At 42.6% G+C, this 103,155-nt stretch overlaps 4 protein-coding genes and 1 pseudogene across 5 annotated transcripts; 1 reads left to right on the top strand and 4 right to left on the bottom strand.

Annotated features, from left to right (window-relative positions):
- Positions 1 to 3,757: 3,757 nt before the first annotated feature.
- LOC106605525 (uncharacterized) lies at positions 3,758 to 24,622 on the bottom strand (annotated as a pseudogene).
- Positions 24,623 to 27,077: 2,455 nt separating this feature from the next.
- Positions 27,078 to 36,918, top strand: LOC106605526 (importin subunit alpha-6). Of its 2 annotated transcripts, none has more exons than XM_014201268.2 (14): positions 27,078 to 27,274; positions 28,469 to 28,596; positions 29,014 to 29,115; positions 29,491 to 29,590; positions 29,961 to 30,055; positions 30,467 to 30,598; positions 31,092 to 31,180; positions 31,357 to 31,456; positions 31,678 to 31,841; positions 31,922 to 32,000; positions 32,148 to 32,273; positions 33,237 to 33,364; positions 33,576 to 33,754; positions 34,324 to 36,918. In XM_014201268.2, the coding sequence occupies exons 1-14, from the start codon at positions 27,271 to 27,273 to the stop codon at positions 34,509 to 34,511; spliced, it is 1,614 nt and encodes a 537-aa protein (XP_014056743.1). In that variant the 5' UTR covers positions 27,078 to 27,270; the 3' UTR covers positions 34,512 to 36,918. The 2 variants fall into 2 exon arrangements, with proteins under 2 accessions (XP_014056743.1, XP_014056744.1); XM_014201269.2 differs by lacking the exon at positions 27,078 to 27,274 and adding an exon at positions 27,635 to 27,819.
- A 10,462-nt stretch (positions 36,919 to 47,380) lies between these two features.
- On the bottom strand, positions 47,381 to 53,470 carry LOC106605539 (G-protein coupled receptor family C group 6 member A-like). Its single transcript, XM_014201311.2, has 8 exons — positions 52,738 to 53,470; positions 52,199 to 52,364; positions 51,925 to 52,059; positions 50,967 to 51,749; positions 50,132 to 50,344; positions 49,404 to 49,527; positions 48,868 to 49,172; positions 47,381 to 48,634 (listed from the first exon to the last, which is right to left on the bottom strand). The coding sequence occupies exons 1-8, from the start codon at positions 52,929 to 52,931 to the stop codon at positions 47,768 to 47,770; spliced, it is 2,787 nt and encodes a 928-aa protein (XP_014056786.2). The 5' UTR covers positions 52,932 to 53,470; the 3' UTR covers positions 47,381 to 47,767.
- Positions 53,471 to 57,759: 4,289 nt separating this feature from the next.
- On the bottom strand, positions 57,760 to 62,347 carry cndp1 (Beta-Ala-His dipeptidase). The gene is given in 12 exon segments (NM_001141714.1): positions 57,760 to 58,213; positions 58,352 to 58,499; positions 58,593 to 58,694; positions 58,696 to 58,735; positions 59,227 to 59,391; positions 59,819 to 59,979; positions 60,226 to 60,310; positions 60,406 to 60,603; positions 60,884 to 60,972; positions 61,329 to 61,491; positions 61,617 to 61,760; positions 62,119 to 62,347. Coding segments are annotated over 12 exon segments (1,416 nt in total). The 5' UTR covers positions 62,173 to 62,347; the 3' UTR covers positions 57,760 to 58,146.
- An 873-nt stretch (positions 62,348 to 63,220) lies between these two features.
- LOC106605538 (cytosolic non-specific dipeptidase) lies at positions 63,221 to 68,861 on the bottom strand. The gene is made up of 12 exons (XM_014201310.2): positions 68,716 to 68,861; positions 68,406 to 68,536; positions 68,158 to 68,301; positions 67,784 to 67,946; positions 66,869 to 66,957; positions 66,485 to 66,682; positions 66,309 to 66,393; positions 65,758 to 65,918; positions 65,282 to 65,446; positions 64,855 to 64,996; positions 63,794 to 63,941; positions 63,221 to 63,612 (listed from the first exon to the last, which is right to left on the bottom strand). The coding sequence occupies exons 2-12, from the start codon at positions 68,532 to 68,534 to the stop codon at positions 63,540 to 63,542; spliced, it is 1,497 nt and encodes a 498-aa protein (XP_014056785.1). The 5' UTR covers positions 68,535 to 68,536; positions 68,716 to 68,861; the 3' UTR covers positions 63,221 to 63,539.
- Positions 68,862 to 103,155: the final 34,294 nt, after the last annotated feature.

Here is a 103,155-nt window from a genome sequence, read left to right as displayed (position 1 = left end):
ATGAACAAAAATCTTGTATTGTCAGCTGGTGTACAAAACCGAAAGTAAAAGATACTTAAACAGGTAGCATAGAAATAGCGCACATAGAACAGATCTACTGCTTCTTAGACTTGCTTTCAATGAGAATGAAAGATCTATAACTCGCATTTGTGAATTTTGTGTTAAGTACTTTTCTTGGATGTGGGGGACTAAGGACTTTACATTGCCATCACTTCATCTAGAAAAATAGGGAATAAGTGCTTGCTGGCTTGGAATTCACAAGGCAGTTGTAGAAACCCTGACTGACCCACAGAGGGCAGCAGCACATTTTGTTATGGAACATAACCTTCAAAAGACAGTTGGTTGAATTCACTGTTTCCTTATTCAATCACCATATAGCTAAAATGAGTCAAGACAATTGCTTTTTAAAAAATATATATTTCAATTCTTTAAACTTTATGAATACATTTTTTATACACATTAAAAACCGACTGAAACATTGTGGGTACAGCGCATGAGAAGTTACTGTACACTTGCAAAACTATTTTTCCCTCTGTAAAATAGAAAACTTAATTTACATTTTGGATTGATGGCTACTACACTGAACCAAAATATAAATGCAACATGCAACAATTTCAAAGATTTTACTGAGTTACAGTTCATATCAGTCAGTTGAAAAAATTCATTAGGCCCTAATCTATGGATTTGCATGACTGGGAATACAGATAAGCGTCTGTTGGTCACACATACCTTCAAAAGAAAAGGTAAGGGCGTGGATCAGACAACCAGTCAGTATCTGGTATGACCATTTGCCTCAGAGCAACTTCGCATAGTTGATCAGGCTGTTGATTGTGGCCATCGGAATGTTGTCCCACTTCTATTCAATGGCTGTGCGAAGTTTCTGGATATTGGCAGGAACTGGAACACGCTGTCATAAGTTGATCCAGAGCATCCCAAACATGCTCAACAGGTGACATGTCTGGTGAGTATGCAGGCCATGGAAGAACTGGGACATTTTCAACTTCCAGAAATGTGAAAATCCTTGCAACATGGGGCTGTGTATTATGTTGAAACATGAGGTGATGGCGGCGGATGAATGGCACGTCAATAGACCTCAGGAGCTTGTAATGGGATCTCTGTGCATTCAAATTGCCATCGATAAAATGTAATTGTGTTTGTTGTCCGTAGTTTATGCCTGCCCATACCATAACCCCACCGTGGGGCAAACCACACAACGCCATACATGCTGTCTGCCTGGTACAGTTGAAACTGGGATTAATTCGTGAAGAGCACACTTCTCCAGCATGCCAGTGACCATCGAAGATGAGCATTTGCCCACAGAAGTTGGTTATGACGACAAACTGCAGTCAGGTCAAGAAACTGGTTGGGACAACGAGCACACAGATGAGCTTCCCCGATGATTTCTGACAGTTTGTGCAGAAATTCTTTGGTTGTGTAAACACAGTTTTATCGGGTGGCTGGTCTGAGACGATCCCGCAGGTGAAGAAGCCAGATGTGGAGATCCTGGGCTGGCGTGGTAACACGTGGTCTGCGGTTGTGAGGTCAGTTGGACGTACTGCTAAATTCTCTAAAACGGAGGTGGCTTATGGTACAGAAATTAACATTCAACAGCTCTGGTGGACATTCCTGCCAATTGCACACTCCCTCAACTTGAAACAGGTGGATAGATTATCTTGGCAAATGAAAAATGCTCATTTGAGAGAAATAAGCTTTGTGTGTATGTAACATTTCTGGGATCTTTTATTTCAACTCATGAAACATTTTTTGTTCAGTATAGCTTATACAGTGAGGGAAAAGAAGTATTTGATCCCCTGCTGATTTTGTATGTTTGCCCACTGACAAAGAAATGATCAGTCTATAATTTTAATGGTAGGTTTATTTGAACAGTGAGAGACAGAACAAACAAATCCAGAAAAACGCATGTCAAAAATGTTATAAATTGATTTGCATTTTAATGAGGGAAATAAGTATTTGACCCCCTCTCAAATCAGAAAGATTTCTGGCTCCCAGGTGTCTTTTTTTTTTTTTTACAGGTAACGAGCTGAGATTAGGAGCACACTCTTAAAGGGAGGGATCCTAATCTCAGCTTGTTACCTGTATAAAAGACACCTGTCCACAGAAGGCAATCAATCAGATTCCAAACTCTCCACCATGGCCAAGACCAAAGAGCTCTTCAAGGATGTCAGGGACAAGATTGTAGACCTACACAAGGCTGGAATGGGCTACAAGACCATCGCCAAGCAGCTTGGTGAGAAGGTGACAACAGTTGGTGCGATTATTCGCAAATGGAAGAAACACAAAAGAACTGTCAATCTCCCTCGGCCTGGGGCTCCATGCAAGCTCTCACCTCGGAGTTGCAATGATAAATTAGAACGGTAAGGAATCAGCCCAGAACTACACGGGAGGATCTTGATCAATGATCTCAAGGCAGCTGGGACCATAGTCACCAAGAAAACAATTGGTAACACACTACGCCGTGAAGGACTGAAATCCTGCAGCGCCCGCAAGGTACCCCTGCTCAAGAAAGCACATATACATGCACGTCTGAAGTTTGCCAATGAACATCTGAATGATTCAGAGGACAACTGGGTGAAAGTGTTGTGGTCAGATGAGACCAAAATGGAGCTCTTTGGCATCAACTCAACTCGCCATGTTTGGAGGAGGAGGAATGCTGCCTATGACCCCAAGAACACCATCCCCACCATCAAACATGGAGGTGGAAACATTATGCTTTAGGGGTGTTTTTTCTGCTAAGGGGACAGGACAACTTCACCGCATCAAAGGGACGATGGACGGGGCCATTGAAAATGGGTCGTGGATGGGTATTCCAGCATGACAATGACCCAAAACCCACGGCCAAGGCAACAAAGGAGTGGCTCAAGAAGAAGCACATTAAGGTTCTGGAGTGGCCTAGCCAGTCTCCAGACCTTAATCCCATAGAAAATCTGTGGAGGGAGCTGAAGGTTCGAGTTGCCAAACATCAGCCTCGAAACCTTAATGACTTGGAGAAAATCTGCAAAGAGGAGTGGGACAAAATCCCTCCTGAGATGTGTGCAAACCTGGTGGCCAACTACAAGAAACGTCTGACCTCTGATTGCCAACAAGGGTTTTGCCACCAAGTACTAAGTCATGTTTTGCAGAGGGGAAATAGTTATTTCCCTCATTAAAATGCAAATCAATTTCTAACATTTCTGACATGCGTTTTTCTGGATTTTTGTTGTTGTTATTCTGTCTCTCACTGTTCAAATAAACCTACCATTAAAATTATAGACCGATAATTTCTTTGTCAGTGGGCAAACGTACAAAATCAGCAGGGGATCAAATACTTTTCCCTCACTGTAACTAGCTTATTAAGTTATCTAGGGTAACTTGTAACTAAGGCAATATTTTTTCTGGATCAATAATGGGCTTAGGTGCTGGGCATGTCAGTGGCATGAATTGTAGAAAACATTTTAGAGGCCCTCATCTTTGCCCTTTTAAAGCAAATTCCCTGCGATTCTACATATTCTGCCATGGAGCCGAGAAACATTTTCCGTTTTAAAGCAAATTTTCTGCAATTCTATGCATTTGCGATGGCTAATTCTGTGTTCTTTTGCTCAAACATGAAATCTGTAGTGCTAAATTAATTGTTTGGGGATTTTTCAATTGTCCCTGACTGTCTAGCTTTTATTTAGGTGACTGTTCGTTTTCAAAGGTTCTATTATGTAAGGGATAAATGCCCACGTTCTGTACATCATAAACAAGTATTCAACAATGCTGTGGTATAAAAAAAGGCATTTAGTCTTAAGTTTACAGTGAAAGCATTTTCCATCCTGAAAAAAAATGTTTTTCTTTTTATACTGTTTGGACTTAGGTGACCCGAAAAAATGCTTAAATCCGCCCAAGGATTTAAAAAATCCCTGCAAGACGTGACTAGGATGTCATCACGTGGCACTATTGACGTCATTGATGTCCCACGCAAAGGAGAGGGGCAGGTCCCTCATCTTCTCCTGGAAGACACTGTCAAATCTCTCGCTCTGTGCAACAGTGAAATGGTTCTTCCAGTCCCCAATGGTTCCTGTGTGGATGGAAATCAGTCAATAATGTATAAGAGTATTAAAGGGCAATTCCACTACTTTTCATCTCCAGCCCAATACCAGTGTACATATGTGAAAATGGCACATATATAAAACATCTAAGGTTAAAGTTCTACCCGATAACATCAAATACTACGAGATTCGCGGTGACGTGGGGAGCAAGAAAATACCCTCCCTCTGGCTAGAAACTTGTAAATCACAGTTTCTTACTTTTAATCCTACCCTGTGATGTCACAGATTTAAAAAAGAATAGGACCTTAGCTTTTTAACATATGTAGACACTGGTATGATTCTAGAGATCATGAATATGAGGTTGAAAAGTGGCGGAATTGCCCTATAAGATAAAAAATGATACATTTATTTGTTCTTTAGGTTTGCACAAATTATAATCCAGATGGTTGTATATCTATCGGAACATTGGTTCAGTGTAAATGTGTGGGGGCCTGGTGTTACAAGTACAGTAATGTAAGCCCTTTGTGGTTGCCCTTGGCTTGATTAAGGATGCAATAATATGCAGCTTGTGCAATCCTCATACCAAAGTGTATTGATAAGGAGACAGGTGACCATTCTGTTATCACATTATATTATTCTTTAGAAGGTGTGACGTGCATACCTTTTCTCATAAATGTGCCCTTGTTGTGGTCAAGCAGGGAGTCGGGCACCGTCTTGTAGTTAGCCTGCGGGTTCTGTATCATGGTTCTAAAGGTGCTGTGTTCCACCACACTGGCCATCTGCTCCTCTGTCAAATCCTTCCCTAGAAACTTGCACATCCTCTCCACCATGGAGCGCAGGTCCTGCAACACACACACTGTTCATGCTTTGACTCATGTAAACTCACAAGCAAACTCAGAGTACAGGACAGGACGGACAAGTAGATGGACAGGTAGGTTTTGCCACTGTTGGTACCTTGATCATCTCTTCATATGTGATGTACAGGAAGTTCATGTTATCTCTATTAGCGTACCACGTCTTGATGTGCTCAAACCAACAGTTCCCAAAAACTGCAACACACACAGCAAAGACTCAAATGGATACTTCATACCCAGCCTACCACCATGAAAGCACAGTTGAACCTAAGGATACTACAGATGAAAGTGTTTAGAAGGCTTTCGACATCATTCATTTCAAAATAATCACAATTAACTGACTTGACTGTAAGCGTAAAGCATTGTTGGCTAGCGCCAACTCCCCATAGAAAAAAATACTTGACTTTGCACATCATGTACGAAATTCATCGTCCTTAACAGGACCAACGGCTCACATTCTACTTACCTTTCCCTTCCATGAATTTCTCAAAGAAATCATTGAAGTCCTTTGGCGTCTCCAGCATGGCTGCATATTTGTGGAAGTGGTAATAGGACACGAGAACATCCTTAGGGTTTCTGGCAACATAGATCACCTTAGGAAAGCAAGGTCATACTGCATATCAATAGATTGACTATAAAAAACGATCCATCAATATCAGTAGTAATACTTTAATTAAAGTAATCCTGAAGGTAATGACAAATAGTGATAATAGACTTTGGGTAACACTTAAAGCCTGCAGGTATTATGCATTCTAAGACTTATAATAAGCATGTATACCGACCATTTAGAGTATTTTGATACACAGAGATATATATAATATTAAAAGTCTTATAAGGCATTGTAAAGGCTCATACATACAGTGGGGGGAAAAAGTATTTGATCCCCTGCTGATTTTGTACGTTTGCCCACTGATAAAGAAAGGATCAGTCTATAATTTTAATGGTAGGTTTATTTGAACAGTGAGAGACAGAATAACAACAAAAATATCCAGAAAACCGCTAATTATGCTAAGTGCTAATACCACAGAATAATACCCAAGTGTTACCAAAATGATCCATGCATTCCACTGACCTTTCCCCTCTTTTGTCTGATGGCAAGAGGCATGAACTTGTACTGCAGGTGGGTGACCCGTAGCCTGGGGGAAGGGGCAGCGTTAAACTCCTTCTCACTGCCAATCAGCTCGATCCATGGGACGCGCTGCGCGTTGAGATGCTCTGTGTTTGGAGTGACGTCACCTTTGGCTTCTATCAGAGTCAAAATCTGCTGCATCCAGATCGTCCCTGTCAATCACAGCAGAGTGGACACTACAGGTCACCCAGAGGTCATTTCAATTCAATTTAAACTTCAATTGTCCATTCAGGGACAATGTGGCATGTCAGTCCTACCATACAATGTACAATACTGGATAGCTTGGCCCTTTCACCTCACTGCACTACCTTTGATTTGATAACACCCACACACTGTTTAACTGACAATTCAGGGGTTATTTTTAATGGGGGAAAATGTAGTGAACTTTTGTTTCTCAGGGATTCTACACTACAAGACCAAAATTATGTGGACACCTGCTTGTCGAAAATCTCAATCCAAAATCATGGGTGTTCATTTGGAGTTGGTCCCATTTTGCTGCTATAACAGCCTCCACTCTTCTGGGAAGGCTTTCCACTAGATGTTGGAACATTGCTGCGGGGACTTGCATTCATTCAGCCACAAGAGCCTTAGTGAGGTCGGGCACTGATGTTGGGCGATTAGGCCTGGCTCGCAGTCGGCGTTCCAATTCATCCCAAAGGCATTCGTTGGGGTTGAGGTCAGGGTTCTGTGAAGGCCAGTCAAGTTCTTCCACACCGATCTCGTCAAACCATTTCTATATGAACCTTGCGTTGTGCACAGGGCATTGTCATGCTGAAACAGGAAAGGGCTTTCCCCAAACGGTTGCCACAAAGTTGGAAGCATAGGATCGTCTACAATGTTAATGTACGCTGTAGGGTTAAGATTTCCTTCCACTGGAACTAAGGAGCCTGGCCCGAACCATGAAAAACAGCCCAATACCATTATTCTTCCTCCGCCAAACTACAGTTGGCACTATGCATTGGGGCAGGTAGCAGTCTCCTGGCATCCGCCAAACCCAGACTGCCAGATGGTGAAGTGTGATTCATAACCCCAGAGAACGTGTTTCCACTAATCCAGAGTCCAATGACGGCGAGCTTTACACCACTCCAGCCTTAGACCAGGGGCGGAAATCCCGAGGGGGACGGGGGACACACGACCCCCCCCATCCTGGGAAAAATATGATTTGTCCCCCCCAATATATCACTGAAACATAACTATGTAATTTAAATAATATTAATAATACACAATGAAAGCAATTGTGCTGATTATAGACACTTGATAGCGCGTTTTTAAGTTTCAAAAGATTGCGACCCCCCCACCCTTTGCCTCACAATGGTTTGATCCACTGCCAGTTCCTTAGTTGGCAAGGTAACAGAGGGGTTGTGTCTACTGTCTGAAAGGCACTCAATGAACGTAACTGACGTGAGGTTAATCCAGTCAATCGCGCACACACACTAGATGAATATGCAGAGCTAGTGAGCAAATATTAACTATTAAGCTAGCTAGTACCTATTCCATTTATGTGGCCTCGTCAAATATGGAATCTTTGCTATCGTCAATTTATTCCAAGATCAGCATGCAGATGATGTAAATTAGTGCTTCAAAGTCCCTGTGATAAGGTTAGCGATAAACTGAAGTCCAAACTGAACAGAACTACACTCTCTTCTACCATTGTCTTAAATATATTTAATGGTCTCGGTACAAAAGCTAAATTGTCGCGAGGGAACTTTTATTTATTTATTTTATTTCACCTTTATTTAACCCGGGTAGCAAAGATTATAGCAAACACCACTGAAACGGAATTGGTGCTCGCTAGCTTTGCAAATTCAGCGATTGTTGGAAGCCAGCCAATATGAAACAAACTATTACAATTACAAAAGGTTGCAGCATATGTTGTGTAAATGGTGAACTCATACAGCTGTCAACTCTTGTCATTTTAATCCGTTTCACATTTGCTAGCTACCTTTTAGATGGAAGCCCAAATAGAATGATAAAAGAATAGATGATAGAAGCCCATCTCCTACTGTAAATAACCTACACACCGTGTGTGTGTGTGTGTGTGTAGCCAGCCAGCCAGGTAGAAAAATGGCAGAAAAATAAAAGACGGACATCAGAGTATTTTTCAGTACACCAAAACGCAAAGTAAGAACCCTAGTAGCCTAATATCTCAAAGACTAGTTGATAAAATGTTCATAAGAAAGAAATGAAATTCTAATGGAAATGTTTCACAATGATGTCATTAGGCAGAGCAGGCAACAGATGGCACACAGACAGCAGAGTTGGGGACAGATATGCAGGGACAGACTGGCAGAGACAGGGAGTCTCAGGTAAGTTTGTTGAGTCTTTGTTTGGCAACATTATGAAAGGTTCTCAATTTTTTTTACTTGTAAAATAGGAACATAATTGGAAAATGCCATGGATACCCCCACTCTCAACTTAAACTGGTGACTGAACTAAGATTTGTTAAAGGCAATGGTATTGCTGTTGTGATTAGTTGTGTAGTTTTGGGTACCGGTAGTTAGGATTACGGCAAACACCTTATTTCTTTGGTTCCTCAATATACATTTACCATATTACAATGTAGGCTATGTGTTACAGCACTACTTTTGGTGTCCCCCACAGGAATTGCTCTTGAGAAAATTTCATGTAATTGTCCCCTCCAAAGTTCGCCATGGCCTTAGACTTGTGTGCAACTACTCGGCCATGGAAACCCATTTCATGTTGCTCCCGACGAACAGTTTTTGTGCTGATGTTGCTTCCAGAGGCAGTTTGGGACTCGGTAGTGAGTGTTGCAACCGAGGACAGACGATTTCTACGCGCTACGCGCTTCAGCACTCAGAGGTCCCATTCTGTGAGCTTATGTAGCATACTACTTTGCAGCTGGGCCGTTGTTGCTCCTAGACGTTTCCACTTCACAATAACAGCAATTACAGTTGACCGGGGAAACTCTAGCATGGCAGAAATTTGACGAACTGACTTGTTGGAAAGATGGCATCCTATGATGGTACCGCGTTGAAGTCACTGAGCTCCTCAGTAAGGCCATTCTACTGCCAATGTTTGTCTATGACGGTTGCATGGCTGTGTGCTCGGTTTTATACACCTGTCAGCAACGGGTGTGGCTGAAATAGCCAAATCCACTAATTTGAAGGGGTGTCCACATACTTTGTATATATAGTGTATTTGAATGTGGACATTGCCTACCGTCACTGTGCTACTCCTACTCTGATACGGTGCTTATGGGACATGGGTCTGTTACACTTTAATCTAGCCTGGTTTAAACCATTGTTTTCAGCCAAGCGGAGAATAACAGGGCATGCAGCATTCCACCGAATGTAAGGATGCGGGCAAGGTTCTGCGCAGGGAGATTAGCAAAAATACCAGTTTTGTTGGCTTAAAACAACTAGGACCTTTCTTTCACTTATCTGGGCTACTGGACTGATACAGGTCGAGAACAGAGCCCATTAACAGATAAGCAAAGTAAACTCACTGAACGAGATCTACTCAGTTGAGCTGATAAACTGTGTAAGAGGACCTTATAGGAAGAGATAAAAAGAGGTATGCAGGCATGTTTTAAAAGCGGTAAACAACTGGGTATTCTAGGTAAGTACATCCATGCTGCCTCCAGTACTCACCTGACTTGGGATAAGTGACGGCGAATATGTCTGAGTCTCGGATCTCCCAGTTCTGGATCTGGTCGACCTCGTCGGGAGAGTGGACCCCATTGATCAGGTTGAAGTTCCGGTGAGGAACCAGCATATAGTCCAGAACCTGGGGATCAGTGGAATCCAAAGGATCTGAGAAGACAAGGCATAGTCTAAGGCCCACTCATTCAAGCAATCTGGATCTATGTATGTAAGCATTAACACACAACAGGGAACAACCATACACCTCCAGCCGTGTGAGAAGGCAAGAGGCCGAAGTCCTTCTCATCTAGAGTTGAAACACTGTGCTTAATTAGACAAAAATCTGAAATAAACACCCAAAAAGCCCAGTAAATAAGGTTGTTATTCCAAACAAATGTTTATATAGCTATCAGATCACAGGGAGTCAGGAGGAAGCCAAGTGGAAATGTTTAAAGGGGCAATCTGGGATTGGAAAAACAACTGGTAAACAGCTGAGGGTTGGGGCTGGAGAAATGTAAACATAAACAGAGTCATGGATGCAAGTACTGAGCATTAATGATATGAAAAGGATAGTTATGAAACCATATAGGGTTTGTTTAGAATAACATTGTTTACAAACAAGATTCTATTTTAGGTTCTGGTGGGGTAAAACAGTTGACCTAAACTCATGAGGCATTTACAAGTTATATTCTTTATGAAGCAATGGCTACATGCCATTAACTCAAAAGTCCTAAAATGTATGTAACAATCCCAGATTGCCCCTTTAACAAAAGGAGACATTTAATAACATTTAAGTACCTATAAACAAAGCCTGGGTACAAAAAAAATGTATTCCTACGAAGGCCTTGCAAATATTGCAGTAAAGATAAAGGGTGGGTTTGCTGTGCAACAATGTAGTTCTAGCTGTAAATCATAGAGGGGCAGAGAGCATGTAGTTCTGTTCACAGGCTGGTCTGAATCACTGGTGAAAAAAGTTGCCTAGTTTGTGTCCATCAAGCTCAAGCATTGGCATCCATTCATGGTCCTATGTAATCCTTTCTATCTCTTAAAGGGTGAGACAGATCTTGCATGCAACAGTGCATAATATATATATATATATATATATATATATAAGTACACTTCAGACATGCAAACATGTCTCACTGAGAGGTTCCAAATATTACAACAATAACAAAATTACGCACCTATGTATCACACAGAGAAAACAAACTAATTACTAGTTTCTAACTATGCCACTCAGATTCTGGTATAACATTCAATTAACATGATAAAATGGCAATACAAGGGTAGGTACTGTATTCTGCAATAGGCAATATAGCAACCTCTTTGAACTCCAACTATAACTCCACGCACTGCACAGAGAGCGCAGTATTCCCTACCTGTCTTTGTGCGGGTGGAACTTGTCATTGTATGCCAATGTGACAAAATCCACAGTCGGTGTAGGCTATTATGAAATCCCTGGCCCCAGGAAGTTTCTTGCAGTCAATTCACTATTCTTAAAAATAAGGGTTTATGATGGATAGCGGGCAGAGCGAAGTAAAATTCGCTCTGTGTCCAATGCGCACCCGAATATCACCTACTGTCCCAATAGAAGACACGCGGATGACAAACCGCTGGGTTTTTAACTCGTGTCGTGCTCGAGGAATACTGACCGCCTATACAATTTAAGCGCGTTCGCGCACGCAGCAGTAGGTTTTTTTCTGCGCGGGCGCACCTCAGATTGATTTGCGCTTTTTAAACACAGCGTTACAGACTCCATGCAATGTGCCATATTTTACATCCCCCATGACCAACGGGAAAACGATTTTGATTAGGCTACAGAGGAAATCCGTTATTCTTAACTAGTTTGTTTTATTGAGAAAATTAATTGAGAAACGTTTTTGTGAGACCAAATTCATTTTTGTTTTGTCAACATGTTGCGCACTCACGCACACACACTTTCCACCCTGTGCATCAGAGAGGGCACCACACGTACTAGAGTGGTGTGGTGAAAAAATATTCTGGGGCTGTAGTCTTTCCTGTTCTGGTAACCTAACCAGGTAAAACTCAGGACCTTATACGTTATGCCGTGATTCATCTGTTGTAAAAAGGTTTAAAATGGGCTATGATTGGACCAGAAGTTTTCTAATCAAGTCACATGGTTTAAACAAACTAATGTCCTTGGGGAAGATGAAAACACTGCCAAACTGCAGCAACCTTGTAGTTTACATATTAATGATATTAAGACTAGGGTTGTTTACACAGACAGAGAAAGCAACATGATTGGACAAAGCTTTCTGTATGCGGGTTTGTTGCGTCATATTGTCCCGCCCTATGCAACTCTAGGCCTAATTAACAATTTACTCAGTCTGTTAGCTATTGTGTTTATTGATTCATTCCAGTTAATCATTTTGGATTGAAAAAGCCTAGGTAGTCTAGTCAGTCCAAGTTTGAATATAAACCAAATTTGATCCAATTCACATTTTCTCACAAACAAATTGGCTATACATACACCAAGTTACCTCTTCCTTCACCCTGGCCAGAGACAGGGCACATAGTAGTGATCAGACTGGGAAATTATATTGTTTCCATGCAATACAGCATGTCAGATCGCTAATGTTTAAGTGTACAGGTTGATACATTTATGGAAGAGTTTTTGTTTGTGTCTGCCTGGTGTGATGTGTTATCAGGCTTGCTAAATAAATTCCAGAGGAAAGTGGAGACTGCCTTAAACTTTGTGCATTGTGCCCAGCCCGCGTGACCTGCGATGTCTGTGAACCTGATTGGTTAAGGCATGCAAAGAGCCTGTAGCAGCGCTCCAGTGTGACTGAAAGAGATCTTGTCTTCTAGTTGACAATTCATGAGGCAAATCGGTCTAAAATACATCACTTTCCCCCTCTTTTTAACGTTTTGCGTTGATATATTTTATTAAACTAAATCAAAAATGGTTGTAGCAAATGCCATCTCTCCACGTTTTCGGCCCGGCCCTGTCATGCATGGACCCTAATACTTCTGATGGATTCATATTTTGTTCGAGGGCAATAAAGCATAAAAGTAACCTTTCATCAGTTTGTGAAATGTCTCTAATATGACAGTACTATATGTCCAATACATACCTATACAATACATATTTATTCTCTGTAGTACTGATAAGGACATGCGTAGTCGCAATCCACACATCTGTCAGTTATCAATGAGCTGTCACATTTCTGAGGGGGCATGGACAGGAATCAGGACAAAGGCTTGGAGGAAAGAATGTACCAGAGAAGAGTTCCTCCAACCAACCCACAGACTGCGGTCCTACCAGTTCAATAGTAATTTAAACATTCCAGTCGGTGGCCTGGGAATAATCTGTATTACAGAATGTCCTTTTCACCAGCAATTTTTGCTTTTTATCTGTCCTATTCTCACAGTAGTGATCGTGTTGCCAGGTGACTTGTCAGGAGGGTGTGGTGAGGGTGTGTGTCATCTGTGTTTGTGAGAGAGTATATGTATGTGTGAGTGAATGTCAGTGTATGTGTGTGTATCTGTTCCACCGAAGCCGCACGTACCCAGAGGGCCCCGGCCCCCAGATACTGCGAGATAAAATCTGCAGTTGCGGAATGTTCCTCCTCAATTAGAACAGGACAGAAGGTTAAAGTGTGACTCAACACTAAATCATCAGTGGTCTCTATGTCTCCCCATGTAACCTGACTCATGTTTGAGAAAGGGGAGAACTACTTGGTCTTGTTTTCTGATTTGACAATACATGAGGAGGGGCTGGTCTATTCCTACTTCTAGTGAAAGACAGTGTGGGGCAAAGATGCACCAGGCGTGTCTCTCCATGAATGGACTCCGTTTATGTTTGTGTGTGTGTGTGTGTATATATATAAACTCAGCAAAAAAAGAAATGTCCTCTCACTGTCAACTGTGTTAATTTTCAGCAAACTTAACATGTGTAAATATTTGTATGAACATACGATTCAACAACAGACATAAACTAAACAAGTTCCACAGACATGCGACTAACATTAATGGAATAATGTGTCCCTGAGGGTCAAAATCAGTATCTTGGCCTCGTGCCTTCTCACACAGCTGGAGGTGTATGGTCATTGTCCTGTTGTAGGAGGAAATTGACTCCAATTAAGCACCGTCCACAGGGTATGGCATGGCGTTGCAAAATGGAGTGATAGCCTTCTTTCTTCAAGATCCCTTTTACCCTGTACAAATCTCCCACTTTACCACCAAAGCACCCCCAGACCATCACATTGCCTCCACCATGCTTGACAGATGGCGTCAAGCTCTCCTCAAGCATCTTTTCTGCATCTCACGAATGTTCTTCTTTGTGATTCGAACACCTCAAACTTAGATTTGTCTGTCCATAACCCTTTTTCCCCCAAATCTTCCTCTGTCTAGTGTCTGTGTTCTTTTGCCCATCTTAATCTTTTCTTTTTATTGGCCAGTCTGAGACATGGCTTTTTCTTTGCAACTCTGCCTAGAAGGCTAGCATCTCCGAGTAGTCTTTTCACTGTTGACGTTGAGACTGGTGTTTTGCGGGTACTATTTAATGAAGCTGCCAATTGAGGACTTGTGAGGCGTCCGTTTCTCAAATTAGACACTAATGTACTTGTCCTCTTGCTCAGTTGTGCAACGGGGCCTCCCACTCCTCTTTCTATTCTGGTTAGAGACAGTTTGCTCTGTTCTGTGAAGAGAGTAGTACACAGCATTGTACAAGATCTTCAGTTTCTTGGCAAATTTCTCTCATGGAATAGCCTTCAATATTCAGAACAAGAATAGACTGATGAATTTCAGAAGAAAGTTCTTTGTTTCTGGCCATTTTGAGCCTGTAATTGAACCCACAAATGCTGATGCTCCAGATACCCAACTAGTCTAAAGAAGGCCTGTTTTATTGCTTCTTTAAATCAGGACAACAGTTTTCAGCTGTGCTAACATAATTGCAAAAGGGTTTTCTAATGATCAATTTTAAAATGGTAAACTTGGATTAGTTAACATAACGTGCCATTGGAACACAGGAGTGATGGTTGCTGATAATGGGCATCTGTACGCCTATGTAGATATTCCATAAAAAATCTGCAGTTTCCAGCTACAATAGTCATTTACAACATTAACAATGTCTACACTGTATTTCTGATCAATTTGATGTTATTTTAATGGCTGTAAAAAAAATAATCATCATTTTTTTCACACCTGTGTTAACGAGAGAGTCACTGACATGATGTCAGCTGGTCCTTTTGTGGCAGGGCTGAAATGCAGTGGAAATGTTTTTTGGGGGATTCAGTTCATTTGCATGGCAAAGAGGGACTTTGCAATTAATTGCAATTCAGCTGATCACTCTTCATAACATTCTGGAGTATATGCAAATTGCCATCCTACAAACTGAGGCAGCAGACTTTGTGAAAATCAATACTTGTGTCATTCTCAAAACTTTTGGCCACGACTGTACACACAGACAAAACAAACAAAAATCTCCCTCAAACACACTAGTACTGAGCGATTAACCAACATTTCAGTTATATTTCAGTTTTTAATCAACTAATTGACCGACATAGATTCAATTATTTTAATTCCATTTCATTCGTTTTTGTTCTGTGAGTTCGATGTGCAGTTTCTCTAGAGATAAATCAGATCAAACCCAAACTGTGTGATGTACTAGGGAGTTGAAGCTTCCACCGGGTCATTTTTCGACATAGTTAAGTGCAGAAAATGTGGTAATTAACTACAATGACTATAATCTATTGCACGCCCACCTACTTGTCCGGTCTGTGTGGAGCAGACATGGTAATTAACTACAATGACTATAATCCATTGCGCGCCCGCCTACTTGTCCGGTCTGTGTGGAGCACGCGTGATCGAGTGAGATAGAAAGCAGTTACTTCGAGAGGTATCTCTACCTGAAAATACATGATCTAAGTGATTGATAGTTGGTATTCAGCAGTCATTAAAGTATGTCTTAAGTACTTTGAAGAACCACTAAAATAGTGATGTTGGTAGACAGCATAGGCAGCAGCTCTATAGAGATGAGATCATGACTTGGAATTAAATAATAAAGTCATCAAATAAAACAATTGTAATATACACAATAACTGAAATATTTTATTAAATGTGAATAAGTGATAGTTAAGTGATAAGCAGTAAATGGGCAGTCACTGCCATTATGGGACTTTTATTAATCAACCCACAAAATGTATAGTGCATTTAATGTAAAAAAGTCATATAAAAAATAATATCGAAACCGAAATCCGTGATTATTTTGGAATGATCGAACCAAAACACAACCGACCTCAAAAAGCACTAATCGCTCAGCACTAAACGACACACAAGTAAACATAAAATAGACACATGCCATAAACAAATTCTACATTGGATATCAGTAACCCATCATCACCTAATCCATCCAATCCACCAAACCCATGTTAAGATTACCTTGGTGCTGGAGGTAGAGGGGCGGCTGTGTGGTCTGCACCACCCGGGGCGGTAGTCTGGCGCATCTGGCGGCAGTCTGAGAGAAGTACTGCTTCACCCAGTCAAAGAGGCGGGGGTGGGTGTCCCCTGGGCTGGTGGAAGTCTAGAACACGGGCACTGTGGGGACACAGGTTAGAGGTAACTGACTGAGAACAGACTCTATTTTCAACCATGTACATTCTATAGTGACTCTGTGTGTGTACAGAGTATACAAAACACATTAGGAACACCTAATATTGAGCCCCCCCCCCTTTTCCCTCAGAACAGCTTCAATTCACCAGGGCATGGACTCTAAAAATTGTAGACCTCCACAAGTCTGGTTCATCCTTGGGAGCAATTTCCAAACGCCTGAAGGTACCACGTTCATCTGTACAAACAATAGTACGCAAGTATAAACACCATGGGACCATGCAGCCATCATACCGCTCAGGAAGGAGATGCGTTCTGTCTCCTAGAGATGAACGTACTTTGGCGCGAAAAGTGCAAATCAATCCCAGAACAACAGCAAAGGACCTTGTGAAGATGCTGGAAGAAACAGGTACAAAAGTATTTATATCCACACTAAATCGAATCCTATACCGACATAACCTGAAAGGCCGCTCAGCAAGGAAGAAGCCACTGCTCCAAAACCGCCATAAAAAAGCCAGACTACGGTTTGCAACTGCACATGGGGACAAAGATCGTACTTTTTGGAGAAATGTCCTCTGGTCTGATGAAACAGAAATAGAACTGTTTGGCCATAATGATCATCGTTATGTTTGGAGGAAAAAAAGGGGGAGGCTTGCAAGCCAAAGAACACCATCCCAACTGTGAAGTACGGGGGTGGCAGCATCATGTTGTGGGGATGCTTTGCTGCAGGAGGGACTGGTGCACTTCACAAAATAGATGGCGTCATGAGGGAGGAAAATGAGTCAGTCAGGAAGTTAAAGCTTGGTCGCAAATGGGTCTTCCAAATGGACATTGACCCCAAGCATACTTCCAAAGTTGTGGCAAAATGGCTTAAGGACAACAAAGTCAAGGTATTGGAGTGGCCATCACAAAGCCCTGACCTCAATCCCATAGAAAATTTGTGGGCACAACTGAAAAAGTGTGTGCGAGCAAGGAGGTCTGTGGGAAGCTTGTGGAAGGCTACCCGAAACGTTTGACCCTTGTTAAACAATTTAAAGGCAATGCTACCAAATACTAATTGAGTGTATGTAAACTTCTGACCCACTGGGAATGTGATGAAATAAATTAAAGCTGAAATAAATCATTCTCTCTACTATTATTCTAACATTTCACATTCTTAAAATAAAGTGGTGATCCTAACTGACCTAAAACAGTGAATTTGTACTAGGATTAAATGTCAGGAATTGTGAAAAACTGAGTTTAAATGTATTTGGCTAAGGTGTATGTATTGGCTAAGGTGTATGTGTATTCCGACTTCAACTGTACATAAAGGAAACTGTTGAGTGTGAAAAACCCAGCAGCGTTGCAGTTCTTGGCACACACCGGTGTGCCTGGCACCTACTACCATACCCCATTCAAAGGCACTTCAATTTTTTGTCTTGCCCATTCCCCCTCTGAATGGCACACATACACAATCCATATCTTAACGGTCTCAAGGCTGAAAAATCCTTCTTTAACCTGTCTCCTCCCCTTCTCTACACTGATTGAAGTGGATTTAACAAGTGACATCAATAAGGGATCATAGCTTTCACCTGGTCAGTCCATGTCATGGAAAGAGTTCTTTTTATTTTGTATACTCAGGTCTGTGTGTTCATTCAGGTGTATCTAATTCAAATATAGCTGACTACACAAATGTGTTATGTTCTAATACGTTATCGTTCTGTGTGTGACTCTCTGGGCTCTAACCTGACTCTGAGGGAGGTGCAGAGAGCGTAGATCTCCGTAGCTCCTATCCAGGCCCGCGTGCCCTGTAGTCGCTGGTTAAAGTGGGTGGCGCCCTGTGGGTCTAACCCCTCCCGCCACGCCCCCTCTATCAACACCTGCACCCGGGGGATGCTGGGTACTGACCCCTCTGGGTGAGGAGGGAGAGGGGGGCAAGGAAAAGATGCCATGATAGAAGATTTAAGAGAAAGTTAGTTTAGGAGATTACATGGTAAAAAGGCTTTTTGAGAGGGCTGCATTCAACATTAAGCGATCCAGACAGCTACTGGATTTGAGAGAATGGTAAACAATTGTAGAATGTGATGTTTTGGAATATGTGTCTCTGTCTGTGTGTACCCGAGAGACGGGTAGTATAGGGCTCCATTCTTTGCAGAGAGGACAGGAGCATCTGGAAGTTTCTGTAGCCACATTCCCAGCCCTTATCCCCCTCTGATGAGCAGAAGTGATCTGTGTCAGCACTCAGCCACACATGGACACAGTCTCTGACCTCCCTCTGGTAGTAAACATACAGAGCACCCAGCACACCTGACAGAATGAGAGGAATACAATAAACAAAGACAATGACAAAGACAGAGAGAAAGAGAGAGGGGGGGCTAAGGTGGAGCTGGCATTTTTATTTTCTCAATTGAAAGAAGACAGTTATTAATGACAAATAGGCTAAATAAAAGTAGGCTAAATAAAATGTAGGAAAAACATTTCTAAAACATGGTTTAATTTCCTGAGAGATGGTAGATAGACAGCTGTATAAACAGATAACGTCATGTGATCTAAACAACTCAGTTTGAGAACATAGTAAATAATGAGGGAGCTATGTTAGTCAAGATCCGGAGAAGAAATGTCATCACACACACCCTGCATTCTGGTCCTGCCATCGTCGACCCCTGAGGCCAGAGCCTCCATCATCTCTGCTCTCTTGTTGTGGAAGTCAGCAGGCACCATGACACCTCGAGACACGGCTTTCTCCATGGTCCTCTCCATCTGCTTGCGGTAGCCCCCCCTCCCGTCCACACCAAACTGCCTCTAAACACACACACACAGCAAGGGGTCAGGGTGAGGTCACCACCACACTCAGCATACATAAGCAGACACACATATATTATAAATCATGCTTGCTGACGTGCAGAAACACAAATAAACCACACACTCCTACATAAGTCATGTTACAAAGCACAGACGCGTCATATTGTGCATCATGCAGCAAGGTCAAATCCACTACTCCAGGCTTATTACGGTTGTGCTTTATAAGAACCTGCAGCTTCTTGAACTCCTCTGCCTCCCTCTTGGCCTCCTGCTCCTTCCTCCTCTGCTTCTCTTCCTCCTGCAGCCGTCTGGCCAGCCTCAGGTCTGAGCCAGGGCTCACTGCAACACACACAGCGTCAGTCACAATTCCCTCTCTCTAATACACCATGGGAATCAACCTTGTGGACACAAAACGGATGTGAAGACAGCTGCATGTGTGAGCTCAGCGGCATGAGCTGGCAGGTTGTAGAAGTTCCGTTCGGTTCAAATTTTATAGTACCCAGAGGGAAATTCATAGTTCAAAAACCGATCACACAGGACAAATTACACATCATTATATTGCAACTTCAGGAGCTGGCTGGCAATAAAGTGCATGTGCAAATCAAATACGGGGTACTACACCATTCTCTATCTCTACCGAGACCCTGTGTTTACATGTTTATGGTATAATAACAGTCATAACATTGTTATAACATGGCTACATCTAAGCAGGAGATAAAACATGTTGGAAGCATAAAGTGGGAACTAAATAGATTTCTCATTAACCCTTTACACCCATATACAGGTAGAAAATAGCAGATTTGGGCACTAATAAATGCCTAAATTGGAACTCACTGGCTATACAGTAACATGCTATATGTGACGTCAGAGCTCTGGCTCCGTGCTTCACAGCGCTGTATGGGCTTTGCCTGACAGCAGTTCTGAACTTGAGCATCTCGCGCAACAAGAAGTTGTGCCCATACCTCCCGCTAATTGGGCAACTTTTGCAAATGTTTTGTTGTCTGAGTGAGGGAAATGCTGTAAATTAAAAGTACTCCATGTATTTTGAAAGATGAGACGTGGAGGATTATAATAAATATCGCTTTGTCATACAAGCAAGTCAAACATCCGTGAGTCCAAATGTGCACTTCACATTTCCACATGATAAAACATTTATGATCGCTATGTTTGATGTGCAGTTACAAGATGACATGGTGTAATATCCTGGGTTGTTCTGAACAGAATGAGCCCATGTTTGTTAATTGTGAAGAAAATTTGCAGAGGCACACGCACCTGAATGCACTCATGACTCGTTTCTATGCGCACCAAATTGATGATCTGGTTCTCTGAATTGCATTGTGAAAGCCTATCCCTGTACTGTTGTATTTTATAACTTAGCTAGTCATGTTGGCAATAGAACAGGCTTTCAAATGATGCCCATCTTACCCAGATTGCGATTTATAAATGGACAATTTTGGGATTGTGTAAAAAACAGTAATTGTGTAATGGCGGGGACGCAGGACTGTGTTCCAAACAAAACAACTACAAGTGTGCTTGCTCTAGTTCCTCAACGGCACAGCTAGGAGAGCTCAAAAAAAGCACCTTATAGTTGAAGACTTTTCTTTGAGTCAAAAGTGCATTGAAATGACTTAGGAACTTAGCACACTTTGGAGAGGTGTGTTGGCCACTAGGAGACACCAGTTAGTCCTCTCACTCAAACTTTTATATTTATTTTGTGTTATGTTGCACCTATGCCCACATTTTCCAGGAATATTTTGATCATGTTACTGAATGTATCCAGAGTATTTTCAGATTTCGTTATCTACAAATGCAGCGAAAGTACAGTAAATGTAAAATGCATATACAAACAACACTGTAATGTTTGGATTCAGTCTGTGAACTGTTGTGTCCTCACCTTTGGTCTAATAATTTCCCCATAATCGCCAAACTGTTCCCCTTCAACTGCTACCATGGTTATTCATCTGTTTTTCATATTTCTTCCTTAAGATACACTTCCAATTCAGCCCTATCCCTATAGGACAATTCCCACAAGTGTAAACACAAAATCCCAATGAAACCTGTGTTCCCATCACATATGATTGTTTAAAATCAAGCCATACCTGCACTAGTGGCTGTGCCATAGTCAAGATGCAGCTCCACATGTTCCTGTAGGGAGTAGCAGTCTCCACACACCACAGAACACAGGGGACACTCATAACTCTTCCCACCTGAGGACGAGGTCAGGGACACACACAGAGGTTAAAAGGGATATCGCCGGGGCATTTTTATTTAAATCATTATTCATCCAGGTTATTCTTGTTGAGATAAAACCTCTCTTGCAAGTTCATTTTGCTTTTTGGAGGAATATTATACCTTAATCAGTAAGACATGGGCAGAGAGAGAGCCTCAACCTCTGTGGATCTGCCATAGGCAGGCTTCTTCCTTTGTTTGGTTGAACTATATTTGTTCCTATGAAGAAAGTCATGAGACGAACCTGAGCTGTTGCTGGATGATGCTGCCTCGATTGATGATGTGGCTCCCAGGACAGCCTCTGAAAAGACAGATACAGATTATGTCGGTCAGAGACTTAACACAATGGATTGGGCCTCATGTTCTGTCTGTACTGAACTGTGTAGACTCAGACTGTCGTGAGTTTGTACAGTCACAGTGCGTTCTGTGCTGAACTGTGTGCTCTATATGTTCTGAACTGTAGATACTGTACCTTCAGCTGGGCTCTCTTCTAGCAAGTGCAATTCAACATGTTCCTGTGGGATGAAAGCATCTGTGCAGACCAGAGCACACATAGGACAGGAAAACTGCTTCTCTACAACAACAGACACACAGTACATAACAATGAGACACAGGATGATGACAAGACTAATGCAATCCATAGTGAGGAGTTTATCAACCCACTCCACACAGCACTTGAATGACGCACAGGAGCAGCTTAGGTAGCAAGTTTATCCTGCCCAGAAGCTCCACAGAGCGGGTCAGAAGGCCATTTTTACCCACAGCCATGAGGCTTTTTAACGAGTGTAAATGACTCATTTATGATTCCTTCTTAATAGGAATGTTGTTATTGCTTGTTTCCCATAAGTAGGATAGTGTCACGTCCTGACCAGTAAAAGAGGTTGTTTGTTAATATAGTTTGGTCAGGGCGTGGCAGGGGGTGTTTGTTTAGAGTGTTTCGGGGTTTGTTGGGCTATGTTCTTTGTTAGTCTATTTCTATGTTAGTTTTAGTATGTATATTTCTATGTGGTGTTTATTGGGTTGACCTTCAATTGGAAGCAGCTGCTCCTCGTTGCTTCTAATTGAAGGTCCTATTTAAGAGGGGTGTTTTTTCTATGGGATTTGTGGGTAGTTGTTTCCTGTTTTGTGTTCATGCACCTGATGGGACTGTTTAGGGTCGTTTGTTGTTTTTGTATAAGTGTTTCTTTTGTTTTCCTTCTTTAATAAAATAAGAAGATGAGTTTACACGTTCCCGCTGCGTTTTGGTCAAATCCCTACGACACCCGTGACAGAAAGAACATAGTATTTATCTTAAACTTGTCTCCATCTTTTATAACTATAACCATGCAGGTGCCTTCTTAGGTGTCTTCTAATGCATTTTTATCATGTGATTGTCTTTGTAATTTATTAGTGATGCTGAGTAAAAACTATTTCCCAAGTTGGGATCAATAAAGTGCTACTCTACTAAAACCAAAGATTATGGGTATACTGACAATATACGTCTCCTCGCCCTAACGATGGGAGGAGTCGTTTTCCACAAAGCGGCAAGGCAGACTGTCTAGCTCCTGCATATCTTTTCTTTGGATGGGTGGATTATTGTAATCCTTTTTTGAATATTCAACAATGGTTGTTCACGTTAACCGCCTGTATTCAATGGCGAGAGATGCTGCTAGCCTCATCCCATGAATATGCATAGCCATCTCCGAGATAGTGTTTGTTCTCAAGTGACAATGATGTCATGTGTCCTACTTATATCAGTACACTCATAACAACTTAGGTATTACAAAGCGTCTATTACAAATAAACTTCACGTAGCAAATAAGCCATTTTATTGTTGGCTAAATTCGACAATCTCTTGCTTGGTGTGCGAAACAACAAAAAACATCACCTGATAAAACAGACAGCTGAGTTGGGCCTCTCTCTTCCGCTTCGGGACAACAAACCAACTAAACCTAATATCAGTCAGTACAAAAAACAAACTGATGAGGTTTACAAAACCGTGTTGCAACCGAACACTGATTAAAGTGAGGCAGAGCCCGCGAGCACTAGATAGCATGGATTGTTAATGGGATGCATTGACAGTTCATCAACGGGCTATAAAACCCCCTAATATCAGTCAGTACGACAAACCACCTAATATCAGTCAGTACGACAAACCACCTAATATCAGTCAGTACGACAAACCACCTAATATCAGTCAGTACGACAAACCACCTAATATCAGTCAGTACGACAAACCACCAAATATCAGTCAGTACGACAAACCACCAAATATCAGTCAGTACGACAAACCACCAAATATCAGTCAGTACGACAAACCAACTAATATCAGTCAGTACGACAAACCACCAAATATCAGTCAGTACGACAAACCACCAAATATCAGTCAGTACGACAAACCAACTAATATCAGTCAGTACGACAAACCAACTAATATCAGTCAGTACGACAAACCAACTAATATCAGTCAGTACGACAAACCATTTCAGTCAGTACGACAAACCATTTCAGTCAGTACGACAAACCATTTCAGTCAGTACGACAAACCAACTAATATTTGTCAGTTCAACAAACCAACTAACTTCAGTTAGTATGACAAATCAATGAATATCAGTCAGTACGACAAATCATATCAGTTAGTAGGGATGCACGATATATCGGTGAACATATCGGAATCGGCCGATATTAGCTGAAAATGCCAACATCGGTATCGATGTTAAAAACTGATGTCAAAGCTTCCGTGAATACCTATATATGACGTAATGACGCCACGTAAAATGTTGCGCTACACGTGCAACATAGCATCCCTAACCTAGCCCACAATGTCTGCTGTGTGGATCAAGCAGTCAACAAGTCGAGCAGTCATTTGAAAGAGTAAGAAAATTTCAGCGAGACAACTCAAAGGTGAAATCCATTAAAACGAAGATAATGGGATTCATTGCCCTTGACAATCAACTGTTCTCTGTCGTGGGTGATGTTGGCTTTTGCCGAATGGTTGGTCGAGCACTGGTTCTCACTACCAAGTGGGCTATTTTTCAGATGTTGCCCTACCGGAGTTACACAGTAATAGCGTCACTGCTATTAGCTTCACGGCATACATACTATGGAACACCATTTGGGTCTTTGCGTGTCAAAAAAGATACAGTTGCACTGTCAAAGCTGTAAAAAAAAGTCTGCTAACAAGGAAACACCGGCCAGGAATGATGTGTTTACAATACCGCGTTGGTAATAAAGCATAATTTGTTCGATCGCAAATTTTGGGGTAGCTAGCTTTAGATTGTTACCTAGCTAGCATCAATACAACCAGCCTGAAAACAATGACCAGTAGAAACTGCAGTCATTTTCATTATTCTTAGCAATGATTTTGGAATCCTTGTGAGTAAGTATTAGCTAGGTTGCCACTTGTTGTTCACCTATTGAAATTGAACTTCAGTTCATGAAAATAAATAGCTAGCCAGCTACTTAAACCTGTTGCCCAAAGCTAACGTTATAAGCAGCCAGCTAGCTTCATCTGGCTAGTGAGGCTCGACCGGACCGGGTTGTGAAGCTAGCCACAATAAGGATTAGGCACAATAGTGGAATTTGCAGTTTTCCTTCAAAAATAAAAGTGTGTCATTGACAGTGATGCAAGTGAATACAAATAGTAGAACTAGGCCATACTTTTATCTTGAAGGCTAACCGCAAAGTCCACTATTGTGGCTAATCCTTATTGTGGCTATCTTCACATAGATGGGTCCTACCACCATTAATCAAATAAGAACTGTCTTATAAATGAGGGTTATTTTAGATGATGACACCTAGCTATATAGTTAACTATAGCTACTAGAACAGATGTCGTTTTGCTATGTTTTTGGGGAAGAACATTGTTTGTATCCATGAGCTAGCTAGTTTTTTTTATGACCAGCACTGTAGGTGCGCGAGACAACTTTCCCAGCATCATTGCATACGTATCGATGAATCGTTGTGACATATGAAATACGAGTGATAGTTTAATCAATGTGTAATAACTACGTAAAAAATGTATGAATGCGTTAAATTATTATGTGACGTGCAGTCATATTCTGATACTGATTGGTCAACAATCTTATTTGACATGCAAAGACCCAAACAGCGTTCTATAGAAATCCTGGTTGAGAATGAAACGACTAAAGAAATGAACAACGCAACAGCACAGCAAGTAAGTGAAAGAAATAGGTTTTGATTATGTTTTAGTGGTAATGGTGACATACGTAAATGCCAACAAAATAATGTTTTGGTCAGTGTGGTGTGTGTGTGTGTGTGTAACCTTTATTTAACTAGGCAAGCCAGTTAAGATCAAATTCTTATTTACAATGACAGCCTACCCCGGCCAAACCCGGACGACGCTGAGCCAATTGTGCGCCGCCCTATGGGACTCCCAATCACGGCCGGATGTGATAGAGCATGGATTCGAACCAGGGACTGTAGTGATGCCTCTTGCACTGAGACGCAGTGCCTTAGACCGCTGCATCCATGTGTGTGTGTGTGCTAACTATTTAACTGTACTTAAAAGATTAAAAGGCCACAAAAATGTTAAATATCGGTTATCGGTAAGGAAAATATCAGATATCAGTACCGGCCAAAAATGTCATATCGGTGCATCACTATCAGTTAGTACAACAAACCAATTAATATCAGTCAGTAAGACAAACCAACTAATACCTCTAAGTACGACAAATCATAAGTCAGTACAACAAACCAACTAATATCAGTCAGTACGACAAACCAGGACAGATGTAACAACATGTTGAATAAACAAACACATTTCGGACACCCTCTAAAATAAACCTTAAAGTGGGGAGGAGAAACGCTTCTGTTTGTCTTTGGTGTGCTCTGCGGATCCCACTCCCACAGAGTCCTCAATATTACAGTGTCTGCTAGTAGGCCTACTGGAGTCCTGAGCTGATCTCAGAAAGCCCATAGACACCGAAGAGGTGGGTTCAACAATGACCACTGCTCGCCCTCCACCGGACTCTCCCCTTACTAAAAGCTAGGGGGATACAGTCATTCGGTCCTTAGACTCCGGTATGCTATTGGATGTTCTGAGTGAGACCCCTCCTCCAATGGTGTCAAACCTGTTCCCATTGGCTACTCCTTCTTCAGAACCCTCAGACCTAGACAAACCAATGGCTTGTTTGCAGTGACTGTCCACTATGGTGGTAGTGGGAGTAGGACTTGAGCTGGGCCTGACAAGACTGTGACCACCTCTACCCTCTGCTCCTCCTCCGTCATGGTCCTGTTTCTCTTTGTGTGTGGTATTGATGTGGAAGTGGAGTTCGTCATAGGCGACTCCGGACCAGGAACAGAGTGGGCAGCCCATGTCATTCTCCATGTAGCTCAGGAGGAGATGGGTCTTCATGTCCTCCTCCAACACCAATTCCTCGCCACAGATCTCACACGTCAGCATGACTTGTTGTTTCTGGCGCTCAGCTGTCACACTGACACTGAAATGAAGATAAACGAAGATAACATCAATTGTCAGTAAATAAATAGGAATTAACAGGAAGGATATCAATCCAATGTACACCAAACATACCCAATAACGAAACAACGCAATGCCCACCTTTGTCAGCCAAGATGCAACAACGCAATTCCCATCTTTGTCAGCCAAGATCGCTAGCCAAATTCTAACTCAGCTATCATAGTTAATTCTGAATTTGTCTAGCTGGTCAACATGTCAGGCTATGGACTAAAACGTGACTTCAAAACGCTGAAAGATTGCTAGCTATCTAACCATCATGTTACTCACCGATTTCAAGAATATGGACGATGTGCCGTACTAAATGCTTGACTTATGTGACTACTTTCAAAATACATGTGTTTCTGTTTCACTTCTCATTCATATGCCATTTTAGCAATGCTAGCTAACAACTTGACTTTACTGGTCCTGTTGGCTTCTCCTCCTTCACTGTGAGCTGATGGATTTGACGTCACTGGTTGTTGATCCAAGGAGGGTTACTGGGAAATTTTTAAGCGATACAAGACGCCATATTGCTCTCAGCTGGACCCGGGAGTTTGCGTGAAGGAAATAATAATAATACCTAGCTACACCTAGGCGTTTCTGACATCATTCATCTTAAATGGGTAAGAGCAATACAATCGTCAATCTTTGTATTGTTGTTTTCTTTTTTTTATCACGAATTATCTGTTAACTTGGCATGACGATGGTTGCTAAACGAGGGGACAGGAGGGGTGTAAAGGAGCTAGCTAACGATGTAGCTAGCTATCTAGCTTGCTGTGTTATTAGCAAGAACAATCTCTTAAAAAGCTGTGGTTTGGGTCTAATGGCAGTTTTAGCTACCGTTGCCTATTATAATTGGTTTTACAACTGATTTAAGTATTATTTTGCTAACGATACGAATACGTTAGGTTTTTGAACACCATGTAATTTAATTAACACAAATCATTTATTAGCTAGGTAGCCAACATGCTACTACAAGTTGCTGTGTGCTAGGCCAGTGGCTCCCAACCTTTTTGGGTTATTGTACCACCAACTGAATTTTGTTCTGCCCGGAGTACCCCTGAAGTACCCCATCATGTGCATTTTACCAGTAAACCTAAGGTCTCGTGAGTCTTCAAGTACCCCCTGTGGATAGGCCAGGTACCCCTCCCCAGGCCAGGGGTCCAAGGTAATAACGCTGGTTTGGAACCACTGTGCTAGGCCGTACTGTACTACTAGCTAGAGAGGAACCCGGTTTCTTGTGATTGGAGATATCCAGCCTGGAAGACGACTGATTCCCCCAGAAAATACAACAAACAATGTGAATGTGACGCTGCAGCAAGACAGTGGTTAATGTTAGCAAACATTCATTAGCTGGCTGATGCGCATGTCATCTTTATCTAGCTAACTAGCTAGCCAGGAATGGCTAGCTCGCTAGCTAACACAAAGATTACTAACAGCTGAGATCATCGAACGCTATTTTCGTTTTAGCTTGACTAATCTAACGTTGATGATATTATGATGACAGCGAGCGAGAAACATTTGGTATTGTGTTTCTTTGATCACCAGTCTTCTTCGTCAGCTATCAAACTGTCACCCCAACTGCTGTTTTCGTGTGAAGATGTGCATGGCAGGGTTTGTCTTCAAATCCCCTTTTGGCCAACAAATCCAAATTCACATCGAGATGATTTCATTTATTTGAATTTCCATTAAGCGCCTATGTTAAAAACCTTAGCTTGCTAGTCAGTCAAGTTTGCCTGGTTGTGGCTGCTGTGAATTCACAAGTTTGTATATTTGATTGTTTAGGATAACATTATGTTTATCCTTATTTCCCCTAGACGAGATGGCAAGCCCAGGGAATGACCGAATGAAGAGTTACAAGAACAAAGCGCTGAACCCACAGGAGATGCGCCGGCGGAGAGAGGAGGAGGGGATCCAACTCCGCAAACAGAAGAGAGAAGAGCAGGTAGGGTGCTTCTAGTTCTTATGCCTGGACCACGGAATCAGCTACTCTCCATTTTTATTTATTTAACTAGGCAAGTCAGTTAAGAACAAACTCTTATTTACAATGACGGCCTAGGAACACTGGGTTAACTGCCTTGTTCAGAGGCAGAACGACAGATTTTTACCTTGTCAGCTCGGCGATTCGATCTAGCAACCTTTCAGTTACTGGCCCAACGCTCTAACCACTAGGCTGCCTGCCGCGCCATTCTGTGGAGACAAACCAAATCTCATTCAATTTGACCATGTAAATGCCTTTTGAATGGTAAATCTTCTCCAGATATGAGTACTTTTTTTATTGACCTGTTATAGTTGTTTTTGGTTTCTTTGTGTTGTAGTGAGTCAATGTCGTACTAACACTTACCTCTCCCTCTTCCCCCAGCTGTTCAAGAGGAGGAATGTGTGTGTGCCCTCGGGCGATGAGTCCATGTTGGAATGCCCTATCCAGGACCCTGACATCAGCTCCACTGCACCAGTCTCAGGTGTAAGTGACCATTACTCCAATTGTCCCATTTTCTTACTCATACTCTGCACTGAGGGACTAGTTACCTGTTGAAAGGCAATGCCATTACTCCATAAAATAAGTACAAAGAATGTTGGGGAAACAGAAGATTCTTAAACACATGGTTACTTGAGTCTTTCCTCTTCAGTATCCAAACAAGACAAAAGTTTTTGGTTTTCAAATCAATCTGTGATTAAAACTAGATGAATGTCGTTAGTCCTAAGTGCACTACGTGATCAACCTGTCAGGTGTAGCTCTACATCGCTTGCCCTGCAATATGTAAGTGTGTGTAGTGTCAGAGTACATGGTTTTGTAAGTCATTCACATCTTTATGTATGTTGACTTGTGTGTGTGTAGGAAGCTGTCATAACTCCAGACATGATCCAGATGATCTTCTCTGAGGATCCAGACCAGCAGCTGATCGCCACACAGAAATTCAGGAAGTTACTCTCCAAAGGTCTGTGTGACTCATTCAATTCATAACACCCCCAATGCAGGGCTCATGCCACCTGTATTATCTAGGCTGCTTCCCCGATGGGACCAATTCCCTATTTAGTGCACTACTTTTGACCTGGGCCCACTATATAGGGAATAGGGTTCCATTTGGGACGGACACATAGTTTGGACTTGTATAGTATGTTTTCTCAATAACAAAGATGGATTGTTCGTTCCAAATGCCTGTAAGTAATGCCTTTGTTGGACCTGATGCTATTCCTTCCACACCGTATTGGAATGTTTCAGCGTCACACGTTTTCAGCCATGAACCAGGATGTATTTAAGCTAGTAGTGTGATGTCATTGTCATGCACTCTTCTCTCTCCTCATCAGAGCCCAACCCCCCGATCGATGAGGTCATCCTCACCCCAGGGGTCGTCAATAAGTTTGTGGAGTTTCTCAAGAGGAGTGAGAACTGCACTCTTCAGGTGGGTCAGGTGGCTGGGTCTCTCTGTCTGTAAGTTGGATGTGCTGGGAATTCTTGGTTTGGTCTGTTAGAAATCGTAAAATGTATTCACTACACAAAATGACACTAATAGAAAGCTGTTGGAATATATGAAATTAAGTCAGATTCTTTAATGTTATATCACATCCTGTTGGCATTAGTCAGTCTGCATTACATTTACGTCATTTAGCAGACGCTCTTATCCAGAGCGACTTACAAATTGCATGACATCTGCATTGTAATTGCTCCCTGCCAAAAGACATAGCTAGTGAACTTTCCTCTGCCTCTTTATGACACTCAGTCAATCATGAACTCTTCAGCCTGTGTATCTGTCTATGAGGGCTTGTACTATGCTCCCCATGTGACCATGGTGTGAAATGTGTGTGTGACACAGTTTGAGGCAGCCTGGGCCCTGACCAACATTGCCTCTGGGACCTTCCTGCACACCAAGGTGGTAATCGAGACTGGAGCCGTGCCCATCTTCATCGAGCTGCTCAACTCGGACTACGAGGACGTCCAGGAGCAGGTGACTGAACAGCCCGGGGGGGGGCTGAAGCCCTTGGGGCAGGGTTGCAGCAGGATGGGACATTAACACATGGGTCACAGTGATAGCTAGCAGGAATGGGATTAAGATGTCATGGGATTTGTCCCGCCAAGAAGATTCTATCTGAATAGTAAACCAGCTATGTTTGCATTCCCTAAATATAAATGCTGTGGCTGCATTCTGATTTTCTACCGTTCTCCCTGAAGTGTTCTCTTATTCACTCCCCTTCCATGGGTTTTAACGTAGCCAAATACTAAGCAATCCCAGCCCAGTATGGTCCTAGCTGTGTGGTTATATAGCAGTATATGGTATGGCCCTCCAAGCCCAGCTCTATATGGTGCTGATGTTTGTGTGGAAATATAGCTTAGCTGCAGCACTGTATACTATGGCTCCTAGCTGCATGCAAATATAGCTGCACTGTTACAGAATGGCAATATTGATGGCTGCTGAGTTAGAGGTGATTGGTGTATTTCAGGCCGTGTGGGCCCTGGGGAACATCGCCGGGGACAACGCAGAGTGCAGAGACTACGTTCTCAACTGTGGCATCCTGCCCTCCTTACAACAGTACGTGTGTGTGCACACTTGGTTGTATCAGTCTGTAGGCCCATGTCGTTTTAACAAGGAGAAGTAGAGTTTCATACCATTACCTAATACATTGTATAATCAGATTAGTCAGGTTTAACAGTTTAATTGTGGTCAGAGAAACAAGGTGTAATAAAAACTGTTCTCTGCCCACGCAGGCTGCTGGCTAAATCCAACCGTCTCACCACAACTAGGAATGCTGTATGGGCTCTGTCTAACCTGTGTAGAGGGAAGAACCCCCCTCCAGACTTCACCAAGGTAATAGGGTCTATTCCCACACTGTCCAATCAGAGGACAGTTCTAACAGTCCAACAGATCTCACCTGTCAAATGCACAAACCACTCGGATTTTGACTCATTTCTCTCAAAGCCATTCTCTTAGCAAAACTTAATGTTCTCCTTTCACCATTATCCCTCTTTCCGTCTGTCTTCCTCGCTCTTTTCTTCATCTCTGCTCTCTCTCTCTCTCCTCCTCCACAGGTGTCTCCCTGTCTGAGTGTGCTGTCCAGGCTGCTGTTCAGTAGTGACCCAGATGTGTTGGCTGATGCCTGCTGGGCCCTCTCCTACCTGTCTGACGGACCCAATGACAAGATACAGACCGTCATTGACTCTGGGGTCTGCCGCAGGCTGGTGGAGCTACTCATGTAAAGTAGTACTAGACACAAACACACACAAGACATTGAGATGTTGGTGCACACTGACTGGTGTTTTTGGTCTTCCCCAGGCACAGTGACTATAAGGTGGTCTCTCCTGCGCTGCGTGCTGTGGGAAACATAGTGACAGGAGATGACATTCAGACTCAGGTAGAACTCGTTTTTATTTTCTTGCTACCTCCCCAATGGCTTTGTCTCTCTTCACCCTGATGTGTGTGGAGTTTTGATCCTTCACATGGTCCTAGCTGTGTGTGTGGACTGGTGTGTAATCTTCACTGTGTGTGTGGATTGTTCCAGGTGATTCTGAACTGCTCGGCGTTGCCATGCCTATTACACCTGCTCAGCAGTCCCAAGGAGTCCATCAAGAAGGAGGCCTGCTGGACTGTGTCTAACATTACAGCTGGGAACAGAGCACAGATCCAGGTGTGTGTGTGTGAACCTGTGCTTGATGGTAGCACAGTGTTTTTTTTAAAGTAGTTGTCTGAGGGCTTTTATCATTGAGTTATACACTGAGTGTACAGAATATTATACACCTTCCTAATTTTGAGTTGCACTTCCTTTTGCACTCAAAACAGTAGCAATTCGTCAGGGAATGCACGCTACAAGGTGTCGAAAGCGTTCCACAGGGATGTTGGCCCATGTTGACTCCATTGCGTCACACAGTTGTCAAGTTGGCTGGATGTCCTTTGGGTGTTGGACCGTTCTTGATACACACGGGAAACTGTTCAGCATGAAAAACCCATCAGCGTTGCAGTTGTTGACACCAACCGGTGTGCCTGGCACCTGCTAGCATACCCTGTTCAAAGGCACTTCAATCTTTTGTCTTGCCTATACTTTTGCCCATTGTTTGTCTTGCCCATACTCTTGCCCATTTGTCTTGTTCAATCCAGGGCTCAAGGCTTAAAAATCCTTCTTTAACGTGTCTCCTCCCCTTTAACAAGTGACATCAATAAGGGATCATAGCTTTCACCTGGTCAGTCTGTCACGGAAAGAGCAGGTGTTCATAATGTTTTGTACACTCTGTAGGTCATTATCGCTAAAATGTCACAAGGTGCAGAGCGTTCAATTTGCCTCCTGGGGTCAAGGAGACCCCCAGCTCTGGAAAAACCATTGACAACTACATGCTGTTTTCAAGGGATTGTTAAAATAATGTTAACTATTTGGTTGTTATATAATCCCCTTAATGGTGACCGATATTGTGAGGCTACCTTCACGTATCTGAAATTACATGATCAATTTATGGTTACTGATCATGAAAAGCGTGCAGTTACTTGCTTTATAACTGATGATAGAGCTGAATGTGGAATAATCTGAACTGTGTAGTTCTGGGGGGGGGGGGTCTATATAATATGTCATCTCACTGTTCTATCTCTCTGTCATGGTCAGACGGTGATAGATGCCAACATCTTCCCAGTGCTGATAGAGATTCTTCAGAAGGCAGAGTTCCGCACCAGGAAGGAAGCAGCGTGGGCTATAACCAACGCTACCTCTGGGGGCACTCCTGAGCAGATCAGGTAATAACCCGCGTCAAATTCTTAAATAGAACCGGAGCATCATTTTGGAGACTCGCTGCTTACACCAAGAATTCATGAAGTGAATGGGAGAGGTCTCTTGCTCGGCAAAAGTTTTGTCCCAGTGTAGCAGGCCTGTATAACCGTATATCTGCTAAACCAAATTTAACAAATGTGAGTAAATGTAAATCTGTCTGTCGTGCTGTCCCTGTAGGTACCTGGTTAGTTTGAACACCATCAAGCCCATGTGTGACCTGCTGACAGTGATGGACAGTAAGATAGTGCAGGTGTCTCTGAACGGCCTGGAGAACATCCTGAGACTGGGAGAGCAGGAGGCCAAGCAGAACGGCACCGGCATCAATCCTTACTGTGCCCTCATAGAGGAAGCCTATGGTATGTTACACACACACACACCATAAGAGAATGGGACAGGCATCAACCCTTAGATGTATTCTCAATTCTGTTTCTCCACCTTTTCCCTGAAATTGCAAATGTCTCGTGGCTTTATAAGGAATGCACTGACGTAAGGAGGGAGAGGGAACGATTGCTCTCTTCAGGGAGAAGGAGAAATGTCATTAGGCTATGGATAGTCACTTAGCCAGTGGAATGCACACACTGTTCCACTAGATGGCAGTAGAGATGTTGCTGTGAAGTGAATAGTGTACTCTGTAGTTCTTATCTAATGAGATGCAAGGACACATGCTGCCAAATGTAAACAACCATTAGTTAATGATTATGACTCAGTATTGTCATGTGAGTCACTAAGGCCTGATATTAATTTGTGTGCGTATGTGTATCCGCTGGCTTTTCTTACAAGCACTGATTTTAGCTTATGGCTGCTTTATTTGAGAAAGTTGTATTTGCAATGACTGTGTGGATGTCGTACCTACCTTCGTTGAATGCACTGACTGTAAGTCGCTCTGCATAATAACATCTGCTAAATGTAAAAATGTCCACGACAGGTCTGGACAAGATAGAGTTCCTGCAGAGCCATGAGAATCAGGAGATCTACCAGAAGGCTTTTGACCTGATCGAGCACTACTTTGGTGTGGAGGAGGAGGACGCTAGCATCGCCCCACAGGTGGACCAGAACCAAGGCCAGTTCATCTTCCAGCAGCAGGATGGGCCCATGGAGGGCTTCCAGCTCTAACCACACCCTGACCTTTGACCTTCACCCCTCTGAGTATCTACTACCCCCCCCCGGGGAGTCCAGTCTCCATAGGGCTGTTTAGACCTGAACTGATGACACTACCCCATCTCTCCTCTCTCACTGGACCCACCTGTTCTACCTCTCTCTCCAAATCTTCCTCTCCTACAAGGCTAGCCTTGCCCTGCCACAGGCACCCTATCTGGAACGAGAGAGAGAGAGAGAGAGAGAGCACGAGAGGGAGAGAGCCTGACTGACTGAAAGACTGACTGAGGACAGCTCATTCTTAGTGTTTGAGACTTCCTGGAGCTGTATGGAGCGTTGGGTTGTTTCTTTCTATTGTAGACTATACCGTCTGTGCAGTGGCAAGCCTCCTAACATGGTAGTCATAGGAAAGAAAGAGTTGGCTGATATTTTGTCTTACTCCCTAAAATGTTTTTTTATTTTATAATTTCCTGTGATATTATTATTACGACACTGGTGTCTCAATCACCCTCCATATCTCCTTTTTAAATGTGAAACTACCTCTTCAGTCTTCAAAAACAAAACAAAAGATATGAAGCATTTGACTGAGGATTCTCTGGATTTCACCAGATAGTCCAAGTAAAACTCCTATCCCAACTAGTGTCCTGAAGAGGTTTAGTGACTGTATCAGCTCATTTCCTAACTTCTTGTACCGTTTGACCAGAGCTGAGAGAACGGTTGGCTACACACAGCCTACTGTTTTCGTTGGAGGATGTACATTGTGTCAAGATGATAATGATGATGTGTGTATTCCAGTGACATTATTATTTAAGTTGGAAAGCAGGTGGACATCTTTCTCTGGGGTCTCTCTTCAATGATAAAATTGACAATGGTTGACCTGGAGATTCCTAATCTTATTTATTCCGTTGAAATGTCTTTCTGATGGTCAAAAACGGTCATTATTATTATCTTCTCTCCACTCCTTGGCCATGGCTGCAATATTAACGTTAGAATAACATCAGAACACCAGTTGCATCGAACTGACCGCAGTAATGTAGATAGATGCATTGTGCAGGGCAACACTGCATGTCACTTGCTGCATTAGTCAACATAGCGTTCAGCCAGGCTTATGCTTATCTGTAACAACGTTACGGTAGGATTGACACAACGTTAGGCTAACGTTGAGGAGTGTTCTGCTTGTGTGAGTGCTCCTTATTGAAGCGCCACAGTACAGGGCCAGACGGTTAGGTTCAGTGACTAGTATCTGTTGTGTGATGCAGTGTCTGTCTGTAACAATCTCCAGGTGAATAAAAAACACAGGCTCTCAGAGTTCTTTTGTAGTTGTTTTTTTTCCCGTCATCTCACCATGAGTTATTATATCATGACTTATTTGTTTTACTGAAGTCTTTTTTTTTTACTTTTTTTTTTATTTTGATCGGTGGTGGTTAACCTTACATTGGACTTAACGCTATTGGACGTTGATATAAAATGCTCAGTTGAACTTGAGTGCTTTGTATATTATATATACATGTAAGAAATTATATGGGGGGGAAAATACCTACTAATTGGAAGGGGTGATTTATTAATTGCAGTATAATGTGTTTTCTGACTGAGATATGCAGTGTTGTACTTATTGTCGAGTCTTTGCACACTTACCTGTTGCTGCTTTATTCTGATCTTTTGTTGGTCTTGTGTTCGTCTCCTCTGGTTCCCCTCACCTTTACAACTGCTTCTAGAACATGTTTTGTTTAGAACGGCTTCTAGAACATGTTTGTTAAGGACTCCTTACATTTAATTTTTTTTAATAAAAAATGATATGAACTCTTGATTGGTGAAGGAAACCCAACCTGGCTAAACTAAACTGCTGAGCCTTTATTCGTGTGTGACTACAAGTATTTCAGCGTTCTACTTTTCTTTTAGTTTTAAACTCATCACTCCTGAATCCTGACGCTTTACTTTTGGCATGTTACATTTTTGAAAATTGAAGATGCTGTATACATTTTGAGTACCATATTAATTGATCCTAGGACTTGGAAATTATATATATTTACGTGAGATGGAAACAGTTTGTAGTGCTACATTTTGTCATGCACGTAAAAAATTGTGTATAGTTTTCTAATATTTCTTATGTTTGTACGATTGGATGATATATTATTTTTAGGTTGATTTATTTCTCCCCCATTTGGGAATTGTTTTGGCTTTGATACAGAGGCTATAAGGACTGCTGTGGTTTTCTGTCCAGAATCCTGTAGGTGGTTACCATATCATGCCGCCATTGTGGTTTTGTTTCCTTTAATCCAATGGACCACAGAGGGCTGTGTGTGAAGCTGGACTAAACAACTCCTCTCTGTGTTACTCATGGAGCTGTTGTCTGGCTCTCCTTTGATAGGTTAATGTGGAGTTGACTGTAAAATAATGAAGAATAAAGAAATACAATGATCTGTTACACAAGGCTTGTTGACTGGAATATTGGGGATTTTGTCTTCAATTATGGTTAACGGAACTTGTCTGTTCAATTCTTATGAATGAAACACACACGACCTTACAATAGACCTTGTCTAGCCTGTTAGTTCCTAAGGGGGACTAGTAGTGACTCTGACTGCAGCTGATTTTAGAAGTCTGGCCCTGTTATCAGAGCATCTTTGTCTGCGGTAACAGTGCATACACTACATGGAGGCATTAGTCCTATGTGTGACTGCTGGAAGTACAGTGCCTTCATAAAGTATTTACACCCCTTGAAGTGTTACACACTGAATTTAAAATTGATTAAATTGAGATTTTGTGTCACTGGCCTACACACAATACCCCATAATGTCAAAGTGGAATTATGTCTTTAGAATGTTTACTAAATAATAAAAAATGGAAGTCTGCAATGTCTTGAGTCAACTATTGAACCCCTTTTGTTCTGGCAAGCCTAAATAAGTTCTGGAATAGAATTTTGCTTAAGTCAAATAAGCATGGGCTCACTCTGTGTGAATTAATAGTGTTTAACAAGATTTGTTAATCACTACCTTATCTTTGTACCCCACACATACAATTATCTGTAAGGTTCCTCAGTCGAGCAGTGAATTTCAAACACAGATTCAACCTCAAAGACCAATTAGGTTTTCCAATGCCTTGCAAAGAACAGCACCTATTGGTAGATGGGTAAAATTATTAAGTTATTAATTACACTTTGGATGGTGTATCAATACACCCAGTCACCACAAAGTTACAGGCATTTTTCCTAACTCAGTTGCCAGAGATGAAGGAACCGCTCAGGCCAATGGTGACTTTAAATAGTTACAAAGTTTAATGGCTGTTAAGGAGAAAACTGACGATGGATCAACAACATTGTAGCTACTCAACAATACTACCTGTAACCTAAATGACAGAGTGAAAAAAAGGAAGCTTGTACAGGATAATAATATTCCAAAACATGTATCCTGTTTGCAATAAGGCACTAAATTAAAACTATAAAAATATTTGTAAAGAAATTAACATTGTCCTTCATACAAAGCGTTATGTTTGGGGCAAATCCAACACAACACATCACTAAGTACCACTCTTCATATTTTCAAGGTGGTTGTGGTTGCATCATGTTATTGGTATGCTTGTCATTGGCAATGACTAGGGAGTTTTTTTGTTGGTAAAAATAAACAGAATAGAGCTAAGCACAGGCAAATTACTAGATAAAAAAAACTGGTTCAGTCTGCTTTCCAACAGACACTGGGAGACAAATTCACCTTTCATACATTTACATTTACTTTCAGCAGGACAATAACCTAAAACACAAGGCCAAATATACACTGGAGTTGCTTATCAAGATGACATTGTTCCTGAGTGGCCCAGTTATAGTTTTGACTTAAATCGGCTTGGGAATCTATGGTAACACTTGATAATGGCTGACTAGCAATGATTGACAACCAACTTGACAGCGCTTGAATAATTGAAAAAAAGTAATGTGCAAATATTGTTCAATCCAGGTGTTTAAAGCTGTCAGACACTTACCCGAAAACCCTCACACAGCTGTAATCGCTGCCAAAGGTGATTCTAACATGTATTGATTCAGGGGTGTGAATACTTATGTAAATTAGATACTTTTATCCATTTTTAATTCAGGCTGTAACACAACAAAATGTGGAATAAGTCAAGGGGTATGAATAATTTCTGAAGGCACTGTATAACCACAAAGGGCTGTGTGTGAAGCTGGACTAAACAACTCCTCTCTGTGTTACTCATGGAGCTGTTGTCTGGATCTTCTATGAGGGGTTCATGTGGAGTTGACTGTAAAATAATGAAGAGTAAATACATAAATGATATGTTACACAAGGTCTCTTGTTGACTGGAATATTGGGGATTTTGCCTTCAGGACATCTGTCTATTCTTCTGCACAAAAGCGATGATGGTTTCGACAGAACTTGTTCAGTTCCTATGAAACACACACACATACCCAAAGACACTTTCTGTATGTGGGTGCTGTCTATGCAGCTGATCCATTTCTACCCCCCAGCCCTTTCACCTAAACCAACCACGAGAAGAAACCGGTAGAAGTCTACCTGAGAGCGTCATACATCACAGGATTGGAGACAACCACTGTAAAACAACAACGACAACTTTACTTCACACCACTGTTTACCATGGCTAGACAGACACAGACTGTGTCTCAAAATTGGTCCCATCAAATGAAATTGTGTTGTTTATTGTATTTGTATGTTTGACCATGGAAGCATATTTTTTGTTCACATCATGATAGCAGGTCTACAGAGCTTGCATATTTTGCCTTGTTGTTCTAATTGTGATCCACATAAAAAACACTCAAACTATCCCTATTTATAACACATTGTCACTTTTTCTCACTAACAAGTTGATTAGCAATCCAGAATCAGGATTGCTGTCATAGAGTAGTAAAGTATAAACACTTTCAGTTAAAGCTGACTCTTCCTGCTCAAGGGTGATTATTTCCTCAGAGTGTTAGTGACTAGGCATTCTAAGAGAAGAATTCCATCCACGTCCTATTTCAGTGTAGTATTTGTCCAATGTCAGTTAACCGGAATTGAGTTTACGGTGTGTTGAGATGGGTTCAAAGTGTGAGAATGGTGTAAGCTGAGTTTCTGTGGAACTCTTTCTGAAGAATATTTAGCTGTTATATACTTAGTGAGGGTATCATCTGAATTGATTGGGACACCCATTCTTGATAAAGATATTCTTGACAGAGATCATGGTTTCATTTTGATGCTGCCTGTAACCTCAAGGCTTCTCCAAGACACTATCCCTAGGGACACCTGTTACCCTCTCTGTACTCTACCAACTCTCTTTCTCCCTCTCTTGCTCTCTTTCTCCATCCCTTCTCTCTCTCCCTCTCATTGTCTCTCTCCTCATGGTGTTATTGTGTCACAACCAGACAGGCAGGTTCAGAATGGGGAATTCTCAGAGTAGAAGAAACTACATGACAGAAGATTTGCCAGAGGCTATCATCTTACTCTAGCAGACTGACGACAATGAGCTGCTATTATCCATGCTAAACCAACCCTCTCCTCCCATATCAGACAATGAGTATATTGTTTTTACCTTGTACCTCTGAATGTACGTACATATGGTACATACATATGGTTACTATTTATTATTCAAATGCATTGGCTTGTGATGTATCTTTGTATCTGTGTGAATCTTTGAATGTCTGTCGGTTTGCATGCAGGTTTGCATGCGGTTTCCATCAACACACAGAGACGTGTACAAAGCTCTCCCTCGCCCTCCATTTATCAGGTATCAAGGTAAGACCCAAGTGCAGACTGTGTGAAGTAACAATGTTTGTTGTAACCACAGGGGCAGGCAAACGACAGGTCAAGGCAGGCAGGGGTTGGTAATCCAGAGCAGAGGCCAAGGTACAGGACGGCAGGCAGGCTCAGAGTCAGGTCAGGCAGAGGTCGGTAATCCAGAGGTGGAGCAAAGGTACAGGACGGCAGGCAGGCTCAGGGTCAGAGACAGGCAGTGGTCATGCAGGCTGGTACAGGGCCAGGACAGGCAAAGGTCAAAAATAAGGAGGACGAGAAAAAGAGAGACTATGGAAAAACAGGAGCTGAGACAAACCGCTGGTAGGCGTGAACAAACAAGATAAACCGGCAACAGACAGACAGAAAACACAAGTATAAAGACACAGGGAATAATGGGGAAGATGGGTGACACCTGGAGGGGGGTGGAGACAAGCATAAGGACAGGTGAAACAGATCAGGGAGTGACACCATTTGGAAAATCTGACCATAACTCAATCCTCCTGATTCCTGCTTACAAGCAGAAAACTAAAGCAGGAAGTGCCAGTGACTTGCTCATTACGGAAGTGGTAAGATGACGCAGATGCTAAGCTACAGTACTGTTTTGCTAGCACAGACTGGAATATGTTCTGGGATTCTTCCGATGGCATTGAGGCGAACACTACATCAGTCACTGGCTTCATCAATAAGTGCATCGATGACGTCGTCCCCACAGTGACCGTATGTACATACCCCAACCAGAAGCCATGGATTACAGGCCACATCTGCACTGAGCTAAAGGGTAGAGCTGCCGCTTTCAAGGAGAGGGTCTCTAACCCGGACCATCAAACAGGTAAGGCCTCAATACAGGACTAAGATTGAATTGTACTACACCGGCTCCGACACTCGTCGGAAGTGGCAGGGCTTGCAAATTATTACGGACTACAAAGGGAAGCACAGCCGCGAGCTTCCCAGTGACACAAGCCTACCAGACGAGCTAAATGACTTCTATGCCCGCTTCGAGGCAAGTAATACTAAAGCATGCATGAGAGCATCAGCTGTTCTGGAGGACTGTGTGATCACTCTCTCCGTAACCGATTTGAGTAAGACCTTTAAACAGGTCAACAATCACATGGCCACAGGGCCAGACGGATTACCAGGATGTGTATTCCGAGCATGCGTTGACCAACTTCACTGACATTTTCAACCTGTCCCTGACCGAGTCTGTAATACCAATATGTTTCAAGCAGACCATCATTGTCCCTGTGCCCAAGAACACCAAGGTAACCTTCCTAAATGACTACTGACCCGTAGCACTCACATCTGTACCCATGAAGTTCTTTGAAAGGCTGGTCATGGCTCACATCAACACCATTATCCCAGAAACCCTAGACCCACTCTAATTTACATACCACCCCAACAGATCCACAGATGATACAATCTCTATTGCACTCAACACTGCCCTTTCCCACCTGGACAAAAGGAACACCTATGTGAGAATGCTATTCATTGACTACAGCTCAGCGTTCAACACCATAGTGCCTTGTAAGCTCATCACTAAGCTAAGGACCCTGGGACTAAACACCTCCCTACGCAACTGGATCCTTGACTTCCTGAAGGGCCGCCCCCAGGTGGTAAGGGTAGGTAACAACACAAGTGCCACGCTGATCCTCAACACGGGGGCCCCTCAGGGATGTGTGCTCAGTCCCCTCCTGTACTCCCTGTTCACCCAGGACTGCATGGCCAAGCACGACTACAACACCATCATTAAGTTCGCCGACGACACAACAATGGTAGGACTGATCATCGACAACGATGAGACAGCCTATAGGGAGGAGGTCAGAGACCTGGCAGTGTGGTGCCAGGATAACAACCACTCCCTCAACGTGATCAAGACAAAGGAGATGATTGTGGACTACTGGAAAAGGAGGACCGAGCACGCCCCCATTCTCATCAACGGGGCTGTAGTGGAGCAGGTTGAGAGCTTCAAATTCCTTGGTGTCCACCTCACCAATGAACTATCATGGTCGAAACACACCAAGACAGTCGTGAAGAGGGCACGCAACGCCTATTCCTCCTCAGGAGACTGAAAATATTTGGCATGGGTACTCAGATCCTCAAAAAGTTCTACAGCTGCACCATCAAGAGCATCCTGACTGGTTGCGTCACCGCCTGGTATGGCAACTGCTCGGCCTCCGACCACAAGGCATGACAGAGTGTAGTGCGTACGGCCCAGTACATCACTGGGGCCAAGCTTCCTGACATCCAGGACCTCTGTACCAGGCGGTGTCAGACCAAAGCCCAAAACATTGTCAAAGACTCCAGTCACCCAAGTTATAGACTGTTCTCTCTGCTACCGCACGGCAAGCGGTACTGGAGCGCCAAGTCTAGGACCAAAAGGATCCTTAACAGCTTCTACCCCCAAGCCATAAGACTGCTGAAAAATTTATCAAATAGCCACTGGACTATTTACATTGACCCCCCCCTTTGTTTTTACACTGCTGCTACTCACTGTTTATTAACTGTGCATAGTCACTTTACAAATTACCTCAACTTACCTGTACCCCCCACACATTGATGGTACCAGTACCCCCTGTATATTTTATTTTACCTTTATTTAACTAGCAAGCAAGTCAGTTAAGAACAAATTCTTATTTTCAATGACAGCTTAGGAACAGTGGGTTAACTGCCTTGAACAGGGGCAGAACGACAGATTTTTACCTTGTCAGCTCGGGGATTCAATCTTGCAACCTTTCGGTGACTAGTCCAATGCTCTAACCACTAAACTACCTACCGCGTTATTGTTATATAACTATCTTGTGTTACTTTTTTTTTTTTTCATTTGTTTATTCAGTAAGTATTTTCTTAACTCTATTTCTTTAACTGCATTATTGGAAAAGGGCTTGTAAGTAAGTATTTCACAATAAGGTCTACCCCTGTTGTATTCGGTGCATGTAACAAATAAAATTAGATTAGATTTTATTTGGGCCTACCCGTTTGCACAGAAATGTGCTCTCCGGTATGCAAATGGCTCCTTTACCACAAAAACATAGTGACATAGACTAGAGATGCTGTTCAGCTAGTTTTGAAAACCAGGCCCTAGTCAACAGCTGTGACTAGGGTCTGGTTTCAATAACAGACTCTTTTGGCATAGAGGAACTATGTCACCTCCTAATTCACTACCTTATCCGCTTGAATAAAATAGTAGCTAGCAAGATAGAGATCAGAGGTAATTTTAATAAGTGCATTTTGCAATGAGCTAGTTTGGATCAACTGCTTTCACTAAAACCACTGTAAAGGTTTTGCCTGTAAACTTTGGTTTCCAATAACGCCGTTCTGGCATGTCTGCCTTGTGATTTGTTAGGAGAGTTGTCTGTCTGAAGACAACCCACGCCAGATTTTATTTTCCCTTATCAAAGTTTCCAAAATAGTTTGTTATTGAAACTAGGCCCTAGTCTCTGCTGTTGCCTAGGGTCAGGTTTCTGACTGTTCAGCAGCAGAGCAGCAGCCGAGTTCATTCATGGTATATTCTACTACTGTAGAGCCTGGGACTTTTGAGCTTTGAAGGACAGGGCTCCAGACTATGGAAGGAAGAGCTCAGTGTATACACATTTACTACAAGCACATGTGTTTGGGCACTAGGAAAATGCCAGCAGCACTCTGACTCTCTCTCACTCTCTTTCTTCCCGTGTCACAGTGGCATTAGGCCAACAGCCTAAATAGACAGCATATGTGTGCTCATCAGGTGAGCAGATAGTGAGAAGAAGCAGATACGGTGTCAAGATGTCAACAGACACAGAGAGAGAAGTTACACCTGCTTAAATGGGTAAATACAGTGCATTTGGAAAGTATTCAAACCCCACATTTTTGTTACGTAATTTCCCCCCCCCTCATCAATCTACACACAGTACCCCATGATGACAAAGCAAACAGGTTTTTCGAAATTTTTTTCAAATGTATTCAAAATAAAAAACAGAAATACCATATTTACGTAAGTATTCAGACCCTTTGCTATGATACTCGAAATTGTGCTCAGGTGCATCCTGTTTCCATTGATCATCCTTGATGTTTCTACAACTTAATTGGAGTCCATTTGTGGTAAATTCAATTGATTGGGCATGATTTGGAAAGGCACACACCTGTCTATATAAGGTCCCACAGTTGACAGTGCATGTCAGAGCAAAAACCAAGCAATGAGGTTGAAGGAATTGTCCGTAGAGCTCCGAGACAGGATTTTGTCGAGGCACAGATCTGGGGAAGGGTAACAAAAAAATGTCTGCAGCATTGAAGGTCACCAAGAACACAACGGCCTCCATAATTTTTAAATGGAAGAAGTTTGGAACCACCAAAACCCTTCCTAGAGCTGGCCACCCGGCCAAACAACATTCTTATCCATTGCTTGCTAGCCAACTACGAATAACTTACAGTCACGTCAAAAAGTACACCAAGAATATCAGCAAAGCAGCTGCATTTGCATTTGAAAGGCTGTTTTATAGTGACATTTATTTGGATACATCCACAACAATGAACTAATGAGGCGCGATTTTGCCCTGCAAAGCAAATGTGCTCACTCGTCAGGACACTGTTGTTCAGAGGAGCTAGCCAACAACACAGCGAACACAATCACTTCAAACTGAAGCTGGAAAGACTGCAAAGTAGCTGCACTTCATTTCGTTTGACTTGTTATCAGCAAGGTTAACAAATCTCAGCTGTTGAAAACTAAATGTTAGTCTAAAATAAATGTGAGATAATGTCTAGATGCTTTTTATAGTGGAGATCAAGTTAATAAATTACCTGGCTGGGCTGATGAGATAATGGATTACGTAGTCAGATGGAACAGACTAAATAGGCATTTTAATGTAATAGATTTAGTCGGTGGTAACTTGTGGAATAGACACCCGCTGGAATGTGGTTTTAACCAACCAACATTCAGGATTAGACCCACCTGTTGTTTAATATCTCATATGTATCCTGCTGGATCAGCTCCTAGAAAAATGCTGTTTACTGTACACATCGCGCACAGAAACTGCCTATTCAGGAATCCAACACACGCCATGACGGTATACCCATAGCAAATTACAACATCCCCCATGATTTTTACAGTTAGAACATTTCACATTAATGTGGGTTTAGACACCATATGCAGTTCAGAAATAAATCAGCCCTGTATACCACAGAAAATTAACCAAAAGAAATATTGATAGATAAACACAGGGGCTTTTCACTGGGGACGGGGGGGACATGTCCCCTTCACATTCTGAAATTGCATTCCCCCCCCAGTTTTATCATTGGAATGTAATACAAAACAAAACAACAGTGTTTATCCGACTGGATAAAAAAATATACACAACCGGTCAAAGGTTTTCGAATACCTACTCATTCAAGGGTTTTTCTTTATTTGTACTATTTTCTACATTGTAGCTATGAAATAACACATATGGAATTATGTAGTAACCAAAAAAGTGTCAAACATATCAAAATATATTTTATATTTGAGATTATTCAAAGTAGGAGAGTGATGGTGTGCTGCATCAGATGACATATGTGAGAACTCCTTCAAGACTAATGGAAAAGCATTTTAGGTGAATCTGGTTGAGAGAATGCCAAGAGTGTGCAAAGCTGTCATCAAGGCAAAGGGTGGCTATTTGAAGAATCTCAAATATAAAATATGTTTTGATTTGTTTAACCTGTTAGGGCTAGGGGGCAGTATTGACACGGCTGGATAAAAAACATACCCGATTTAATCTGGTTACCACTCCTACCCAGTAACTAGAATATGCATATACTTATTACATATGGATAGAAAACACCCTAAAGTTTCTAAAACTGTTTGAATGGTGTCTGTGAGTATAACAGAACTCAAATGGCAGGTCAAAACCTGAGAGATTCCTTTACAGGAAGTGGCCTGTCTGACCATTTCTGGAACTTCTTTGCCATCTCTATCTTTTACTAAGGATCTCTGCTCTAACGTGACACTTCCTACGTCGTCCATAGGCGCTCAGAGCCCGGGAAAAACCTGAATGTCGTCATCCCAGCCCCAGGCTGAAACACATTATCGCCTTTCTCAAGTGGCCGATCAAGGGACTCTGGGCTTAGGCGCGTGACCTGGCCGCCCCCGTCTTTGTGATTTTTTCCTCTGTTTGCTGAAAAGGAGATTCCCGGTCGGAATATTATCGCTTTTCTACGAGAAAAATGGCATAAAAATTGATTTTAAACAGCGGTTTACATGCTTCGAAGTACGGTAATGGAATATTTAGATTTTTTTTGTCACGAATTGCGCCATGTGCGCGACCCTTCTTTACCATTTCGGATAGTGTCTGGAACGCACGAACAAAACGCCGCTATTCGGATATAACGATGGATTATTTTGGACCAAACCAACATTTGTTATTGAAGTAGCAGTCCTGGGAGTGCATTCTGACGAAGACAACAAAAGGTAATCAAACTTTTATAATAGTAAATATGATTATGGTGAGTGCTAAACTTGCCGGGTGTCTAAATAGCTAGCCCGTGATGCCTGGGCTATGTACTTAGAATATTGCAAAATGTGCTTTCACCAAAAAGCTATTATAAAATCGGACATATGGAGTGCATAGAGGAGGTCTGTATCTCTATAATTCTTAAAATAATTGTTATGCTTTTTGTGAACGTTTATCGTGAGTAATTTAGTAAAATGTTAGCGAATTCCCGGAAGTTCGGGTGCTAGTTCTGAACGTCACATGCTAATGTAAAAAGCTGGTTTTTGATATAAATATGAACTTGATTGAACAAAACATGCATGTATTGTATAACATAATGTCCTAGGGTTGTCATCTGATGAAGATCATCAAAGGTTAGTGCTGCATTTAGCTGTCTTCTGGGTTTTTGTGACATTATATGCTAGCTTGAAAATGGGTGTCTGATTATTTCTGGCTTGGTACTCTGCTGACATAATCTAATGTTTTGCTTTCGTTGTAAAGCCTTTTTGAAATCGGACAGTGTGGTTAGATTAACGAGAGTCTTGTCTTTAAATAGCTGTAAAATAGTCATATGTTTGAGAAATTGAAGTAATAGGATTTGTAAGGTTTTGAAAATCACGCCACAGGCTTCAAGTGGCTGTTACGTAGGTGGGACGAATTCGTCCCGCCTAGCCCAGAGAGGTTAACACTTTTTTGGTTACTACATGATTCCATATGTGTTATTTCATCATTTTGATGTCTTCACTGTTATTCTACAATGAAGAAAACAGTAAAAATAAAGAAAAACCCTTGAATGAGTAGTTGTTTGAAAACTTTTGACTGGGAGTGCATACATATATATGCATATATATTTTATAAAACCAAAGTTGCGCCCCTGGATAAACATGACATTGTATGACAGAATTTATGCCTGTTTATCATGTCCATATCAGTGTCAAATAAAGTGTTACCTAAATTGCCTTGAATGTAAAATCCACAACCCACTTGGGCAAAAAACATACCAGTAGACTAAGCAAAATGGGAACATTCAAACCAAAGAGAGGATCACAGAGACACACTGTGTGATGTACCGTAAGACGTGAAAGTTCCAGACAGTGGTCCACTCCACTCATAGGCTCATGCTTCTCCTCAGACGGTGTGGTGGAGTCAGCTGACCTGTGAAAAACACTCCATGGTCTACTACGGTGCAATGGATTGCAGGGTCAATGCTCTGAATGTCCTGGCCAACGGACCAACAGTTCTGAGGTGCTGTGGGTTCTATTGGTGTAGTAGACATGAAGAAGGAAGGTGAACTGATGGAATAAGAGTTACTGATGCACTTCCCTTCTGTCTGAGAGACTGAAGTCTCAGAGATAGGGCTAGAGACAGTAATGCCCTTTCTGGAATACTCATACACGTTCTTCATGAAGGCACTCTTGGTGTTGTGCTCCTTCTTGAAGAGGATGACGTAGCACTTGGGGAAGAAATGACAGCCGAGGACACCATAGTTGGAGATGAGGATGACCACCATCTCCACCGCTGGCAGGTACTTCCCCGAGGTGGTCATATAGACTGGCACGAATATCACCCAGGACATGAGGTAGAGGAGCATGCTGAAGGTGATGAACCTGGCCTCGTTGTACTTCTGTGGCAGCTTGCGGCCTTTAAACGCGCAGGCGAAACAAACAAGCGCCAGGACAGCGATGTAGCCCAGCATCACGCCAAACGCCACGTGGGAGCCCTCGTCACACTCGGCCAGCACAGTGGTGGCGAAGACGGTGGCCTTCTCCCGGGGGCTCTGCAGGACCAGCCACAGGGTGCAGGTGAGGACCTGTAGGGCCACGCAGAGACAGATGATGGCATAGGGTTGGTAGAGGCGGCGGAGAACGTCCTTCAGGTCAGGGTTGAGCTGGAAGGCCAGCAGGATCTTCAAGGACTTGACCAGGATGCAGGAAACACAGAGGGTGAAGCTGAGGCCAAACAGCACCTGACGCACCTTGACAATGAGATGAGAAGAAATGAGACAATGAGACAGAGCCGTATTCTCTCTTTGTATTTAAATTTGCTTTCCGTTTACAAACTAAATTCCTTACCACAAAGGTACAAAAGGTTCAGAACAATACACACACAATAAACCATGAATTTACAAAATAACACTGGTACATTCAGACAACGTCACATAACACTGCATTACAGCAGTGTTTCCCAAAGTGTGTGTACCGTACATACCTTACACTGTAGGCTGCTGGGATGTCCTACAAAGAACACAGCACTAACAAAACTTCCCACTAGGGAGAGCAGGATGATCTGGGAGAAAGGCCCCCCGGCAGCCTTCACAACGGGGGTCTGGTGATGGTGTAGGAAGAGCGCCCCCACCAGTAGAACCAGGACGATGCCCAGGGCCGCCAGCGCCAGCAGCACCACCGCGAAGCCATCCTGCCAGGAGAAGAACTCCAGGGTCTTATGGGTACACCCAGAGCTCCCTCCCAGGGACCACTCTCTCTTTGAATCACAAGAGAGACACTGGTCCATGTCTGGAGAGGAGGGTTGGAAGGGAGGATAGTGCTTGAACACCTGTTTAGCATTTAGAAATATGTTTGTTGTTGCCTAGTACTAACTGTTTTGGATAAGAACAGTGTTGGGAAATCTTAGGAAACATATTGAAGAAATGGAGGAAGATTGTGTAAACAACAGGGCAACTCCAGTTTACTGAGGAGAGTTAGAGTACGCGGGTGTGTATAGAGAGACAGTACAGGAGAACTAACCAGTGTTGTTGGAGTAGTGGTTCTCAGTGCAGTTGATGCATTCATAGCAGCAGGTGTGCTGACCCTCAGCAGTCTTCTTGAACTTACCAGGTTCACAGCTAGCTGAGCACACAGACACCACATCCTGCATTGGGATACAATGCACTAATTTAAATGGCTGACCCAAGAAAACTGTGACTGAAATCTATTAAAAGTAACATTCAAACAAGGCTTTATATGTACGGCCAGTTTCCTGGACACAGTTTAACCTAGCTCTCGATTTAAAACCATGTTCAATAGACCAGGTGTATTCAAACTATTCAACCAATGATGAAATGCTCTGGTAATTATGAGTTTTGTGTTTTTTGTTTTGTTTTTTGATCATCACTGAGATCCAACAAAAATGAACAGACAGGTGCTCCCAGTGTGTGCCAAGGTATGTGGTTTTCATATTCAAACAATCCCCATTGTTTCGTTGATTAGGGGTTATTTCATTTCCATCTTTACTTGTTGTACAGTTTGGCTGAGAAGTCTCTCAAACAGGTATGTTTAGTTTCTTTAGTCACTTTGAGGAAGAAAAAGTTGATTGTTTGACATTCCGGCTTGTTTGTGTTTGTGTCTCTCTATGTCAAGTGGGATAGGTTAATATGGATGTGTACTTGAATCTTTGTGTGGCAGCCTAGAAAACAGACTAAAAGAGAGTGAGACCTAACCTTAACCCTAACCCTAACCCTCAACCTAACCCTTACCCTCAGGTTAGTGATATTTTTGGTGTTTCCGTTGGTGTAGCTGAAGCTGTTGTTGATTGGATGGTACTCAGCTACAACCTCATGGACGTTGATGACCCCTCTCACAGACCTCCACAGGGTTACATCATAGCCCATGTTGATGTCTCCTTTCTGGTCAAACTTGTAGCTTTTCCCCTCCAGCTCAAACCGACTGCCTCTCAGGGTTTCAAGCACCTGAAATACAAGTTCTCATACCATAGACCCAAGCCATTTCCAAAATACACTGAGTATACAAAACATTGAGAACACCTGCTATTTTCATGACATCGACTGACCAGATGGAATCCAGATTAAAGCTGTGATCGCTTATTCATGTCACTTGTTAAATCCACTTCAATAAGTGTAGATGAAGGGGAGTAAATAGGTTAAAGAAGGATTTTTAAGACTTGAGACAATGGAGACATGGATTGTGTATATGTGCTATTAAGTGCCTTTGAACGGGATATGATAGTATGTGCCAGGTGTCAAGAACTGCAACGTTTCTGGGTATTTCACGCTCAACAGTTTCCTGTGTGTATCAAGAGTGGTCCACCACCCAATGGACATCCAACCAACTTGACACAACTGTGGGAAGCATTGGAGTCAACATGGGCCAGTATCACAGTAGACCACTTTCGACACCTGGTAGAGTCCATGCCCTGAGAAATTGAGGCTTTTCTGAGGGCAAAAGTGGGGGTGCGGCTCAATATTAGGAAGGTGTTCCTCATGTTTGGTATATTCAGTGTATATTAGAAGAGATACAGTATATAAGTAAAGTTTGATGTGCTGTAGACATGAGGAGTTGCGCATTAGCTACCTGCCAGGGTTGGACAGTGCCTGGTGTCATGCAGTCCTTTTTGCTGCAGATATTAGCCACTGCATGGGCGATGGCACTGACAGCCATGTCCACATTGAAGACTACGTTCGCATAGCTGTTGTTTAACAGGATCTCTGCTGCGGCTGTGGAGGAGGACACAACCTTAGGGTCTCCCGACCCGTTTGGCAGGGAGTAGAACTCCTTTAGGAAGGAGTTGTTTCCTATGACATCATTGCTGTCACTCAGATTCATCAGGTAGTGATGGAAAGGAGCCAGGTTCCCTCTTTTGAAGGTGAAGCCCACCACATGACCGATATCTGGGAGGTCCATCTTTCCCAGGGCCTCCTTGGACGAGGACCAGCTGTCACTGGCCACCCACACCCTTTCTCCCAGCCCCGACCCCAGACTCCTCAGCTCCTGGTATAGGTACATCATCTGAGTAGGCTTGGCGAATGACACCACCACCTTGACATTGGGGTTCCGGCGGAGGGTGGCGGCAACTTGTCTGACTGCTGATTCACCGTCAGGACTGGTTAGCGAATTAGGGAGGATCTCCTTGAAGGCCACACAGATGCCTGAGGCGGTTGCCTGGGAGAAGAAGCTGTCCAGGGCAGAACGGCCGTAGTCTCCATCCGTTGTGACCACGCCCACCCAGGTCCATTTGCTGTCGCTAAGCAACTGAACCATGGCCCGTGTCTGGTACAGGTCGCTAGGTACAGTCCTCAGGAAAGTAGGGAAACGGTTCTTGTCACTCAGGATGACGGCGGTGGAGGCGTAACTGATCTGTGATGATTCGAAGAGAGAATGAATTTCCGTCTACATTGTGTTGGAGTGATTTTGTCATTCATCATTGCTGTCTATTTCATTTATTCAACACAACTCAGTTTTTTATTATTTAATCAACCCTTTTGTTCCTGCCCATCAGTCGTCACTCTGTGGGTGGGTTTTGGCTGCTTACTTGAGGGATGAGCTCTAGGTTGAGTTGCCGGGCAACGGAGATGGAAATCTCAGAGGAAGAGGCCCCAATGACGGCCATGATTTGCGGGGAAGAGTTAGAGATGTTGGCCCCTCCCCCACAGTCCGTGGTGGGCTCCTGTGAAGTAAAGAATGTACACCATTTAAATTAGATGCTGGCTAATGGAAGATAAACTATTCAAATTAAAAACAGGTCACACTCTATATATACTTGCTGTGGATTGATTTGACCAACGTTTCGGCTAAAGAGCTTTTACCTGTGTGAAGTCAGCTGAGGCCCTCAGAGCGGTGGTGACATCAGAGCAGGAGTCGTGGATACGATACCCCAAAGAGATCCCTAGTGCAGTCAGGACAGGGGATCTGTTGGCCACCTCTACAGCGTGGATCATAGCCAATGCCTGGGTGAACCCATCCATGTTGAACCTGTGTGTGTGTGTGTGTGTGTGTGTGTGTGTGTGTGTGTGTGTGTGTGTGTGTGTGTGTGTGTGTGTGTGTGTGTGTGTGTGTGTGTGTGTGTGTGTGTGTGTGTGAGAAAGGTACATAAGGCATAGTTGGATCATCACACTGTCTGTGGTCAACCTGTCAGAGTAAATCAACTCTCTCTCACGAACACTTAATCATACATGTGGACAGAATCACACACACCCCACAGAGAGAGAGAGAGAGAGAGAGAGAGAGAGAGAGAGAGAGAGAGAGAGAGAGAGAGAGAGAGAGAGAGAGAGAGAGAGAGAGAGAGAGAGAGAGAGAGAATCTTTGGGATTCTCTTTACAATACCTAATCTTATCTTGGCACTCACCTGACACACTGTGATGCAAGGGGTGCTGAGAGGTTGGCGGATTTCTCTACTCCCTCATGGATGGCAAACAGCCCTCCAATGATGATATCTCCTGGTGCTGTAGCTCCTGCTGCTTTGAAGTCTCCCACTTTGGCATTGCCTGTCACCAACAAGGACAGGATGACTAACAGGTAGAGATCACCAATAGGTTCCATCACGTCTCTCTGGTGGTACAGTCCAATTCTCAATTTCGGTGTCTCTCCTTTGCAATTTCTCTCTCACACTCCCGCTCTCTCCCCGACTGTGTCTGTCCGTCTCTCTCTCTCTCTCTCTCTCTCTCTCTCTCTCTCTCTCTCTCTCTCTCTCCCTTCCTCTCACTGTCTCCCTCTCTCTCTCTCTTCCTCTCTCTGTCTCTCTCGCTCTCCCTTCCGCTCACTTTCTCCCTGTGTCTCTTTCTCTCTTTGTCTCTCACTCTGTAAGCTCCTCTAGCAGACTGACACAGTGACCTGTCAGTATCTTCAGTAAAAACACACTTGTTGCTTCCTCCTAATCTAATATATGCATAACCCTGCCCCCTCCCAGCCCAGGCCAATATCTCTGACAGACATCCACACTGACTGACTCACCTTCTTTCAGCTAAAGATGACAGACAGACAAGTCACACAAATGTAAGTCACAGCTGATCTCTATCTGAAGTACAATATAAACATTTCTTGTTGAAGGTGAAAGACCTTATTGACTCACCTCTTTTCCCGGTAATGTTCACACAATACCCAAGTGTTTTTTAACACTTGGATCACTTTAACACTTACATTACATCCAGAAAGTATTCAGAACCCCTTGACTTTTTCCACATTTTGTTACGTTCTTCTAAAATTAATTTAAAAAAATGTCCCTACACACAATGCCCCATATTGACAAAGTGAAAACAGGTATTTAGACATTTTTGAAAATGTATTAAAAATAAACTGAAATATCACATTTACATTAGTATCCAGACCCTTTAATTAAAACCTCTTAAGGATCAGACCCTTTCCTTCAATTTTTGCCTAAAATGACATACCCATATCTAACTGCCTGTAGCTCAGGACCTGAAGCAATGATATTATATATTCTTGATATCATTTGAAAGGAAACACTTTGAAGTTTGTGGAAATGTGAAATTAATGTAGGAAACTATAACACACTAATCAAATCAAATCAAATCAATTGTATTTATAGAACCCTTCTTACATCAGCTGATATCTCAAAGTGCTGTACAGAAACCCAGCCTAAAACCCCAAACAGCAAGCAATGCTGTTGTAGAAGCACGGTGGCTAGGAAAAACTCCCCAGAAAGGCCAAAACCTAGGAAGAAACCTAGAGAGGAACCAGGCTATGAGGGGTGGCCAGTCCTCTTCTGGCTGTGCCGGGTGGAGATTATAACAGAACATGGCCAAGATGTTCAAATGACCAGCATGGTCAAATAATAATAATCACAGTAGTTGTCGAGGGTGAAACAAGTCAGCACCTCAAGAGTAAATATCAGTTGGCTTTTCATAGCCGATCATTGAGAGTATCTCTACCGCTCCTGCTGTCTCTAGAGAGTTGAAAACAGCAGGTCTGGGACAGGTAGCACGTCCGGTGAACAGGTCAGGGTTCCATAGCCGCAGGCAGAAGAGTTGAAACTGGAGCAGCAGCACGGCCAGGTGGACTGGGGACAGCAAGGAGTCATCATGTCAGGTAGTCCTGAGGCATGGTCCTAGGGCTCAGGTCCTCCGAGAGAGAGAAAGAATGAAAGAGAGAATTAGAGAGAGCATACTTAAATTCACACAGGACACTGGATAAGACAGGAGAAATACTCCAGATATAACAGACTGACCCTAGCCCCCGACACATAAACTACTGCAGCATAAATACTGGAGGCTGAGACAGGAGGGGTCAGAAGACACTGTGGCCCCATCCGATGATACCCCCGGACAGGGCCAAACAGGCAGGATATAACCCCACCCACTTTGCCAAAGCACAGCCCCCACACCACTAGAGGGATATCTTCAACCACCAACTTACATCCTGAGACAAGGCCGAGTATAGCCCACAAAGATCTCCGCCACGGCACAACCCAAGGGGGGGCGCCAACCCAGACAGGAAGACCACGTCAGTGACTCAACCCACTCAAGCGACGCACCCCTCGTAGGGACGGCATGGAAGAGCACCAGTAAGCCAGTGACTCAGCCCCTGTAATAGGGTTAGATATGGTAAAAGATAATACAAACAAAAAAACATGTGTTGCTTTGTTTTCTTTTGTTCCATCATCTTTGAAATGCAAGAGAAAGGCCTAAATGTATTATTGCAGTTTAGGCACAATTTAGACTTTGGCCACTAGATGGCAGCAATGTGTGTGCAAAGTTTCAGATTGATCCAGTGAAGCATTTCAATACTGGCCAATATTTTGTATCAAGTCTGCCCAAATGTGCCGAATTGGTCAATTGATACATTTTGAAGTAAAGGCCGGCACGCCACCAGGGACTTGGCTTTTTGAAGAGCCTCTTTTTTTATTGCACTGTCATCCAGTCCCATGCTATGGGTTCAGCCAGCCTACGCTCATGCCTGTTAGGTGTGGGGTGTACCAAGCTGGGTCATCTGATGCGGATGTGTTTCCTGCGCTGAATGTTAGTGCTGCGGCGGGGGCATTAGAGGAGGATGTGGGGATGCTGGTTTCTTTCGATACCCCGGAGCTGGGGGAGTTCAAGGCGGTGGGAAGGAAGGCCATGTACATAATATGTGTAAAAGTGTCCCTGGAAAGGGGTAAAATCAATGAGGTGGGCGGGTGTGTTTGGTCCAGGTGCCTCCCCAAAAGGCTGTTGGTGGTCTTTATATAAACTGCCTATTGATAAGAGGACAGCTGACCTCCAATGGAGGATAATACATGGAGCTACAGTATAGCCACCAACATGCATCTGGTACACCTGGATCCTACTGTTGGGGAGGGGTGTCCATTCTGTGCTGAGTCTGAAACTCTGGCACATCTGTTTTTACAGTGTCCCAGGTTGGTCAGGATGATTGACCTGATCACTAGCTGGTTCTCTGCTCTGGGAAAGGTTTTCTCTTCCCAACTGTTTATATTTGGGCCAAAGCACAGGTTTAGTTGAAGGGGTGTAGTTCTCTAACTTAACTTTGTGTCAGGGGCAGCTAAATTAGCAATTTGGAAGACACGAAAGAAGAGTATTCGGTGACAGGGGTCTGTGGACTTGGTGGACATGCTGGCAGCGAGACTGAGGGTTGAGTTTGCCTATTACAAACTGGTTAATAACATTGGGCTGTTTATGAGCATATGGGGTATTCAGAGGTTGTTGTGTTTAGTTACTGTGGAGGAAGATTTGGTGTTGTGTTTTTAATTGATGTTTAACCATGTTTTTGTTTGTTTGAGTGTTAATTGTGTTGTGGGATCCCAGACCCAATAGATGCTTTTTAAAACTCTCTCTCTCTCTCTCTCTCTCTCTCTCTCTCTCTCTCTCTCTCTCACTGCCTCCGTCCGTCTCTCTCTCTCACTGCCTCCGTCCGTCTCTCTCTCTCTCTCTGTCTCTCTCCCTTCCTCTCGTTGTTTTGTTGTCCTTGTATCTTTCTCTTTCAATTTCAATTTAAGGGCTTTATTGGCATGGGAAACATATGTTAACATTGCCAAAGCAATGAAGTAGATAAACAAAAGTGAAATAAACAATATAAATTAAACAGTAAACGTTACACTCCCAAATGTTCCAAAGGAATAAAGACATTTCAAATGTCATATTATGTGCAATTAGTTAAAGTACAAAAGGGAAACTAAATAAACATAGACATGGGTTGTAATTACAATGATGGGGTGGCAGGTAGCCTAGTGGTTAGAGCGCTGGGCCAGTAACCGAAAGGTTGCTGGATTGAATCCCTGAGCTGACAAGCTAAAAACCTGTTGTTCTACCCCTGAGCAAGGCAGTTAACCCACTGTTCCCTGGGCGCCGTGGATGTCAGTTAAGGCAGTCCTCTTCACTGGTTACCCTTTTCTTGTGGCAACAGGTCACAAATCTTGCTGCTGTGATGGCACACTGTGGTATTTCACCCAGTAGATATCAGAGTTGATCTAAATTGGGTTTGTTTTCAAATTCTTCGTGGGTCTGTGTAATCTGAGGGAAATATGTGTCTCTAATATGGTCATATATTTGGCAGGAGGTTAGGAAGAGCAGCTCAGTTTCCACCTCATTTTGTGGGAAGTGTGCACATAGCCTGTCTTCTCTTGAGAGCCAGGTGTGCCTACGCCGGCCATTCTCAATAGCAAGGCTATTCTCACTGAGTCTGTACATAGTCAAAGGTTTCCTTAAGTTTGGGTCAGTCAAAGTGGTCAGGTATTATGCCACTGTGTACTCTCTGTTTAGGGCCAAATAACATTCTAGTTTTCTCCGTTTTTTTGTTAATTCTTTCCAATGTGTTAAGTAGTTATCTTTTTGTTTTCTCATGATTTGGTTGGGTCTAATTGTGCTGCTAACCTGGCTCTGTCGGGTCTGTTTGTTTGTGAACAGAGCCCCAGGACCAGCTTGCTTGGAAGGTTTCTCTCTCTCTCTCTCTCTCTCTCTCTCTCTCTCTCAGTCTCTCTCTCTCTCCATCTCTCACTTTGTAAGCTCCTCTAGCAGACTGACACAGAGACCTGTCAGTATCTTCAATAAAAACACCTGTTGCTTCCTCCTAACCTCATCTAATGTGTGCATAACCCTGCCCCCTCCCAGCCCAGCCCACTCTCTCTGACAGACATCCACACTGACTGACTCACTTGCATCCAGCTAAAGGTGACAGACAGATAAGTCAAACAAATAAGTAACAGAGGATATCTATCTGAAGTGCAATATAAAAATGTATTGTGAAAACCCAAGTTTTTTTTTAAACATTTGGATCTTTTGACACTTGGATAACACTTAAGTAATAATTGGGTCACAGTGTTTAAGGGTGACATTTCAGAGAGAAATTGATTGATTGACTGTCTCCTGTTAGCCACTCCTCCATCATCAATACATTGATTTCACAAGACATGCCACCATTTGTCTTTGCCCACTTTATTAGTTCATCCACAGTAGAATACATGCATAAAATACAAATAGTAGAAATAGTTATTCTAGAGGGGGCTAAAATGTTGTACTTATGGTAAGCAATAACCCTCACTCAGGCTATGCAATAATACCTGTTCAAAGGTCAAATAGGGGTGGTTATATTTTTCCTGTTACACACATGTGTAACCTATTCATTGTGTGGTGAAATGGACATGTGTTGTTTGCATATCCCACTCCCCATGAGACACCCTGGGAGAGTGGAGTCACAGCATGGAATCAGACATTACTGACGGCAACCCGGGGACTCAAGTAGAACAATACTGTCACCTACAGCATAATTATCATGGTCACAGCTTGGATGGAAATATATCCTGCACCTACTTTAATAGTGAAAGCTCATAAAAATAAGCAGCAAACAGCTTCGTCCCCTCAATGTAGTTGTACCTGAGAGAGAAAAACAATATTCAGTATTTTACTGAAGATGATGTTTGCCATGATTCATCTGCCATGTAAAAAATAAAAAACGAATTTAGGGGAGAAACGTCTGGAATCCTATCTCTTCTTTTTCTCATCTCCTCTTACCTGCTGATCTTCTCGTTCTGAGAGTGCTCTCCATCATCATGGCCACCTATGGGCAGCATCATCACACTCTTGCCTGTCTCCTCCTGGAAGTTCTGAGCGATAGGGATGGTGGAGCCCTCACGGATCAGCTCAGGGTCCACTCCAAACACTAACACAAAGGTAAACCGCATCTTAACTTAAACAATGAAGTTAGACATGGTTTCAAATGAGAGAGGTTATGTAAATGGCCTCTACAACTGACCCTCTCTGACTGCCCTTTGTCCAGCAACATACTGTGGGTCCTTCAGGTTAGCCACCCATGGTTTAGCCCCAACAGTTGCGGTCACCCTCAGCCTGTTAGGGCTTTTTGAGAGTGGAGAAGACCTGCTGAAGGTGCTCCTTCACCTGTGAAACATGGCATTGTGACAGGGGAGAGTTTGACATGGAGGCTTGAAGAGGGTGGTTATGTAAACATTGGTCTCTGGTTTTAAATATACACATTGACTCTTGGAGTGACCAAGATAGAGCAGGCCAACGTTTCTATACTGTACACTTACTCAGAGACCAATACATTTACATTTTGGTAATTTAGCAGACGCTCTTATCCAGAGCAACTTATAATCACTTACTACTCACTCACTGGTTACAGGGGTTACGGGGGTTGCAGGGGTTACGGGGGTTGTGGGGGTTATGGGGGTTACGGGGGTTGTGGGGGTTGCGGGGATTACGGGGGTTGCGGGGGTTATGGGGTTACGGGGGTTGTGGGGGTTACGGGGGTTGTGGGGGTTATGCGGTGTCCGTGCATGTATTTTGATCCTTAAAGGGTTTGTTATGGGTGTTCTGTCCCAAGCCTGCTACCCCTGTCATTCAAACCATGGCAGGTAGATACTCTGTACCTTCCTCTCCACATCTGGAGGGTCCATGTTGGGGACCTGTCGGATGGAGAACTTCCCTGTGACCTGTTTGGGGATGACAGTTTTGGTGCCTGGTTCTGAGAAGGCCCCTTGGATCCCATGGATGGACAAGGATGGGTTACGCCATCGAGCCATGAGGACTTCCTCCTGTATATATATTAACACACTTTGTTTGTTATACAGCTCAGATAGTGTGTATCCCCAAAAAAGTAATCACCCTCTGTCAAACATCGACTTCTACGGTACCCACTAACAAAACATGTCTTCCTCCTCAAGCCCAGATTAGTTTAGTATGGGGCGGCAGGTAGCCTAGTGGTTAGAGCGTTGGACTAGTAACCAGAAGGTTGCAAGATTGAATCCACAAGCTGACAAGGTAAAAATCTGTTGTTCTGCCCCTGAACAAGGCAGTTAACCCACTGTTCCTAGGCCGTCATTGAAAATAAGAATTTGTCCTTAACTGACTTGCTTAGTTAAATAAAGGTAAAATAAAAAAAATTGTATAGCCAACTCCAATGGTTGTTATGCCATTATCAATGTTTGGTATGACAATGACCATAATTGGGAAGACAAGAACCTTAGTGTCCTGTAGGAAGTGTTTGACCCCAGCCACACTCTTCATCTCCTCCAGGTCAAAGCTGATGTTATCATAGAGCTTCCTCTCATCCTCAGTGAGGGGCGCGACATCATCAGTGACCCCAGGAACCAGGATCTTACCTGTGTGGTCCAACAGACTTCCTGTTTGGGAGGAATAAGAAATAATGAAGACATTTTGGGATGAAACATGTTTTAAATAGAACTGACTTTGGTTAAGCACCTTAGCTCACATACACCTTTATCTTGTTTTTTTGCTTGGTGCAGGGACTTCTGAATCTGAACTATAACGGAATGAAATTCTAATTTTTACTATTAGACAAGAGAGTTGCGCCTATCTTTTCTTGACGATTGGATAGAGCTTTCAGTCAAACGCCTCTGTTATCTCACCCAGTAAGGCTATCAGATCTGACATGGGCTCCTGGATAGAACCCCCGTACACTCCAGAATGGAAGTCCAGTTTAGGGCCATCAACCTGAAACACATAACAGAGGAAGATACTGAACAAATGGTGCCCTGGTAGAGTGTGTCATATTTTTATTTGACCAATCAAATAAGCTATATCATCACCTCCACAAAAAAATAGCTGCTCCCTCTGGTTCCATAGGTCAGGGCTGGGGATCTGGTCGCCCACACGTTGTCAGAGATCACTATGAAGTCCACATCTGCAAAGAAGCTGTCGTTTCTCTTCCTGGTCAACTCCAACAGACCGTATGAGCCCACCTCCTCCAGACCCTCAATGATGAGTTTTATATTCACTGGTATCTCCTGAAATCAATAAATCCAGGCAATCCTACCAGTCAGTGACCCTTCTCTTATTCACATACGGTTTGACTCCACTACAATCCCACAAATTGTTTTATATTCAGACTCACAGATTACCCCAAACATTGAGGTTATGATACATGCATTACAGAATCCCTTTAATAACCATTGCTATGTAAATCAACACTGCAATGGTTAGATAATGTCTGAAAACTAACTAGAGACTGCAAGCAGAACGTTAGGATTCAGATTTCAGCTGTGCTGTTTCAGGGCAAATCCTAACCTTCTCTGTGGCCTGATAGGACTCCACAGCATGAAGCCAGGCCAGGACCGGCCCTTTGTTGTCCGTGGCCCCTCGCCCATAAAGGTTACCTAGGGAACCAAAATCTTGAGCCACCATCATCCTCATATTGTCACATTTGTAATACCAGGGTACATTAGCTAGCTGAAGCTGGCCTATGAATAACAGGCAGGCAACCTGGTTGTGATTATATCATCTAAGGTTTATTAAAAGATCCCGTATGGGAGCAGCAAAACAGTGAGTGGACATTCCTCTTTTCTCTAAGTAATCAAACTTAGATTTGTTTAAAATATCTCATTTTGGCCCAGTAAAACAGTGAGTGGACATTACGTTCTCTCAAAATTGACCCTCTTTTTGTCCAGCTCCTGTTATTATTTTGGATGTACATCAAACCCCTCCATTCATGGCATGTAACATGCAGCAATACCTTTGATTTCTGTTAGATTGAAGGGGTCAGTGGTCCAGCCATCCGCCATCTTGGCTGGCTGGACATCCACATGGCCGTAGATACAGAGAGTAGCTTTCTTTGGATCCCTCTCAAACTCAGCCAGTATCACCGGTGGAAGTGGCACAGTCTCCCCACTGGGCAGCTTATGTGATAGACCGGAAAGGTACATTCTTTTTAAAAGGTATTTTAAGACAAATTATTACACCCAATTGTGTGACATTATCTGGAGAATAATATGCTTGACTGGTGGTGTGTATTGTAGCCTACCTGATGAGTGCCTACATCTGCAAACTCCACTGTGCCTCCCATCTCTTGGATCTTCACTGCTGTCATGTTCAGGATCCTTTCAACTTCTCCCCATTTTGTGTGATCTCCTGAGTTACTCTGAACAGCAACCCACTCCTTCAGCCTCTGAGTCAGGCACCAACCAGGAGAGGGTCAGACTATTGCATAGATTGTATAATAATAACTAGACACAGCCATAGACTGTCTAGGTCAGGGATACGTGCAGAGAACATTGCAACAGCACCACTGACCCACATTCAGAATCATTTTGATGGTTTAATCAGAGATCACAGCATTTATCATGAAAGTGTTAAACCCCTTCCCATTTCTCTCTCTCTCTCTCATTATTTTGCTTCGGTTTCTCTCTATTCACCTCGCTTCAGCACAAAAACATCTCTATTTGTATCATTCTACAGTTCAGTAACAGAGAGTAGGTATGAGTCCCAACTCCAAGTAGAAGGTCATAACAGTGCTCGTTCCTCACCTGAACAAACTGATTTTGGTGGTCATCTATGTACTGAAACAGTGGTTCCAACATGCCTGCTGCTCCAGGAGAAGAGGAAGAGGAGGAAGAAGAGGAATACGATGTGTGGAGTAACAGGAACGCAACAACAATGAGCTTTGTCTGTGAGGGAGAGTAAGACACCACAGGAAGCCAGTGATTATAATAACCAAGTAATAATTTACTCCATACTGTACATTCTAGTAATATTTGCCACAATCTCGTTCCACTGGCTTCTACTTGTCTCTAGCTACTGACTTATATACTTGTACAGGTGTGGGTGGTTTGGTGAGTGTAGATTTCCATGTTCCTCCTGAGAGTGTAGGGGCATAGAAATAGAATTCCAAAACAGCACACAGCAGTGACTTGAATGGAATTGTCTGTTCTAGTAATTCAATTTCTATGGTTGTAGGTAGTCTCTGGTATCTGATTGACTTGATTGGACTCTGCCAGGGCTCGAGGATCAAAGATCAGGGTGCAGTATGACACAACACACTTAGCACTGTCTCAACTGGGATTACTGTTTAACTTTCTATCAAAACTAAGAGACCGGGAAGGATGATCCCAGAAGTTACTGTTTTAACAATATCTAGGCTACAGTACACTACACCAGCAAGGTTAGCTGCTCATGCAAACCCTGTTATGCATGCGTACACACTCACGACCCCACTCAGGCCGTCATACAATCATATTGATGTTCAATATCACACACATTTTTCTGTTAAGTAATTTCACCCTTCTTCTTCATCATGCCATCTATGAACATGCAGCCACTTCTGTTTTTCCATGACAAAGTCTTTAGTAGTGCACTTAATTAAGGAAGTCCATGAAAAAAATGTATACATGTTTTGTTAAAATAGTAAAGACTCACCATAATGCTGAAGAAAAGAGTGTTTCCATGTGCCAAACATAAAGAGAGAACTGCAATTTTTGCTGCTCTTCGTTTTTGTGGCTGCTCTTATGTCTTGAATTCAGTGGTGGTATTGTGAAACACTTTTTATCTCTTGGACTAGTGGATATTGGTTACCACTTGACAATGTTCTTTCTAAAGAATCCCAGATGAAAATGATTAAGAAAACAAATAGTGCGTCAAACCAGTTTTATTTGCTGTTTCAAGTAGATATTTGTGTGTGAATAAGAGAGAAATTGAGAGAGAGAGACATTGAGAGAGAATGGAGAAAGATACAGAAAGAGAGAGAAGAGAGGCAGAGTGTTGAGGCTATATCAGATGCCAAGAACTCATAGGGTTTCTGGAATGTTTTGCTTAGAGGGAAAGAAACAAGAAAAGGTTCAAGTTAATGTCAGGAAAAAAGCTAAGCAAAGCCCGACTCCACTGATGGGATCACATACAAGCTAAACATTATAGAAGTGTCTTTTAACGGTGGTTATGAAAAGAGATGCTCTCAGTCCTTCTTGAGATGGGCCACTTCATGGAGGTACGCAATGAACAACTTGGTCCCCTCTATGTAGTTGTACCTGGGAAAGGAATGGGTGAGAGAAAGAAAACAATATGTCCTCAACCAATCCTTTAAACAGAAATATGATACTGTTGATACATCTGTGTGTGTGTTCGTGTGTGCGTGCGTAAAAATCTATAAATGTTCAGGGTTACAAAATGTATACATGCAGTACAGTATTAGCAGATTGAAGGGCTAACCTGCTCATCTTCTCGTTCTGGGAGTGGAGGCCGTCGTCGAAGCCTCCGATGGGCATCATGATGATGCTCTTCCCGGTCACGTCCTCAAAGGTCTTGGCGATGGGGATGGTTCCCCCTTCACGGATCAGGTCTGGCTCCACGTTAAACACTAGAGGAAAACAATGACAAGTCTGACTGCGTCATAATGCATTATACCTGCAGTAGAGGAAAACCAACTGTAACCAGTGGGATTAGAAGCCAGGTCTCCTGCTCTCCAAGTCAATATCTTAACCGTTAGACCAAGAGTACCTCTGCAAGGTCCAAGGGTGTCATTTGGGAATTACAAGCCTCAGACAGGGCTACCGCTTCGTGAGATTGTCATTCCAAGTCCTTTCTGCCACACAAACATTACAATACCACTGCACTGTCATGCCTTAACCACTGATAGGTCTACAGTAGAACCTCATTGTGGTTTTATGGACATGTTCAATGCGTCTTATTTATACACTTTTGTAGTGTTTGTGAAATGCATATTGTTATGTTTGGTAGCACTTATTTATTTTTCCTTTGCCTCCAACCCCTTTCCATGCGTGGAACGGATGTGGGTGGGGCTAGGTCTATATAGGGGTGCTGATTTAAAATAATTCACAAAAGCTCTGACGGAGGCTGTGAGGCCGATAGGTAAGCTTATTAAATATCAGTGATACTATCAAGAGCAGTGTACACTTTCCTTTTTCCTTCAGGTCTACAGTAGAACCACAGCACACTGGCTTCTTTTAGTGATAAGGATATGTATCTATGTCTGGTATCTTAACTCTAACGAATGCAGATAGACCTATGACTGTGAAGCTACTGTTGCGCAATAAATGTCCACAGTCAGCTACTATACAGTAATCATTACCCCTATGACTACTGTTCATACACACACACACACACACACACACACACACACACACACACACACACACACACACACACACACACACACACACACACACACACACACACACACACACACACACACACAGACGGCATACGAAACGTCCTCTGAACATCTCCAGAGCAGAGTTGACTAACTGTACCTCTCTTCACGGCTGCTTTCCCTGCCTCGTACAGGGGGTGCTTGGTGTCTGCTAACCAGGGCTTAGCCCCGATGATCATGGTCACCTTCAGCTTGTTGGGGCTCTTTCTCTTGGCAAACACAGAGCACAGGTAGTCTGTGACCTACAACAAAACAAATATGTAACAGGCATACATGCAGTCTTCACGTCTATTTTATTAACTGAAACCAAACTGAAATAATGAATAACTGAATAGTAAATGAACTGAATGAGCAGAATGAGGGACATTATAATAGTGTAACAACCTGGATGAATGTTTCCTGATCTTGGATGTATTGTATAAAGAGAGTCTGAAGGTGAGAACAATTCCAGAAATCTTTGTGAACTGTGTGTAACTGTGTTTGTTGCAACTGTACAATGCACTGGGTGAGAGGCGTGTACCACCTACCTGTTTCTTGACCACTGCTGGGTCCATGTTGGGGACCTGTCGGATGGAGAACTTGGCAATGACCTTAGCAGGGATGACCGTCTTAGAGCCAGGGCCAGAGAAGGCCCCCTCGATGCCATGGATGGTAACGGTAGGGTAACGCCAACGATGGGCCAGCAGATCTACCTGAGAAATCAAATCAGATCAACTCTTATTTGTCACATGCACCGAGTACAACAAGTGCAGACTTTACCGTGAAATGCGTACGTACGAGCCCTTTCCTAACAAGGCAGTTAAAAAGTACGAAAATGTACAAATAGATAAAAGACAATAAAATAACACAATAAAAACATAACAAAAAATAACAATAAGGAGCCTATATACATACTGGCTATATACAAACAGAGAAACAGAGATAGGAGGAGCGAAAACCTTAAAAGAACACAATAAAAAATTAAGTATTGCTTTTTTTTTAAATCCACTCCCCTGTGCATCACCTTGTTGCTGTACATGAGTTGGCTGACGCCAATCTTGGATTTAAAGCTCTCAATGTCAAACTCAATGTCCTGGTACATCTTCCACTCTTCGTCTGAGAGTGGGGCGACGGCCTCTCTGATGCCTGGAATGAGGATCTTTCCACTGGGGCTGATCAGTGTGTCTGGGGGGGGGAAAGATAGGTCAACACACAAGCAGTCCTTATGGACACATATTTGTAGCGATATCTAATACGGTTAGAGCATTGGACTAGTAATCGAAAGGTTGCAAGTTCGAATCCCCAAGCTGACAAGGTACAAATCTGTCGTTCTGCTCCTGAACAAGGCAGTTAACCCACTGTTCCTAGGTCGTCATTGAAAATAATAATTTGTTCTTAACTGCCTAGTTAAATAAAGGTAAAATAAAAAAAATAAAAAAAATACTTTATTATTTGTGCCAACAGAGAGCTCACACAGACACACGGACAATAGCTTTGCGTGCAAACATGAGCCAGAGATAGAGTAGGTGTTAAGATAGTATTACATTCTGTCACTCAAAGAGCTTAAAAACTCACCCAATATGCCGATCAGATCTGTCATAGGCTCTATAACAGTGCCTCCATACACCCCTGAGTGTAGGTCCTGTTTTGGGCCCTCTACCTACCAAACATACAAAGTCACCATGGCTATTCATTAATGATCTTGAAAAAGTAACGTCCCCCAGATTGGAAATGCCCCCAGCCCATCCTACCTCAGCAAAGAAGTAGCAGTTCCCCCTGGTCCCGTAGGTGAGGGCGGGGCGTCGGCTCAGCCAACCACAGTCTGAGATGATGATGTAATCAACGTCGGAGAAGAACGTGTCTTTCTGCGCCACGATCATGGCGTCCAGGCCATTGGACCCGGTCTCCTCCATCCCCTCGATGATGAACTTCACATTGACTGGCAGGTCCTGCATGGGGAGAGGGCAGGGGGTGGAGAGGAGGAGGAGGAGGAGGAGGGGCAAAACAATTGTTATAACAAAGGAAGGCTCACTAATAATGGGCAGATAGACTGCAACTTAACTTGTTTCACCACGTTTTATGTCTCTACATCTACTATGAGTTCACTCTGATTTCTCTTCTTACTGGACACTCACAATGCTCAGGGCCTGATAGACCTCCACTGTATGGATCCAGGCTAAGACAGGGGCCTTGTTGTCAGACGCCCCTCTGCCGTAGAGGTTTCCTTAGGGGTAGAATCAAAGTAATTATTTTCTAATAAAAGTCCATTCTGTACACCTTACATTGACATTTAACATGCATGTATCAATTACATTAGTTACATTTCATTGGTTCAAAATATGTATGGTAAAAATCATCCCACACCCAAGTACTTGCTTCATTCCTTCACGTTAGCTACAATATCTCATGGCTGTTAGTTGTAGATAGATGTTTGTGTGTGTTGGGTCTAGAATGGATTAATGTAAAGCACTGTAAAAAATCCTTATAATACATTTCACGAGTCACTTTAATAACTCTACCTACATGTACATACTACCTCAACTAACCGATGCCCCCGCACATTGACTCTGTACCGGTACCCCCCTGTATATAGTCTCGCTATTGTTATTTTACTGCTGCTCTTTAATTATTTGTTACCTTTATTTCTTATTCTTATCCGTATTTTTTTTAACTACATTGCTGGTTAGGGGCTCATAAGTAAGCATTTCACTGTAAGATTTACACCTGTTGTATTCGGCACATGTGACTAATACAATTTGATTTGATTTGATTGCTGTGATTGTGATTTACAGTTGGAACCCATAACCTACCCTTGGAAGCCATAACCAACTGTTGGAAGCCACAGCCTACCGTTGGATACCATAGACTACTGTTGGAAGCCACAGCCTACCGTTGGATACCATAGACTACTGTTGGAAGCCACAGCCTACCGTTGGATACCATAGACTACTGTTGGAAGCCACAGCCTACAGTTGGATACCATAGACTACTGTTGGAAGCCACAGCCTACCGTTGGATACCATAGACTACTGTTGGAAGCCACAGCCTACCGTTGATGTCTGTCAGGTTGTAGGGTTCAGTGGCCCAGCCGTCCTCTAGCTTAGCAGGCTGGACATCCACATGTCCGTACACACAGACTGTCTTCTTACTGGGATCACTGCCAAACTGGGCTGTCACCACCTTGGGTAAGGCCACTGTCTTGCCATCAGGCAGCTAAGCATGGTGATAAAGACACGGTAGATGCAGAAAATGACCTGAATAAAGTTTGCAAGGCAGGGAGCATTTCTGTTAACACCCAACTTTCAGTATTGATTTCTGCAAACCAGTCTTATCTGCTACTAAAGGACTCTAAAGACTAAGCTAAAAGCAAACAAAAAGATCCTATAACATGATCATTAAGTTGACCGCATTTCAGAAAACTGACCTCTTGTACGCCGATGTCCACTAGTTCCACCTTCCCTCCCATGGCTTGTAGTTTCTCAGCCGTCATATCCATCATGCGATGGCAGTCTGGCCTCCTCAAGATATCACTGGAGTCACTCTCTACAGCAACCCAGTCCCTCAGAGTCTAACACACACACACACGCACACACACACAGTATTTATTTATAATGAATATTGTGTTATCAGATAATAAAACAGACAACATCATTATTCTGTTTAGAAACTTGCCTGTACATATTCCTCCTGATGGCTGTCAACATACTGGCTCAGCTCATCATACTCAAATAAGTGATGAGGATGAGGAGAGACACTTGATATAACAACAAGGAGCATGGAAGGCAGTTGCCAGATCGTCATCTCTAGAAAGAATAGAAGGATTTATTCACTGAAAATGAAGCAATGATGAAAGCAATTTAATAAGAGACATGAATAAACCAATTATTACATCTTAAAAAGCTAATTGTTATATCTCATTATGTCTCACTACTCTTCTGTTCTTCAACTTTGAAACTATAACGGCGAAGAAAATACGTCTTACCGTGGCCTTGTAAGTTTGGTACTTCTTTAATGTTGCCCTTGTCTTCAGAACCCACTGGACTGGAGTCTCTGGGGACAGACAGGGTTTTTATACCTCCGGTAACTGGCTCACCTCCTGATGGGAAGGGTCGCGAGGTCAAGCCTTTCCTGGAGAGAAGCCAAGAAAGCTGACAAATTACATTTTCTCGCTGACAGGCACAATTGTGGCACAATTGATCCAACTCCAAGAAAGAATGCATGCTGTGTCCCCTCGACATGAACAACATTAAGTAATGAACAAAATACAGTGAAGGACTTAATAGTCTGGTAATTTGTGGGGCCTTGCCTAAGTAGGCGTTAAAAAAACAGATGGCCTAACAGGGGCGTTGTAGAAGAACTACACTTGTTCACCTGCAACACTGGAAGCATAACTTCTGGCAGGGTTTAATAAACATCTGGGTCTTTATCTGGCCACATTATACAAAATAGAAACATTATAGAGTAAAACATGTAGGTCTACATTCTGCATAGCTCCTGACCTAGGCCTTATTATATTCCAGAGTAATGGATTCTATTTCCCACAAGTCTAAAAGCCTTTTCTTTCTAAAGCCTGAGCCTTGGCCTGTGCCTATGATGAGGACGCTCTTGGCAGAGGAGTGAGGATCAGAATGGAGTCTACAAATAAGAATAACAAACAGGACGATGAACGAAACAGCAAACAAAAACTGAAATGGCCGACCTCAAATCAAAATACAGTAGGCCTACTCTGGGGCCTCATTATCAACCATGCGTACATTTCTTACTGAAGTTTTGGCGTACGTGGAGATTCTAGGATGTACCAGAGGCTACGCATGTTTTCATTGATAAACAGAGCACAGTGGAGGCTCCTCAGAGGAGGAAGGGGAGGACCATCCTCCTCAGTGAATTGCATAAAAATAGTGAAACACTAAAAAACATATCCTCTTTAGATGAAACTATAAAAACTATAAAACTATATACAGTGCATTCAGAAAGTATTCAGACCCCTTCCCCTTTTCCACATTTTGTTACGTTACAGCCTTATTCTAAATTTGATTACATTTAAAAAATGGCCCTCATCAATCTATGCACAATACCCCATAATGACAAAGCGAAACAGGTCTTAAGATTTTTCAGCAAATTTATAAAAATAAAAAACAGAAATACCCTATTTACATAAGTATTCTGTTTCCTTTGCTATGAGACTCGAAATTGAGCTCAGGTGCATCCTGTTTCCATTGATTATCCTTGAGATGTTTCTACAACTTGATTGGAGTCCACCTGTGGTAAATTCAATTGATTGGACATGATTTGGAAAGGCACACACCTGTTTTTATAAGGTCCCACAGTTGAAAGTGCATGTCAGAGCCAAAACCAAGCCATTAGGTTGAAGGAATTGTCCGTAGAGCTCCGAGACAGGATTGCGTCGAGGCACAGATCTGGGGAAGGGAACCAAAAAATGTCTGCAGCATTGAAGGTCCCCAAGAACACAGTGGCCTTCCATTCTTAAATGGAAGAAGTTTGGAACCACAGAGACTCTTCCCAGAGTTAGCCGCCCGGCCAGACTGAGCAATCGGGGTGGAAAGGCCTTGGTCACTCTGACAGAGCTCCCAGAGTTCCTCTGTGGAGATGGGAGAACCATCCAGAAGGACAACCATCTCTGCAGCACTCCACCAATCAGGCCTTTATGATAGAGTGGCCAGACGGAAGCCACTTCTCAGTAAAAGGCACATGACAGCCCACTTGCAGTTTGCCAAAAGGCACCTAAAGGACTCTCAGACCATGAGAAACAAGTTTCTTAAGTCTTATGAAACCAAGATTGAACTCTTTGGCCTGAATGCTAAGCATCACGTCTGGAGGAAACCTGGCATCATCCCTACGGTGAAGCATGGTGGTGGCAGCATCATGCTGTGGGGATGTTTTCAGCGGCTGGGAATGGGAGACTAGTCAGGATTGAGGGAAAGATGAACGGGGCAAAGTACAGAGAGATCCTTAATGAAAACCTGCTCCAGAGCGCTCAGGACCACAGACTGGGGCGAAGGTTCACCATCCAACAGGACAACGGCCCTATGCACACAGCCAAGACAACACAGGAGTGGCTTTGGGACAAGTCTCTGAATGTCCTTGATTGGCCCAGCCAGAGCCCGGACTTAAACCCGATCGAACATCTCTGGAGAGACCTGAAAAGAGCTGTACAGCAATGCTCCCCATCCAACCTGGCAGAGGTTGAGAGGATCTGCAGAGAATTATTGGGAGAAACTCCCCAAATACAGGTGTGCCAAGCTTAGAGCGTCATACCCAAGAAGACTCGAGGCTGTAATTGCTGCCAAAGGTGCTTCAACAAAGTACTGAGTAAAGTGTCTGAATTCTTATGTAAATGTGATATTCCAGTTTTCTTTTAATAAATATCCAAAAATGTAATTATGGGGTATTGTGTGTAGATTGAGGGGGGAAACTATTTAATCCATTTTAGAATATGTGTCATGGATCCCTCCAGAACTGTCATTACGCACGCCTGGTCCCCATTCCCACTGATTGTGTATTGTATAAACATGCCCTCTGTTCTCCATTGGGATGTCAATTATTGTTCCAATGTCCGTTGGTCGTGTGAGTACCTGTGCTGTGTTGTTTTGGCTTTCGTGCTGCTTGTATTGTGCAGATGATTACGGGTCTCGTCCCGTGTGGTATCATTGTGTGCGTGTGGTATAATTGTGTGCGTGTCTTTTACGGGTCTCGCCCCGGTGTATTTATTCGAGCTACTCCTCGCTCTTTTGTTTGGGTTTCAACCCTGTGTTTTGTATATGTGTTTGTTTGGTCTACGTCCCTGTGCTTTTACATGGCACGTTGTAATTTGGGTCAATAAAAACCCCTATTACGCATTCCTGCGCCTGTCTCCCGATCCTTTATAACGTAATCAGGGTTGTGTAGTTACCTGTCCAAAATTGTAATTAGTAACGTGACTTTTGGATTACCCAAACTCAGAAATCTGTTTACATACCGTTACTTTTAGGTTACTTTACCCTTAAGAGGCATTAGAAGAAGAAAAAAATGTATGTTACCAATTGAACGACATCTATTGCAGGATAAATCAATGTTAAAGTTTACATAGCTGGCCATATATGGATATTCAATTTTACTTTATGGGTTGGTTATGTAGGCTTCTTCTAACTCCTCGCTTTCTACTACATATAATAATACGATTAAATGATATCTTTACATTAAAAACCAAAGTCTATCAGAATTCCGGTCATTCCAATAAATGTTATACCCCTTGATCTTCAAGAATAGGACTTAGAAATATGGAAGTACAGATTAGCCAAATTGTTTTACCTGAGCATGACCCCAGAACTAAGGACTTATTAGCCAGCCCTACTCTGTTGTTTATGATTTTGTTGTCATGGAGAACTGATTGGGCTCATTGATTCGAGTTTAAAAATAAATGCTGCGCTCATGGAATGGCATGCTTTGCCAAGAGTGTGCAAAGCTTTCATCAAGGCAAAGGGTGGCTACTTTGAAGAATCTAAAATCTAAAATATATTTTCATTTGTTTAACACTTTTTTGTTACTACATGATTATTTGTGTTATTTCATAGTTTTGATGTCTTCACTATTATTCTACAATGCAGAAAATAGTAAAAATAAAGAAAATCCCTTGAAAGAGTAGGTGTGTCCAAACTTTGACTGGTACTGTATATATACTTCTCAAAAAAATAAAGGGAACACTTAAACAACACAATGTAACTCCAAGTCAATCACACTGGCCTGGTTTAAAATAAACAGTCCTAACATGTCCTTCTTCCTCTCTTAGACAACATCCTCCATCCCCCTATCATCACAGGAGACGAGGCAGATCACAGGAAGGAAGGGGTGGTGTGTGTGTGTGAGTGTGTGTGGTGGTCTAACGCAACACTGTGAGCTAACCCTCCCACTCTGCCCTATCATTTGAATGAGAGACACTCTTTAACAGTGTTCCAGTGTCTATCTGTCATCATGGTGTTTTTCATACCATAAACTAGCACTAGGCTAAGTATGGTTAATATACTGTTTCCCTCAGGTACTTGGACAGCGTTCATACACACTGAGGACTGTATGTTTCATGTGTTAGCCTGATCAGGGTTCTAATTCAGGGCTAGGGGTTGGGGGAATGGGAACCCCATAACACATCTGAGTCTGTCCATAAGAATTTAAATACCAATGTGAACCCCACAATTGTCATAGATATCAACGTGTGTGTGTGTCTCTGTGAGAGGAGGTGTACACTGACCGACCGGAGAGTGGGAGAGAGGCTAAAGATGGAGGAATGGAGAGAGGGAGGGATGGTGTTATCACATGGTGCTTTGATCCCAGAAGCTATGGGAAATCAATCCAGTCTAGAGCTGCTTGCCAGGTGGAAGGAAGAAAGCTGACCCTGACATAATGCTATGGATATTGCATCCATCCATAGAGCTGCTGCTGTTTGCTTTGCCAAGGCTGCATCCCAAATGGCACCCTATTCCCTTTAAAGTGCACTACTTTTGACCAGGGCCTTGGTCAAAATTAGTGCACTATAACAGGAATAGGGTGCCATTTGGGACGTGCCCATAGTAGCACAATCCCTCTAATAATATGTGATGGTTGTTTTTTTCCACTTAGAAAAGCTATATTGCAGGGATCATCAAAAAAATGTATTGAGCGGATGGTCGGGGAGCTGGAACATAATAAAACTAGTATTTTTAGATTGCAAATTGACTTCAAGAAGCAAACAAAATATACACTGCTCAAAAAAATAAAGGGAACACTTAAACAACACAATGTAACTCCAAGTCAATCACACTTCTGTGAAATCAAACTGTCCACTTAGGAAGCAACACTGATTGACAATACATTTCACATGCTGTTGTGCAAATGGAATAGACAACAGGTGGAAATTATAGGCAATTAGCAAGACACCCCCAATAAAGGAGTGGTTCTGCAGGTGGGGACCACAGACCACTTCTCAGTTTCTATACTTCCTGGCTGATGTTTTGGTCACTTTTGAATGCTGGCGTTGCTTTCACTCTAGTGGTAGCATGAGACGGAGTCTACAACCCACACAAGTGGCTCAGGTAGTGCAGCTCATCCAGGATGGCACATCAATGCAAGGGGTGGCAAGAAGGTTTGCTGTGTCTGTCAGCGTAGTGTCCAGAGCATGGAGGCGCTACCAGGAGTCAGGCCAGTACATCAGGAGATGTGGAGGAGGCCGTAGGAGGGCAACAACACAGCAGCAGGACCGCTACCTCCGCCTTTGTGCAAGGAGGAGCACTGCCAGAACCCTGCAAAAATACCTCCAGCAGGCCACAAATGTGCATGTGTCTGCTCAAACGGTCAGAAACAGACTCCATGAGGGTGGTATGAGGGCCCGACGTCCACAGGTGGGGGTTGTGCTTACAGCCCAACACCGTGCAGGACGTTTGGCATTTGCCAGAGAACACCAAGATTGGCAAATTCGCCACTGGCGCCCTGTGCTCTTCACAGATGAAAGAAGGTTCACACTGAGCACATGTGACAGACGTGACAGAGTCTGGAGATGCCGTGGAGAACATTCTGCTGCCTGCAACATCCTCCAGCATGACCGGTTTGGCGGTGGGTCAGTCATGGTGTGGGGTGGCATTTCTTTGGGGGGCCGCACAGCCCTCCATGTGCTCGCCAGAGGTAGCCTGACTGCCATTAGGTACCGAGATGAGATCCTCAGACCCCTTGTGAGACCATATGCTGGTGCGGTTGGCCCTGGGTTCCTCCTAATGCAAGACAATGCTAGACCTCATGTGGCTGGAGTGTGTCAGCAGTTCCTGCAAGAGGAAGCATTGATGCTATGAACTGGCCCGCCCGTTCCCCAGACCTGAAACCAATTGAGCACATCTGGGACATCATGTCTCGCTCCATCCACCAACGCCACGTTGCACCACAGACTGTCTAGGAGTTGGCGGATGCTTTAGTCCAGGTCTGGGAGGAGATCCCTCAGGAGACCATCCGCCACCTCATCAGGAGCATGCCCAGGCGTTGTAGGGAGGTCATACAGGCACGTGGAGGCCACACACACTACTGAGCCTCATTTTTACTTGTTTTAAGGACATTACATCAAAATTGGATCAGCCTGTAGTGTGGTTTTCCACTTTAATTTTGAGTATGACTCCAAATCCAGACCTCCATGGGTTGATAAATTGGATCTCCATTGATTATTTTTGTGTGATTTTGTTGTCAGCACATTCAACTATGTAAAGATAAAAGTATTTAATAAGATTATTTCATTCATTCAGATCTAGGATGTGTTATTTTAGTGTTCCCTTTATTTTTTTGAGCAGTGTATAATGTACCTATAGATAGCAACTACAGATTGCCCCTTTAAGTCTATCAAAAGTGTACAAGTTTGAACATGTGTCCATTAGGCCTATGGATTTATTTTTAAATTAGATTAGATTGAGCAATAAAAGCCCCACATTTATTCCATAGGCTTGGATCCGCACTATGCAGCTGTTGCAAGAGCACATTTTTCACTGGCTGTCCACTGGTTTCAAAAACAATGTATAGGCAGTTTCAACTTCTTGAATTCAACCATAGCTACATGAGAGAGCAGCAGTGTGATTTACATCAATGCGCTATGTAGATATCAATAATAAGTGATATCCGTATGCCGTAGACTACACCACTACTCGGGCGAAAATCTGATATCAACTTTGGAGGGGACAATTACATGAAATTTTCTCAAGAGCAATTCCTGAGGGGGACACCAAAAGTAGTGCTGTAACACATAGCCTACATTGTAATATGGTAAATGTATATTGAGGAACCAAAGAAATAAGAATTTCATTTATTTCTTATGAACATTTTATCAACTAGTCTTTGAGATATTAGGCTACTAGGGTTCATACTATGCGTTTTGGTGTATTGAAAAATACTCTGATGTCCGTCTTTTATTTTTCTGCCATTTTTCTACCTGGCTGGCTGGCTGGCTACACACACAGTGTGTAGGTTATTTACAGTAGGAGATGGGCTTCTATCATCTTCAATCATTCTATTTGGGCTTCGATCTAAAAGGTAGCTAGCAAATGTGAAACGGATTAAAATGACAAGAGTTGACAGCTGTATGAGTTCACCATTTACACAACATATGCTGCAACCTTTTGTAATTTTAATAGTTTGTTTCATATTGGCTGGCTTCCAACAATAGCTGAATTTGCAAAGCTAGCGAGCACCAATTCAGTTTCAGTGGTGTTTGCTATAATCTTTGCTAACCGGGTTAAATAAAGGTGAAATAAAATAAATAAATAAAAGTTCCCTTGCGACAATTTAGCTTTTGCAACGAGACCATTAAATATATTTAAGACAATGGTAGAAGAGAGCGTAGTTCTGTTCAGTTTGGACGTCAGTTTATCGCTAACCTTATCACAGGGACTTTGAAGCACTAATTTACATCATCTGCATGCTGATCTTGGAATAAATTGACGATAGCAAAGATTCCATCTTTGATGACGCCACATAAATGGAATAGGTACTAGCTAGCTTAATAGTTAATATTTGCGCGCTAGCTCTGCATATTCAGCTAGTGTGTGTGCGCGATTGACTGGATTAACCTCACGTCAGTTACGTGCATTGAGTGCCTTTCAGACAGTAGATACGACCTCTCTGTTACCTAGCAAGCTAAGGAACTGGCAGTGGATCAAACCATTGTGAGGCAAAGGGTGGTGGGGTCGCAATCTTTTGAAACTTAAAAACGCGCTATTAAGTGTCTATAATCAGCACAATTTCTTTCACTGCGTATTATTAATATTATTTAACCTCTTACATCTAGACGTTCCGCTAGCGGAACACCTGCTCCAATATCCAATGATAGGCGTGGCGCAAATTACAAATTCCTCAAAAATACAAAAACCTCAATTTTTCAAACATATGACTATTTTACACCATTTTAAAGACGAGACTCTCCTTTATCTAACCACACTGTCTGATTTCAAAAAGGCTTTACAGCGAAAGCAAAACATTAGATTATGTCAGCAGAGTACCCAGCCAGAAATAATCAGACACCCATTTTTCAAGCTAGCATATAATGTCACAAAAAACAAAACCACAGCTAAATGCAGCACTAACCTTTGATGATCTTCATCAGATGACACGCCTAGGACATTATGTTATACAATACATGCATGTTTTGTTCAATCAAGTTCATATTTATATAAAAAAACAGCTTTTTACATTAGCATGTGACGTTCAGAACTAGCAAACCTCCGGTGAATTTACTAAATTACTCACGATAAACGTTCACAAAAAACATAACAATTATTTTAAGAATTATAGATACAGAACTCCTTTATGCACTCGCTATGTCCGATTTTAAAATAGCTTTTCGGTGAAAGCACATTTTGCAATATTCTGAGTAGATAGCACGCCATCACAGGCTAGCTATTTTGACACCCACCAAGTTTGACCCTCACCAAACTCCGATTTACTATTAGAAAAGTTTGATTACCTTTCCTGTTCTTCGTCAGAATGCACTCCCAGGACTTCTACTTGAATAACAAATGTTGGTTTGGTTCAAAATAATCCATAGTTATATCCAAATAGCGGCGTTTTGTTCGTGCGTTCAAGACACTATTCAAGGGTGACGAAGGGTTACGCGCGCGACGCGTTTCGTGACCAAAAATTTCTAAATATTCCATTACCGTACTTCGAAGCATGTCAACCGCTGTTTAAAATCAATTTTTATGCTATTTTTCTCGTAAAAAAGCGATCATATTCCGACCGGGAGTCGTTGTTTACGTTCAAAGATGAAAGAATAAAAACATGGGTTCGTCTCGTGCACGCGCCTCAGTCTCATAGTACTCTGACCGACCACTATCCAAACGCGCTAATGTTTTTCAGCCAGGGCCTGCAAAGCCACGATTCAGCTTTTTGCTGCCTTCTGAGAGCCTATGGGAGCCGTAGGAAGTGTCACGTAACAGCAGAGATCCCTTGTTTTGGATAGAGATGATCAAGAAGGCCAAGAAATGGTCAGACAGGGTACTTCCTGTACAGAATCTTCTCAGGTTTTGGCCTGCCAAATGAGTTCTGTTATACTCACAGACACCATTCAAACAGTTTTAGAAACTCTGGAGTGTTTTCTATCCAAAGCTAATAATTATATGCATATTCTAGTTTCTGGGCAGGAGTAATAATCAGATTAAATCGGGTACGTTTTTTATCCGGCCATGAAAATACTGCCCCCTATCCATAACAGGTTAAATTACATAGTTATGTTTCAGTGATATATTGGGGGGGACAAATCATATTTTTCCCAGGATGGGGGGGTCGTGTCCCCCCCGTCCCCCCCGGGATTTCCGCCCCTGCCACTACTGTCATCCTTACCTCCAAGCATTTATTCAAGTTGGATAATCTTTGGATGCCGACAGCAGTCGCACCATTGAAAGACATAGCTTGGACTGTAGCCTACAAAAACCTACTCCAGCTCTTTTCCCGCGATCCATCAAACACATGGTGTGTCATCAAATTGGTCTCTGACTCGCTCAGGTGGAACAAACTTAAACTTGCGTCTTTTTTAATGCTGATTTGAATGCCATTAAGAAAACAGAGAAGTGTCAAAGATTTTGTTTTGCAAACATCCTTTCTGAATTTAAAAGTAATCCTTGAAGTAATCATCTAGTTTTTCAAAAGTATCGGTAATCTGATTACAATATTTTTTCTGTTAATGTAACGGATTACAGTTACTGTTCTTTTTGTAATTCCTTACATGTAATGGATTACATGTAATCCGTTACTCCCCAAACCTGAACGTAACAAAATGTGGAAAAAGTCAAGGGGTCTGAATACTTTCTGAATGCACTGTAAATGTCAACAAATAATTGATTAAAACACACTGTTTTGCAGTGAAAGTCTGCAGTAGCCTCAACAGCACTCTGTAGGGTAGCACCATGGTGTAGACCAGTGTTACTCACAATTTTTTTGTAAGGGGACCACTATGGGCTGAGACAATCATTTAGAGGGCTGCACATATCTTTAATTTGTTGTACTTTTTCTTCCAACATTATCAATTATCAATTGAGAGCAAATTCAGAGCAATAGAGTACATGCAATTTATTTGATGTACAGCACATCACAAATATATACATACACACATAAAATAGGCTACATCACATGTACAGTATAAGACCAATATTAAGGGTTACCTCAGTAGTTGGATGAGCGAAAATGTCCCTTCTGCTCCTTGACTGAATTCATTCTAAATGTATAGTCTGTTGCTATCCTTGTGAGGTAATCCAAGTGTGCGTTGATCAGTCTGTTTCTCTGTTTTTGTTTCCCTATGTTCATTGTTGAAAATGTTGCTCCACATGAGTAAGTGCTGACAAAAAAAATGATGTCACATTTTGCACACACTGCTTCAGAAGTGGTTACTCTGTGTCTGACACAAGGCTCCAGAAATGGGAAACACCAGATCTTAGTTCACCTTGCAATATGTCATTTGCATGCAGCTCCACTATCTTACTCTCTATTCCAGCACAGTCAGGACAGAGGGCTGTGATGACTGGGGTCAGAAATGACACTGGTACATGAATGGGGTTCTCAATGATGTGGTGACTGTTCTTAGTTTTGGGAAATAAACAAGCTGTCTGCCAGGTATGAACAGTGTGGTGATTTTATTTTGAAATGCTGTGACCATACGCAGCATTTTGCCCGGAGTTTTAGCTTTCCCTTGTCCTTCGGCTGCACCAGTGGTACTCATGGACCGCAATGTATTTTTCTCTCACATTCATTTAGCTAGTGAATGCAGCTAGCTAGTTTAGCCTACTCAAACACCCGGCTCAAACAGAAAGGGATGCTATGTTAGCTAATTGGCTATGGCTATCCAACACTGGAACTCTTCCAAGTCAAGGTAAGCTTTTGGTTTAATACATTTATTGCCATTGGGTCATGCCGGTGCAGCCTACACTGTACTGCATGATTGTAGCGGGTTTACAAACATGTTAGTTCTAGTAGCTACGATTATGTAGGTAGGCTGTGTGTAGCTGTTAGCGGTTATGATATGTAGGTTTGGCTTGGAATGTTTTTTTTTGCCTTGTCACAGACAGTTGATGTGTTGTACACTGAAGTCCACAAGCACAGGGAAAAGGTGAGAGGAGCACAACACGTACAGTAGATGCGAGAAGGAATTCTACAACCAGCAAAATTATCATGCTGTTTGTATGTGGCTGCTATGAAGGTGAACTCCGTTTGCTTGTGATCAGGGGTGTATTCATTCCACCGATTCTGTTGAAAAACATTCCTTAAACTGAAGCAAATGGAACGAAACAGGGCTAAACATACCTGAGTTTGCCCAATAGAAATTCTAATTTGTAACTATTGCCTATGTACATATTGTATTTTATACCATCTATTGCATCTTGCCTATGCCGCTTGGTCATTGCTCATCCATATATTTATATGTACATATTCTTATTCCATCCCTTTACTTAGATTTGTGTGTATTAGGTAGTTGTTGTGGAATTTTAGATTGCTTGTTAGATATTGCTGCACTGTCGAAACTAGAAGCATAAGCATTTTGCTACACTCGCAATAACATCTGCTAACCATGTGTATGTGACCAATAACATTGGATTTCATTTGATTTGACTGCACCCTAGATCAGCTAGATGCAGGCAAGAGTGTGCAAGGCGGTATTGAATGTGTCACTGTCTGTCACTGTGAGTACTCACATTTTCCTCTCATTTACAACCTATGTTGTAAACGTACATTCATAGGCTAGGTTGCAGCAACCTCATGATGGGTATAGGGAAAATTTGAGTATCATGTAGTAGCCTAAACCTATTGATGTTACATTGAGCTGGGTATGACAGTCATCTAATATGCTTTAATAGAAATAAGGCCATGCTCATAGAAACGTATCGTCCTCCCTCATCTTAAATGTCACCGGCACTGTAGAGCCATTTTATATTTGCGCATTGTGGAAAACACCCTCCATTCACCGTTTATAGTAACAAAAACACCTTAATTGTAAATCCGGGACCCTCAAATTAGAGTGACATATTAAGTTTGCTATGGTAACATAAGACAGATGGTTACTTAAGGCAAAAATTCAAGTGGGGTGGTTGGTCGGGGTGGATCGGTGAGTGTATAACACGAACATCTAGCAACCCAATTCTTGTGAGTTCGAATCTCATTGGGTGGGCTTATAACACAAACATCTAGCAACCCAAAGGTTGTGAGTACGAATCTCATTGGGTGGGCGTATAACACAAACATCTAGCAACCCAAAGGTTGTGAGTTCGAATCTCATTGGGTGGGCGTATAACACAAACATCTAGCAATCCAAAGGTTGCGAGTTTGAATCTCTCATCACAGACAACTTTAGCATTTTTGCTAATTAGTACTTACTACTTTTTAGCTACTTTGCAACTGCTTAGCATATTAGCTAACCCTTCCCCTAACCCTAACCTTTTAGCTAACCCTTCCCCTAACCCTAACCTTAATCCTTTCACCTAACTCCTAAACTTAACCCTAATATTAACCCTAACCTCTAACCCCTAGCCTAGCTAACATTGGCCACTTAGCCACCTAGCTAGAATTTGTAACATATAATACGTTTTGCTAATTAAAGCACACCTTTGCTAAATGAGGCCCCTGGACTAAATAATGCCTGAACCTACATCAACCTCACAATGTCTCCTCAGTCCTCAGGACAGAAATGAAGGCGCTTAAAAGTCCTTCTAACGTGGCCTTCACCTGGACCATACCAGTATTGATCAATTAGAAACGTTGTCCCCACCCAAAACCCATGATAATTGGTGCTTCCAAGCACAGCAGAGGAATAAACAATTCACCTCTTCAATTCCAACAATATACACAACAGGTAAGTTTGCAAACATTTCTTGTTATTGTAGTGCTGGAATCTTTTTCATACAGTATTTACCTAATAAGACTAAATATTTGATATCATTGTAAAATGTATGGATTCCATTATATATATTTATGTTTTATTTAACATTGATTTAACTAGGCAAGTCAAATTATACAAGGCAAAACCATAAGTTACATGGCATCACCGGCATTAAGGTATTCATAATCTAGGCATGATCAGAGAGGGAGAGAGAGACAAAGAAATCATGGCTCATACAGTAGCTCAAGGAGGGGGTTTTCTCTTTTGTTCTCTATTTCTCCTCTATTGCTCCTCAAGCAAGGGGGAGGCCGATGACATCATGGATTCCCATCTGATCATATATTGTGTCTAAAAAAAACTATTTTGCTCAAAAAAAAGTTTTCATTGGTGTGTGTACTTTACTATATTTATACTTGGAATACCCTTTTTGGTAATGTTTTATTTTGAGGGTCCCTAATAAACTGTTTATAAGGCATTTATAAAGTGTTTTTACCATTTATTAATCTTTACTCCCACATTTATAAACCATTTACTAATCATTAGTATTTTGCAGTCCCTAATCTAAAGTGACAGCTATTTATGCTTTATACATGTTTTGAGTGACCAATGTAATTTCTCACTAAAAGAGGGGCATGCCATTGGTAGACGTTCCACCAGTACCTGGTAAAAGAATAAGCACAGAACAAAGGCTATTTAAGGAAATATACATTTGTGAACAACTAGCTTACTAACATTTACAAATGTGGGACTAATGAATAATAAATGGTGAGCAAAGTGTTTGTAAAGGCCTTGACTTTGTTTATAAATGCCTTATAAATGGTTCATTACAGACCCTTAAAATAAAGTGTTACCCTGCTTTTCAACAGTAAAAGTAAAAAAATCACAAGAGGTCGTCTTTAAGTTAACTTCCAATCAGATCATCAGACCTACAGAATGTGATCACAACAGCAGCTCTGCTTCCCAGACGTGTCAAGATGGAGTCTCGGTGATAGCGACACATAAAGGGAAGAATTCCTGACAAGACAAAGGATCCTTGCATACAACATGGTTGAGAGTCATTTCGGGGGCTGGCCTACAAAATGTAAATAGCAGTCTAATTACCAAAACATCTGCTCTTCGTACATTCATATTGGTAACATTTATTTGACAAAAGACAAGATAACAAGTGTTAATATTAACAGAGCAACAAACTGTCGGCGTCCGACTAGGCTGTAATCTCCTCTAACAGGGCCGAATCCTAATTTAAGATTTCTGCGCATTAATCGGATTTTAGCACAAATCTCTCATTGAAGTCAATAATGTAACTTTTGCATAACTGTATTGCCTGTTGATGCAGAATAATCACCACCAATAATGGCCGACACAATTGAGGGAATCCCTTGTGGTCACGCTGTGTGCACAGTATGGACACCAATTAAGAAACCAACTAATAGGAAAACCAAGTATAATCCCATTATCCTGCATGACCGTTGGACAATTGGTGCTTATAAAAATAGGAACATTGCTTCCTGCTCTTTTGTGTCTCTGTAGTCTTCTCAACTTTATAGATGTTTCACTGTAGCCTATCCCACTGGGATTCAGACAACTCTACCGATGTTCCAGACACTGTGTTAACACAGCCACCCTCAGAACCCAATTCAGATTTTTTTCTCCATATCCAATCTTTTTTTCTGACTGTCTACACTCAGTTTTATATGGCTGCATTTACAGAGGCAGCCCAATTTTTATATTTTTCCCTCCAATTGTTCTTTTGACCAATCACATCAGATCTTTTCACATCAAATATTTTTCTGATCTGATTGGCCAAAAGACCAATTAGTGAAAAAAATATCAGAATTGGGCTCCCTGTGTAAACACAGCATATGTGACCCATATCAGATTTGCATATGCACACTGATGTAGCCTCTGAAGTAGCACACAGATGCAATGCTTTTTTTCTCTTTGTTACTTTGAATGTGGGAGTAGTTGTCTTGTGCAACAACAAAAAAACCCACTTCAGAGCAAAAAATCTGATCATCTAGAGTAGATAAAATATGAACTCAAAAGATCAGATTCCATGTGTTTTTTGTTGTTGTTGCTGTTTAAACATTACGGAAAAGATCAGATAGATATCAGATATGGCAAATATTTCAATAGGGTCTGGCTCCTTTATATACCTTCTCAGGACACAGATGCTGTGAGACATGTGAGCTGAGAAAGGATGTTGAATGTTGCCAGAGAGCTAGCTTCTAGCTAGCTAGTGTAGCCAATTTGTCAAGGTGACAGCTAAAGCTTGGTTTAGACTCATTGTGGTGATTTTCACCAAAAAAGTACAAGTATGGTATTGACATTGTATGACAAAACTAAAATAATCCTGAACAATCAGCTCACTCTCCCAATTTTGACCTCTATGATACACGCTGACACCTAACTAACATTAGGCACAGATTTGTAACATTTCATACAAATTGTAGGGACAGCTACAAGTGCAGATATATCATAGAAATGTCACATATATGAAATGGAAGGATACAAGAAAACATCTACTATGTTATGGCTCGAGTTCAGATTGCGCACGAACATACCTTTCTTAGATGCAAAAATACCATCTGAGACGCACGCGCATGCACTTTGATATTCACAGACTAGATAGCTTCAGCCAACATAATCTGCAGCTGGATGCTTCTCAAAACATGTGCTAAAGATTTAAATTGGGCTACCTGTGTAAACGCAGCCAAACAGTTTAAAACAAGTTAAAGATGCAATCCAGCTATTTTTGACCTTCTCCTGTTGAAAAACAATACACCAAGTATAAATACTGTCATGTACACAAATGTAAAAGAACATGTTTAAGTGTTTAAGTTTTTTATACACAACTGGAAACTTAAAGAGTTGGCCATTTAAGGACTTGGTCTGATGCATTTACTCTGATGTCATTGGCATCTCCCCTTGCTTGTGGGAACAATAGAAGAGCAATAGAGAACAAACGAGGAAAGGCCAACTCCCCTACTTGTGCCATGTCATGTCATACAGTACCTGGACCCATTGTTGAGTTGTGCCTTGTGTTAAGTAAATCAGGTGATAAATGAGGTGAAAAGGAGCCTGGAGTGATTCTTTAAATGAAAATGCATAACAATATTACACTTGTGACAACACCAACACAAGGTATACTCTAGTCTCTTTTAGCAGTCTTGTGTGTGTGTGCTTGTGATGTAGAGTGTTTCTATAGAAACAGATTAAGCGCATTCCTTTGAGATTAAACGCTAGGAAATAAAGCATGCACCTCATCACCACTTTATTTACAGAGCTTAAAATCAGATTCATTAAAAATAGCAAGATCAAGGACCCTTTAAAACTGACACACAATACATTTATTTATCCTAAAAGGTTGGAAAATAAGGGTTTACCTTCCCTCAAAAGTTTGGATTTTTAACCAGAAAACGGTTTGATTTGGCCTATTTTGCCCTGTATCATTCTTTGTGTTTCTTAGTTCTCTCTCTCGTTCCCCTTTTCTAGTGTTTCTTTATCTCTGATTGATAATGGAATTTTATATCCTAATGCTATAAATTAACAATCAATAAGCCTTGACTAATCCCCAGGGTTTGTAAGACACTGGGTTCATAATTAGGAAAGGACTCAGCTTTCTGCAAAAGGTCTGTTCAGTTTATTCAGAGAACGTTCTCCGGTACAAATAACAAAGATGTTAATTTTATCCTCTCTCTCCGCTACGCACACACATCCACACCCAAAAGTAGGTAACCTATGCACACACTTACGCACAGACAGTAGGTGAACAGTATCTCTTCCTTGACCTGCTACCACTGTTCCAGCACTGCCTGTTCCTTTCCCCATAGATTAGGAGAACCTTGAAGGCTCCTCCCGGTATCTCTAAATACACACACACATTTCTCTCCCTTTCCAGCCTCTACTAGACCTTTATGAGATGTTCATTACATTAATTATTAATTATCCATGCTCCATAACTACTAATTAATGATGGATTATTGATTCATTTACCCTTATTAGATAATTCTCTTATCACTGATTCAAGGTCAACTAAACACGTAGGCCTACCTAGCCAGAAAGGGTCCTATTTGAGGTTCAGTGGTAAGTTCAATTTTCTCCTTCAAGTCGAAATGATACTATGACTATTTGTTGGCACTGCGGTGACGAATGAAGGATATGGCTTGAAAGCGTATCTTATTCCGGGTTGGAAGATGTTGCTGTACTCCTATTTATCCCAGTTGCGAAATCAAGAATATTTAAATACTTCTAGTTTATAAATAAACATCCTTTTTTTTGTCAGCATGCTAGGCTAATGCAATAGGAATTCCCAGGTGAACAAAACTTTAAGCAGTTGTTGATAAAGTCAATCAAAAATCTATCCGGTTTACTACATTTTATTTGTCATATGTGCCGAATACAACAGGTGTAGACCTTACAGTGAAATGCTTACTTACAAGCCCTTAACCAACAATGCAGTAAAAAAATCCCCCCTGAAAAATAAGATTAAGATATCAAAGTAACAAATAATTAAAGAGCAGCAATAAAATAACAATCGCGAGGCTATATACAGGGAGTACCGGTGCAGAGTCAATGTGCGGGAGAACCGTTTAGTCGAGGTAATTGAGGTAATATGTACATGTAGGTAGAGTTATTAAAGTGACTATGCACAGATAATAACAGAGAGTAGCAGCAGTGTAAAAGAGAGGGGGGTGGGGGCAATGCAAATAGTCTGGGTAGCCATTTGATTAGACATTCAGGAGTCTTATGCTTGGGGGTAGAAGCTGTTTAGAAGCTTCTTGGACCTAGACTTGGCGCTCCGGTACCGCTTGCCATGCGAAAGCAGAGAGAACAGTCTATGACTAGGGTGGCTGGAGTCATTGACCATTTTTAGGGCCTTCCTCTGATACCGCCTGGTACAGATGGCCTGGATGGCAGGAAGCTTGGCCCTAGGGATGTACTGGGTTGTACGCACTACCCTCTGTAGTGCCTTGTGGTCGGAGGTCGAGCAGTTTCAATACCAGTCAGTGATGCAACCAGTCAGGATGCTTTTGATGGTGCAGCTTTAGACCTTTTGAGGATCTGAGGACCCATGCCAATTCTTTTCAGTCTCCTGAGGGGGAATAGGTTTTGTCATGCCCTCTTCACGACTGTCTTGGTGTGCTTGGACCATGACAGTTTGTTGGTGATGTGGACACCAAGGAACTTGAAGCTCTCAACCTGCTCCACTACAGCCCCGTCGATGAGAATGGGGGCGTGCTCAGTCCTCCTTTTCCTGTAGTCCACAATCATCTCCTTTGTCTTGTTCACATTGAGGGAGAGGTTGTTGTCCTGGCATCACACAGCCAGGTCTCCTCCCTATAGGCTGTCGCATCGTCAGTGATCAGGCCTACCACTGTTGTGTCATTAGCAAACTTGATGATGGTGTTGGAGTCGTGCCTGGCCGTGCAGTCATGGATGAACAGGGAGTACAGGAGGGGACTGAGCACGCACCTCTGAGGGGCCCCTGTGTTGAGGATCAGCGTGGCGGATGTGTTGTTACCTATCATTACCACCTGGGGGCGGCCCGTCAGGAAGTCCAGGATGCAGTTGCAGAGGGAGGTGTTTAGTTCCAGGGTCCTTAGTTTAGTGATGAGCTTTGAGGGCACTATGGTGTTGAACGCTGAGCTGTAGTCAATGAATAGCATTCTCACATAGGTGTTCCTTTTGTCCAGGTGGGAAAGGGCAGTGTGGAGTGGAATAGAGATTGCGTCATCTGTGGATCTGTTGGGGCGGTATGCAAATTGGAGTGGGTCTAGGGATGAGATAGTGTTGATGTGAGCCATTACCAACCTTTCAAAGCATTTTATGGCTACAGACATGTTCTTGGGCACAGTGACTATGGTGGTCTGCTTGAAACATGTTGGTATTACAGACTCAGACAGGGAGAGGTTGAAAATATCAGTTAAGACACTTCTCAGTTGGTCAGCGCATGCTCGGAGTACACGTCCTAGTGGGGCCTGTTTCACGACTTCCACCGAAGTTGGTGCCTCTCCTTGTTCGGGCTTTCTAGCCGCCACCGATCTACGTTTCTTTTTCTATGTTGTTTTGTCTTGATTGTACACACCTGGTTTCCATTACGTTATAATTTACTCCCTATTTAACCCTCTGGTTCCCACATGGTTTTGTGCGTGTTTGTTCATTGTGAAGTGGTCAGTATTTCTGTGAGCTGGTGTATTTTCTCAGTGTGGAATATATATTTTGTTTATTTTCGAGTAAAGTTACGTTTTTACTCAGTTCTGTGTCCTGCACCGGACTTCATCCGACCCGCTACACACTGACACTTGACAGCCTAGTAGCATCTGTGGGGGGAAAACTATTTGATTTTGTAGCAGGGAACTTTTCTCACTGGCTGTAGGCCTACTTTGTACAGCAAAAATGTTTCTATACTTTTCAGCACCTGCGGGTAGGCTGTCACCACAAGATGGCATGCTCCAGTTACTCATAGTGGGTCTCCTGAAGAGAGCAAGGATGTAATGGATGTTTCAATAATGACAGAACAGACCTACCTAAGGATGGTTTTGGCCATTTTTGTCCATGTTGGACCTATGAACAGCTACTTTGTTCATATAGATTAAATGGTGTATTTGATGAGTTGATTATTATTTAATTTTTGTACATAGAGTGCATTCGGAAAGTATTCAGACCCCTTGACCTTTTCCACATTTTGTTATGTTACAGCCTTATTCTTCATCAATCTACACACAATACCACATAATGACAAAGCAAAAACAGGGTTTTAGTCATTTTTGCAAATGTATAAAAAATTAAAAAAGAATTATCACATAAGTATTCAGAGCCTTTACTCAGTACTTTGTTGAAACACCTTTGGCAGCGATTACAGCCTTGAGTCTTCTTGGGTATGACGCTACTAGCTTAGCACACCTATATTTGGGGAGTTTCTCCCATTCTTCTCTGCAGATCCTCTCAAGCTCTGTCAGGCTGGACAGGCGGGCGACTCTGGCAGCTCCGGACAGGCGGGCGACTCTGGCAGCTCCGGACAGGCGGGCGACTCTGGCAGCTCCGGACTGGGAATGCGCACTGGAGGCCTGATGCGTGGGACTGTCTTTGGAGGTGCCAGACTAGTAACACGCACCTCAGGGCTAGTGCGAGGAGCAGGAACAGGACGTACTGGACTGGGCAGGCGCACTGGAGGCCTGATGCGTGGGACTGGCTTTGGAGGCGCCAGACTAGTAACACGCACCTCAGGGCTAGTGCGAGGAGCAGGAACAGGACGTACTGGGCTATGGAGGCGTACCGGAGATCTGGAGCTCAGGGCTGGCACACACCGTCCTGGCTGGATGGTCACTATAGCCCGGCACGGGCGGAGCGCTGGCACAGGGCAAACTGGGCTGTACTGGGGAATGATGGCTGCCGTGCATAGAGCAGGCGCAGGGTAGGCTGGACCTAGGAGACGCACTGGTGGCCAGATGTGCTGCGCCGGCGCACTTCTCCCTGGCTGAGTGCCAACTCTAGCACGGCAACGCTGAGGAGCCCATATCGACCGCACCGGGCTATAGCTGCGCACTGGTGCACAGTGCGTAACTCAGCATAACAGGGTGCTTGCTTGATCCGTCGCTCCCCATAATAAGCACGGGGAGTTGGCTCAGGTCTCCAACCTGACTTACCCCAACTCCCCGTGTGCCCCCCCAATTTTTTTTTGTGGTGCTGCCTCTCAGGCTCCTGTAGCTCCCTTAACTTCTCCTCCCAGAATCGCCATTCCGCCTCCCAAGTCCATTTTTCTTCACACTTCTCCTGCTCCTTACCCCGCTGCTTGGTCTTCTTTAGGTGGGTGGTTCTGTAACGGCTGTTGCAAGGAGTAGACCAAGGCGCAGCGTGGTGAGTGCTCATCATTAACTTTTAATAGAACACTTTCAACAAAACAAGAAAACGAACGACAGCCAAACAGTTCTGTCAGGAACATCAACTAAACAGAAAGTAACCACCCACAAAACCCAAAGGAAAACAGGTTGCCTAAGTATGGCTCCCAATCAGAGACAACGATATACAGCTGTCCCTGATTGAGAACCATACCCGGCCAAAACAAAGAAATACAAAACATAGAAAAAAGGACATAGAATGCCCACCCTAGTCACACCCTGCCCTAACCAAAATAGAGAACAAAACCCTCTCTATGGCCAGGGCGTGACACCTACCTTGTCACAACACAATTGATTTGCTCAAACGCATTAAGAAGGAAAGAAATTCCAGAAATGTACGTTTAACAAGGAACACCTGTTAATTGAAATGCATTCCAGGTGACTACCTCATGAATCTGGTTGAGAGAATGCCAAGAGTTTGCAAAGCTGTCATCAAGGCAAAGGGTGGCTACTTTGAAGAATTTCAAATATAAATATATTTTGATTTGTTTTACACTTTTTGGGTTACTGCATGATTCCATGTGTTATTTCATCATTTTGATCCCTACACTATTTTTCTACAATGCAGAAAATAGTAAAAATGAAGAAAAACCCTTGAATGAGTAGGTGTGACTGGTACTGTATATATTTTGGAACTCAGTCGGAGTCTCAACTTACTGTTGAGAATTAGAATACAAAATGTGCAATTTCAAAATTTGGTTGTGCATCAGCAAATTTTCTCTTGTTATGTCTGTCACTGACAGTCACTCAATTAGCCCATGTCCACAAATGTTTTTATACATTGGTAAGTTAGTCTAACTGGGGAAAGCTATCTAAACTTGTAGTAATCATGGTCAAATTATCAGCCGGGGGCCCCTCACTGATTTTGTTAATCACTCTCACTCAGTTATCATATTAAAAACTGCCAACATTTCTCTCCACCCTATGGCAAAATGTTTAGAACTGCAGGAAATGAATTCTCCGCTGTCAAGAGGGCGGCCGCTACAATGTTTTGCTCACAATCAAAGTTGCCCATCCCTGTTCTAGAATGACAACTCAGAGAAACACGAGATTACATTTTGCCATTACCGCAACAACACCACAGCACCAATTTGCCATTCTGCAGCACAGCTGCGGACCCGTTGCTGTTGCAGACAGCTTCTCACAATCCTGTTTGCGGCAGAATTGAGTGAGAAAAGAACCAAAATGCTATTAAAACCATAGAAAATCTCTGTGGCAAAACTCCCCAAAGGCAGCCTGAAAAGTAGCTAGTCTCTTTTACCAATAAAAGTTGCTGGAGGGCTCTGAAAACAAAGGACTAGGTACTGTAGTGGAAAAAGTACTAAATTGTCATACTTGATACCTTAGTAGAAAACGACTCAAGTTAAAGTGAGTCACTCAGTAAAACACTACTTGAGTAAAAGTCTAAAAGTATTTGGTTTTAAATATACTTAAGTATCAAAAGTAAATGGAATTGCTAAAATATACTTAAGTATCAAAAGTAAAAGTACAAATTATTTCAAATTCCTTATATTAAGCACACCAAACGGCACAATTTTCATTTTTTTAAATTGACGGATAGCCAGGGGCACACTTAGACATAATTTACAAACAAAGCATTTGTGTTTAATGAGTCTGCCAGATCAGAGGCAGTAGGGATGACCAGGGATGTTCACTTGATAAGTATGTGAATTGGACAATTTTCCTGTGAAAATGTAATGAGTACTTTTGGGTGTCAGGGACAATGTATAGAGTAAAAAGTACATTATTTTCTTTAGGAATGTAGTGAAGTAAAAGTAAAAGTAAATAGTAAAGTACAGATACCCCAAAAAACGACTTTAGTGCTTTAAAGTATTTTACACCACTGACTAGATTACTGGGGCTTTCTCTTCTTACTCACAAACTGCTAGCTAGAACATTCTATGCTAATTTTTAAAGCTATAGCGCCCTCTAGGGGAACTACAATGTTTTGAGTAAGGGATAACAAATTATACACTTGCTGCTTGTGGCAGATTGACATAAATTGTTGTCAAATTTGTTCTAAGGGCAAAAATAATCTGATTGGTTTAGGGGGCAGAACAAATTTGATTGCTTCTAAAATGTCAATGGGCGGAGTTGAACAGATGCACAACTTTTGAAAACATGGCCAAGGTTTGAACTGAGAATCTTGTAAATAAAACGTTGAGTTATAAATTGTAACATTTTGACCTGCTATATTAATGGGGGTTACATGGTGCATGAGTCTCACAGATTCCATTTTGTATCACGACTCAGGATATGACCCAGATGCAGACACCGGAGGCGGATAGTACAGTTCTCAGATCATTTATTATAAACACGGGGCAGGCGAGGGGCAGGTCAAGAACAGGCAGAGGTTCGTAACCAGGTCGGAGTCAGGCAGGTACAGGATGGCAGGCAGGCTCGGGGTTAGGGCAGGCAGAATGGTCAGAACCGGGAAAAACTAGGAAACAGAACTTGAGGAACGGGAAGACATGCTGGTAAGACCTAACAAGAAACTGGACAAACAGAAAACACAGGTATAAATACACAGGGGATAATTGGGCAGATGGCGACACCTGGAGGGGGGTGGAGACAAGCACAAAGACAGGTGAAACAAATCAGGGTGTGACATTTTGGCTTTCAGGAACTGAAAGCATGGGACTTTTGAGACATTATGTTCCTTGCCAAAGGCATTTGCTAAAAATCACAGAGATAACTAAGTGGAAGTTGTGTTGATCTTCTTGAAAATATAGGCATATTTTTAAAAAGCATTACTTATTACATTTATATTAGCTAAAGTTTCAATTCATATTCAATGTATGTCTTGTAATTCTATAATTTGTATTTTGTGTTTCATTTTTGTATGCTTTTGTACTTGTCTAATGACATGTTTTTACAGGTGTTTCCCAGCAGTTTGTCATATGTTACGGTATTCTTATAAGGGGTGGCCACCCATGCTCTCAGAGACCCACAGAGTGAGCAGGCTTCATGTTCAAGCCCTGTTCTACCACACCCGATTCAACTAATCAGCTTATTAGTAGAAACATGTAGAACTGGGCTTGAACAAAGGCTTGCACAAGGGCTTGCACACCATGTGGCTCCTTAAGAGCAGGTTGGATCATCCCTGATTAATAAGTACTAGTTCATATGTCTGATGATTGTAAGTTTGGCTGTAAATAGTGTATTTTGTGATAACTCACTTTTTTACAGGTATTTTAAAGTACTGTAGAGATGCATGTCGCCACCTGCGTGTCAGAAGGGTGGGAAGGACAGAAGTAGTTGAGTGTCATCCGCATAGCAATGATAGGAGAGACCATGTGAGGATATGATGGAGCCGAGTGACTTGGTGTATAGAGAGAAGAGGAGCGGGCCTAGAACCGTGCCCTGGGGGACATCAGTAGTGAGAGTAGGTGGTGCAGACACAGATCCTCTCCACGTCACCTGGTACGAGCAGCCTGCAAGTTAGGATGCAATCCAAGAGTGTGCAAAGCCTGAGACGCCCAGCCATGAGAGGGTGGAGAGGAGGATCTGATGGTTCACGGTGTCGAAGGCAGCGGATAGATCTAGGAGGATGAGAACAGAGGAGAGAGTCAGCTTTGGCAGTGCAGAGAGCCACCGGGATACAGAGTCTTCTCGGTTGAGTGACCCATCTTGTAACCAGACTGGTTAGGGTCAAGAAGATCGTTTTGAGAAAGATAACGAGAAAGTTGATCAGAGACAGCACACTCAAGTGTTTTGGAAAGAAAAGAACGAAGGGATACAGGTCTATAGTTTCTGACGTCAGATGAGTCGAGCGTTAGTTTCTTGAGGAGGGTAGCAACTCTTGAATTCAGAGGGGGCGCAACCAGTGGTCAGGGATGAGTTGATGAGGGAAGTGAGGAATGGGAGGAGGTCTACAAAGATGGTCTGGAGAAGGGAGGAGGGGGATGAGGTCGAGCGAGCAGGTTGTTGGGCGGCCAGACCTCACATAGTCGGAGGATTTCATCTGGACAGAGAGGGGAGAAAGAGGTCAAGGGTAGGGTAGTTCTGTGTGAGTGAGACCAGTGTACTCAATAGGCTGAGTGAATTAGTAGCGGATGTCGTCAACCTTTTGTGGTTGACAAAGTCGTCTGCAGAGAGGGTGGTATGCCAGTAGCACCACCCTCGATCACATGTCGCTACAGAGGGTTGTGCGGACAGCCCAGTACATCACTGAGGCCAAGCTCCCTGCCATCCAGGACCTCTATATCAGGCGGTGTGGAAAGAAGGCCCGGAAAATCGTCAATGACCCCAACCACCCAAGCCATTGTGTCAAATTTTACCTAGATACATGTATGTATAGGGGTAACAGGATATAAGATAAACAGAGTAGCAGCATCCCCACTCCTATAATGGGCAAGGGAACCAAAATGTTTTGATAATGCACCCTCTGAACTGTGATCTGGCACTCCGGGCAACTACGGCAGTAGTTCTCCACGGCGTGCTTGACTCCGGGCCAGTGGAACCGGTTCAAGATCCGCTCCCTGGTTTTCTCCATCCCCAGGTGTGCCCCAAGCAGGTGGGTGTGGGCAAGCTGCAACACAGTCCTAACATACTGGCTGGGTATGAGAAACAAGTCTTTTGTCTCCCCATTATGCTTTACTACATGATACAATAAATTATGCTTGATTGCGAAGTGGGGGTAGTGCCAATCACTTACCCCAGGTAACAGTATGCCATCCACCGCAATCACCTGGCCCCTAGCGTTCTGGAGATTGGGGTCTTCTAACTGGGCCGTCCCGATCTGACCCGTGAGGATTCCAGTGTCGGGAGGTCCGTCTAGGGCCTCCACCTCCATAAAGGGGAGCCTGAGGTCTTCCTCGCACGATGGCTCGCTTGCCGGAGCGGGGTCATCTCCCTCCTCCGGGTCCGACTCGGGCCCGGAGGAGGGAGACGACCCCGCTCCGGCAAGCGAGCCACCATGTGAGGAAGACCTCAGGCTCCCCTTTATGGAGGTGGAGGCCCTAGACGGACCTCCCGACACTGGAATCCTCACGGGTCAGTGAAGCGGGAGGGTGACCGAGCTGTCCCGGCCTCCTCCCGGCCGGGACAGCTCCACACGAGGTGCCCCGGCTCACCGCACTCATAGCAGCGTTTCTGATCAGGGTCCAGCAGCCGCCGACGTCGGTTTGGGTCACCCTCCCGCTTCACAGCCTCGGCTGGTTCTGTCCGGGTCCCCTTCAGCCCCTCGCCTCTCTCTGTGTTGTTCATCCCCCTCGCCGCGTCTCCGCTCTCCGCTCGGGCGGGTCCGCTCAGCAAGTCCTGGGTGGTCTGGTGAATTTCCACCGCGGTCATCAATTCCTCCAGGCTCTGGGGGTTCTGCATGCTCACCGTCTTCTTCATCTCATATGGCAGGGCCCGAAGGTATTTATCCAGGATGAGCTTGTTGAGCATCGGGAGGGACGATACTTCCGTCAGTAGCCAGCCCTTGGTCAGGCGCACCAGGTCGCTCATCTGAGCACGGGAGGAAAGGGTGGGGGTCAAAGGCCCAGTCGTGGACCAGTTGTGCATGGTGTGCGAGATTGAACCCATAACGGCTCAGTATCTCCCGTTTGAGTCCCTCATAATTCGCAGCCTGGTCATTGTTCAAATCAAAGTAGGCCTTCTGGGCCTTCCCAGAGAGGTAGGGTGCCAACAGGCTGGCCCACTTGGGCTGGGGCCATCCTTCCCTCTGGTCCATCCTCTCGAAGGTGCACAAATATGACTCCACGTCATCTTTCTCCCTTAATGGAACCAGGAACTGATTCAGGCCAGACTCCTGAGCCCTCCCAACCTTCAACTGGGCTACCTCCGCTACCAGTCTGCGGTTTTGTTGGTGCTGCCCCTCCAGGGCTTGCTCCTGGAGAGCCTGTTGCTTCTACTGGCTGAGGATGAACTGAGCCAACAGCTCCTCCATGGTAATCTCCGTACGCTCGACCCCACGGCACCCAAAGCTACTGAGATACCTGCATTCTCCACTATATGTGGTAAACCGCGGGGTGTTGGGTTGAGCGTGCAGAGATTGACACAGAGACAGGGAGGTTTTAGTCTGCAAAAACAACTTTACTAAGACAGAAAATAAACATAACAAAGAAAATCACTTAGGTTTGGCTCGGTCCTTCTTCTCTACTGTGGCTTGGTGTCAGTCTCTCCCCGTTCTCTCTCGCAGTGTGCCACCGTGCTACTTTTATTTGGCCTCCACGGCTGGTTGGCACTTTCCTCTAATTACCTCCACTTAGAGCTGTCCGTGTCAGGGTGCCCAGCTCCCGTATTCCCAGCAGAGGGAGCCAACGTCGCCTCATGTACCTCCCCTCTATTATCATCCCCCGGGTAGACCTCCTGGGATACCACAATACATTCTTACTAAATGACTTTATTGTGTATTTCATATTTCTTATTCTTATTTTTCGTCTGCTTTTTTCTAGTAATACATTGTTATTGATTATTGTATTGTTGGTTTTTGAGTTTGCAAGAAAGGAATTTCACTGTGGCATTAAAACTTCAAACTTGAAGTAGATAAAGGGCTTCATTGCTAAAATCCAGAAGTATCCCTTTAAATGGGTTTCAGTATTTTTTACTTCCCTCTATAAAATAAGTTCTAGTTATTTAAAAGTAGCATCAACACTACAAATTGCCTTCATTTTGCATTCATGCTCATCAGCGACTCATGGAGCATGGACCTGAGAAAAAAAGCCCAATTCCATCATTAGTTAGGCTTTTAAACGAACACTAGATGAGGTTGTTACTCAAAGTTAACTGTTTTTATTCATGTGTTCTTCTTTGAATCATGTTCATTTTCTTATATCTATGTAAGCTGCACTGCAATTCAGTTTTATTGCAAACTGCCAAAGTGCTCCATTGTTGGACATGTATTTGTGTAAATAAAACTTCAATCTAATATGAAAATATTTGGATTTAAGTTGATTTCCCACTCTTAGGCTGCATTTACACAGGCAGCCCAATTCTGATATTTTTTCCACTAATTGGTCTTTTGACCAATCACATTAGAACTTTCACATCAGATATTTTTCAGACCTGAAAAAAGCATCATAATTGGGCTGCCTGTCTAAACACAGCTTTAGAGGGCCACAATAATAGCAATGACGACCTTGGGGGTGTAAACTCCTGAGGGAAATGGACTCCCTTTTACTGGGACACAATGTACAGGAAATTGTGTGTAGTGAAATATGAATGACAGAACATTGTGTGCAGTGCATTATACAACAGGTGGTTCTAATCCTGAACGTATTCCAGCTGGTGTCTATTCCACAAGTTATCAACGGCTAAAACTATGACATTAAAATGCCCATTTACTCTGTTCCATCTGACTGCTTAATCCATAGTCTCATCAGCCCAGCCAGCAATGTATAAACTTGATCTCCACTATAAAAAGCATCTAGACATTATCTCACATTTCTTTTAGACTAACATTTCGTTTTCAACAGTGGAGATTTGTACAAACCTTGCTGCCTGCCTCTGACATTTACAACATTGTTTCAATATTAAAATTCAATCTCCAACTGTCCTATAGTAATGAAGGTGTCAGGATAAGACAGACAGGCATGCAGCTTTTCACAGTCGAAATCATGAATCAGCATTTTATTTTTTTAAATATACAAAGAAATATCAATAGAAAACAGGTCAAACTAAACAAAGTGCTGCTGGTTTGCTGTCTTTCCAGCTTCAGTTTGAAGTGATTGTGTTAGTCGTGTTGTTGGCTAGCTCCTCTGAACAACAGTGTCCTGACGAGAGAGCACATTTTCTATGCCAGGCGAAATCATGCATCATTAGCTTATTGTTATGGACGTATCCAAATAAATGTCACTAGAAAACAGCTTAAACAAACGCAAATGCAGCTACTTTGCTGTTATTCTGTTTTTTGTTGTTGTTGACGTGACTGTAAATTAGCCGAAGTTGGCTAGCTAGCAAGCAAGGGATAAGAACGTTGCCAGCCAGTATGACAATGGAACATTTAGAATGAAAGACTGGGTCGCATCCATAGATACAGAACAAAAATACTGAACGACTGGGTCGCTCTCTGGCAACCAAACAGATAGAACGAACGACCAGCCGGCTTGGGTAGCAACTCTAGATTTGGTCGGGACTATATATTGTGGAAGGATGAAATCGTATGAATAAATTATAATTTGAATATGTTGGTAATGCCCGGGAATAATGCCAGTGTTTGGAGGACATATTGGCACGGTTTTCTGGCACTTGACGAGCAACACCCGCTTCTCGGGCATTACCACTTAAATAATAATGGACCAAATAACAATAGGATATAAAATGTAACAAAAAGTTGATTATTATAATTATATTATTATTATTGTTATTACTACTATTATTAATAGAAGCATTATAAAGAATGTTCTGTTATTTGTTTAACTGTTTTTACCATAATACTTTTCTATTAGTCATTACTCTTAATGCTGTTAACAATATTATCAATGCTATAATATTAGTTGTGCTATAAAGGCTATTCAGAATTGTATTTTTAAGTCAGCTTCCTAATAACATTTTACGAATTTCGACCATTTGTGTTATTGCTTACGATCTTCATTGCTATTTAGAAGGGAAATCGCCGAGGTAACAGCTGTTTTCTTGCCAGGTCTGGCTTATTCTTGCTGGTGTCTCAGTAGTGGGGGTGTGTGCGTGTCGACAAGTTAGGGGTTAGGGGTGATAGACAAATGTTTTCTACTGCCTATTATCACTCAGACTCGCACCACTATCAACATGAAAACACACAATACGAGTTGGAATGATAACCTCTGCGTGAACCAGTGTTAGACAGTTTATTTTAAATCAATGGGTTTCATTGATTCAAATTGCGTTGTACACAGTTTCTTAATTCCCAAAGCACTATGCTATCTTGCCCAAATTGACAGCATAGACTAGCTAACTAGATGATCATCTAGCCTACATTAGTGATTATCAGTTGATATAGCCTCCTACCCACCCCAGGAGTGGTTCTAGCAAAGAAGTATCCCCATCAAAGGTCTGTGCACGGCCCTCAGCTGAACATTTTATTTCAGGTATCTTCTCTTCAACTCAATGTTTGGTATCGTCAACTGAGCTCTCAGCTCCTTTCCTACTGAAATGTGTCCCCTAAAAATTATTTTGTAATCTAGGTTATGAATAGATTTAGAAACCCCTTAACCATCCAACAAAGTAAAGCTCTTTTTACTACTTGTTCTTTACAGTTATGTTAGGTAATAACAAAAGTAATTTACATGTTTCATCAGGGGCGAAAATCTGATATCAAGTTTGGAGGGGACAATTACATGACATTTTCTCAAGAGCAATTCCTGAGGGGGACACCAAAAGTAGTGCTGTAACACATAGCCTACATTGTAATATGGTAAATGTATATTGAGGAACTAAAGAAATAAGGTGTTTGCCGTACTCCTAACTACCGGTACCCAAAACGACACAACTAATCACAACAGCAATACCATTGCCTTTAACAAATCTTAGTTCAGTCACCAGTTTAAGTTGAGAGTGGGGGTATCCATGGCATTTTCCAATTATGTTCCTATTTTACAAGTCAAAAAAAATTGAGAACCTTTCATAATGTTGCCAAACAAAGACTCAACAAACTTACCTGAGACTCCCTGTCTCTGCCAGTCTGTCCCTGCATATCTGTCCCCAACTCTGCTGTCTCTGTGCCATCTGTTGCCTGCTCTGCCTAATGACATTATTGTGAAACATTTCCATTAGAATTTCATTTCTTTCTTATGAAAATTTTATCAACTAGTCTTTGAGATATTAGGCTACTAGGGTTCTTTCTATGCGTTTTGGTGTATTGAAAAATACTCTGATGTCCGTCTTTTATTTTTCTGCCATTTTTCTACCTGGCTGGCTGGCTGGCTACACACACATTGTGTAGGTTATTTACAGTAGGAGATGGGCTTCTATCATCTTCAATCATTCTATTTGGGCTTCGATCTAAAAGGTAGCTAGCAAATGTGAAACGGATTAAAATGACAAGAGTTGACAGCTGTATGAGTTCACCATTTACACAACATATGCTGCAACCTTTTGTAATTTTAATAGTTTGTTTCATATTGGCTGGCTTCCAACAATAGCTGAATTTGCAAAGCTAGCGAGCACCAATTCAGTTTCAGTGGTGTTTGCTATAATTTTTGCTACCCGGGTTAAATAAAGGTGAAATAAAATAAATAAAAGTTCCCTTGCGACAATTTAGCTTTTGCAACGAGACCATTAAATATATTTAAGACAATGGTAGAAGAGAGTGTAGTTCTGTTCAGTTTGGACTTCAGTTTATCGCTAACCTTATCACAGGGACTTTGAAGCACTAATTTACATCATCTGCATGCTGATCTTGGAATAAATTGACGATAGCAAAGATTCCATCTTTGACGACGCCACATAAATGGAATAGGTACTAGCTAGCTTAATAGTTAATATTTGCGCGCTAGCTCTGCATATTCAGCTAGTGTGTGTGTGCGCGATTGACTGGATGAACCTCACGGCAGTTACGTGCAAACTAAGGAACTGGCTGTGGATCAAACCATTGTGAGGCAAAGGGCGGGGGGTTGCAATCTTTTGAAACTTAAAAACGCGCTATTAAGTGTCTATAATCAGCACAATTGCTTTCATTGCGTATTATTAATATTATTTAAATTACATCGTTATGTTTCAGTGATATATTGGGGAGGACAAATCATATTTTTCCCAGGATGGGGGGGTCGTGTCCCCCCTGTCCCCCCCGGGATTTCCGCCCCAGTGTTTCATATACAGTGGGGTCTGGAATGAGCAAAAAAATACAGTATAAAACAAATAATACAAATACTGAGCTATATTGTATGCTTTTATACTAATAACTTTTCTCAGAGAAAGAAGTAATAAAATAAGTAATAATAAAAAAGAAATAAAAAGATAGGGGTCAAAATGATTGGATCCCCTGTTTTCAATACTCCAGCACCCTCCCCTTGTGAGGATGATGACGCTTAGCCTTTTTCTAAAATATTTTATGAGATTGGAGAACACATTGGGAGGGACCATTCCTCCATACATAATCTTTCCAGATCCTTGATATCCTTCATCTGTGCTTATGGACTGCCCTTTACAATTAAAACCACAGGTTTTCAATGGGGTTCAAGTCCGAAGACTGAGATGGTCATTGCACTATGTTGATTTTATGGACAATTAACCATTTATTTGTGAATTTTGATTAGTGCTTGGGGTTATTGTCTTGCTGGAAGATTAACGTGGGTGATGAATTTCCACATGAAAGTCCCCTGACTCAGATTGCTACTCATTCCACTGCGACAGAAACCCCACCCACTGAGCAGCCACTGAGGTCGGGTTAGATACAGCCTGGTTACAGTACCAAATCAAATCAAATGTATTTATATAGCCCTTCTTACATCAGCTGATATCTCAAAGTGCTGTACAGAAACCCAGCCTAAAACCCCAAACAGGCCAAAACCTAGGAAGAAACCTAGAGAGGAACCAGGCTATGAGGGGTGGCCAGTCCTCTTCTGGCTGTGCCGAGTGGAGATTATAACAGAACATGGCCAAGATGTTCAAATGTTCATAAATGACCAGCATGGTCAAATAATAATAATCACAGTAGTTGTCGAGGGTGGAACAAGTCAGCACCTCATGAGTAAATGTCAGTTGGCTTTTCATAGCCGATCATTGAGAGTATCTCTACTGCTCCTGCTGTCTCTAGAGAGTTGAAAACAACAGGTCTGGGACAAGTAGCACGTCCGGTGAACAGGTCAGGGTTCCATACACTTCCATACACTCACCACACTCCTATAGCTGTCCCCCACACCTTTCTTAGAGTGACGGGTAAAAGTGAAGCAAATAGAAAAACGTCAAGATTCTGTTTGAAAAGTGATGATGTTGCTGGTTAGTTTCCATGAAAGCCTGTTGATGCATTCTGAGTGAACCTGCCTTCCCATTTCCTTGCAATGGATTGAGTTGGGGGGTCTGAGTCTCACAACTCTCTCTCCCTAGAGTTAAATAGGTGGACAGAGCTGTCTACCCTACATGATAATTATTTTGTATAATGGCGGAAACAGCGTCCATAGTAATCTCATGCAATTTGGCAATATAAATACATATTTTAAATGTATTTTAATTTGGTTGTATTGCATGTTTTAGTTTTAATGCTAGAATCCTTATTTGCTACCTACATTATGGGACTTTGAAATCAATTATAAACAGTATATTCATTGATTCCTAAATAATATAGCTTATAAATGCCTCATGAGCTATGTTCAACGGTCATACCCCATCAGAACTAAAAAATAAGCTTGTTTTACTCCAGTGTTCGTAAACAGTGTAAATGTAAACAAACACTATATAGCCGCAAAACATGGTTAAAACTATAATTTTGATATAATGGATAGTTAGTCCCTGCATCCATAGATCTGTTTAAGAATTTGAAAGTGCTTGAATTTCTTGAGGCCCATCCCTCAGCTTTTTACCAAAACAGAGGAGGAGTGACCACATTGTTATTGTTTCAATAAAGTCCCAGCTTTAATGTGACTGACATACAAGTGACAGAAAGTCACTGACTGTGGGTTGGCTGTGGTTCAAATCCATGCCAACCACAGAGCAGTGCAAATTTAAAGGGCAACGTGTTGAACTGAACGGCAGTGGAACACTGACTGCATTAGTGGGAATATCACAAGCTGGTTGACCATCTAACTCAAAAGCTTTGTTTTACTTTATAACAATGTTACACTTTGACCCTTTACTTTGACATTTCTGTGGAAAAATGGAAGTTAAGGTTCTTAACCCAATCAAAAGACCACTCTGTGTATGAGGGCACTGATATTAATGTGTATGCCCTGAATTTTAACTGAATTTTATGATTGTTTTTATATTAAGTTACGTAAAACCCTCTTGCTGAGAGGTTCCCTCTCAGCATGTCCCCTGCAGAGAAGTGGGCCTGATGGGGGGGGGGTCACCTTGGGGTCATGATAGGGGCTGCACCAAATGATTGATGTATTATAATAATTGATTATGCTTATGTTGTATTGATAGAAGGGGAAGGTCTATAAGATCCCTCCCTTACTACATCTATAGGGTCCTGGACTACAGATTAGCAATATATATATATATATATATATATATATATATATATACATTATAAGGTTTAATATTGTTCCACAGTTCTAGTCTCTTCTTCTTATAAGAAACGGTCTGAGAGATGTGTGAGTTATTGCAGTCAGAACAGGGTGTCTGTGAGAAAGCGCCTCAAGGCTAAAAGAGATTCATAGACACAGAACCCTGCAGGGGAGTGAAAGAGATAAGAGACAAGTCAGACATACCACTATAAAGCAACTTGGGGAGTGGAAAATGACTGCTGAGCCCTTAGAAAAGACTGGAACTATCGTCTCTCCTGCAAGTTTGTATAAATGTATATGCATGGGCTTGGTCTCATGAGTAGAAGGTGTTGACGTAGACAGTTACATCACTAGGGGTTGACGCAAGCATATTAAAGCAACTTGGATCCTTTCCTATTTTGCAGAACTTACTTGGAAACATGCGTGCTATGTTCCCGTTGTCAACTTCTGTCTGCAATTGCATTAATAAATGTTTTTGATTGATTTACTGAAAGATATTGTCTGATTGCTGATTTCACCAATAAGCAAATGATTGACAAGGAACAAGGAACCTACCCCAATAGGCCCCTCCTCTTTTC

Source organism: Salmo salar, chromosome ssa05 (genome assembly GCF_905237065.1).
Source record: "Salmo salar chromosome ssa05, Ssal_v3.1, whole genome shotgun sequence".
In the NCBI taxonomy this organism is placed as follows: domain Eukaryota; kingdom Metazoa; phylum Chordata; class Actinopteri; order Salmoniformes; family Salmonidae; genus Salmo; species Salmo salar.
This window is presented reverse-complemented; position numbering and strand designations above follow the sequence as displayed.

What these genes read in the sequence shown, in the direction of transcription:
- LOC106605538 (XM_014201310.2), bottom strand. Translation starts at nt 68,534, where the DNA reads ATGACGATCTGGCAACTGCCTTCCATGCTCCTTGTTGTTATATCAAGT. An exon ending in ATCAGGAGGAATATGTACAG is followed by an intron (nt 68,302 to 68,405) that starts GCAAGTTTCTAA and finishes TGTGTGTGTTAG; the next exon opens with ACTCTGAGGGACTGGGTTGC. An exon ending in TGGACATCGGCGTACAAGAG is followed by an intron (nt 67,947 to 68,157) that starts GTCAGTTTTCTG and finishes CACCATGCTTAG; the next exon opens with CTGCCTGATGGCAAGACAGT.
- LOC106605526 (XM_014201268.2), top strand. An exon ending in ATCCTGCCCTCCTTACAACA is followed by an intron (nt 31,181 to 31,356) that starts GTACGTGTGTGT and finishes CTGCCCACGCAG; the next exon opens with GCTGCTGGCTAAATCCAACC. An exon ending in CCTCATAGAGGAAGCCTATG is followed by an intron (nt 33,755 to 34,323) that starts GTATGTTACACA and finishes TGTCCACGACAG; the next exon opens with GTCTGGACAAGATAGAGTTC.
- LOC106605539 (XM_014201311.2), bottom strand. Translation starts at nt 52,931, where the DNA reads ATGGAACCTATTGGTGATCTCTACCTGTTAGTCATCCTGTCCTTGTTG. An exon ending in CCTCAGCTGACTTCACACAG is followed by an intron (nt 52,060 to 52,198) that starts GTAAAAGCTCTT and finishes TTTACTTCACAG; the next exon opens with GAGCCCACCACGGACTGTGG. An exon ending in CCAGCAGCCTACAGTGTAAG is followed by an intron (nt 48,635 to 48,867) that starts GTATGTACGGTA and finishes CTCATTGTCAAG; the next exon opens with GTGCGTCAGGTGCTGTTTGG.